At 46.8% G+C, this 143,328-nt stretch overlaps 1 protein-coding gene and 1 pseudogene across 7 annotated transcripts; one reads left to right on the top strand and one right to left on the bottom strand.

Moving 5' to 3' along the window:
• Nucleotides 1–3,051: 3,051 nt before the first annotated feature.
• Nucleotides 3,052–72,148, bottom strand: LOC148055912 (uncharacterized; annotated as a pseudogene). Its single transcript, XR_015705021.1, has 5 exons — nucleotides 71,982–72,148; nucleotides 68,248–68,329; nucleotides 41,517–41,584; nucleotides 13,832–14,003; nucleotides 3,052–3,667 (listed from the first exon to the last, which is right to left on the bottom strand). The product of XR_015705021.1 is annotated as an uncharacterized LOC148055912 (transcript).
• Nucleotides 71,902–116,072, top strand: KATNAL1 (katanin catalytic subunit A1 like 1). Of its 6 annotated transcripts, none has more exons than XM_087759550.1 (12): nucleotides 71,902–72,001; nucleotides 80,149–80,232; nucleotides 81,161–81,336; nucleotides 89,522–89,682; nucleotides 91,641–91,809; nucleotides 99,059–99,183; nucleotides 99,689–99,794; nucleotides 105,317–105,475; nucleotides 106,325–106,451; nucleotides 107,407–107,541; nucleotides 110,754–110,880; nucleotides 112,401–116,072. In XM_087759550.1, the coding sequence occupies exons 3-12, from the start codon at nucleotides 81,175–81,177 to the stop codon at nucleotides 112,597–112,599; spliced, it is 1,470 nt and encodes a 489-aa protein (XP_087615676.1). In that variant the 5' UTR covers nucleotides 71,902–72,001; nucleotides 80,149–80,232; nucleotides 81,161–81,174; the 3' UTR covers nucleotides 112,600–116,072. The 6 variants fall into 6 exon arrangements, with proteins under 6 accessions (XP_087615676.1, XP_087615672.1, XP_087615677.1 ...); XM_087759547.1 differs by lacking the exons at nucleotides 110,754–110,880; nucleotides 112,401–116,072 and adding exons at nucleotides 76,635–76,788; nucleotides 108,821–110,017 and having other exon boundaries at nucleotides 71,920–72,001; XM_087759546.1 differs by lacking the exons at nucleotides 110,754–110,880; nucleotides 112,401–116,072 and adding an exon at nucleotides 108,821–110,017.
• Nucleotides 116,073–143,328: the final 27,256 nt, after the last annotated feature.

A 143,328-nucleotide genomic window follows, 5' to 3' on the forward strand; every position in this document is an offset into this window, starting at 1 on the left:
GCCTTCGCGCCTCCTGACACTGATGTTCCCAAGCACAACACTGATTTTCTGGCTGCTGACTGGCTGGGAAAGCTGAAAGGGATACTGGCTGCCTTTTAAAGCCAGGGCACAAATGGGTGATGTCGTCCTAGAAGACGAAATACCTCCCCGCTGCGAGGGCTGCACCAAATTACGGGCCCAGACTTCCAAAGAAATTACTGCAAGAAACATCGCGTAATGTAGCATTCACCGCAAGGCAGATTTAGTGCTAATTAGCTGGATAATTGAAAACATTTAATAATTATCCCATTTGACAAACCAAGGCGTGGATTTCAAGCCTCAAAGTTTGCGGTGATAAAGAAATTTTAATGGCGTGGCGCATCCTGATGTCCAGGGAAAGAGGATGTTTAATAGTATCTCCTTAGGGTTCAGTTGTTTATTTAAATTACTTGGAAGCTAAACCAGCAGCAAACATAACCAGTACTGCTGGGGGGGGGGAGGCAGGATAATAATAAGCAGATTTTATTTAGCATTGCAGCAAAGGATTAAACGGGGTAAAATAAAGGAGGAGGGAGTTTCCTGAGTGTTCAGCGAGGCAGATCCCATTGCCAAGACGCAGAGGAGATTCAGCAAAAATCCCCCGGGGCCCGTCCAGTCACTTGGTCGCGCTAAGGGAGCCGCATTAGCAGCGCAGGTGTGAGCAAAAGGGAACCGCTGCTTTTGGCCAAGGATGCTGCAGGTCTGTAGGGATGGAGGAACCCTCCCAGCTGGTGCGGAGGATGCCGGTGACACCCTGGGGTTTGTCGTCACCTCCCGGGAGGGGTTTTCTGACCGGTCCTTGTGGTTTTGCCAGGGTGGCTCAAGAGCCTTGCACTGCTTGGCCGTTGGTCCCCAACAGCGCTTGTCCCCCGCGATAGGGAGGGAACCGGGGTTTGCTGGAGGGGGACCCCTGCCACCTTGTGCTGCAGCAGCCCCTGGGCATCCCCCCTCCAGTTGGGTACCAAATTTCACTTTACAAGGAGCGCCGGTGTTCATCCGATGTCATCTTACTGGTCTGAACTTTGCTGACGCCTTTCAGCTGAATTTCGGCTGAATATTTAGGAGAAACAAATTGAAGACAGTTAATTGAAAGGGAGAAATTGGTATAGCTGACATGCTGCCCAGCTGTGAGCCGCAGTATACTGATCCTTCCTTTAATGTACTACAACAGGAATGCAATGCAGTTTTAAATTAGACTGAGTATATTGGAAATCTTGCCATTTTGTAAATCATATTTCAGAGGTATTTTATTTATACAAGCATCCACTCATTAGCTGTATCAAAATGCTAATGGTACCTGTGCACGCTCTGCAGGAGTTCCTGACATAACCAAATTTCCTATCTCCCTAGCATGGGTTCAGACAACCCCAGCTGGGGGGTACACATGGATCTTCCTGGCATCCCTTTTTTTTGGCCAGTGCCATGGCCAGTGGGGTCAAATGGAAAAACCACTTTTGAGCGAAGAGGCTTAGAGGGGAGCGGGATGCGGGCGAGCACAGGCACCGCTGCCCAGGCAGCTGGTGGATCCGCTGTCTTTGGAGGGTTCCCAAAGTTTGCTGGATGAGGCCCTGGAAAACCCCATCCCTCTCCAAAGCCCTTTCCACCTCAATTACTCTACCTGGAGTTGCAGGCAGTGACAATCTGGCTCCGAGCACCTTGGCGAGAGATGCCGAAAGCCGCCTCCCAGCAAAGCCCAGAGGGGAGGGCTCGCCCCGGCTTAGCTGACGCTGTGGTAGGAAGGAGGGCTTGGAAAGGTCACACCAAGGCTGCAATTTCCAAAGCAGCATGAAGGAACTGGATGCCTTAACACTCTCCAGCTTAAACACTCGGCCGTGGCTGTTAACAGAGTACGCTGTAAATTTAGCATTGCCTTTACCTAATCAAGGAAAATTAGAGGGAGTGACCTGTTAATACCCGGGGAAAAACGTTTTGTCTGCAGCGGCCGTTCTTCCCCACGGGTTGCTGGTGGAAAATAGCAGCTTGTGGGCAACCTAAGGAAATGTGGCCGTAACAGCAGCACAAGTGGAGGAAGGGAGACGCGGCCTCAGATGAAGCTGAGACAGTAAACAGAGAAATAACAGCTCTGAAACATCCGTAGGTGTCCTGGATTCATTTCCCTCCTTTCCCAGCATTTTGCTGAGTACTACAGGATTCAAGCCATTATTATTTTAAGAAGTTTTTTGGCTTTTCTGCCTGCAAAAATAGTCATCACTTGTAAATTGAAGGCATCGCTGTCTTATCTGGTCTGCAGCCAGAGGGGCTGGAAGCAATAGAAGAAGTGTGAACTTTCTCCTTCATCTCAGAGAACATTAACTTCAAAGCCCAGCCGTAAACTTTCAGATGTAATGACTATTTGTCCAAAGGACACACATCAGCTTGATCAATGACTGAAAGGTATAAACCACAGAGGTTACATTTGCTAAACACTTGTGAAAAATACCTGGTTATAGTTGGGTGCGTGGGGGGGTAAGTTATTCCTGAATTATTTGGGCAGGCAGGCCCTAGGGGCAGAGTCAAGGTTGTCGTGGGTTGTTGCAGGTCCAGTGCTGAGTGGTTTCTGTCTCCAAGGAGGCTGGGCTGCCATGTCAGAGCGTGCCCCGGCGTCCCATCGCGTGCAGACCTTCGTCACCGAGCGAGGACCCTGTGGCTGTGCTGGCAGCTGTACTGCTCCCCTGCTTTTCCAAATAAACTGTGGGAGAAAACAACTCTCCTCTCAGCTGCTCAGGCAAAGCGTGTAGGACCACCAGCACTTTCTCTTGTGTCCTTGCTTGAGCCGTGCAAGCACCGACCGGAGGAAAAGCCCCCCTGGGCGCAGCTGCCTCGGGCCCTGAGCATGGCTGAGCTCCAGGGCGCGGGGTCCCTGGGGGCTGAGCCCAGGCAGCCCAGCAGTGCTAACGCAGCCGGGCAGGCATGCTGGGAGATTTCACACCATTTCAGTAAGATTCCCCACATCCTTCTTTTTTTCTTTTTTAACATGCTTTCCATTTTTCTGTCAAAAATTCCCTGGAAAAAGAGAGTAAGGATGTATTTTTGTTTCCGTGGCTTGCAAATGAGGAATCTGGAGGGAAGAAAATTTGTATTATGTGACTTTTTTCCCCAGGGTAACCATTGCACGTGCCCTTCCTGAGAACACCCCTTCTCTCCTCAGCCGTGAGGGCTTGCGTGAGGAGCCCAGACCCCTTCCTCTTCCTGGGCGGTGGATGCACCGTCCTTGTGCACGGCACGCAGCGCTCGGGGAGAGCACTTTGTAGGATTAATCACATGTTTGGTGAAATTGTTTTTAAAAGAAGTAATCGGGAGGACTGGCTGCTAGGCACTGGCTCCTGCTTGCTGGGGCTCCGGGGCCGGGGGATGCGGTCCAGACCTGTGCGATTCCTGCCCGAGGACGGAGAGAAGGAAGTGCTGGGGTATGAAGAGAGATTTTTGAAAGGTCCGTAACATCTTCTGCCAACATCTTTTTCGAATCAGCCCTGTCTGAACAAGCGAGAGCCCGGGAGAACTGCATTGTCCTTGCAGGAGAGCTGCGGGGGGCAGCTCTGCATGGGGATGGGGGATGGAGGGCTGCCACTGCCAAGGGAGCGTCGCCGTGCTTTCCCTCTGCCCTGCGTTGGCCTGTCCCCTCATCCCTCTGCGAGGCATCAAAATACCTCTATAGGGAACCAAGGAGCAAAACTGAGCTGTCCTCGCTCACCATACATGCTTAGGTCCCCAAATCCCTAACCCTAGAGAAAACCTTGGGCAAAAAGGCAAGAAGCAAAGGCAGAAATTCCTCTCCTACACCAGTTTGCATCTCCCAAAAAATGTGGCGTGACAGGCAGCAGAACCTCGAGCCGGCTGGGCAGCAGGAGGCACTGGCAGGGGAGGCACTGCCCCGCTGCAGCACCCTGAAGAGTGACGGCAGCGGCATGCCCCAGGATGCAGGCAGAAAGCAAGAGAAACAGGTAATCATGTGGAAAAAAATAGCCAATTTAACATGTCTTGCTGCTCAGTCTTTGGTACACCCTCTTTGCTCCATTCAGCGTCACGGCCATGGGTGTCCTCTGCAGGGGGGATTTTTGGAGTGGATGGAGCTGGTGGGGTGCACCCAAGTCCCTCACCACACAGGTGGTGCTGGGAGGAGACAGAGGCTCAGCTGGAGCAGATTATACCTGCCCCTGGATGTGCTCTGACCTCCAGGAGATGAGTTACCAAGTGGCCTTCTCCAGGCCCTCCCCTCTCCCCCTCTGGCATCCCAAACTGAGCTCCTCCCAGCACTCCACAATCTGTGGGAACAGCCACAAAGGGCTGGAGCTGAGGGTGGCAGGGGGGTTGAGATTGCATACTGGAAATGTAAAGCACAACCACGTCCTGAATCCATCTGGTCACTTTCCTCCTCATGGCACATCACCTTCTGCCCCCCCTCCCCGGTCCCGGTGGAGACCCCAGGGACAAGGACAGCTAATGGAGGGTAGTGGTGGGGCAAGAGGAGCAATAGCAGGGGCAGATAGGTCATTTCTTTTAAAGGGCAGCTGGCTTTACCCAGGTAAAACCCGTGCGATGCCAGCAGGTCCCACATTCAGAAGATCCCCAAGGGCGTTGCTGGAGCACAGTGCTCAGCTTCCCCTGCAACGCCACTGCTCGAGGGAGGGCAGCCAGCTGCTTGGCTCCTTTCCCCCCTTTTATAGCTGGGAACCTGTACCTGTGCTTTGTAGGTGTGTTGTGTATTTAAGTCCGGTCTTTGCAAAGGGATCCACTATAGCAATCAGCGATCCCTTTCCTGTGTCTGGAGTCCCATTTCGTACCTCCACGGGATCACGTCCTGCGCTTCAAAGCACGCAGGGAGTAGTGACCCATTTTATTACACGGTCATAAAGCAATGGCCTTTCTCTGGTTCTGTATAAATAATAAATAGTAGTTATATTTGTAAACGTAGGCCTGCCAGAGACTTTCAGTATGCGACGTGAGGTTTTCTCTGAAAAAGGAAGTGGAAAACAAGAACCTTGACAGCTTTCTACCTGGCTGTGCAGCTGCGCTGAAAAAGGTGCCCTGCGGATCAAAGGGAACCCGCTCCTGTTCTCCCCAGGTGCCGCAATGCTTCGCCTGTTAGACCAGGTAGTAGTTACCAGGCAGCAACGCTACGAACAGCACAAATGTGCACTTTGCTCTTCAGATGCTATGAAAGCCAGAAGGATGCCAGATTAGATTTAGGGAAGCACATACGGATGCGTTGCCTTCTCTGGCCTTGCACCATTCCTTAAAATCCTCTGTTGCTCTGGATGAAGACAGAAAGCACAGCTGTGGACAATCATAGCTGTAGAAGCATAATTGCAATTGCTTTCTGAGAGCTGCTTAGTGCTTCTGACAATCCTTGAGACCTGCAGCGTGTGACTACAGTACAAACGGAGAGTATCTTGGGGCAGGGATACAGTATGTGAACAACTCTGCAGAAGCACTGAAAAAAACCCACCTCTAACCTTTCAGTGGTTACATTTCACTGAAGGAAAAGATGCTCTGAGGCACACGCACAAATTCAGACTGAAGCCCAGATTTACCCATTCTGGGATTTCAGGCACTTGGAAAAGCATCTCTGAGGCAAAGTCCTACACCATGGCTTACCCTAAAGGCTGAGATGCCACCACAGCTCAGCTCTCAACCCAGTCACTGGCCAGAATTACACCGCCAGTCCACAGACAGCAAATCCCAGCAGTTCACTTCGTACATTCAAACGGGTGTTCAGCTTCTGGGGGGTAACAGGAAGGTGACAGCAGTGAAGTCTCATGTCAGTGTCGGAACAACTGTGTTTCAGCAAAACCTCCCTCTAAACCCCATACACTGCATAAGAGATGGTGCATCTGTTTCTATTTCCAGTATGATCTCGCTAATTACTTTTCAAGAATCTAGTATTCAGGGTTAATCAACATGAGCTGAGTTACAGTAAAGGTTCCTACAGCAATGGAGAAACCCTGTGCAACTCCCTTTCCCCAAGTTATCCCCTTGGATAGCGGGGTTTGTCCTCTGCCTGAATTCTGCTCAAAGCCCCATCATCCCTGCAAAGCCAGGTCCTCTCTCCAAAGAGCTTCTGCTTCTTCTCAGTCTTGGTCTATTTGACAAGGCACATCTGCCAATAGTTGATTTTTCTGTTCAGTAGTCAAACCAAAAGCTAAACATACACATTATAGATCAACCCCAAAACCCTCACAGGAATGGAAAGGTGGATTCCCAAGGAGACCTTGCCTTCAGCTGTGAGGCTTATGATGAAAAGCTATCATCCACTATACTCCGCTGCCTACGACATCGGCTCAAAACACATAAGATGCAAATTCAAAACCCCTTCTGTTTCTCATACAGAAAAAAGGTTTAAGAAAAGGTTTCCTAGAAGCAGTATCGCACCTAGTGTGCCGGGCAGTGCCAGCGGCACACTGGGGCTGGAGCACAGCAAGGCAGAAGGCTGGCTTAGCCTGGCCATCCCTATGCTGCTCAATAAAAGCAAGCCAGGGCAGAGTGGCACTGCTGGGCTCACAGGCACCGTGCCCATGAACTTGCTCCCTGAGGAGAAAATCTGTCTTGGAAACAGCTACCTGGAGCAATCCAAACCTGAGCTTCAAAGTTAGCGGAGAGTCCAGCCAAGAATGAGCAGAAGCCCAGGCCTGGAGTCCATCCCCACTTTGCTGGCGATGTAGACATGCCCGTCAGATGTGCCTACACCATCAGAAACAACTCCCCAGATGACTTGTGGGTCCTCATCCTTGATTGTCCCCATCATGTTGGTTAGCACATGCCTATGCTCTCCTCCAACCGCCAAGCAGCACTGCTCTGGGCATAGCTACTCCTTTCCCTCATGATGCTCCTCCAGCATGGTCCCAGCAGCCTTCCCATCCTCCAGTTCTCCTGAATGCTCTTATGCCTCAGCCCAGGGCGTGCAACACACTATGGAAACCCAACGCTGGTGAGCTACAGCATTGTCTTCATTATCCTGGGCATTTTGAGCTGGGATTAAAAAAAACTACAAAAATACTAGTTCTCTCTTAGGTCCATAAGCACAACACACAGGGCCAAGCTGAGCTGGAGTCAAGTGGCAAGGCCAACTTACTTTATGTGGGCTGGCCCTGAGCAGTGTGGACACAACTGCTCTCAGCCACTACCTCCTGGCTCCCAGGTGAGCTCTCTGGGGCAGGCAATTTAGCCTTGTAGATATTCCTGCTCTATCTGGTCCAATAAACAGTGTAAATAATTTATACAACATTATATCCCGAGCAGGCGGATTAGGAGAGCCCTGTTGCAGGCTGTCCCACAGCCTGTGGTTTGGCCACAGTCTTAAGATATAGCATACGTCAGTTAAATCCTTGCTCCAGGTGAGGCAGAGAGGGCATTCAAACCTCTCTTCCCAACGTGACTTGTCTGGGCTTTCTTGTGAGGTCAGCTTCAAAAACAGTCAAAATGCTTCTCTTCAGAAATATCAAAGCAAACCATTTTGATGTTTCTAATTTTATGGGTTAAATCTGATGAATGGATTGCACACCAATTGGCAGATAGTTTTGGTCAACCAGAAATTGTGCTTTTCGGTGACTAAACTGTTCTTCAGAAATCATCGGCTCTGCTTGGACCTCCCTTCCCGCTGCCACAGGAGAGAGCAGGGACGTTGTGGGTCATGCTCAGTGTACGGATCAGCTCTGCTCTGGCTCTAATGCACCCAGCAGCTGGTCTCACCCTCTGCCAGCTCTTCTGCTTGGAGACACCAAGGATCTTCAGTAGTCTCCATCTCTTGCTGTGGCCAGCTTCTTCCTCAGCTATACCTCTCCTGCTGCCATAAGAATGGCCACATAAAGACTGGGCTACTGAACTTAATTTCCGTATTGAGGATTTTTAGCTGCTATCATTGGTGTTTCTATGTCCTTGCTTTCAGGATACAAATCTTTATGATCCCATCCGGTTATACCATCTCTTGTCTGTTATATTTTAAACACCTTCTTAGGGACAGGTACAAACACAGCAGTGCTAATTTTTATTATCAGAACACGACAATGGGTCTCCACGGGTGGCTTAGCAGAGAATGGCCACATGTCCTTGAAGGACACACTACTTGGCCCTGATTTTTTGCCACCTCCATCACCATACGCACCAGCATCAGTCAGCAAGGTCCCGCAAAGCCCAGCAGAGCCATTACAGGCCATTAAAATGGCAGCCTTGGCACTTGCAGGGTAAGCACTGCCTGCAGGGGATGAAAGCCATGTGTTTGCGGTTGTTCTCCTTTTAAAGCAGATTTATTTTAACAGGAATGTCACAGTGTGCAGCTCGCAGTGGTGGCCAGCAGACATGGCAGTGTCCAGGCCCTGCTTCAGGATCACGAAGCCTCTGGGGCTGGCAGAGGACTCCTGGAGCCTTTTGGAGACCACCTGGGTGCTGCTGTGGTTGAGGATGCTGCAGCCTCCAACGGGGCCTGGCCAGCTCCTGCGGTGCCAGCGGCCCCGGCCCAGGTTGAGCTCCCGAAGGAGGGTGCAGCTCCACAAGCTTGGGGCTGAGGGACATTGGGGACCTCTTGCCAGGGTCAGGGAGATGCTCGGCTGCCCCAGCCCTCCCGAAGCACCAGGAGGAGGTGGCGAGTGGCAGACTCCCTGCTGTGGGGGACACAGACCCCCATCTGCTGACCCAACCTGGCATCTAAGGAGGTTTGCTGCTTGCTGGGGCTCTCATTTCACTTTTCCATGAGGCCACCAATGAAGCAGCCAGGGGAGACCTGGAGCGCATCAAACATGGCTACACGTCTCTGGGGGCGAGGGCCAAGGACATGGGGTCCCAGCTTTTTTTCTCCTCAGTCCTGCTGTTGACGGGGAAAGGCTTCAGGAGGAATGGATGGATCCTGCAGTGCAACTACTGGTTGCGCAGCTGCTGTTGACAAAAAGGATTTGGTTGTTATGACTGTGGGGACCCCCTCTGAGGACTGATGGGAAGGGATGGGATCCACCTCACCAAATGGGACAAAAGTGGTCCAGCATGCTGGGCAACCTGCTGGGGAATAACTTCAACATAGGAACAATAGGGGAGGGAGTTGGCAACTCACCATCAAGTGAAGATGTGCTGGACCAGGTTGGCAAGGAAAGGGTTCAGTGTGATGTGGACAGGAGAGACATCATAATCAACAAAACAGGGCTGAAGGGGGTGAACCTCAAGAGTATGCACATAGATGAGGAAATGGGTATGGGACAACTTTATGGTGGAAGCTCTCATACCTCTTCTAGGAAATCAGCACGACCAGGTGCCTCTCTGAAGTGCCTGTACGCTAATGCACACGGCGTGGGGAACAAACAGGAGAAATTAGAGGTCTGTATGCCATTGTAGGGCTACAGTCTCACTGGGATCATGAGTCGTGGTGGAATAGCTCACTGCTATGGGTGCTGCCAAGGATGGATACAGGCTCTACAGGAAGAGTAGGCTGGGAAGGCAAAGGGGGAATTCCCTTGGTTCGAGGAAACTGTGGGAATGCATGGAGCTCTGCCCTGGATGGATGAGGAGCCAGCTGAGAGCTTATGGGTCAGAATAAGTGGGCAGACAAACATGGGTGACGTTGTGGATGTCTGCTGTAGACCACCTGATCAGGAAGAAGAAGTAGTTGAGGCCTTCTTGAGGCAACTGGAAGAAGTCTCATGTTTGCAGGCCAATGAGGACATGGGAGACTTCAACCACCCCAATATCTGCTGGACAGGCAACACACCGAGGCACAAGCAATCCAGGAGGCCTCAGGAGTACACTGACGATAACTTTCTGACACATGTGATTGAAGAAACAACAAGGGGAGACGATCTGCTGGACCTCAGAATCACAAACAAGGAAGAAATTGTCAGGGATGTGAAGGCTGGGGTGGCCTTGGCTGCAGCAATGGAACCTGCAGTTCAGGATCCCAAGAGGAGCAAGCATGGCAAAGAGCAGGACCACAACCCTGGGTTTCAGGAGACCAGACTTTAACATCTTCCAATTGCTGCTTGGGAGAATCCCATGGGATACAGTCCTGGAAAGAAGAAAGGTCCAGGGGAGCTGGTTGATTTTCAAGGATCACCTCCTGCAAGCTCAAGAATGGTCTATGCCCAGACGCAGGATGTCAAACAAAGGTGGCAGGAGGCCTGCATGGATGAACAAGGAGGTCCTGATGAAACTCAAACACAAAAAAGCACACAAGAGTGGAAGCAGAGTCAAGTAACCCTACGAATAATAAAAAGACACTGTTGGAGTGTGCAGGGGCAGGGTTAGAAAAGCCAAAGCCCACCTGGAGTTGAATCTGGTGAGGGACATGAAGAGCAACATGAAGGACTTCTATGGCTAGAAAATGTGGGCCTGCTGATGAATGGGGAAGAGGGGACCTGGTCATACAGGAGATGGAGAAGGCTTAGGTAGTGAGGACAAGAAGGCAATTGGGAGAAGTCATGTTTTTATGAAGGGGAATCTATGCTTAACCAACTCAATAGCCTTCTATGACGAGATGACGGGCTTGGTGGATGAGGGAATAGCAGTAGGTGGTGTTTATCTCAACTTGAGCAAGGCTTTTGATACTATCTCCCATGACATCTGGATGAGCAAAATGATGAAGTATGGGCTAGATATGGGGACAGTGAGATGGATGGAAAACTAGCTGAACTGCCAGGGTGCTGATCAGTGGCACAAAATGCAGCTGGAGGCCAGGCACTTGTGGAGTACCCTGGGATCAATAATGGGTCCAATACTGTTTAACATCTTCATTAATGACCTGGATGATGGGAGAGACAGCACCCTCAGCAAATTTGCAAAGGAGGAGGGAAGGAGGGGTTGATGCACCAGTTGCCTGTGGCACCATTCAGGGGGACCTCAGCTGGCTGGACAAATGGCATAACAGTGATCTCATCAAGCTCAATGAAGGGAAAAGTCCTGCCCCTTGGAAGGAATAACCCCATTCACCAGTACACACTGGGAGCTGACTGGGCTGACAAGCAGCTTTGCAGAGAGGACCTGGGGCTCCTGGTGGAGAAGCTGACCATAAGCCAGCAATATGCCCTTGTGGTAAAGCAGGCCAACAGCCTCCTCAGCTGCGTTAGGAAGAGTGTCACTAGCAGGTCAGAGGAGGTGATCCTTCCCATCTGCTCAGCACTGGTGAGATGTGCTGTGTCCAGTTCTGAGCTCCCCAGTACAAGAGAGTCATGGACGTACTGGAGTGACTCCCTTGAAGACGATTAAGTGATTGGGGCAACTGACATATGAGGAAAGCCTCGGAGGGCTGAGGTTGTTGACCCTTGAGAAAAGAAGGCTCAGGGAGGATCTTACCAGTGTATTTAAATACCTGATGTTGAGAGAGAGTAAAGAAGATGGAGCCAGGCTTTTCTCAGTGGAGCCCAGTGACATGACAAGAGGCAATGAGCACAAACTGAAACACTTTTTTACTGTGAGGGTGGTCGAACAACAGGCTGCTCAGAGAGGTTGTGAAGTTTCTGTCCTTGGAGATACTCAAAACCTGACGAGACACAGCCCTGGCCAACCTGCTTTGGCTGACGCTGCTCGAGCAGGGGGCTTGGCCTAGGCGATCTCCAGAGGTCTCTTCCAACCTCAACCATGCTCTGATTCCGTGAGATTTGTTTAAATCTCCATCACAAAGTATTCCATCAGTTCTCACCTCAGTACAGGAAATCTGGCTTTCAAGCCCAACAGCACATTGAACCTTTACCAAACCTGTGAGGCCAGAGTTTCAGGAGAGCTTTAACAACCTAACAAACCAAGGAAGTACAAAAGGTGCCACGCAAGTCAGATGTTTCTACTGCAACAACCATCTGATCGGAAGTTTCTCAAACAAAACCATTTGCTGTCAGGACAGAGTGGAGCCAAGTCAGTGTGATTCAAGTTTTTAGAGTCAATTTTGCAAAATATCTGAAGGAGTTACTTAGTGCCACCCAGTGTTGGCAGCTAGAAAAAGGAAGGTTAAATATGGTTACAACTGGGTGTAGCTTAGTGAAACAGGAAAAAAATCCCTGCTTTTGCTTTCTGTATCAGGGGTGAGTTAATTCCACAGAAGCTGTGCAGCACGGAGGTCCAGGAGACAGTTGTCCCGCAGCTGAAATGTGGCTTAGCCGTCTCGTTAAAAAAAAAATCTTCCACCTTTCATATTCACTTTTCAAAGCAGGTAATCAGTTTGAGATGTAGATGGCCTCTTGTCACAAGACTCACTCCTCTAGTCTGACATCACTCTAGAGAGAAAGTTGTGCTGACTTTTCCCGTTAGATGTTCAGGAATTTAGATGAGAAACAACTATATCAGAGGTGTCTCTTTTCTAGCGTAAGTAAAGTTAAAACATTACTTTTTTCCCCCTTTATCTCAGATGCTGCATATGACCTGCCCTTTCCTTGAAGCTTTTTAAATTATACAGGATCTCACATATATCAGACATGGAAATAAATACTCTCCCAGTTACGATCTTTGGATGACTGAATAATTGCACTTATGCTTTTGTCCTTCAAAGGACTACATAAAGCTGGTTAAGTGTCATAGGCCCATTTAGCAGACATGGAAAGCGAGGTGCTGAGCAGGCACTGTCCTCCCCATCGCAGCAGAAAGCTGGGTCCTGGCCAGGAGGGGATGGAGGGGACCCGGAGCCCAGAACCCAAGTGGGAAGGAGGGGAAGGGGAAAGCAAGGCACTGAGATGTCTCCAACCCACCAGACGTTGCGGGGGTGAGGGGATCCCAGGGTTGTGGTTTCACCTGTAGTGGCCATGGCAGAGAAATCCTCCTTCTAGCATTTTGGGCTCCTTTACTCTGCCCTGAAGTAGTCTCGTTGCCCAGAGGAAAAAAGACAGCAACGGTTTGAGCGGTTCTCTGCTGGTTCTTTATTTCAGCCCCTAGAAGATGGAGGGCCAAGGAGAGACTGATGCAGGAGTTTATCTCAGATTGATACAACAAAAGACCAACAGCAAAGTGAAGCACGTTTGCCCTCTGAAGCAACCTCACCTCCATGAGGTGCCACGCTGGTTCTCCGTGTTTCTGGGTGGGAGGGGTCCCTACTGGCATTTTTACTCTTTTTTCTCCCACCCATGCTCCATCTCCCCATTGCACAGCCGATCCCTTGGATTTGTGCCTGCTGACAACAAGCTTCCTTCCTCACTTACCTTTCACTGAGTGCTGGGAAACAGGCCAGGTGGTGCGGCCACGGGTCACGTGCCGAAAACTCCTCTTCTGTGGCCAACACACTTGGGGTGTTTTTTTCTTTTCTTGCCAGTCTCGTCAGGTTCCTGGAGGACCTGGGAGCTGGGCTGGCTCCTGTAGGAAGACGTCCGCGGTCATTAATTACATCTGCATGTCTCACTAGGGCCCCACATGTCCTAGGTGCTCTCCACAGCTATGAGATTCCCAGTCCTCCTCCCACAGAGCTCACGGTTTAAAATCCAAGGCGGAAAATCACTAATTCCTGTGACGACTGCTCAGCCTGTGCCTCAGGAATTTGTCAAAAAGAGAATTTTCCCAAAGAGGGGCCACAGGACACAGTCAGCACAGAAAGAGGTGGGTGGAGGAAGGAGACCATATAAATACACCATTCATGGAAAAAAAAAATCCACGTGTGTCCCCCTAGTTAGGCAGGTTTACAAAGTAGGTTTACAATGAGAGATGGGCCCTGCTCCAGAGGTTTTACAGTCCCAGTGACCAGGATGAAATAGCAGGAAGCGGAAAGGCAGAAGCAGGAGACCTGGGAGTCCCTGCGCTACACAGAGCAACTCAGCTCAGTTTGCAGGTTTGAGGCATTTTTAAGCCTATAAATAAACTGGGGACGTTAATGATGCCATTAATCTCTGTTGGCTGCCGTCCCAGCTATTTTCAGTGGCGAGGTTACCTTGCCTTTCCCAGCAAAAGTAGGTCTCGAGGGGAGGGCTGGGCGAGCGGTGGGGATGGATGCCGTGTGCCCAGGGACGGGGGACACTGCCCTCGGTGGGAGGACACAGCCGCCGTCCTTGGCAGCGCCCCAGGAGAAGGTGTCCTGAGTGCAAGCCCTCCTGGCTCCTGGCCTGGAGGAAAACACACGAAAACAGTTGTCAGGTAATAAATGACGGGAAAAAGCAGAGTGCTGCCGGCTGCAGAGGGAAGCGTGTGACTGCTCCTGCCTGCGGCCCCTGCGGCGGAGACGCCTTCTTCATCCTCTGCAAGGAGATGCCCCTGATAGAGACCCTCTGCTCCTCTGGACTCCCTGGGAGCCTGCTCCCCCACCTCCGCCTTTCCAAGGACAGAAAGTGGCAGGGCTCAGAGCTACTGGAGAGGGGGGAGCCCGGGAGGGGACAGGCCAGGGGCTCCCAGCACACTAGCCCAGGGCAGGGAGTGGCTGGGGTGCAGGTCTCGGGGGAGAACAAGGTCTGCCCTGAGAGAGCTTCTTGCCCATCACTCACACCAATAGTCAGTGCTTCCCTCACAGGCAGAGAGAGAGAAGAGGTCCCTTTGCTTTCCACCCAGGGGGAGCAGGAATGTCATAAACTCAGACAGTAAAAGGTGCTTTTCCTCCTTCCCACAAACACCAGGGAAAAAAAAAAAGGAGGTGGATGCATGTTGCTCTTCCATTCTTGCATGAAGCTGATCTGAGGTAGGTCAATATATAGGTGCACCAACGCATCCTTGCTTTGTCATGTATGGTATAACACAAAAAAAGCTCTGTCTCTGCTCTTCACTAAGGTCTCACTATGGGATCCTGTGAGGAGAGGAACCCCAGGACCACATCTGCCAGGGAGAAGAGCAGCCCAACATCTGCCCTCAGTGCTCACACTGCACCCAGAGCTGGTTTGGCTATAGGCGGTATGGCCCTGAGGTTCATCTTACAAGTGTACCATGATTTTGTTTATTTTATTATTTCTGTTACAATATGTCAAGAAAAATGAATTCCTAAAAGAAAATGAAGTTCACAATTACTGGAAATAGGTGCCTTTGAAAACCAAGTCTACACACTTCTTTCCTTTGACCTGCCTGCTCAGATACCCAAGACCGTCAGATACCACCACACGTGGTTAGAGAAATGAATGTTGCTGTACCACCAGAAAACAATGCTGGCCAACCTCTTCTTTTATCTTCTGCAACGAGCTCAAGAAATTGATACGTTTGCTAAGTAATATCACAAAAGAGTTGTTCGCACTCTGGTCCCGGGTGACATTTGGCTAATGTAGCTATTAGGACTTATTCTCATGAAGCATTCAGTGGCATAGGCCTCAGTTTCCCTATCTTCTCAGAAAGCACCCACTGTTTTTTGTTCTTTGTGTAGTTTAGTGTTTTTTCCCAATTTCTTAATAGCTATAGCGGTCTGGATGACACTTCCTTATAGCAACTAGGAAAAATTAAGAGACTTTTTTTTTTTTTTTTTACCTTAACGATGACATTTTGGGACCAATGTCAGCAGTTTCTCTGTGGAAGATCCAGCCCTTTTAACCTCCCTTGCATCTCACAAACAATGCGTCCTGTTCTCCCTCAGGAACTGCTATGAAATGCATGTAATTTACTTGGGTTTTGCTGGTTTGCTTCAATTATATCCACTGGACAATCTGAAAGCACTGTTAATGCTACAGCTTCGATGCTGCAACTGCTGTCTACCCTCTTTTAGGGGTCGTGCAGAATACGACCATTTGAAGGTCTCTGGAGGCCTGGGCAGCACGTGCATGGCGTAAGGAGGCAAGGTTTGGTGCTGTGTGTAGCCACTTTGGCAAGCAGAGACACAACTGGATGCCGCGCCGTGCACTGGATCTGTGAAGCTATGGACTCGCATATTGATGGCAAGATCTGAGACACCAACCCCAGCAATATCCTACTGTGCAATGGAGAGAGAGTTTCTTTCCCACCTTAATGAGCCTACAGAGTGTTGAGCCATTTTTGCAATGCTTTTGCAAAGCCTCCTTTCTGGTCCCTGCTGCCCATGACTGGCACTCTGGGGAGCCTGTCAGCTTGACCGCTCACCCAGGACGCTGCCCTTTTGGACATGCTGATGCAGGGCAGCAGGGAGCAGGCACTGCAACAATTCCTTGGCTGCGCGGAGGTGTCTGTTAGTCACATCTCCAGCAGCTTCGGCAGACTTCGTGCAGTTATTATTAACTCCTAATCACTGCTTGCGGACTTTGCTGAGTGATTGCCAGGATGGGAATTTTTTTTATCAATGGAATTTCATCAGTTGGATTTGCTTGCTGTGCTTTAGTTTGTCATATTAGAGATATAGCCATCTAAATCCTATTGGTATAAACTGGAGCAACATCAATCTCAGCAGGGAAGTGGGTAAAAAAGCCTCTCAAAATCCCAGTTTTACTCCTTGTATTCTGTGTCTGGAGAAACAGCATGTCCGATAAGAAACCAGCTTGCAACTGCAATCTGGCACAAGGCGCACAGAGATACTCCAGGCAGGCTTAACATTCACCTTGACAAAGCAATCAACTTGTCAAGCAAAGGAAGTCATCGTGGCCAGAGTGGTGATGGAAGGTAACTAATACTCCCCATCTGCAGCATCAGGCAATTAAGGATTTAAGATATTACAAGACAGGAGAACTGAAATGTTAGAGAAGAAAACATATTTACAGAAGTGGAGACATTAGCAACATGTAAGGGCCAAAAAAATGGAAAAGAAATGCCAGAAATGTTTCATATTGGCCCCAAATGAATAACAGCCTCAAATGAAGTGGTTAAGTCTTGTTGCATATGGCAGGAATGCAGGCTAAGCCAAGCAAACAGTCTCAGGCTAGTAGCACAGAAGAAATTATCTCCCTAGAGCAAAAAAAGCATCTGTTTATTCATCTCGGTTATGAAAATGTCCTTGTCAGATCTTAGCAGCCCTGAGCTCTCTCTTGGCAGGTTACTTACCTCCTCTCCGCTCCAGGAGACCTGTAAACCATTTCCCCCCAATACATGATGCATTTACCCATCCCATCCCAATCAGTCGTCCTCGCTTTTCCCAGGAGCACTGAGCTCCCTATGCCTGGAAAGTCCTGCTACACGGCTGCTAGTAGCAGCGACACAGGAAGAAATCCCTGCGCTCCTCTGAAGCCTCACCTGCACAGAATCACTCTGTGGGGACAGGGATACATAAAAAGTGCCTTTAATGGCAATACCAGCTAAAATAATTCCTTCCTACTGACCCTGCTGCTCACTCACACCAGAGCACGGCTCCTGCTGACACAGCCCTTCCTGGCACTGGGAGGGGAGTGCTGAGGACCAGGGCCCAGAACCCACCAGTCTTAAACAAAATCCAGCAAAAACTTGTTGTGGCCTAGAAAAATCACCAAACAAAGAAAAAAACCTCACTGGGCGAGTTCCCTGCTCTGTGCACTGATGGAGAGGTGATGCGCTGCAGCTCAGAGGTAGGAGTGAGCAGCTAGAGCAGGGACGGGCATTGCTGCCAAAGGTTAGCCTCAAGCTACGGCCAGTGTTTCCACATTTCCAAAAGGAGGGAGAGAAGGGTGACAGTGTCTCAGACGGTCAATAGCTGGAGTGAGGTGGGAGAGCTGAGCCGTGCACCAAGGCTTAAGCGAACCAACGCACGCAACCGCTGACTGACAGTGCTGGCATCTCCAGGAAGGCCTGAGGACCCACACCTGATGTGCACGTTTCGGAGACCAACAAAAGCAGTGATTCATCAGATCAGTCATAGAAATGTGAAATTCTCTCTTGTTAATGTCGACAATTAATTCTTATATTTGCCTGGGAAAACAGGTCCTGGTGCCTTTCCTCCAGGAGGCCTGGGTACACAGCAGTGGGAGCCTGTTGTTGCCTTCTCTAGGACCAGGATGATGCTGTGCTGGCCGGGCAAGAAAATGAAGTTGCTCCCCTGGTCTGAAGTGAGCGCTGAACAGACTATGGACTCAAGAACATGGGAAGTGACCACAGCTATATAAACCTGGCATTTCAGTGTGCCCCTGAAGCAGCACTGGTCTGAATGGACTGCTTTAGCGAGTTTGGGTTTCTCAGTGTCCTGGAGGAGATATTAGAAAGTTTTGAGATTCAGTCTCTAATTAGGTCCCTGTAGTGATAAGATTGTTTCCCTTATAATCACTCAGTGGGAACTGGCACTTTATCCTCTGTACTCAAATTTTTATTTCTTTCACCCTCATCTTCTCTCCAAAGCCCAGAGTCTCCCAGTCCACTGGATGACAGCTACAAAAGCCTTTGACATTCACTTTAAGGACGTTTCTTTTCAGCTGCTTCACATTTCCCTTTGACAAGCTCTTCTAGTGATATTTACTGCAACTAATGAATTAACTTGCGGCTGGACCACTTGCTACACTTTTCAATCCAGCGCTGTTTTAAACCTTGATTAGCTGGTTTGATTTTTAAATCTCGTGGAACTGCTAAGTCCAAGCTGTCCTGTTGCACATGGTGGCTGGGAGATGGTTCCTGGTTATGCTGAGCAGCAGCCATGGGCCGTACACAGGCATCAGGCGTCCGGGGGGACTCCAGCTCTCCAGCAGCTAGCGAAACAGCCTATTATCCAGAGGAAATAGTTCAGTTCACAGGGAAAGTTATTTGGATAGCTGGAAAAGAAAGAGTCTTACTAATTTAAGCATATGTGAAAAATGATGCAATGCAACATGCACCACGTTTCACAAGCATCTTGCAGAAGTGATATTACACAAATGCACCTTTCTCCACATTTTTCCAGATCTTCTTTTCTGTTTCTAGCTATGGAGCTCATCCTTAGCAATGAACAGGAGTCCAGAATTTCAAATCAGGATCCTTATGAGTTCCTACATAAAATTAGTCTGATTTGTATAGATTCTGCCCTCTCAAGTCCCATGATACTTACAGGGTCTGCAGGTGTTCAACTGTTGCGACAGTCAGGTCATTTTTATTTTGGCAGCTAACTGTGGTTTTAGGCACCTGATTTTTAGCGAGTTGACTTCCAATTCTAAAATTTTGGCCTGAAGGTAAGCAGAAAACTGGAATTTGTAGCCCAGAGCCCAGGAACACGCGAGTCATGTAGTTGCCCAAGTTCAGGCTGCAATGCCAACGCACATGGAGGCTCTTGGCTTGTCGGAGGACTTACAACAAAACAGGAAGTTATTAATATCAGAGCCTGCACTGACTTGAGAATCAAACAATATCAAACAGAAGGTGTCTCCCCTTTTTCCTGTTTATCTCTTGCTATTTTAGAAGCCAGGGGAGACAAAGAGTCAAAGTGTTTCTCAATTTGGTGCTACGAGGCAGTGAAATCGAACCGGCAGACCGTACATCATCGCAGTAAAGATATGGCATCTCTCTCCTCAAGACTTTAAAGCTTTCGCTGTACTTTTAAACAAAGAAACCTATTTTGAAGTGATGGGGTGGAACATGACAAAATAATGCAGTGCAACGGCATGCAGGAGTTCAGATGTGGTGAACAATAAATGAAACTACAGGGGAGGGTAATAGGCTGGCTTGGTATAATTATCTTAGGAAAACACTGGAACTAAAGAACTTTCTCCTGTGAAAGTGTCATTTGTTTTTTAATTAACACAGGTCATTAGGAATAAGGTTCCATGTTGTGTCTGCGTGATGGTTTATCAAAGCAGGGTCAAATTACTGGCAGGGTCCTGGGAGGAAGCTCTAGGGTAAAGGAAAAATACCGTACATGCCGGCTTACTACTACATGGCAGAGAAATGAGCAAAACTTGCGGGACTCATGGCCCAGCCTCGTCACATCAGTGCAGCACACGCCAGGGAGCCCTTAGACCTCTGTTTTCACTGCTGCCGAACACAGTATTTTCTTTCAAACAAGGACAATTTGAAAAAATGCCTTGTCTAAAAGGGAACTGGACATAGTCCCTCCTTGAAAGGTGAGACTGAGCAGGGAACCCTGCGCTGAGAGCAGTCGGCGTGGGCAAAAAAGGAGAGCCAACCTGTCCAGATGTGGGCTCGTTGGCTGCTGGAGCTCTTCTGTGTTTCATCAGCTGCCAGGGAGCTGCCTTCCCGGCCCCGAAATTCTCAGAGCATTTCACAAAAGACCCATGTTGGGCCCCAGAAAACTGGCACTGGACAGGAAATTAAAGGCAAAACCCAAGACTATTTATTTGTGTCAACTTAAAATTGGGCAGGTGATACTTCCTAGTGTAACTTGGCTTTTCTTTAAAAAACAAAACACAAAACACTTAACAGTGTCAGTAGATATATCAGCTCCCTTGGAAAAGTTTCCATTCTCTTGGGGAAGCAGGAGATGTGAGGACTCATCGCTAGGCTCTTTCACTCTTTCAGAGTTATTTGGAGGTTTGGGCCTGTTTCTTTTTTCCCATCCTATCTCGCTGAGCTGCTCACAAGAAATTCCTAGAAGCAGATCACTCCCACAGAGCCCTACGCCTCTCAATTTACACCAGAAAAACACTGTTTGTACCTGCACAAGATAAAAAAAAAAAAACACAGAGGTGTATCTTCTTTTCTGTCCTTGATAAGGCTTCAGCTGCAAACACAAGGCAAGAGTCAAGCTGTTTTCTTTCCGCTGGGGTTGCAGACGTCAAACAAAAACATCATGGATTTCATCGCTACCTCAAGGAAATCTGCTGTAAATGACTTGCAGGGTCCACCACCTCTGACAAGATTTGTTACCTACAGCACTGATGTAAGCGGCATATTCCTCACAGAAAGGCACAGCAGTCAGCTCTCCCCCAAAATGGCATCTTTTCCCCCACTCGGGCCACTTTGGGGGATGTTGAGTAAAGAGGGGTACAGAGAGCGGCTGCAAGGCTCCTAGCCAAGCCCTTTTGTGATCACGGCTATGGTCCTTACTAGACTCTCTCATCATCCCAAACTTCATCCCTACACGGGAAGAAAATCTTGTTCTCTCTCAAGACGAGGGTACAGGAGCACAAGATGACAAAACCACTGGCCCCACCGCCTGGAAGGTGCAGTTTCACGTTGCAGCTGAGTCAGTCTAACAGCTTCTTGCTGTAGACGTGGACGGGCTTCTCTCCGGCTCTGGTCCCGCACTCCCACTCCTGCCTTTGCACTTTGCTGGCTCCCACCCTGAGGACACCATTTCAGGGATCTAAACAAAAGAAAACTCTGTAAAGCAAGTAAGTCTCCTGAGTACCACGCTAATATCTTAGCTGCTAGACCTCCTTTCTTGCAAGTAGGGAAAAGAAAAAAGGTAAGGAGAAGGCAGAGACAGTACCTTTAAAGGCTTGAATCCACAGCAATCCCATGCTCTTTTTTTTTTTCCCCTTTCTCTCCCCAGCTGTCCTTCCAGCAAGCTCCTGTTCGCACAGTAGCACTTCTCAGAGGCCGAGCCCATCAAGGAGCTGCTCCCCCAGCACACACCAGCCTCTCCTGCCCATGGCGAGCCCGGCACAGAGGGAAAGAGCAACCACTCCCCTCAGCATCACCCGGGCACCGAGCAGGATGCAGGAGCCGGGAAGCAGTCCCCTCTTGCAGTATACCCTGCGACCAGCCCCAGCCAGCCACTCCTCACTGCAAAGGGTCTGTAAATCCTGGGATTTACCTGCCCACATGGTCCTAGCAGGTATCCCAGCGATGGGTGGCTCCTGCCTGAGCTTATGGATGAGGAAGAGGAGGAAGGGAGGGAGAACAGTTTCAGATAAAGTGGAATTATGCAAGACAAAAGAGTGGTTACTAGGAAAAGAAAATGAATGATAGAAAAATGGATGCGAATAGTTTTTGTGTTCAGAAGCAAGAAATGTGAGAGAGGTGAAACGAAGCAGAGTGAAGGGAAAGCATTCTGCAGAGTGAATTAGATTTACAGCAGAACATCAGTTCCCTGTCTAGCTCAGGTCAAACATTGCTTTGCATGTGGAAGTCAGCTACACTGAGTGCTCTGAAGGATTACCTTTGCTGTCCAAGACGTACAGTCTAAAGGTAATGCAGAGTGAATCTCTTCAGGGCCTGATATGGTTCTGTCTCATACCATACCTGAGTGCCTCACAGGCTTTGAAGAATTAATCTCACGTGCCTCGGGGGTGTGGAAGTGCTGTTCTTCCCTGGAGAATGAGGGGCAAAAGGCAGAGGGGATGGGAGCAGCTTACCCCGGGGAGTCAGTGGCAAGACAGAAACCTGGACGTAGATCATCTAAGTCCCAAGCTAGCACCTGAACTTCCAGACACACCCTCTTCTCCCCCAAAACGTGAGAAAAGAAGAAACTAAACCACAGCCATACCACAGTGGTTTAAGTCGTTTGAGAGTCCTGGATGCAACCTCCCATGCAGCAATCACCGCACAATCCTGGCTGGCTTCAGCACTACCATCTTACCTTTCCCCTCTCAGGTTTTCTGTTGCATCTTGACATAAATTGGGAGCTGCCTCAGGCAGAGGCTGTTTAACCTTCCCCATTACTTTGCATGTGGCACACAGTATCATGGGGTATCTTGCAGTTTTTGACTCGGAATTGAGTTTTTGACTCTGAGAGTCAAATTATTTAATGCCACTTATGTCTGCTTTGTGAAGCCTTTCCATCCCTGTGAGCAGCTGACAGAAGCAATAAGTGTGAGCAAGAGCCATCTGTGCACACCACTCAGGTTTTATCATCTCTGCTTATTCTGAGATTTTTGATATTAGGGAGATTATTTAGGTTGCAGGCAATAGCTCTTGAGGGTGACAAGAACCTGGCTAGTGAGTCAAAAGAAGCCTAAAAGACCTGCACGCAGCAGAGACTGCTTTATAGGAATGAGGCGCTGCAAATGAATTGTTTATGAAAACTCTGATGATACCCAAACTGCTCTTGTGAAGGATTTATGCAATAGAGATGTATGTGTTCCTGCTGCACTACTGACTGTTCCTGTGTATCTATCTCCTCTTTCCCTGCCCTTCAAGGCTTTGCTGTGAACATAGTGATGGGTACTGTTCCTGAGGAGGGTTGGGGGAGAATCTAGAGACTAAAGATTTGCTTCAAAGCAGATCTTCAAACATCTGTTTGTACTTATGGCACAAATATTTAGCACACTACAGCACATAGCTGCCTGTAGCTTCAAGGCAAATGCAAATGCTAAGAGGTATTAAACACGCATAAACATAAACAAGATAGCCTGGAGTAGCTTATCAGTTAGGTGATAATGGGTGGGGAAAGGCTCATTGTATATTTAAGGCCCAGTCTTTTTCCCACTGATTTTTTTCTGTGTTAGTAATGGGCCAGGGAGAGGAAAACGCTCGTGCATTTTAGCCTGGCAATATTGCTCAGATCAGAGCCAGTCCTGACTCGCTCCTGCAGTGGATCCTGCTTGCTGTGGCATCAGGGTGCAAGGGCAGTCTCTGGCTAGCCGCTCTCTGAGCTGGGAGAGGCAGAAGACAACAGCTAATGTCAGCTCCATTTCTGACAGCAGTGCCACCTACTACAGCAGGTTATTCCTACAGCAAGACGGGGATTACAGCTGAAGGGTAAGGGATAACTTCCCTGGCAGCAGAGGCCTTGCTAGCTGGCCATACAGGAGCATCAGGGGAGCCTCTGGCCTCAGATTACCACTTGGTTTGAAAACAGATGAGCAGATGAAGACATTATCACCTGCTGTTGCTTGATACCACTCTACCACCAAAGGCTAGAGTGGAGCTGAGATACCAGAAGGACACTTGTACCATTGCCCAAGAGAGAGGTATGATTAAGCTGATAGAAGTTGGTGGTGTTTTAGTCCCCCACACTCCTTCTAGGTGAACGAGGAGATCATTTGGCTGGTTGACGTCCCAGTCAGACGACCGCCAGTTCTGGTGCAAAGAGCGGACAGAAACGTGGGGCAGAAGCCGTAAGGACATGAGGCATGGCAGCAGTGCTGGTCTTGATGGGCATAAACCATTACGGACAACATCTCAGTATCATCATCAGTTCACAGTCTTCTGTCTAGTCTAATCCCACCTCCTTGGAGATGTCAACTAAAATGCCATTTGCAGCAGCTCTGCCCTGGACATATGTTGTCTTCAGCCAGCTCCGCTGCAGCGGCAGTAATCTTTGCCATCGGAGCAGCAATAACAGCTGGGTGGGTCACCTCTTCAGTCACCTCACCATCATTTGCTAGAGCTCATTTGTCAGAGCCCTAAATCACAACACAAACACTAAAAATCAGCCCAAAATGGATATGCCTAGACCACAAAACCTGCAAATTCTCTGAAAACATGCAGTCTAGCCCAATAAATAGTGTCTTCCCCAGGAGAGCTAATTTTGGTTCTCCAAGCAAAACAGTGTCAAAAAGAAAAGCACTTTTACACCGATAGTTTTGGCAGTATGGAAACATCCCAGTGTATTACAAGGTACTTACTACATGGGCAGAAGTTTCTAATGTAAATCCACATCCAGTTCTGCATTTCTGGAGGTGAAGAGGGCTTTTCAGTCATGTTGAGATAATGTGACTGAGCCAACAGGAATTAAAGCTATGCCCTTTTCTGCCTGTTGAGACATGGTGAAAGAAAGCAGCCACCTTAAATCAAAGGGTCCAGATTCAGGGAGGTGCTCCAGCTAGAAATCAGAAGACAGTTTACAGATACTTTGATAACTTGAGCTTTTATCATTCCACAGGCCCCCACAATCAGTTGGTGAGGGCTAAGTGAGTTTCCTCATATGGTATTTGAAGGCAAAGTCAATCTACATTTGCTTCCCAACAGGCAAGCCCAGGCAGCTACAGCGTGTTATAAAAAGAGGAGATTAAACACAAGTTTTGCAGTGCTACTGTCTGAAAAGATACAATCAGTTCTATCATTAGGAGCTTAGGAGCTAGGATTTTAAATCTGATGTAGGCAGCTTTGAAGCACCAGTTTTGTCAAGAATATCCTGTGCTTTGTCCTATCTTGAAAACTGAATTGTTTAGCTATTAAAAGAGATTAATGTAATCTCTGTGTCTATGAAATTGGATTTTGAAACTGCTTGCTCACTGTACTATCTCCAGTGCAGTGAATGAAACCTCTGGTCCTACTCACGTTGCTACAAATTAGGGGTCACACCTTGTTTGAGCCTAGGGTGTGCTGGCATTGCCAACGGGACAAAGTGCCTGGTGGGCTGCAGGAGGAGGCGCATAGCCGGCGGAGCAAGGGAGGCTGTTCTTCCCCAGAGGCGGCCGGTGACATACCCTGTTGCTTTGCACCCCTCGGTGAGAGCGGGCCCAGTAAGAGGGATACCGAGATGGTTGGGGCAGAGCACACAAGCTATGAGCAGATGTTGAGGGAGCTGGGTGGGTTTAGTCCAGAGATGGGGAGGTGGAGGGGTGATCTAACAGGACCCTATTGCAAATCACGCCTCCCTCAACGGGAGTTACATGACTGACAGAGCCCAACGCCTCCTGCGAGCCACAGATGGGAAAATGAGGGGCAACAAGCCCAGGCTGGAGCTTGGGAGATGAGAATGGACATTAGGGAAAACATCTCCCAGAGAGTGGGACTCTCCATCCTTGGAGGCTTTCAAGACTTGGGCAGACAACACCAAGGCTGACCTGACCTAGCGCAATAGTCCTGTGTTAAGTGGGAGCCTGGATGATCTTGGGCCTTCAGAGGACCCTCCCAACCAACATTTCTGTGTTTCTGTGCTTTTCCTAGTGAAGGAGATGAATGCTGTTCAGCTCCGTGGATCCGTGTCCTTTTATGCTAGCTAAGGATCTGGTCCTGCAGTCTGAAAGTCCTGAAACAATGTTTAGAAAACATTTCAGAAAATTGGTTTGGAAACCTTCTTTCTTCTGCTCACACATTCAGCTGTGGTCTGCTACAGAAAGCTCTGGAAACAAATTCTCTCAAACATCTGGCTTCACAAAAAATTAAAACCAAGCGCAGGATTTTTCTCAGCTATGAACCACCATCTGCTTGGCAGATGCAAGCTCTCAGTCACCCAGGGTCAGAAAGCAAGACTGGACAGTCCCTCACATTTGGGGTAGTATCAGTTCTCAGGGCAATCCCACATCTTGCATTGGGCCACGGTGGCCACAATTTTGAACCCCACCAGGAGAGTTTGGGCTCCGGGAAGACAAACATAGTTACACAGGAGATGTGCACATGCACAAGCTGAAGTCCCACGCTTCTACCTAGAGCAAGAGGATCTCTTTTAACTCCAAGGGGAGAATTGACTGTGAGGACCAGACTGTAACAAAAGTTAAAGCGGACAAGCTAGGCAAAAAGCAGCAGAGTCAAGCAAAGGACCTCTGACAGTTGTATCACTACATTGGCCCGTGGCACAAATATTCTCCAACATCTGTTCCTCCTGTAGGACAGAATGTGCTATCAGAGGTGAGGACAACCACCCCAACCCATCCTAATTATGGACTCCTTGCAAGGTATGTCATGGAATCCTCCAAACAGTGTCTCTGAGCTGCATGCTGAGGAGGACGCTGGGACACAAGTGAGAAGTACAAAGACGACTCTGCTGGCCCTATACCTGCCTTGGGAAGCCAGGGAGCTCAAAAAAGCTGCCTTTGCAACCTGAGAAACCAAAACTGAGGCTGGTTGTAGTGAATCAGGGGCAGCAAGGAAAGGCAAAGCAGCTCTGCTGTATGCTGCATGCTTCACCTCCCACTCTTCCACTACGTTTTTCTTTTCTTGGCATACTCCCCTACCTTTCTAAGGAGGTTAATTTAAAATGGGCGTCATTATCCATGCACAGAGGGGAAAAAAAAGCAAGCAAGGTTTCCTCTGCTGGTTTAATAAGCTGGCAGCTTCCAAGAAACTAACAATAAAGGTTAAGAAATCCGAGCCCCTCCTCCATGTTGCCTCCCACTCCCACAGCCAGCAGCAGCATGTTGTGCTCTCCTCCAACCCTCCCTTCACCTCGGAAACGTGGCTTGTGGTCCAGCGAACATGGTCTAGCCATGAGTGTTGACAGTCCAGTTGCTTCACTCAGAGGTAACTGGTAGAAGAAGAGATATCCCAGGGCAGGAGGCAATCGCTGCAGGGATTTCTGCTTGTCGTCAACTAACCCAGACCATTTCTCCTTGCAGCAGCTTCTGTTCACTTGAGGTTCCTGGTTATAGTGACTTTATTACTGCTTCCACCCATACACACCACTCCACAGGCATTTCAGCAGGCTCCTTTTCTGCTGACAGAAGGACCATGAAGCATCCTCTGGCTGTCTGAAGCAACTGCTCTCTTTAGCAAGAGGTTAGTAACTCCACACCCCAAACTTTGTTATGTTTGCTAGCCCCTTGCGTCCTCTGCCAAGTTCCCTTCTTTGGGAAAAGGGGACCTACTTGCAGAGTAAACTCCTCATGACAGCAGTGGCTAGAGCTTCTGACAAGCCATGCCTCTGCAGTTCTGCGGCCCTGCAGTGCTGCCCTATGTAGGTAGTGGGTAAAAATAAAAACATAGGGTTTTCAAATTGTTATTCATCCTTTTTTGCAGCGGCTAAAAATCAAATTTGTTTTCTGTCTTTCCCAGCAGTATCCTTGACTGCAATGGCTTGAGAAGCACCTGGCAGTAGCAAGGTGGTTGTTAATGACTGATTGCTCCAGGGCAGTGGAGGATTTGGTGCTCCTGATACAGGGAAATGAGCCGAAGAGAAAGAAGTCAAATGAGTCGGTGCCTATGTTTGGTTATGCTTCTCCTGATGCATCTGGCAGAGACCGCAGCAATGGCTAGATGACTAATGGAAGTGTTTGTAGAATATGGGGAGCCCTGCACCCCAAAGCACCACTGGCACAGACCATGTCACCACCAGCCGCAAACTGCCCAACGCTGGTGGAGGGGACAAAGAACTAGCATCTGTGTCCTCTCCTTTCAGGCAGAAAAAAAAAATCTGTATTTTCTCTTTCTTTTGGACTTTGTAAACAGTTTTATGGACTGTTTATACACAACTTGTTTTGTCCAGTTGGATGCATCTGGGTTACTTGTTCTATCTGTCTGTTCTCTCCAGTTTTAAGCACTTCCTCACTAGTTGCTGTTTCCTTGACCAAAAGCTTTCCTTTTGCCTTCTGAATTCCATATTGAACTGACAGCACACGCATACGCAGGCCCAATACCTCCCTCAATGCCTCCCAGGGGTCTGAGATGCTCTCAAGGCCAGATGCAAACCTCAAAGTGAAGACATGGCACAGAAGTGCTGCCTCAGGGTTTCTCTCCACCCAAGAGCATGCCGGCAGCCCAGGTGCCTGTGCTAGCCTTCTCACCCCAAACTATATTCAGCCCATGATGACTTTCTCCTGGCAGCTCCATTTTTTCTCCTCACCCGGCTGACAGCAGCCCCACAACCTCTGCTCACTGTCCCAGGTACACTGACAGGGCCAGCCGTTTTGAGGAGCTCTTTGCAGCAGCGGTACTGTGGTAGCTATGATGGTCCTAATTAAAACAAACTGAAGGGAGACAAAAGAGATGGCATCATGGAAGGGTGACACAGAGCAGCAACGGTTCCCTCAGGGCTGCACTAGCACCAAATACTGCACCTGGCTGGAATGTGCTCCAATTAGAAAGCCCACCTCCATGTACCACATTTGCAGCTGGCAGGAAGACTGGCATGAGGGCTGGGGGGGGAGCTGCTACATGTGATGGGTTGTATGCATGCTTTGGAGCTGGAGAAGTACTCAGTCAATGCTGGGAACTGACAACATTTTATATGTACACACAGCTTTACATGGTCTTACCGGTATCTGAACATCTGCTACTGCTTAAGAGACAACTCAGTCCTGACCTACGTACGGAGAAGATCTTGGGTATTGTTTTTTAAAGCAGTGGATAGGTCAGAATGCAATGCTACTAGGAAAAAGCCCAAGTGAGCATTATATGTTACATTTGGCTCTACCTGTTCCTGGTGCCACTATCCTGCCCATATCCATCCATTATTTCTTACAGTCAACTCCTTTGGAGCATGTGTGTTTTGTTCCTTGTTCAGAGTCCAATGCAGCATGATCCTGATTATGACTACTGGCTCCTGGGGACCGTAGCAGTGACATTAGCAAAGTTAGTAGAATCCCTCTGACAAAACACCTGGTTATATTATTAACAAAAGCCATCCACATATCTATAGAGTTATTAGTTAATGCTGCTCTTTCTTTTGCTAGTGTAGCGTAACTGGGATATAATGTTAGGTTTATATTGGTAAGGCTTCTAGAGTGAAGAGTTAAGTTATATTTGCCGTCAACAATGTAATGGTAAATGTATGAACTGAAAACTCACTAGCCACCAATCAACAACATTGTCTAAGCACCAGAAAACATAGAAAAGAAAAGTTCTTGACTCTGGCCCAGTACGGCTGCCACTTAGATATTTTTGAAATTTAATTAAGCAAATGTCATCATTCCTAACACAAACCATCTTGCGGTGAGCATGCTTTTGAATGCTCAGAGCAAAGCAGAAAGGAGCACTGGAACCCTGAGGAGTTAGGAATTATTCCCATATTAGGTACTATTTCCACAATGAGCTGTGTTCCCAGTTTATCCATTTTCATTATGCCAATTTATTGCATATTATGTACTAGGGATGTGCATTTAGATTAAAACCTCATTTTTGTAGGTGCTACATGAACAAGCCATGAGACAGTCCCTGCTCCTGCAGACTCCAACGTAGTGTCACAGCGACCTGGAAGCAGAGAATAAAGAATATGTACAATGGGGAGAAGGTGCAAATTGATGTGTCCAGCAAAAAAGCACATTCTTCACAGTAGACAAAACCTTGCTTTTCAGGAGAAAAATTGTGTGGCATGAAAGCGCACATGGGCTATGCAGACATCTCATTTATATTTAAAGGTGGATGTAGTGCTTGTGAAATGAGACAGCTAAATAGCCCAAGAAATTTCAGTCCTCTCCATCTAGAGAACAAAAGTATCAGGTGGCTATGTTCCTCCACGGTGAGCTACCAAGCCTAAATTTAAAAGGATCTAGGAAGGAGAGGACAGTTGAGGCTCTGCAGCCACTGCAGCTTGAGCTCTCTGTTCCCACTGCCATCTACAGCAGCGTCTTCACCACTGCGATCTCCCCATCCTCTGAAAAAGGGTCTAAAAGAACTAACCCTTGCAGACCTCAGATGTGACAATGACCCGTCTACTGCCTCTGGCAATTTGTAACAGTAACTTGCATTTTCCAAAGAGATTTTGGCATGGAGGAGCCTGAATGTCACTGTAAGTGCGTGGAAGTCTCACAGAAACGAGTCTGTTTTGAAAACAGGGCCCAACCATGTAGCTAGAAAGCCACGAAGGACTTCAGGACCTACCTACACTGCACCAAATGAAAGTGGCCTGTGGGGCCCCAGCTGCGGCCGGGGCTAGGATCAGCATAGCCAGGTCAGTCAAAGCCTGGCTGAACAAGCTTCGCTCTTTTGCTGCCACGTAAGCCAGTGTTAATGCAAATATACTCCCCTTCCTACCCTCATGAGCACCTCTGCATTGGCACTGCATTGCAGCCTGTGGTGGTACCAGCTGGAAACAGCGTGTGGACACATCTGCAAGCGCTCATACCACCCCATCTATGTTGGGGCCTTGGTCGCTCCTTACTTCACAGAGATGGACGGAGGAGCTGGTAGGGCCCAGCAGGGCAGGTGGGAAAACTAAAATAGCTCTACATCCAGTGAGGAGAGGAAGGCAGCTGAGATACAGCCAGCGGAGGTGAGACCAGACACTGCAATCTGAAGGTACAAGGCAACAGATTATTAAGGAAGGGACTTGTTTAAGCGTCTTGGTAATGTGGCAATGAGAAACTTCATATTATTGCTTCAGCAAACAGTGCATATATAACATGGCATTGTGAAATCTTGAAATCTTTCTTTGTACACAAATACAGTTAGGAGAAGAAAGTGATAGAAAGCCAGAACAGGCCTGCTATATCCAACTCTCATGCACACGTCCTCATTCCTATGGCTTAATAATCATAACGAACTATGAGGGGAAGGTAGCCTTCATTCCACATCTCTGAGCATAATAAGAAGAAGGAAGAGATTTCAAACATTGGTAATGACTTGTAGAGCTGCACATTGCTTAAAACATCGACCACGAGCCAAGAAATACCCTTCAAGGCTGCAATCAAAAACTGTTTTTGGCTCTGCACTGTGAACAGAAATTCTATTTGATCAACAGAGTTGTTGCAACAGACTTCTTGTTTAGAGTCTGGAAGCTTGTCTCTAAAGCAGCACCTCTCACTGCAGCTAAAGCCTCTTGCACGGCAAAGCTTTGGGCTCATGAAATGCAGCTCTGGCTAACAGCTTCAGGTTAATCGTGACGATGACCGAGGAGCATCTTCGATGCTTCTCCCTTCGCTAGCTTAAAAGTCTGTGCAATCCCTGGCCCATAGGCCTTGCAGGCTAGAAAGAAAACAGGTGACTCTTGTGTCCCCCTGCCAGAAAAAAAACCCCGCCTGCCAGAGAATACTGGCATGGAGAAAAGGGAGGAACTGAAAATTATTTTTTAACAGAGTTTCTCAAGAAAATGACAGACCTTCTCACAACATTTTAGATATCTTTTTGTTGAAATGTATAAAGCAGACAACATTTGAGTTGAAATTTGGAAAGCTGAAGGTCTATTATTCATATTCATATCTGCCATCATACATGTGTTTCCTGCTGGTAAGGAAACTAAGGAAAAAGAAGAGTTTTGAGAAGAGAGATGGTTGTTAAGAGCAGAAAAAAATTTTCAACAAGCAACAACAAGCTACACCAATCCGCCAAAACCAAGGAATGATACTGACTACTCTTGAATACCACATACTGAACCCTATCCAGCTAATTACTTAGGGACATATGGATAATTGGCATTTCCATGCTGATGGTTTGGTGATCTGGCAAAACAGAACCTTCTCCAACCATGGGAATAAGGTTTTTAAAAAATTGCAGGCTCCTGCTCAGCAAAAAGAAACCAAAGGGGCATGGAGACCCTTACCTGTGTCGGAGACACAAGAGCTCAGATGCAAACCAGACATGAGCTGCCTGAGATTCTCAGGAGAGAAGAAAGAATTTCAGACAAACATGCCATAGGAGAGAGCTCTAGACACCAGAGAAGCAACTGGGTCCTCACACAGGCCATGACCAAAAGGGCCAGAATACAGCAAAACTAACCAAGCCAGAAATAGATATGTTTTGGGTGTGTGATGTACGCTGACTGGCACCCCAACACTGGAACAGGTTGCCCAGAGAAGTTGTGGATGCCACATCATTGGAAATGTTCAAAGTCAGTTTGGATGATCCAGCGAAAGATGTCCCTGCCCACAGCAGGGGGAGTGGACTAGATGATCTTTGAAGGTCTCTTCCAGCCCAAGGAATTATATGATTCTCTGATTTGCTACTTAAGCACTGAGATAAGAAGCCTGAAATTTGCTGTTTCTGATAGTTTGAATTACTATTGAAAGCAATGTGGCTTTTACAAATATAATTTCTGATTTTTTAAATTTTTTTTAAACAGAAAAGCACTAACACCACATTTTTTTTTACAAAGAATAGGGCAACTCAAGGAGTTTGCAATGAGTTTTAGAGTCTGTGACTTTCTTATTCAAATCCAGGCAGTATGAAAAGAGGCGATGATAAATTGCTATGATCAAAGCTGTATGTTTCTAAGAAGAGAGAAGACAGAGTGGCAAAGTACGGAAGAGGGGAAACACAGGGGGAGAGGAAAAGCAAGCACTTTGTCCGCTGTTGCCTCCAGGCTTTGTGTCTCACAGAAACAAAACCAACCACCTTTAGGAAAACAGTATGTTTATTTCCAGTGAGAAATACACAGCTTAACATCCTAGCTAAAGCCACACAGCAGTGGGAGAGTGCAACAAGTCTGTATCCTTGTCATATGGCCAAGGCGAGCATTTGCTTCCTGCAGAGTGGCCTTGGATGGGCACAGACACATTTTCTGTACAGGGGAGATGATAGAGATCACAATCATTGTACCTGATTCCTCCTTCAAAAACAATGTAGTGTCTCCATAGTGTGGTGGTGTCTGCAGGTACAAGCACCCGCAGCAAGGTAACAGCAGTGAACCCTGGAGAAAGAGTGGAGGAGCCACCCCAGGCTGCTAGGAACAACTGCAGGAGCAGTTAAAGCCCCTAAGAAAGGTTGGCACCTACTACCCTGAGCAAAAAGTTCGTTTCTAATTAAAGTCAAATCCCAGGAAGGGTGTGTGTTGCATCACTTGGAAGTGCATATAGTTTTGGGGCAAACTGGGGTGATCAGTAGTGTTGACATTGTATCTTTCATCTTCTGCCTCAATAAGCCACAGAGGTGGGAATCAATAATTACCAGGGAGGTAAACACGGGCATGTCACACCTCCTGTGCTTCCCTGCTGGGGTGCTGAGGTCAAACAGCACAGCACTGGTTCTCATTCATGCCTCTAGTGTAACCATCAACCTGTGGCTGGGCTCCAGGATCGTAAATACTTCATCCGAGATCAGGTGCTGGCCTGGTCCCAGGCCAACTCTAGCAGCAGAGGGTATCTCAAAGGCTTGCCCCTTCTACTCTAGCCAAGGCAGTCACTGAAGCAGGGGCTCCCTCCGTTATTCACAGGAACTACTGAGACCTGAGAAGCAGACTGGGACTTGGCCCTGGGCCCACTGGTCACACAAAGCCACCACAAGTAAGGCCACGGTTATTTCTACTCCTTCAGTAAAAGGGTGTCCTTTTGCTAAGACCTGCTTTCCTGCAAAGGCTCTCCGTGGCCCCCTTCATCCTCTGGAGCTCTTGCCTGCCAAGGAGGGAAGGGGCCCGATTACAACATGGTGGCTCCCCAGCACGACTAACATTTGATCGTTCAGGAGAGCTGGGAACAAACACCAGCCCTGAAGCAAACAGCCCCATCCAGTCCAGCCGTGCAACATGATTAAACAGATCTGCACAGGCAGAGCTGTGCAGGCGGCGAGCGGAAATCAAACACAGCACGCTCAGGTTGGCAAGCCCAGTCTTTTTTTTCCTTTTTTTTTTTTTTTTTTTTTTGAGTGAAGGCTCATCCTTCCCTTTTATTTAAGCAACACTTCCAATGGGAAGAAAGGCTGGAAGAAACTACTGCCTCATCACGGGGGCCTCTCACCAAGCTCCACGGTGCAGCCAAAAGGAATTCTGCTTGGTTTCCTAAAAATGAGTACAGCCGATGCCTTTGCAAAAGGACAGAGGAGGAGTCGTGTGAAGGGAGAAGGCAGAGACAGGTAGGATACCCTGCGGCAGGGAGAAGCTCCCCAGCTTGTGTAACTTGCCAGGGTAGAGAATTGCTCTGACAAGTTACGCAGGCTTCTACAGCAGCTATGAATTTGATCCTATAAAAAAACAAGTATCAACAACTTAATCACATGCCTGGCTCACATGGCAGCAAGGGCAACACACAGTAGCAAATGTTGATTTTTTTTTTGGTTTTGTTTGTTTTTTAATATAAAGTGGGAGTGAGCAGTGAAACTTGGGTGGGGCTTTCCATTACTTACTGGGAGGAAAACTAACGTCTTTGCAACAGCTCCTGCCTTGTTTTTGCTCTCCCTCAATAGCACGGGGCTCTCTGGGCTCCGTCAGGACTGGTAATGCCGCAGTTTTTCCAGGACTCACAGATCCCAGGTTGTTCTGCAGCCCAGACTAGCTTTGATACTGTCTCACTGGGTCTCATGGACTGAGCTGAGCTGGAGTGGGATGAGGGCAGGAGGTTTGGCTCAGTGCCTGGCACAACCGTGAGCAGCAAGCAGGCAGCAGTGCTTGGCTGGGCTGTCTTTGGGAAAAAGATGAAGGTATCAGGAGTGGGAGGTGTCAAGATAGCAGCCCGGGGAGGGATGCTGGGAGGAAGGCTGTGCAGGGCGGCTGCGCGACGGGGAACCTGAGTCATGCCGACGCACTGCGCCTGTGCAATGGTGCAGCCCCTTTAATCTCACTGTAGCCAGGAGCACCGACTTGCTGAGGTGGCACGCAGCTGACAGGGCTCCCATCAACACCTGCCTCTTCCCAGCGGTGGCAAAGAAAGAAATCCTGGCTGGTGCGTGCATCCTGCGGCCAGCGGTGAGGCAGGCCTCCCTGGAGAGGGAGGTCTCACCTGCATCAAAACCAGATCATTCGCCGCCTGGTCAGGTTTTACTGGCCACAGTTATTTTTTTCCAAAGACACATGTCAAAATCATCTTGTCTGAAAGTGTCTCAAAGTGAAACAGTTTGGTTTAGCTCACAGAAACCTCTGGGTTTTGTACTGTTCTGTCTCCACCTCTCTTCATTTTCTGTGGTGGCAGACACCCCAAAGACTCAAATCAACAAACAAGCCACTTTGTTGTTTTGACGGTTTTCAAATGAAGACCCTATCTTTTCTTTACCCACTTCTCTCATGCAATATCTAATTATAGATCTGCCGGTCTTACTCTTGGGGTCCATTTTCAATAATCCTGTTCACATTAGATTATCGCAGAGGGCAAAAATAACAGTAGGTCAGCCAACAGTCTACCTGCCTCCTTCATCTCAGGGAAACCAGCCTTCCCGGACAGAAAGCAATCAACGCTTTGCTGTCTGACACCATGAGGTCCTCACGGAGATGCAGCTTTTCCTTGCAAAGCTAAGCTTTACTGATGAATCTTGTGTGCACACATGTAAAACAGCACAAGTGCGTGCACCCGAAGCTGGAATTGCTGCACGGGGCCGGGCTCCTGCCTCCTCACACCCCGACCCACACAGCTTGGCCAGCAGCTGGCTGCCGGACACGCTTGGCTCAGCTCTTTCCTTTTACTCCTCTGGTACAATTAAAGCAACACAGCCTCAAATGTGGCTGCAGTGATGCTGCTATAAAAATACAGGAAGGGAAACTAGTTTTAACAGAGTATGGCACCTTCATACTAGCATAACTGTTCACACTGGTAGTCGTACCAGCATCAATCTCCTTGTGAAAATACAAATTATCTCCCCAGCTGAAAGTCTTGTACAGGCATGGGCACTGTGGGGAGATAAGACCCCTGCACTACCCGGCAGAAACAGTTTGTGTCTTGCAAAGTATCCTTCTGGTTTAGAGGAACCAGAAATGTAAAGGAGCATATTTGTTTTCCTTTTAAAAAGAGTTCATTCTAAGGAATGCCTTTTTCAACCGCAAGAGGATACAAGATGGAAGGGATACAGGACCTAATAACCCACCTGGAAATACTTTGTATGGAAAAGCAGTTCAGCAAGTTTGGGGATTGTGCCAAAGAATTATCAGACAGGCCTTGCTTGATATGATTTGGGTTTGTGGGCAGCTTTTACAGCCCAGCAGGATTTCCCAAAGCTGAGGTGCTTTTAAGCTGCCCGAGTATGTGCCTGGCCCTTATTGCAGTCCTGGCTGTTGGCCAAAGCGATTCTGTTTGTGAGAGTGAACAAGTGAGGATCATTACGACTTGGAAGAAGCTCAGTTCTTGCTCACTGAGGACCCTGAAGACACAGAATGGGACAAAAAAAGTAGAGAAATGTATCAGAATGTGGCAGCTGGTAAGAAGATGGCAAGTTCCTGCAAATTTCAGCTATTTAGGACATGGTCTGCAGGCTGTGGGACAACTCATATGCCAAAGCGGGTGAACCTGGATGCAGGAGAATAAGAGGCTTCCTACAAGATCTGCATGTATCTCCTGCTCTGAGGCGATCGCACATCAGCAGATCTTTATTCTGACCATGGAGTGGTGGATTCCAGTGGCTTCTCCATAGCTGTGACTCTGCTCCTCATCCTTCACGGTCACGAGTGACCATACAGCCTCGGGAGCAGCAGCATAGTGTTAAAAAATGTGAGAGTTTTCAGAAATCTACAGCAGAGCCTCTTCTGCACTCTCTTCAAGACGAGGGAAAAACAGTTCAATGAAAAGGTAAAGATGGGGACACCCGCCCCCCCCCCCCCCCCCCCTGTATTTTTTCAACATAAAAAAGGACTACTAAAGAAACCATCCAACCTCCTGCAGAACAGGACAATTGAACTCTGACATCCATGGGGCCCCTGGGTAGTGTTTCCAACTGAAAATTTATGGATTTTTTAGCAATCTTATTTGGGGGGGTTGGGGAAGAAAGGAGGAAAGAAGGAAAGAAAAGTAAGTTCCATGGAAAGCTGCCATTCTTCATTGAATCAAAAATAGAACTTCTTGGAAGTTTACCAACCAGGCATTTTTGTGTGGAAAACACTAACTGCAGATTGGGCACTGTCCAAGGAAAAATACACACCAGTTTTGGACAGGAATAGAGTTAGGGGTCTAGATGTGTTCACTCTAAAATACCTGCCAAACAGTCCCTCCTATGGCAGGACGTGAGACACTTGCAACGCCTGTTATTTTTCTGTAGCACGTTATAGGTCTGGCTTTTGGTCTCTGACTCTGCATCCACAGGGTTTTTGGGAGGTGTCGGTGAGCCCTGGAGTGCAGCTTGCCCATTACAGTCCGTGGAGATCCAGTCAGTACACTTACTGGAGTCCTGGGAGCTTTTTATCCGAGTTTGACACCTGCACTTGGACAGATGACTTATGCCCCGCACCGCACTGCAGTGAGGGAACTGAAGGGAAGGGATGTTGGAGTGTAGTTTTTCAGGAGTGGTAACAGGGCTGTTTTGTTTAGTCCAAGAGTCTTTTTCTGAAGAATAAATCCATGTTTAGCATGAGGCAAGGCACAGAAGGAGCAGGAAACAGGCTGGGAAACTGGCCATCCCCTGAGCTTTGATGGGATTTGGCATGTGCTTGAATTTGGGGATTGCTAAATTGATATCCACTAAGGTTGGTGTTTCACACTTGATATTGCTGCTTGCCATGAGTCGCTGGGCAGTGGATGAGGACGGGAAACGGGAGCACAGATTTTAGCTTGAGGGGCTTCCTCCTCCCACTGAAAAGTCCCAGACCTACCCTTGCTCTATATTTAATCTCATGCATGGTAAGGAGAATTTTGAGGTTTTTTCTAGCCCTCTTCAAACTCTCCCTGTATCTTCAATGCTTGCCATAACAGTACTGGAGCACCCACCTTTTCCATCTGCTTGTCTGCATACACCTGCCCATGCAGTTCCTCTCTCCTGTGTTTCACCTTGTGCTGAATGCAATGCTGTTCTTTGTGAGTCAAATCCAACGAGGCATCGAGATGACCTAACTTTCACCTAGGGAAGGCATGGTGCTGGAACTCCTCTTTGGTTCTGCACCATGAGCATACTCTTCATCCAGATGGCTTTACATATGACGATGCCCACATCGCTGCCCTTGGAGCCACATGCTGTATGTACCCCCAGCGAGCAGGGCCTTCCACCTGGAGCTGCACTGAGATTACCTGATTGTTTCACTTTTATTTGGAGGGAGAAGCCTGTGTTCGTATTCTTGCCTGGGGCGCAGCAGAGCTCTTGAGCAGGACTAGTATTTCTGGTTTCTTCACAATACCGACTTTATCAGGCAGAAGAAAGCTGAACTCTTGAGTTTTTCTAAAGAGGGTCACAACAAGCTTGGCTAGAGCCTTGCACCAGTTGGCTGTGTCCTCTGAGTGCCTGGGGCTGGGACTGCACCAAAGAACACAGCCACTGGTGCAAGCAGTATCTCTCACTCATGAACACATAGAGCAGCTCAGTATCCTCTTCCTTCTGTACTTTCATGCTCCAGTTGCTCAGAAGGATGGCAGAAATTGGGCAGGATTCAGGACAGCCAATATATATATGCCTATATATGTATAAAGATAGATACATGTCTGTGTATGAAAGGTGGACTAAACACAGTTCTTGCTTTTGGATAGCATGAAGCTAGCGTTTTTGCTGGTGGTAACTTCCACAGGGTAAAGAGAAGGCACGGTAGAGCTGACCTCACATGGTGTCATCACTGATGGGGCAGGAGAACTGGCCTCAGACATACCCTTATCAGCTCAAAGCTGCATTCCCTGGTGGAAGTCGAGTGAAAGGTTGTGTGCCTGTTTGGCAGCCTGTCACTTAGAGAGAAGCTTAAGGAAGACTAAGCCTGAAGGAGCTAATGAGAACAAGGAGACTGGGAGTGTACTGAAAGATGCCCTGAGAAGGGAGGACAAGGACCCAGAGGAGCCAAGCCTGTCCCTCTGTCCAGGTGTTGAAGTATTCAAGCTTGCAGGGACAGGGAGTCAAGTGATCTGTGCAGGAGCGCAGGCACCTCTCCTGCAGAGAGGGCAGATGCTGCCTGAGGTTGGGACGTTGCATGGCGAGAGGCTGAGAGCAGGGACAAGGGCGGGAGGTTCCCAGGTACAACCCATAGCTCTGAGAGGCTGGGTCTGGCATCAACGTGTGAGCAGACTGGGATTTTAGTTGCTCTGGAAGAGGTAGAACATAATGACTGAGCAGAAAAGTTAAACTAGGTGTTTTTTAACAACGGAAAAAGCACTGGAAGGTGGTGGCTGACCCTTAGGAACAGGGTAAGTGAGCCAGAAAGCAACTGCAATAAGGGGGTGGAGGTGCGATGACTGTGTCTGTCAAGGCCTGGCACGTGCTCCCTCGTGTCTGGGTGTATCAGACATGAATCTTAGGGAGCTGATTAGGGAGCTGATTCTCTCTTCTTTTTTTAAGCTGGCAACTTACGCTGGTGTAGGCAGGCCTGTCTCAATGTTGTGGTAATGGCAGAGCAGCTTTGGGAGAAATGGGGGATCGGAAGAAGGTTTGTGAAGCGGCCCATGCATTTCTGAGGTGTGAGGATAAGCGAAAGTCAGCTGGGAATAGGTGATATGGTTTTGGGGACCCTGGGTGGGTAAAGGGTCTGGAGGACATCAGTGGGATTTTGAATGATTTTAGGCAGGTAAAGGCATAGCCAGGTGTATGGGGACTTCGATAGCCTCGGCATTTGGCTGGAAACAGGGATTCTCTGTCCCTCTGTTTCTCTCCTTTCCCGCCTCTCCCAACCCTTGCTTGATGCCAACACAAGATTTCCATTCCAACCTACACATCCCTCCCATCCCTCTTCCCCAGCAAGATCCTTCCTTTTCCCCTTCCTCCTCCCCACACAGAGGCTCCTTCTACCCTCCGTGGGCTGCTGGGCAAGAGACCAGGTGTCTTCCCTTCAGCCGAGGGCAGTAGGCACAGATGAGCTGTTTACATCAGAAACATCTGGTTTTGTCTCTCCGGGCATAAGCAAAATAGGGAGTCTGCCATCTCAGGAGGTGACTTCGTCTATGCCTTGAGCCAGCTCTGGGTGAAGGAAAGGGAGACCTACTTTTGGGAGTTCCTGCTGGGGCTCCTCCTGTGGCCGCAAAGGCGCAGTCATGCTTCTGGAAGCCACTGTAGCTACTGAATGCTCATGACAGCCATGTGCAGAGGACCGTGAGGGTCAGGAGGCCATGACAGGAGCTGTACAAAAGCTCTACATGAGACCAGCTTTCCTCCAAAATGCCTGACATCCAGGAACACAGTAACCAAGAGTTTGTTCATTTGAAGTGCAACAGTATGGGACAGTACAGGACTGCCCCAAAAAGAGATGTCAGGTCCGGGACCTCGGCTGCGATCCACCGTGCACAATGGGGACGTGTCGGCAGTAAGGCTAGTAGTGCCGGTGCTGTTATCTGCTGGTGGAAAGGGGTGTTGCTGCCAGCCTGCCAGCCTCTCACCAGCCTGGGGATGTCCATGCAAGGTGATCTGGCAACACTGCAGGGGCAGAGATGACCAAGCAACCTGAGTTAGGTGTGAAGTAAGGTGTCACAGGATAGCGGTGAGATGGTCTGGCACATGTCTGTACAACCCCCAAAACCAGCAAACTCTATAGCCAATGGATTTACTGTAGCTCAAAGGAGGATTATTTACTAAGATCACCTTTTTTTTCCTATTTAAAGGAAAAAGTGGTGCCTCATCAGAAGATAGCATAAGGCAAACAAACCCAATACAGTAAAGCCACTGTGTCAGGAAGTACAGAACAAACCCACATCCCATCAGAACTAACCCGCCTTTAGCTTTGCATCCAAAAATATTAGTCCATTTATTGCCCATTAAAAATTCCCTTTGTCTCTTCTCAGTTGTGGTGCATGCTTGAGATGTTAAAGCTGGCATTGTCAGTTTTTAAAGTAATGTTTGAGATCTATTTACTCATTAACTTTCAAATGCAGGACACTTTCAAAACCTTTTCCTAAGGGCATCCCTGAGTTCTGTTTGAGAGAGTTACTGTTGTTTTCCCACCTCCCCTGAAGGGCTGTTTACGATACCATCTCTCCCTTTTAATCCTCTTTTCCTTTCATGTCTAACAGTGTTAAACAGAACACAAGGGGAAAAGGCAGATCTCACACATTATAATCACCTATAGTTAACTGAAGAAAGGAAATGCTTTGCAATTAGAGGTCTCATTTTGTAAATTAACACTCAAGAAGCTTTTTCCTATGTATTTTCCAGATAAAACCTCTGTCCTTCCAAGCCCCAGGTTTGTATGGATAGTAACTCAGATAAAGGGTTTCTAGAATTGATCCTGTGAGTCAATGTGCACTCTGTACAGTGACTGGGCTGCCACAAAATGATTTTTCTTAGGAGACCCTACACAGAGGGATGTCTTGAGATGTACGCACAGGAATGTGGGCAGTACTGATATGTTGAACCATGACAGAAAACGTTACATTTCAAAACTGGCCACTGTTTCTGGTGGTTTTTCTACAGGATGCCTTGATTTCTCTAGCTCTTTTTGCCCTATATCTGAGCACTTTAAGACTGTGAATGTATTTATCCTCACAACTTTTCTGTGGGACAGTGTGGTACTCCACATTATACAGATCTGAGGGGCAGAGACTAAGGTTATTTGATGAGCACTTATTTAGCAGCAGCGCCAACATAAGCATCCCCTGATCTCCCCTTCCCCTCTCTCACCACTCACTCACCCCTCAGCTGTGCCAGTTTCAATGCTGTGTGGGAAACAAATCGCAGAACACATCCAGGTTAAAAATAGCTGAAAAAGAGAGAGAGAGAGAGAGAAATTAATTCCAGAACCTGGACTGACGTCCTACATGTACATCCAAAGCCAATACAACAGGACTTTTTTAGCTCAGATTCAATCTGTCTGTCCGGCTCCATCAATAATTCTTACCTGATTTCATATAGGACAGAAAGGTAGACGTTTCAAAAGCTATCGATTTCCTTTCTAAATTTTGTGCAAATTGATGGCTGGGTGAGGGATAGAGACCTTAGTTAGAGAAATGCGGCCAGCAGCCAACTGGCTAGTGAGTGTGTGCACGCTGGCTGACTGTGTATGCGTTAGCTGGTCAGCCAATATATACGTACCTGACTGCTGCCCAATGAGGAGTCTTAGAGCATATAGGGAGGGGAGAGTTGGGCTCGTTGCAGCTATTTTATTTTAGGAGGAGGGGGGAGAAGGCAGGCAACTATGCAGCAAGGGTCACGGACCCACAGGAAACCAAGTGCCATTAGTTCCACTGCTCACAAAGCAATTTGTTTCAAAAAAAAGCAAAATTCTATAAAATAAGACCTCTTCTGCCAGTGAGCCTGTAAATCAAGTGAATAGTTTCTCATCCAGTTTGGGAGGAAGCTGAGAGCTCAGCCTCAGATTCCTGTTCAGACTCCAGCAACCACTTCTGCTTTTAGCACTCCGAACACCAATGGAAACCACGGATACTGATTTCTTTCCCATACTCAAATGTCACTTAAAGCCCTTGTTTCTCCTGAGTAACTCTTTTAAGCACTTGCTTCATCTCTGTTCTACCTGCTTCCGTTCCAATCTAGAACAGCTTGCCAAGAGCTCTGCTCCATTCTCGTGTACCTTTCGTGCCTTCCCTCTGGCCGATCAATGGCCCCAACCTTTGGTACAGGGCGGTACACAAAATATTCAGCGCATTGTATCTGAAAATGATGAGTATTTTGGTGCAAACAGCAGTCAGCTCTTCCTGCCCGCCTCTTCTCAGGGGAAAGAGACCTTGGGTCTCCTTGCCACTTTTGCTGACCTGCAGAGGGGAACAGGTGGGATGGGAGCCGCAGGGTGGAACAGGAGCCATGAGACACCCTATGAGCCATGGCTGTAGTCCATGGAGAGAAGTGGAAGGGTCTTAATGTTCCTGTGCTCGTGTCTTCTTTTCAGCAGACCTCCCAAATGAGGCTCTTGCCATCAGCTCTCCGGCACTTCAGGGTGTGCCCTCTGCCGTGCCCAGGAGACCAAGCGCCAAGCACGCAGAATCTCGTTGCACGTGGGGGATGCAAGCTGAGCTGTGTGGCTGCTTGCCTCTCTTCTTGGGAAGGGAGTAGTGGAGTGTCTCCGAGTCAGAAGCAGACATTGTCTTTGGTAGGGAAAGCTTTAATGAGAACAAGTCTCTGAGAGAAACGAGGCCTATTCCTACCATTTCTGGGTTTCTGTAGCCTTTGCTTTCCCCAGTAGCAGAAATTATCATCACCACAGGCAGGTCTTGGGCTTCTCCAGGTGGGAAACCAGAGGTTTTGGGCAGCTGGGGATTTTCATGGTGTGGGAAATCCCCGGGTGGCAATAATCCAGCGTAATGGGCTCTGCGCCATCCCCGCTGCAGACACCCAGGAACATTACCGGGAGTTGCACCCAGTGTGATATGTTTGCAGATACTCCAGTTTCACCACAGGTATGGAGCAAGGTGTGATGGGAAAGCCCTGAGACAGCTCCCAGGGGATCTGCCTGCCTTAATTCCCTTGTCATTCCATACCTCTGGGTCTGCTCCAGTCCACACACTGGGGTAGCTGCTAGAGGTCAGCTCAGCTCCTGCAAGAGAAGCATCTTCATAGACCTTCCTAGCACTGATTTAACTTCCAGAACTAGTTTCTGTAGGGATTTTTTTTCCCCAAATGTAAGAATATAGCCATTATGCAAAGGTGCCACTGGGAACCTGTAAAGGAGATCTAAAGCAGAAGCTAGGGCTGCCTTGCTGGAAAGGAGTGCTAGAAGGTCTCATCCCCTCTCCTCACCAGACGCAGGAGTGTAGGAGGTGCTGGCGAATCCTTACCAAGATGGAGCAGCCTCATGCAGAGCGGAGCAGCCCTTACATTGCTGTAAGTGATGTTAGGATCTGGCTTTACCCTTGGGCAACTACAGAATTTGGGGAAGCGGTGGCAGGGGAGAATGATCAGAAAGCTGGCAGAAACTGTGTAATTGGTGTATCAAAGGCCCTTCTCCTCTCCTCCAGTCACATTTTAACAGTACCCTATTTTATTCTACGTGTCAGTAAACAACAAAATCATTACTGATAAAACTTGCCTTAAGCAACAAGACACATGTGAATAATAAAGCACCAAGAGCCACATTTTCAAAAATGTGTGTGCAGAAATGTCTATTGTACAATGTATAAGCAGCATGTGGTCTGGATGTGGCAAGCAGCAACGGGAGAGGAAAAGGGGAACAGATGGAACCTGTACATGAGTGACAAGAGCGGACGTAGGCTCAGATCGAGTTTTGTAGTGTGCAGAGGCTGAGCTTTTGAAAAGCCTTAAATAATAACCACATTTTAAGGAGCACTGCACTAATGGGGCATGCAGATAAGCGTGCCGAATGGTGAAACTGCAGAGGACACAGCAGTGGAGACAGTGATATATACAGAGCATATGAAAAGTTCGGTCTGACACGCCAGCCATGCGTACAATCAAAGGTGTGCACATTTTAGAAACATCAGCCTCCCTGAAACCTCAATGACTTAGCAATAAAACATCAGGAAACGATAAGTCGGGGTCACAAAGGTCTGAGAATTCCACACAGCTGAAATAAAGATTGAGCAAGAGGAATTAGCATCTAGAAATGAGATTCAGATGTTTAAAGCTGATTGTCTGAACCAAGTTAATATAATGCACCATGTTTCACTTCAAAACGTTTGGATCATGCAGCTGGGAAGCCCTTCCCATGATTGTGAAATGCAGCAGCTCGCTCTGTCTGAGAAGGCTGGGATAGATGTGTCTGCCTGGACACGAGCAGGCTGTAAATGATGAATTGAGATTACAGCCTTTACTGTCCAAGTCCAGTTTTACCAGTTCCCTGGGTCACTAGCACAGAAAACAAGCCCGGCCGCAAGGCTGTATGAAGCTCCTACCTTCACATATTCTGGACTTGCCCTCTCTCTCCATCCATCTTCCTATGGACCAAAAATGCTCGCTCTCTTTTTTCTGACTATGAAGTGCTCCAACGATCAGCATCCCTTGCTCTCTTACTTCCAGCATATTCAGGAGAACACCTATTCAGCTATCCTGCCTTTCCAAGGGAAATTATCCTCTCTCTGTCCCTTCCACCAAGTCTAGTGTTGGAGTTCACGGCTCTAGAAAATTATATTTACAAACCTGCAACAGTATGGGACAATCACGTTTTCACTCCCCTTCGCACATGCACAGAAGGAAGCCTTTGTGCAGTCCAGCACCTCGGCCACCTGCATGGGAAACTGCAAGTCTGCAAAACTGGCACACTTTCAGTGCTAAACTTTTTATTCAGGCAAATCTCAGATGGGTTTATATCAACTTACAGATACACATGTATTGCATAAGCTCCTTCAGCCTAGCAAAGTAATCCGAGAGTCCAAAAGTGCCCACCTGAAAACCACACCTCGCAGGGAATGGGAATCCCGCTGGTAAGAGGGTTCTGCAGGCTGGCAACTCATCTGGTTGGTACCTTTGTTAAATTATACTGCTGGTGGGAGTGGCTCTTTCCTGGGATGAGATAACACACTCAGCAGTCCTTGGGTGAGGAACTAATTAACCGGAGACGAGCGTAGATTCTGTAACAATACTCCTCCGTGCACTATCTGCTCACGGTGACCACTTCTCGACTGGGGTGATGGGTGTACAGAAAAATTAGACAATACAGATATTAAGCTCTCATATCGTAGCTCCTTTTCCCTGCTTTATTCACATGTGTTTTCATGGCAGCCGGACATGTTTAATGCCGTTATGGGCCAAAATTCTCTCTGGTACATCTCTAGTGTAGCTAAAGACAAATTTGACACTGTGATTTATGTTGTGAACAAAACAGATCAGGGCATGTTCTCTCGCCCGTCAGCAAGTGGCACAGCAGAGCTCTTATATATCATAGAATCATAGAATTGTTAAGGCTGGAAAAGACCCTTAAGATCATCGAGTCCAACCGTTAACCGTTAATATATGGCAAGCTCCAAGCTCCCCTCCCACAGCCACCCCCCAGACAAAAAAGGGTGGCCGGCCCGGAGGAACAGTGTCTCAGGGAGAGCTCAGAGCCAAAGGGCACAGCCACGCCAGGGGATGCTTGAACCGGGGCCTGACCCCTCTCCTGGGGCAGATACAGCCAGGACAAAGTCACTTCTTCCACAGCATCTCCAGCACTTGCTGATTTCAGAAGACTCTGTGTAAAGTTCAGCATCTCCTGTCACTTGAAGCTGAAGTGCACGGCCTGGGTTTTCCACCCATGCTACGGGAAGTTGGTTGGTGTTTGCTCTGTTGCTGACGGCTTGAAATTTCCATTTGCAGCTCCTTCCCGTTTCCTTTTCAGACGTGCATCATACAGACCCAGAGAGGCTGCACAAATTTACCAAAATGGTGATAAGAGAGGACATTCCTTACCACAATGAAGCTTTTAATGTGCCTAGTCAACACTGAAGCAGCAGAGGCAGATGGGGGCAAGCACTCCCTGATGTCCTGTCAGGTGCCTGCACCCACAACACGCAGATATGAAACCTGGTGCCGACGGCTACATGAACTTCGTGTCCAGAGCTCCCATCCCTCCTGGGATGACACCTGGCGTACTCAGACATCAGCATTTACGGGCTGAGAAGCATGCTGCCGCTTTTTTTGATTTAAAATTCGCAGCACCCCTGCTGCCTCATAGAGAGCCGGGTCAGTTACTGCTAATGGCAAAAGAGATTGCATGCATGCTGGGGTGGCATATGTCCCTGTGTGTCCCCAGCACGGGATGAGACCTCTAGGAGAGATCATCTGGCTATATACAAAACACATCCCTGATATAAACAGGTCTACTCGTGCTTCATATGTGGACCACATGGGAAGACAGGAGTTGCTGCCTGGAGCCAGAAGCCTCACAGTCCTGAGACCTCCTAGCCATATGGCATCTAACTGTGTCGGGGGACCTCTAGCCATATGACACCCAACTGTACCTGGCAGAGATCTGGTGGAGCCCACGGCACCGTCCTACGTTGCTGCAGCTGTGCACAAGAGCTTTAGTTGTCTCCAGTAGCTCCTGTCACCCCACTCCATCAGCCCAAAGTGGTGCCAGCCACTCCAGAGGAGCAGGAGATGAGGTATATAAAACAAGGGAGGGATTTTACACCCCCCCCCTTTGCTTTCCCCTTGCGCCTCCATATTGCACCTGCCATTAGAATGACCAAAATTATCTAGTAACTTCACTCATCAGCCATAGAAAAGCTCAAACCAGGCAAGTTCCCTATAGAAATCACCTGAGGAAACGGGCTTGTCTCAGTGCTTAGAAGAACACCCCTGACTGGTTACTTCTCTCCCAGGCCCATGATTCACTCCCCACTCAGCACTGGCTGACTGCATTTCGTGTGCCTTGGGATAAGAATCATGTTATTCTTTCCTCGGGTCCAGGAAGCCTCTGATGTGCATTGGAATGTTTCTGGCTTGTTAGAATTAAAATTATTGCTAATTTCATGGGGGAGGGATTTTCATGCATTGCCTTTTTATAGAGGGCTTTAACAGGGTCCACCCAAACCACCAGAGTCACAACACAAAGAAAGAAATCAATAAACACCTTGGCATGGTGCTTTCCTTGCCTAAATTTGCATCAAGCTTGTTTACAGCCAGCGGGCCAGGAGAAAAGGGTCATTTATAATATGTGCTGTGGCATTGCTTGCCCAAATTTTAGGAGTCAGCAACTTCAATAAATTCTTGATGCAGCTTGCAGACACAGTTAAGAATGTCTCTTCCGCCTACTGCAGGAAGCTGGTCACTGTATCAAAGATCAAAGTTGCTCACACCAACGCAGGGAGGTTATATACAAGCAAAAAGGAACTACAAATGCTTGTATTTGGATGCAGGGTTTTGCCACTGTGCACGTATTGGTCTCTAAATTTGACCATAAACCTCTTGAATCAAATCAGAAAAAAACCCCACTTGCTGCAGCACCACCCAGATTACTCACAGGCTAATCCTCTTGTTGCAGAGACAAGACACTCCGTTATCAAGATGTCTGATATGACTTTGAAAAGATGGGTTTATCAAAAATCGTATTAGAGACTTATTTAGAGAGTGTAATGACCTTAAGTGTCTGTGCTTTAAAAAGGCTAACAAAAGAGTACAAAACCTGAAATGGGCAGATATTGCAGGGAAGTAATTTCCCTCTGCTACACATACAGCATCTGCAGAACAGGCAAATGTTTATCAGAAACTGAAGCTCATTGAATCAGTTAAATATTTCACAAAAATAAACTAAGAGAAGGCTTTTTATACATCTACAAAAATCACAAAGGTAGACGGGACCTTTTCAGAAGTTGTTCCTGAAACCAAGCGTCCCTGGGATAAATCATAGCTAGGAATTACTGTTCAGAAACTTTTGGTCGGCTCTGGCAGTTTTGATGCAAACCTAACTGCTGCTGGAGTCACTCGCCCAGCTGCTGCAGGACTGCCATGGGAGAAAAGACCGGCAGGGGAATGCAACCGAGTGTGTCTCCCCTCTCTTCTCCCCTCTCCTCCCCTCCACTACAGGATCGGAAATCTGAGAGAAGACAAATAAACCAGATTTTTAAATCGTTTCGGTGGCTCTAGGGGGCTCTTGCACACAAACAGGATTCACGAGCATTTTGGGTTGATTTCCTTTCATTTCTGGGCTTTCTGCATCCCTGCTCTGTTCTGGTTTACTATTCTCCAGCTCCCTGTACAAACAGGATCTTTCCCCAACAATGTTCTGCCACATCATCTTCCTTCCTTTGTATACAGGCTGATACTGCGTGTTGCACACCACGCGGCTTCCTAAGGCACCTCGTTTCTCAACGCTAGCAAAAACAGGAACCAAAAGCAAAGCAGCAATAAAACACTAAATTCTCGCCATAGTTTAAAATTGAACCCTTGAGAGTTTCCGATTCAGGATGACTTTTCAGTTAACGGATTTTTTCTAGTTTAGTGCTTTGGGGGCCGTGCTGCAGTACACGTGCAAATGAGGCGCTCGTACTTTTTATCAGATTCAAATGCCTCTCTGGCGAGGTCTGCAACACTGACCCACGCTTTTCCTCCTTTTTTTTTTGGTGTTGAAAAGTGAAGCCAGCTGAGCCAAGTGCACATTGCTTCACTGTTCACCTCTTTTCTCCCATCTCGTAAGGCTTTCTGTCTGATTTTTTGCTCCGGGGAGATTAGATAGCACGTCTTCAGGGAGAAGAGAAAAACCACAGGGCGCGCTGCACATTGCACAAATGCTCTTGTTATTCTGAGGCCTGAAGAAACGAGGAAGGAAGCTTGAGGCTGGTGGTTTGGCAGGTGTGGGGGCTTTTTTACACAGACATCTGTTTTAAGTGGTAGCTCTGGGCTCGGGGATGAGCAGGGAATGTCTGTCACCCCCATCCCTTCTCTGTGTCACGACACAAAGGGGTTTGGGGCTCCTGAAGAAGCAATGTCACCCACTTGCTCAAGCTGTGCTTTGGGGCTCTGCTGTCTCGTGTTTGTGGGGCAGGGCTGCAAAGTGAGACGATTCCTCCCTGCAAACGGGCAACTGGGTAACGCGGTTGCTCCTCTGCCGCCTGAGAGAGAGGTGCTGCTGCTGCCGCACCGGCACGCACAAAATGGATGGGGTTAGAGTACAAAATGGGTGAACGGCGCAAAGACCTGATGAAAACAGTTTGGATGCTACCACATACATCACATCAAAAGAAACTTTTCTAATCTCACTAGATTATTTCTAGCGGTTTAGGTAACACTGCTTGTGGACTCATTACAGTTTTGAACGAACTGCTTCCTTTGGCAGGATGTCATGGCACACTCTCCGCTAAGCCTTGCACCACGTTTGAAGGAATTCATTAGTGCTTGGTGGTTAATTATCTATGGAATAACATATCTGGGATCCCCACCTTAGAAACAATCTAGAAAGAAACTGCAATTTTTAGGGCTGGATCCTGCTCTGCTAAAACACTAATGTGGGGAGGAAAAAAGTGTTTGCATAATATCCTCCCTGGTGGGGATTCTCTGGGGCAAGTAAGTGTTAAGCCACATTGTTATTTTAAATGACAATAAGTTCTTTATCCTGTAGTTCTCTGCCAACTTTAATGAACATTTATCAACTTCGTTATCTTTAAAACTGTTACTCCTGTAGATTACAGATTGCCGAAACTGGTCAGTGAATTCAGAAGTTACGAGGGGAAGGGCAGATATGCAGAAAAGCACAGACTGAGACATACGTATACAGCTGCCCATGCGATCACAGACCCTCATTTCCATAAGAAATCAAGCTGAAGCCATTTCAAGGTGAGGGACTGTGGTTAATCCCTCCCGACATACTCATTAATACATCCTAAAACATGTCTCCTTGTCCACCGACAAGGACAGCCAGTCAAGTAGCGCTTCAGTTTGGGTAGCAGAGCAGCTACAGTTTCTGAGATGGGCTTCATGGGGACTGCTGGGCTTTATGGCTTCTTCGGAGGTTTTAGGCTGTGCTGTGCTGACGTGCCTTCATTCAGAGCTGAGCAAGGGGTAGGCGACACGGTGGGAGAACTCAGCTCCTGCCTTTGCTTCATGCTGTGAAGGACAGAATAAAATCTGCTGATGTCCACACCAGAATGGGCAAAATCTTGGCAAAATGAAGGGCTAGGCAGCATTTTGACATTCTTAGAAAGGAAGATAGAATTTCTGACATGAAGCGTCCTGCTGCCATGCTTAACGTGGTCTCTAGAGCCACCACGCCATTTGCGTTGGTCACCTGTGAGGAGCACCATTGCAGTGCTCACAGAAATCTAATAAACTTTGGAGCTGGACTCCAAAATAAAATTGTTTCATTCCGAGGATTAAAATAAAAAAATAAGAAAAGCAAGCCACACAAGGAAGCCTGATGTTCCAGCTTCGGTATCTTAATTTTCTTTTTTTTTCCTTTTTCCTATCTGACAAATATCAGCATGACAGCAAACAGAAACTTCCCAGCTCACATGGCAGCACAGCTTAACTGTGCCGGTAAGTGGTGAATCAACGCTTTGCTCTAGCATGGCCCTAAATTGTACCATTAACATGTGGTTATAGTCAGAGAACACATTTGGTAGGAAATGGCACCTTGTTACTTCCCAGATTATCTGCTCCCTATGGGGTAAATATTTTAAACATCACGCAGGGTTTTAGCAGCAACATTCCTATTAAAGTAAATGGGATTTGAGCGAGAGTAAATCCACGCGCGCAGTGCTGGGACGTTATACCTATAAATCTTCTGTGTCTTACGCTCTCTGCTTTCTTTGCTGACAAAAGACAAGTGTTTGCTGCCTTTGTAAGGTTCATAAAGCACAAAGGGAGGGTGTGTGCTCAGCATTGCTTCCTGTAGCACTGGCTGCAGCCACAGCGCGACAGCCCCGAGCAGGAAGGGCTCGGAGGGATTCCTCAGCTCCTCGGCGCAGGCTGCAGCCTTACCGATGGGAGGAATCTGGCTTTCGGGTCCAGGGAGTCCAGTTCACGTCTGCGCCGCAGTTACACAGCCATAAGGTTACTTTTATAACAGCAACTACCTTTAGCCAGGAAGTATTTTAGGCAACAGCTACCTTACAGGCCCCTTCAAGGATATTGACATGAATATTGACATGTATTAAGCAATTTTTCTGTAAATTTTGTCTTTTGCTTGTGTCTATCCTGTCACAGTAGTGGTCGATAAGTGCCCCAGTTTACATAACAAAAAAGGCTGGGAAAGGCCCTTTCCTTAGGATAGCTACCTTAAAACAAATAACTTGAGTTTGAAAAAATAGCCTGCTCTCCAGTAGGCATCGTTTCATGGCTTAATGCGATAAATGTAACCTATATGTGCACGATACGTCAGGCAGCGTTCTTTGTTACTTCACTAGATGGCGTGTGGCCGTGCCTGGTAGGGGGGAGAGAAGGGAGAAAAATTAATTCAGCGCGTAACTGGCTGTGCTGCGCTCCTGCCCCTGATGTGCCTTTAACAATGTGGATCTACGAGTTAACGTTTCAAGGGTGAGAACTAAATTTCCAGAATCAGGAATAGGATGCCCAGCTGAAAACAGCTTAATTTTTAAAAAGCTGAAACTTTTGCCTGAAGAGTACCCTTAAATCAGCCGTGGGGCAAGCTTGGTAGGAAAGAGGTTTACTAGACCAACCCGTTTCCTAGGCAAAACATGCTTTCAGAGACACAAGTTCTTCAAATTCGAAACAGGCCTGAAGAAGGTCTTATGGGTCTGCAAGGGTGTCTGCTTTCTACAACATGGTCAGCTGGGCTAGTAAAAGACCTTATCTCTTCCTATAAATTCTGCCTTGCTTTATAGCCTGACACCATCACTGCTGCAACGCTACTGAAACAACGTTCAAAACTTTGTGTCGTTCTTCAAAAGGCAACCCACAAGGTTAATTTGTGTTCTCACTTTCCCTGGTGTAAACTGCGGCATAGCTGTCCTCTTTTGTTCTTCTATTAACTATTTATGCCTCCCGCTTTGGAGGAGAACAAGACCCAGCTCTGCCCCGAGGCACTTACTCTCATGGGATAACATTAAATCACCCTCGAGGGGCATTCGCTGTGCACCTGCAGTAAGAATCTGCTCCTTTCTTGCTTGGGAAAATGGGCATTAACTCTTCGAGGTCTCAGACGTGAATTGCAGAAGTACCTGGATCCATTAAAGATGTTATCGGTTCCCTAGCATGCCCACCGACAGCAATGCGAGGTCTGGAGGGGTTGGGCGGCCAGCTGGCGGGGAGCACGCCGGCTCCCTCAGCAGCTCAGGGCCCGAGCGAATGTGCAGTTTCACAACTGGCCTAAGCCGACCTACAGCCGGGCTCCTGCCAAAAGGCAGCTCTCTCCTTTCTGCTGACACTTGTGCTCCTTTGGCCGTAGGGTCAGCGGCGCCGGGGGCTGATTGGTCTCGGTACAATCCTCCCCTCCTTTGGTTTTTCCCCTCTTGGTAAGGTTAATTTTCAGTCTACTCAGTTTGCTGAATTGGCTGGCCGAGTGGCTGGGTGGATGCTGGGGCTGGCACAAGGAGATGGCGGGGGGGTGCTGAGATGGAAAGTGCAAGACCGGCCCTTCTGACGGCAGCGTGGGCTCAGCTGGCAGGAGTCAGTGAGGGCTGTGCACCCGCAGTGGGCTTCTGCGGTACTCTGCAACCTCCCCAAATGCTGCGAGGGGTCTGGGCAGGCAGCTGCCTTGGGATGGGATGCAAACATTCCTCTGCTCCTTTGAACACAGAGAAAAGGGGTTTAACAACCATCTGTTAAAGAACGGTGCCACAAAGAAAATGCATCTGATATACATGTAAGTGAGGGATTTTCCTGTGGTATTTAGGCCTAAGGTGTTTGCTATTTTACCATCCAGCTATGCACCCAACCTTCAAATGTATTCAGTGCAACACATGCACTAGGTTTAACACCTGCTGCACTATGGTTATAGCTACAACAGCAGCTTATACCCTGGCTGTATCAGCCACCAGTGCCGCAACATGGGCAACGCTCTCTCCAAGGAACAAAATGATGCCCAAAATCAAGTGGCTTTCCTTCTCGTTTACAGCTGATGGCTGTTCCTGATGGGAGTGTACTTGTGGTAGCTGCCTGGCTTGGAGGAGGGAGCCTGGTGAAGTGCCAGTGCTGCAGCTGCATGGCGAGCTGTGGAGAAGAGGACTTAGTGCTCACACCAATAAGGGAAAACGGGGGCAAACACTGGCAACTGGCTGAACAAGAGGCCCCCCAGCATTCCCTGAAGCCAGAGCTCATTCCTCCCTTGTGTGTCAGGTTTGTGCGGCCACTGTAAGATGACACGACATGGCAAGACAAGTTCTGCCAGCGTTAACCCACAGCAGCCTCTCCAGTAACCTTCCCCTGAAGCAAAGGAGGATTAGAGACAAGATGTTAATGGGAGAGGAAAATCAGGGTCACAGGATGGCTTATAATCAGTTCTGTAGGAGAGGCAGGTCGCTACCTAACTTTATTATCTATTTCCATGAAATGCACCTCCATGTCTTTGATCAGCTCACTCAGCTACCTCGGCTTCCAGGTGCAGTTGTCTCAGCTAACTCATTTGGTTCCCATTTCCCCATGCCATCACTCAAATTTAGTAAGGTGAAACATCTGGATGAACCCAGAAAAAGCTGCAAGTGATGTCCTTACTCTATCTATTCCAAATAGCCTATGCTTTGAAAATCACTGTACATAAAACACTTCTCTGCACCTAGCCACCAGTATCCCCTTAGCTCAGGCTCCTGGTTTTGGGTCCTGCTCTGCTGTTCTTTTGCTTGGTTGCTAGTGGGCTCCCAGGGTTTAAACCTATCTTACTGTCAGTATATTTTGTTTGAATTCCAAAATTGTTCATATACTTCTCTCCCTCTCGTAAACTTAAATCCCATTAAGAAAGAACTGTTTGGGCTATAGAGAAATGCTGCCAACTACTGTAACAGGAAAACATTACAGCTCCCTTTTGCCCAAAAATAACATTTTCTTGCTGTGGGTAAGTAGCTATTCCAGTTCTTCTGGGAGCAATAATCACGGCCCTCTCTTTCTCCAAAGGGAGCATGCAGTGCTCCGTCCCAGAGAGAAGCTCGTTTCCACAGGGCATGTCCAGACAGCATCAGCCTCTGCCCAGGACCAGGGGGAGCAGAGGACAAGGAGACCGAGGAGACCGTCAGAGAGGAAGCCAAGAGGGACGCTCCGAGGGAGTCGCTCCTGCAACAGGATCATATGACAGAAGCTAAAAAAGCAGTCCCCGACCAGAATGGCACTCAAAGGACTTTGTCTGGGCTCCTCTCCTCCCAGGAAGGCATCTTATTTGGTTTCTTCTCCCTCTCCTCCGTGCCCTGGAACCTGTAATTATGAAAGTGAGTCTGTCCATGTAGATGTCTGCAGAGAGGCGGATGGTGTCCGGGGATCCAAAGACCTGGGCTGTGTTTCATGTGGTGCCATCTCATTTCTGCATCTTGAGACAAGTCCCCTTGCCATCTCCTTGCCTAGGTTTATTGCATCTGCTGCTCAGGAACGTCACGGGGCCTTGCAACGTTCGCTGTGTTTTCAGAGCACCTAGCAAACATCAGGTTCGTTTTAGCTGGGGTTTCCAGATACAAAATAAAATAACTGTAAAACAAGGGAAGTAATGCCATTTATCAAACTCAGTTATACCATGAAGAGCAGATAAATATATACCATAATCAGAAGTTAGTCCTCCAGCTACAGTCTGGTTTTCGTTTGTGTGAGTTTTGCCCATAGGACCTCTTTCCTCCCCAAAATATAAAAGTCTTGATCTTCCTGACTTTATTAAGGTGTCAACCTGTAGTAATTTCAAAGCAGCTACTCGAGTTCCATTAGTATCGATCTGCTTTGAGATGAACGTTGGCCTCATTTGTTCCCTGCCCCACTGTTCATCAGCTAAGGGCTGGCTGAGATAACACCTAAGAAACAACGCTGGTGCTTAGAGTAAAATACCAGGATAAGTGAATCCAATCCCAGCTCTGCCACTGACAAGAGATGAATCCCTGCCCCTTTTGTTTTTAATTTTCCTATCTGTAATGGGAGTAATACTGATATCTCTTATGGCAGAGGCACAACTGCTACTTCAGTTTGCAGAACACTTTGAGAAGGTCAAAGCACATCTCAACAAAAGCACAAAGCGCTACTGGTGTTTCTAAAGTGTGTGATGTGTGCCCTAAACGAACCCTTTCTGAGCTGACACTTTCCACGTCTGGTCCCCTATCACATCTCTACTATAAAGTAAGCTGTGTTTTGGGTGAACTATTTATTAAATATACAACTTTGAAATAAAAAAAAAAGACTTTCAAAAGAGTCTGCTTGTTTTTAAATTGCTGCATATCGCAGATTTGGGCTGACAACACCAAATGTATGGCCACAAGCAGAGTTCATGGAAGACCCTCCAATCTTTCTATAGGTATGCATCATGTTTAGTGCAATACAGCCCAGATCCTTAGTGCTTCCAAAGGCCAAGGAGCTGTGTAAGGTCTGTTGTCATAAAAACTACTTGTAGAGCATGACAAAGCATGAACGAGTGGGTTACACAACTGACGAGCTAGTCACATCTTGGTAGGCATAAAAACATTTATTTTCTTGTCACCTAGCAATGTGACAATGGATTGTACCTGCTTCTTTCGAGCCTTGCTGCAAAACTTGCTTTGTCTGTGGACGCTCTTCCAGCAACAAAGGGTGTACTGGAGAGGGGCACGTGGCACTGGATTCCTACAGTGAGGCCGTGGCTCCGAGGCTGCAGATTGCCGCTGTCAGCAACACAACTCGTTTAAGGTACACCTACCTCCCTTCACAGCCCAGTCTGTGCGTTCCCACCTACCGCTGAACCCGACCTCCACCATGCCTTCTCTTCCGCACCAGTTTAAGCAAAGCAACAGGATCGATCTCCAGCACAAAGCAGGTAAACTGGTCAAGTCCGGGATGGGTGTATTTGAGCAAGTCCTCAGCACTGTCCCCTCTTCAGCACCACGGGGCGCCGCGCAGTGTGCAGTGCTCCTCATCACTGACGTGGCAGTAGCCGGGGAGCGTTTCCACGCCAGTCCTGGGCACAGGGTCTGATTCCCCCTTTCCCACAGACGTGACTGCATTTACAGTAGGGCTTTTGGACGTATAGAAAACATGTATCATATTCCCAGCAGACACTGCTGAAGCAGGAAATGCCTTAAATATATATCTGGCCTTGCACCACGCAATACCAGAGCCACGGTTGTCTGCAGCACGCTGAGATACGCATGTCCTCTGCTCATCCAGAACTGCTCCACGTTGTCTGTGCACAGTACAGCTCAGCCTCTCCGGGGAATGCTGTGTTTGCTGTTACATTTGCACACCAGCCAGCGCTTTGCTTTCTGGTCTATGAATGGTGTATCCAGAAATTGGCTGCTCTGCTGGTACGATTCAGAGAGGATAATGCCGTCCTTTTCCCTGCTGTTTATTGTTTACCAGAGGTGCCTAATTTCTGACAAACAAAAAAGATGGATTCTGAGCAATTTAGCAATAATCAAGAGCAGGATGAGCAAGATGGCTTTTGCAATATGTACAGTGCTGTGTGTGGGGCTCAACAAAGGCCTGCAATACTGGGCAGCTTGCTGATGAAGGGCCCTTACACTGCTGCATTAAAGATAACAGCAACAAACCTTGTCTGCCCTGCAAATCGCAGTCAGAGAGCGTAGAAACCTCCAAACTACCAACAGAACAACCGAATGAGAAGCCTGTGACATTAAATACATGAAAGGGAAGCCTTGGGACTATGAGAAGGAATTGAGTACGTACAGCACAGAATGCGTACTCCTCAGGGGACTATTTAAAAATCATTGACTAGTTTTGCTTACTAGCGTAGCTCTGTCAAAGTCAACAGAGACACTGAAGGTTTGTGCAGATGAAGTTTACTCAGGTACAGAAGAGCAGAGCAAGACTTTCCACTTTGATCAGTGGTCTGGCTCTGCCCCTTGGTGCAGAAATCCTTCAGAGATCTTTTGGGGTTTCTTTTGTCATTTGATGGGCTTGCCTCTGACACATGAAGTCACTGAGTGTACGACTGAGGCAAGGCGGTAATACTAGGTGCAGTTAGGATGTGTGTGGCAGGGTTTATTTCATGCCAGAGCCGTAACACATGCCACGCTCCCTATCTGCAGCGCAGCCCCAGGTGCTCGTGCTCCAGGACACAGGTGGAGAGCCCAAGTGATCTGTCCCTCAGCTGCATTACACACGCAGAGCTCAGGACTGCAAACTGCATTGCCCTGTGGATGCCCGAGATGCAGACTGGGCTGCTATTACTTACCACAGCACGTAAAGCATCCTGGCCCTCCCTGCCTCTGCATGCTTCCTTCCCTCCACCAGCCTCCTCCGCTCCCGTTCTGTGGTGTCCCCCATCCCACCCTCCTTACAGATAGCTGCCCCTCAGCCCCCAAACCTGGCTGGAGCAGCAATGTGGACAGGGCTGCCAGCATAATGCAGAGGAACGGTGGCAAGAAAGGGAAGAGGCTACAATAAGGTAAATACTCTGCACCCTCTAGCACTCTTGTTACTGCTGGGCCATAAGCTAAACTGTTTCAGCTAATTCGTCTTAGTACTAGATACAGAGTGCGTGAAGGCATAGCCTGAACGCAGCAGAGGAACCTCTAATATGTAGTCTGCACTGGCGTAATGCTAGTTGTGTGGGTAGAGCTCATTGAGCAAATGTAGATGTTTAAACTAGATGTCCATTTGTGAGTTACTCACCTTAGGACGCCGTTTTAAGTCAGAGAGAAATAGGCACTTTTGGCATACGATAGAAATTTACACTCAGTTGAGCTAAATTGTGCCTTGTAAACTCCTGCTGCTCCCCACTGATAATACAGGGAGTCAGGCACAGCTAGCTCACAGGTAAATGTCTGTACGACACACATCAAATGACGGGCGAGATAAATCACATTTCGTACGGCTTTGTTTTGACACAGGGATGCTACGTGCTGCGGGGCTGCTAGGAGCGGGGCTTCATAGGGTGCCTGGTGGGGCACGCTCTGGTGTGGAACCGCAGAGGCCAGGGAGCCGGACTCAGAGGAGGAACAGAGAGACGCGGTGACAGACACAGCAAAATCCTTTGGGAACGTGGCCGCTGAAGCAACCATGACTTCATTAGACTTGCTCAAGATGCCCTCTAGCCTAGACCTTTCACCTCATTTAATGGTTTCTTGGCCTCAATCCCTTATAATTCTGCAATGAAAAAAAAAATCTCTTTTGACTCCTGTTTTCAAGCCAGGGCTGTTTGATTTGGAACACTGTATTGAAGTCTGTGCTACTGATTGATTTCAGGTTTATTATATTTTCCCCTTTGAAACATGCTACAGTAAAAAAAAAAATCTGTACACTTTGTCGTTTTTCATGTAACCCCCTCCCCCCCCTTTTTTTTTTCAATCTTAGCAAATGCTCAGTCTTTTCCACTTCAATAGCTTGAAATTCTCCCCTGGGAGCCCTAAGCTCTTTAAATATTTTTAGGTTGCCAGATTTCTTATGTTCTCTCTCCAGGAAGCCAATTTTGTTTCTAAGCTCTTGAGAGTAGTCCAGCTTCGTCTTTTGCGCACTCACTGCATCACAATAAAATGCTGCCTAATTGCTGCCTCAGCTGAGTCCCAAAGGTGCTGGAGTTTGTCTCTAGGCTACAGTTGTGGACAATAAACTCTTCTCAGACTGGAGTTAAGCCTTTTTATTATTTAAATCTGAGTCATGTAAAATTAGTTTACTAGCAAGTAACCCACAAAGATCTAGTATGGAAAGAAACTCCCACATATTGTTTTCCAACATGATGAGAGAATGATCAGATATAAAGATTTGCAAGCAGCTCGTAATACAAGATGTAATAGAAAGACCAACATTTAATTTGGCCAAAAAGACACGAGAATGTTTCTGTGAGCCTAGGAGTTACTCCCAGACCTCAGCTGTTTGGTGTTCTTTAGCTTCAAATTGAAACTGGCGGTATGAAAAACTCTCTTTTTTCCTCTAGCTTATCCATAACCTGAAATACCTATGGAAGAGGGAAGGCAGCTGTAGATAACAAATGCCAGATGAGCAAGAGCCTTCTGTTCTTAGTCTAGCACAACAGCCAGAGGATTCAGTGAGCATTTTGCTAGAAAATCATCAAGAATATACTAAGTCTGGGTGGCCCCACCTCCATCAAGCTTGAGAAGATCCCTGCAGCAAGGGACAAATGGACAATACAAGGAGTGAGAATGAACAAATCCTCTTTTTCTCACCAGGACCATAGTCAGCCATCCTTAATAGCAGAAGATGACATCCATACACTGCATACACAGGCATTCTCTCCCTTCGTGTTCCTTTTTTCAATTTGTATTTTAAAGTGCTTATACTTCTACTGTAAAATATGGCTTCTGATGATATTGCAAACTCCACAGACATTATAGTAGAAAGACTTATTGATCATTTTTTGAGACTCTAATTCCTTAAGACAACACTTGCTTTGGGTGCATTTGGTGCTGTGTGCCCAAATCCACAGTCCTAATTAGGCAAAAATGAAGCTGAAGGAGATCTCCAGATTTTCTCAAAACAGTTAGAGTGTCCTTTAATTAGAAAAGGTCAGACATAATAGCAGAGACCTGACAGAGTCTTTGCGGTGGCGTTGGCAGCACACCTGCAACCCAGGACACTCATGAGGGAGGACAGCACATGTCCGCGTCAGGGCAAGCCGATTCAAACGGCTCTTCGTGCGGCCCCTTCGTCAGCACAGGGTGCGTGCATAGCAGGCAGATGGATCCATCTGCACTAACTGCAAGGAGACTGTTAACCACACACCATACGCTCGCTGTGCAGAGACCCCTCCTGTTGCTGGGGTCTCTCATTCCTCATTTAGATTTGTCTTGATCACTTCTTGAGAACGTAACGGCAGACACGGCGTGGACCGCAGAACCTTCATTACTAACGGTGACGCATAAGACAGGAAGGATGCGCAGGTCTGAAGTCGATTTTGGCAGGCGGCAGTTAGAAAAGCTAGGATGCAATTTCAGCCTTATTCAGATCAATGGGAATTTTGCCACTGATGTCAGTGGGATGAAGACTTTGCTCCACATGTCTGCCTGTAATCTGAGAACATGTATTCTGCAAGCCCTGGAGACTCAGTGAAAACGGGACCCCACAGAGTTCATCTTAGATTCACTGTTTGAAATAAAACTACGTGGATTCTTTGTGCCCTTTTTAGTTATCTGTAAAACAAGTATGATAATGCTTTGAGTGCTAAACAATACAAGGTGTGTAGGAAGACATAATATCTTTTATTAGGCCAACTGAAATAGTTGTGGAAAAACAGACAAGCTTTCAGGCTTGTCTGAAATACTTTGAGATGCTCTGATGAAAGGTGTTCGAGCTGTGCAAGGGATCATTAAATTACATTCTTCCTCTCTCTGGAAATCATTTAGTGATATTTCAAAGGAAAGATGCTGTGCAGAAATAACTGACTTCTATTGCAAGTGCTGTCTGGAGCTAAATATCTTCCTTCCTCTCTCTTTACGAACCAATCTAAAGAAAAATATGTTTTAAATTAACATGTTAAGAATAATTTTGTGGTATAATGTATAGTCCTGTGAAATGTTCTGTGTTAAGGGTAACTCACAAGATCCTTAAGCATATTTCAGTACACACAAACAAAATGGCTGGATTTCTGTTTAATGCTTTGCGGAAATTATGAAGGTATCACTGTAAAGAAATTAGAAAGCATGGAAGCTCTGTGAAAATGGCAAGTGAAAAAAACAAAGGCAGCTATGAGTCAAAAACTACATTACGCTTGTAAACACTGCCTAACAAGCCCCCAGATTTTCACTACCAAGCGTGAGCATCATGCCTTCAACAGCTGTGAACCAGTCAGTGTCCATAAAAGAGTGACAGAAACAACCAAACACTTAACCCCCTCCTCTCCCCAATCTATCGGGAAGGACAGAACGAACTGGGAGTGCTCACTTGAAGTTAGCCAGGGGTGACAGACTAACAGCATTATGGTATTGCACATGCAACTGTGAGTGCAGCAAGATATATCGGTGCCATCATGGCGTCAGTGGACCACTGAGGTTACTGGGGGCCATGAAGCAGTAGGTGAGGGAAGGTTTAACTGTACACAAATCCTACTAGTATCGCTTTACTAGTACTTTAGTTCAGTGTCAAGACACAAATTATGTCAAGAACAGAGAAAACTGGGGGGGGGAAATCTTTAAATATGTAAAAAGTAGTTGCAAAGAAGGGTGAAATAAACTGTTGTTTGTGTCTATTAGAACAACAAGCAATGGGGATAAATTGCAGCAAAGGAGATTTACATTAAACCACTAGACAACTGTCCAGGATTAAGGAAAATTAAGCATTGGTGTAGACTGCCTAGAGAAATGGTGAAACTTTCATCACTGGAACGTGTCAAAAATGGCTTAAATAAACATAATCAAAAGTTTCACTGCTGATGATCATCCACTGAAGCGCAGAACAGACTTGGAGATTCATCTGAGAAAGGTTACAACGTGTGACCAGGTTTTCCTGGATGTATTCTCTTTTTTTTCCCCTGGAAGATGTTGTTGAAGATTTTCTGTTTGTGTGAGATTTTGAGATGCATTCCTCTGAAAATATTTGTCTAAGACTGGAGGGGCCATTTATCTTCTGAAGTGCCTGTTCCTCTCCGCTGATCACAGATGCAGTCACAGATGACGGGCTTGGGGTGGACACCTACTTATTGAACCTGTAAAGTCGAATGAGACAATTCCCATCCTTAATGACAAATTGTGTCCCTTCTAATATATTCCTAGATATAACACTCAAATCTCCATTATTCATTCCAACTATAATTACTTGTGCACATATGAGGTGGCACCCGTAACACATAATCATAATGTTATTTATTGTCCTGTATTAGTAATTTTATCACATTATACTTAGATGCCACATGGTGCAATGAAGAATGTAATGAAGGTTTCCTATGCAATGGATGGAAAGCTTCTACGCAACACTTAATACAATCTATTCCACTTTTGCATGCCATTCCTACTCAGAATATCACTGAAGTGTATGGTATCTCAGGAAGGAGAATTTTATTTTTAGATCCAAGAGCCAGCCAAAGCTCTGCTGAGTTGCAGGTAAAGCTACTAACTAGGAATGTAAGCTGCTTTATTTCAGCAGTATGTATGAAACACTAAGGTGCTTCTGATATATGGTATTAACCACTTCTGTTTTGAAAGTCTGTATACATGTAACGTAAGTACTCAAATAATCTGTATGAACTTGTGTGTTTATATTGTACTCATTCCACCACAAGACTGAAACTGGGCACTTAAGACATGTCTACACTATGTCCTACACTGAGGTCAAGGCAACAAGCCTGAGCACCCAGTTGTCCCCTCTGCTTAATGGTTAGTTCTCTCTTGAGGACCTGTTTAGGTACATCTCACGCATTCAAGATAAGGCACGGATCTTGGGTAGTTCACTCTTGGGACTCCTCCCAAATGGCAATAAGGCCAAGAACATTATATTTGGCTCCCTTGGACCCATGTTAGTCTTTCAACACTACTCCCACAGGCTCTGCACTCTTGCAAGTGCAGAGGAGGTACACCACAAGGTGCACATAGGAGATCCAGAGTACAGGGCTACCTGGCATGGACAGAGCAGTCCCTACTAGCCCTAAGCAGCTTGGGTGTGAGGCACCATGCAGCAATGGGCCTTGGGATGGAAAATGGTTCCCTCTCTTGTGTCGATACACTCTTTGGAGCCACTTGCAAATAATGGCACAGGGAGTCCGCCCATATCAGCCAGCACTGCACTAAACGGTGGTGCTGGAGGCTGCTTTCGCAATGTAGAAAGGTCCCAGGGACTGTCTTAGTAGAAAGGGAATTTTTTTTGGTATCTCAGCAAAACAGAAAACCAGAAAACAAACGGCAAAGGTGAGCAGGAGAAACAGCACAGGATCACCTTCCCCATCTTGAGAAAACTGTAGACTATCATTGTACTTTGCTTTTGAACAATTTTTTTTAATAACCTTTGTTCTTCTTATGTAAACTGTAATTATGGAAACCCCAATCTTATATCTTCTTATGCACAAGTGCCCTCATCATACATGTATTTCTCCACTGTAAAAGGATGTGAAGAGTTAAGGCTCTGTACTGGTTCTGGCTGGGATAGAGTTAGTTTTCTTCACAGGAGCTTGTAGGGGGCTATGTTTTGGATTTGTGCTGAAAACAGTGTGGATAACACAGGGATGTTTTTGTTATTGCTGAGCAGGGCTTACACAGAGTCAAGGCCTTTTCTGCTTCTCACCCCACCTCACCAGTGAGCAGGCTGGGGGAGCACAAGAAGCTGGGAGGGGACACGGCTGGGACAGCTGACCCCAACTGACCAAAGGGATATCCCTTTATGATATGACGTCATGCTCAGCATATAAAGATGGTGGAAGAAGAAGGAAGGAGGGGACATTTAGAGTGATGGCATTTGGCTTCCCAAGTAACCATTACATCTGATGGAGCCCTGCTTGCCTGGAGATGGCTGAACGCCTGCCTGCTGATGGGAAGCAGTGAATGAATTCCTTGCTTTGCTTTGCTTGCGTGTGCAGCTTTTGCTTTACCTATTAAACTGTCTTTATCTCAGCCCATGAGTTTTCTCACTTTTACCCTTCCGATTCTCTTCCCCATCCCACCAGGGGGGAGTGAGCACGTGGCTGTGGGAGGCTGACCTCCCTACTGGGGTTAAACCACGACAGGCTCATTTTGTAACTTCATTACATTTAAAAATGCATCGAGCATGAAAATTAAACACAACACTTCCCTTCTCCCCCTTTTTTTTTCTTTTAAGGTGATATAAAAAATGATTTGAATGAGGAAATGCACACAAGAAGACAACAGCATATATAGGTTTAGCTCCAGCTTAGCATACAGAACTTTAGCTTCAGTTATGCTTCTTTGTGGGTTTTAGCTTCTTCCTTATTTGATTCTTTACGAATGTTTTCATTCTTACTTTCATAGAGAAGGACGAGAAAGAGGTGAGTATTTCATCTAAAAGAAGCAATTAGCCAGGTCAAGCTATGGAAGGTCACAGATAAATACAATTAAACAATCTCTTCACATGTTATTAAGAAGCCTACCTGATGACTATTGAACTTTAAAAAGCAGCACAAGATGCCGTGTAAAAATTAATAACTATTAAAAACTATTAACAGTTCTCTCACCTCATTGGGTTTGTGGCCAGCATTCCTAATACATGCTTATTTTAAAAGAATACTGTTTTGAAACAGGATAGTTAATTCTGTAACAACATGAAATATCATCTTAACTGCCAGAGACTGGAGAAGTGTCCCAGTGGTGGTCACTAGTGGCACCAAATCTCTCTGAACTGGAATGGCTCAGAAAATGAAGTTTTAGTCCATCAGGTGTGAAGCTGAGTGTGAGTGGTTTTAGACGTTAGTACACAAGGCAACTGAACCTAGCTTGTTGTAGTCTGCATTTCTCCATGTACAGGGAGCAGCCGTGTAGCCTGTGGGTGGGATTCAGCTGGCCAAATACAGATATTTCACAGCTAATATGAATATCTCATACAGTTCATATGAAGCACCATCTAAAAGGCCAGATTTCCCAAAGATTTTGGAAAGAATCTACGGCAACTAGCTCACGTGCAGATGTCTGCACTGTAAACCATGCAAGTTGGGTAAACTGCATCCAGTGTGTCTGTTGAAACATTAGCAGCTCTTGGTGGGGAACTTCTTTAGCTACTCAAACTTGATTGCATTTGCTTTATGTTAGTGGCAACACCATGCTTTTAGGCCTATTTATGAAGTTTAGCATACCTTTTCATGCTACATTTGTAAATCCTGTAAGTTGTTTTGTTTAAATTATGACCATTTTTACATGGATAAGAGAGATATAAAGCTAGATTATCTCTTTCTTACAGCGATGCAAACCATAATAAACTTCCATGATATTGGTGAAACAGTAATGGTACAAATATCATGTACTTGAACAGAACGATGCTTAGATACAAGACTCAATCATCTCCTTAACTTACATCCCAAAGTTGAATGTATCTTTTTCTTGGTAGCACGCTTCGTAAACAGGTCCCTGAGTTCAACAACTCACTTCTGTCTCTTACTAAAGCTCATCACTTCCTCAGGTATGCAGGTTTAACCGTTTACAAGGTCATGCGATAAACCAGATGAGAGATGTGATCTAGGTTAAAAGTAACACCTTCTTTCTCAGGGTTCCTTTTAACCCAGATGATTTCACGAACCTAGTTGACAGTGCTGCCACATCACCAGCCGTACTAGCACAAGCGACAGACTGATACTCAAAAGCAGAGGGCAAGAACAAGTTGAGGGGCAGAGACCAGTTAAGTCAGCTTTGTTGCCAAGGAAAAGATGCAAAGAATAGCACAGAACAGCATTCAAAGTTGAAGAGGCTCCTCCAGATGATAATTCAGAGCAGAAGCCTAACTAACAGTCTGAATTGCTCTCTGGAGGAGCCTCTCTCACTCCTTCAACTATGCAAGGCATCTAGGGAGACAAGCCTCCTAATTTAGGCATCTAAGTTAGATGTTCAAACGTAGGCAGTGAATATTCCCCCCGAGAATGTGAATGGGATGTTATAATAATTTAAAATATGTTTAACCAAAGCTGTGATACCAATGTCTGTTCTTTTATGAGATACTGTTCTTTGTGCCACTGACCCTTTACTGACACAATCATGTTTCTCATTTATTAGATAAATGAACAACATTAACAAAATGCACATCGTCCAAATACAGTCCAAATTTTGAAGTTAAAAAAAGATTCCCAATTTTACTCTCAAAATATGAACCAGATTAAGTTGTTCACATGGAAACCACTGCATGTTCCCTATAGTAATCGCATTAGGGGACCAAAAAGGGAAAAGAGATTCTTCACAATGTTCACCACCATATCTTAATTTAACTTTCTTGCTCTCCTTAAACATTTTTTAAAGTTTTCAATTAGGAACTTTGGCTAAACTTTCATCTGTAATTACATCTTGCCATTTACTACATTGCTCCTACCTACTCAGAACTTTTTACACATTCAATGATGGGGGTTAAAGAAGTTATCAATAAATGACAGAAGTTGTTCTTCCAATGCAGATGCATGGCCTCTGGTGTGCTCACCTCCTGCCCTGCAGAATCTTGATACTTAGGCACACACCAGAACACAAATCTTCAGTGCATCCTTCTCCAACATAACCACCTTTATTGCCATCGATCACAGCAGTATTCAAAGGACTGTTCAAGACAGTCCTGGAAAGGATTACAGATATGTTAAAGAATGATCTTTAAACGTAGCATCTCCTGTCCTGGATGAATGTGTTTACAGGAGTGGATTGTTACAGCCAATTCATCTTCTAATATCTCATGCTGCAGAACAGGAATGAACATGCCTAAGAAATCAAAAGCGCTGGGCAAGCCATTAATATGTATTAGACTGTGCTTTGCTTATTCTAGTTTGGGCATCTAAACTGTGTGCAAAAAGCTGCCCAACAGCTCCCATATTTGAAACTGCCACTTTGAAGTCAGAGAAATATCTACAGGGGAAGGAGAATAATATACACCAGCATCACTTAAAATTAGTGGCTGTGCCTGAGTTAACAGGCTCAACGGATGTAATTGTTTGGTTCAAACTATCAAAGCCTAGTATCCTATGGTTTTGTGTCCATTTCCACTCAGCTCTCATCACGTCAACAAAACAGCTGCCTATGGGTCATACATGGTATTGCAACTGTGCACAAAAGTAGGTGCTGCAAGTAGCACTAAGCAGGGAGCTGTCGGTCATTTTATGCATGCAGACTGGGCAGCTTGTTGCCAAATGAAATGTTTAACAGCTAATTTCTGCCCACCTTGTGCTCAGCAGGGGCACCAGCTGAGCCCATCTTTTCTACCATGCTACTTACTACGAAACGAAAAGGAACTCAGTTACCATTAAGACCTCCACCCTTTTGCAAATGTAGTTGAAATTGGCCAATGAGGTTCAAAATTACTGCAGTGGGACAGACAGTGTGTAACTCCAGACATGTCACATCTTTAGGAAACGAGCCTAAAATTCACACCCTACCATGAAAGAGTTATACTGCCGAACGTTTTTTTGCTGAATTGTGCATCACGGGAGATTTCTTCTCAGTTGCCAACCCTTGCAGACACATCAAGGGAACTTGGCCGCTTGATACTGCCTAGTGGTCTGCTACAGGACTGAGATGATGTGAATAAACCCTTCTTTCCCTGTCCCGGTTTTCACTTAATAGTTGCTGACACACAGCTCCCTGAGCCTGACTCTACTTTCTCTGAGGTTTCTGTCCAAGTCTTCCCCTCTCTTTGTTTTGACTACTGTAAGCCACTTTCTTATACCTTCTCCAAAGAGTAATGCTCCAACATATGCAAAATGCTTCTGCATGTTAAGTATACACAGAAAAGAAACACAATATCCTAGTTCCTGTTACTTCTTCTAACTTCTGTCCACAGACTCAAAGCAGAACTCTTTTTTTCAACCTACCGTGGGCTTGCTTCAACCCATCTCAAAGATCTGTCTTCTCTTCTACTTTTATTTTCCATTAATCTGGCATTGGCGTGTTCTTCATCATTGTAATCAACCTAGTCATAACTGCCATGACAGCTTTCTCTATGGCTCTAACAATGCAACAAACACATTCGGCGGGACTCCTCTCACCTACCTTTAGGCATCTACAGTGCAAACACTCGTATTTATGCTGATCAGCTAAGTCTGCTACAAGCACTGGAAAAAATTAAACACATTCTGGGCACAGTCCACTTTGGTCAAAGTGGGAATTGTATCCCTGAAGTACCTATCTCTCTCTCTACCATGAAAAAACTTAGAGGAAAGCTAACTTAGAGGCAAAGGTCTACAAGACAGATGTCTACATTTGACCAGATAAATACAAACACCCGTGTCCACTCCTACTCTCACTTTCTGGCTTAACTGAAATCTCCTTTGCAAATCAACTGCTTTCTCTTGCACTGTTCTCTGTTAACAATTCACAGCATTTTGAGATGTACCTTGGGTGAAAGATGTTGACTAAATCCTTCTGTGTTGCCACTCCATCACAATTTCTCAAGGTTCAGACTCTGAGGTTCTTTCCTAGGAGAGAAACTGGTGAATGTGTCATACTGATAAATATCATACCACAAAAATATCTACGCTGAAGAACAATTACTATGTGTGTACAAAAATTAACAGTGTGTGTCTGCTGATGCTTTTACTGAGTTCTGCATAACTTCCCTTGCAAGGTTAATGTCCATGAATACGTAACATGCACCTTCTTTTCCCTATTGCTTCCCCATTGTTTTTCACCTTCCATTATTACAGCATTTCTGAACGTAGCCTGTAAGATCTTTGGTACAGAGTTATGTTTGCATGTGAGCATGAGTGATTATTACGAAGGCACAATAATTCCTGTGGTCTAGTTAAATATAATTGCAAGGGGAAGGGAAGACAAAAGCAAAGGGCAGTTCATAATTCATAGAGATCGCATATGTTTTCAACCTTCTTCTGCAGAAGTTTGTGTGTGGGAGGAGGTTACAAATGAAGCTCTCCGCTACTTTGTGCTAAAAGCCTGTGCCAGCCATCTGAGTTAGACACAGTCTATGGAATTTATATAATGACAACCAAATCAATTCAGAAACCAGTTTTGTTAATCTGACACAGACCCTAAGAGTGGATAGCTTTAAACTTATCTGACAGTGTCTGCAATTACTCTAGCTGAAGAGACACTTTTGAACCAAATCAAATGTTCATGGCAAAAGAGTTACATTAATTTATATCAGCTTCTGATTGAACTGACTAGAATAAATCAGAGAGAGAGGGCACACAATCAGCTCTGCTGGCAGATTTGCAGATCGCTGAAAAAGGGCATGATAAGTCTCTGGGGTCTGCCTGTGAGTAATGCTCTCCTCCACCAGCACAGCTGGAGCCCGCCTAACCACAGCCGCCGACACCCAGCAACATCATGTCTTATCCAGAACAACTAGGTTTATAGCCTCTATCAAAAAATAAAAAGATTTAAGCCGTGAGAATATACCCATAGTAAAACGTTTCAGTGGCTTAAGGTGTCACGTCCCCTCCCAGCAATTTCTTACTTTCTCTTTGCCTGAGATTCCTGCCTCACAGCGGAGTCGATGGAATGAAACACGTGCACTAGACCCAGCTGCTTCAATACAAGGTCAAACAAATTAGCTTAAACTGCTGATAAAAGATGACTTTAATGTCGTGTTTTGTATTAAAATGGATTAGAAACATTAGCGTTTTCCAATCCAGGGACTGTTGTGAAGGCAGGAACCTTCAGTAAGGAGGCAGAATAGATGGTCAGGGAAGCGGTATTTTTTGCATCACTCCAGCCAGATATGCTGGAGTTTGTCTGACTGCGGCAATAGGAAAGGCTAAGAAATTTCACACTCACGGCTACCATTCCTTTGCTTTATTAACAAGTTGATGAGCTTTTGATTGCCTGGCTGGACTAGATGACCTCCTGAGGTCCCTTCCAACGTGAATCATCCTATGATCCTTACACACACCTAGCGTGCAGGGCTAGGAACCTGGAGATGCGGTTCTCTTCCTGCCGACTCAGTCACTTAGCAGATCTTGACAAACTGTGTAGACCAACGCTTACCAAACTTTCCCCCTGAGGGGTCCAACCAGGGTGACACTGGTATTGCTCTGGTGTTGAGCAACTACTTTTCAAAGGGAGGTCAGTGGTAGCATGGGTACCCTCTGCCACTAGAAAGCAGCCCCGCTCAACTCAAGCATTTCTACAAAAAGGGATAGGGAAAAAAAAAATCCCAAACCAAACAGAGACTATGACTAAATAACCAGCCTTCTCTGTGTCACAATTTCCTAGCTGGGGGATACGATTCTCAGACAAAGCAGTTAACGTGTTGTTGCCTAATGTGATAAGAGGTATATAGTCTTGTGGGAAGGGATATTACGACAGTGCTAGGAGCAAGCTCCTTATGATCTGCTCTCCCCAAGAAGCCCTGAGCTCTGTAAGGTCTGCACAGCATCTATGCTTTTGGGTATGTGAAAAACCAGCAGGAATTGATGTCATGGGCAGGCAAGTTCGAAGAAATCTGGAAAAAGGGGAAGCCAGAGTCGCAGCTGTTATGAATTCATCACGATTTTGGCCCCAGTTCTAAAATACTCACAAAGGCATAAGAATCTCCACATGATTTTGAGGGAAACAAGATCTGTAGATATATGAGTGACACATTCACACATGCTGTGTTGTTTAAGAGGCACACCGAGCTTTTAGTTTCAATCCCTGCTCTTTCACTTGTGTCAGTTCGTATTTCTGGGAACCTTATTGTGAGATACCACCTCACGCTGCTACCTTAAGGTAACTACGATTGACATTTTCCAGAGAAATCACGTGCCATTACTGGTAGCGACCACAAGATCATCATCAGTGGGACACTCTCAGGGCTGTCACAAGGCAGTTACAGCAGCGAGGACTCACTGCAGCGGTGCAGCCGCACGCAGCGACGCAGCTCAGATCCACCGGGATCTCACTGCGCTGCTCCTGCCTCCGTGTCTCCTCTGCCGTCTGGCGCCTGCAGCAGCTCTGCAGGGTCAGCGAGCAGAAGAACTTGATCCAGCTGAACTCTGGTAATTTTTTGGAGGGGCATAACTGGCTTTCCACCAGATCATATCCCAGGCTTGCCTTGCCAGATGGCAACATAAGCGTTATTGCCGTGTAAATAACAAACAGGAAAGCATAGGGATCAGGGAGGAAGGCAGGACTGCCCCTTTTGGTGGCAATACAGACACAGGCTGGCTTGCATTAACTGCGAAACGGCATCCTTAGAGAGGTTTCTAACCCCACCGCTCCCCTCGCAGGAGACCAGGCTGCTCACGTTCACTGCGAGAGGCGCGCTTCGGAAACGCTCGGTAACGCTCACCCCCAGCAGGCGACACGAACCGGGGGGTGCCGCCCTGTGAGGCTGCCCGCGGTCGCTGCGGTCCCAGGAGCGGGCAAATCCCCACCGCGGTCCCTCCGCGGTCCTAGCAGAGCCATCAAACCCGCTGGCAAAGGCGGCGGGTCCCCTCCTGCCTGCCCGGGCGGGACGGCCGCACGCCCTCCCGCCCCTCGCCGCTCCCTTCGCCGGGGCGCGAACGGGCGAGGTTTGCGTTCTCCGCGGGTGCCTGCCCCCCGAAACCCCGACGGCAGACGGACCGCAGCGCACCCAGGAGCGGGGGCGGCGGCGGGGCCCGCCCTCGCCAGCCGAGCCGGGACGCGCTGCTCTCCTCCCCCCTCGCCGGGGACCGCGGCGGGCTGCAGGGGAGAGGCTCTCCGCCTGCCTCCGGCCGCGGTGTCCGATACCGAGACCTTCCCCGAAGGGCGGGCTTGGCGGGGGCAGGCAGCACCCGCAGCCATCCCCGGCGAGGCAGCGGCACTTCCCTTTGTTTTCAGCTCGCCGGGAAAACCCCACCCTTTCCCCCTGCCGGGGCAAGGCCGGGGAGGCTCCGCGGCGGCCGCGGCCTGACCGGAGCGGGCCCGGCAGCGCCCGGGGCCCGGCGCCCTCCCGGCGGGGGCGGGGTAGCGGGATGCCGCGCCGTCCCCTCCCCGCGCCCCGCCGCCGCCGCCATGGCAACCGCCCGTCGCCGCCGCCGCCGCGCGCGCGCACCCCCTCCCCCGCCCGCCCGCCCCCCCCCCTCGGTGCCTCTCCCCCCCCTCGGTCTGACAGAGCAGAAGGACGGCGCCCCCCGCCCCGCGCCGCTCCCGTCCGCGGACACGCACCCGCACCCCGGCTCTCCCAGGTAACGGCAGGGCCCGGCTACAGGGCGGACCCTCACGGCGCTGCCCGGGGCGGGCGGCGGCTGGGACCTCGGCCCAACGGCCGCCGTCCCGCCACGGTGAGGGAGGCGGCGGCGGTGAGGGGTAGCGGCGGGAGAGGCTGGCGGGGGGCAGCCCCCCCCTCCGCGGAGGCTGCTGGGAAGTGTAGTCCCGCGCCCCCCGCCGGGCGCTGGGCGCTGGGGGGCGAGGCGGCGGGTGGGAACTACAAACCCCAGCGCGCCCGCCTGGGGGGGGGGGCCGCAGATGGGTGTTGCGGCTTTGCCCCCGCAGAGGAGAGCGTTGTGGGGAGGGGAGGCTCGCCCTCCGGAGCCTCCACCGAGGGGACGATGGGGCCGGAGCGCTGTGGAGGGGGGTCGAGGGTGCCCCGTTACCGCAGCAGGGGGCTGGCGGGAGGGGCGGTGTGGAGGGGGAGCGCGGGGGCGGGTACGGGGCGCACCGGAGGGCGGGGGGTGCAGGAGGAGGAGTGTGCTGGAGGAAGGGCGGGGTGCGGTGCCAGGGCTGTGCCAGCGAGGGAGGGGGATGCGGGCGCGCAGATGGCTGCGGAAGGGCAGGCGTGTTGCAGGACGAGCGAATGCAGGGGTGGGGGTGCGTGGGAGAAACGCGGGTGGGTGCAGTTAGGGGGTGCGCCGGGGGGAGGGTGGCGTGCGGATGCCAGCGGAGGGCTCCGCCGGAGGCCGAGGGGGGAAGGACTGGGAGGAGGGGGCAGATGGGAACACAGTCGGAGGAGAGGGGAGAGGTCTGCGGGGGGAGGAGTGGCGAGCAGAGGCAGGGGAGGGCTGTGGAGAAGGCAGAGTAGGCTGGGGGCTGGGTAATGGATACGGGGGAGGCCGCGGTCGGAGGGCGCCCAGAGCTGGGGCCCAGGGGCGTCTCTCCCGCCAGTTTACTTCATGGTTTGCAGTTTCACGTGTCCTGCCGCACTTGGGCTCTGTTGAGCTTGCTGCACTAGGTGATCTTTATATGAGCAGACACAGTGTTACTTTTTCAGATATTTTTGCTTCATTTCTGTTGTGACCACGCTTCTGTCATGATGTCGGTATTGGCATTTGTCTCTTTTCCCTCTCCGTTTCCTCTGATGACAGTTCTATAGTGTTACCCTTTACCTTGTATTCTCCAACAGGCATGGGGAGGGAATAAAATTACAGTTCCTGTTCCATATCATATTTAAAATGTACATATTTATGATTGGTATATTAGAGGGAGTTATTTTTTCTTCCTGAAAATCTGCATCTTAAAAGCATCAGTGCATTAGTACTCCCTTATGTATGAATATTGAACGTCTGTTTGTAATACAGTTTCAAATGTTACAGAGATGGGTTTCTTTCCAATGGAAGTTGGATTTTTTTTATTGCAGTTGAAGGTGTTTGGGCGGTTTCTTTTTTTTCTTCCCCCCCACCCCCATGTCAGATACATCCTAGGCAGGCTTTAGGCTTCTCTGCAGCTCCTGGTACTTACTGCACTTACTGCAGAAGCGAACATCGCTGCTGCAGCGTGCTTCCAGGGTGCTTTGCTCTCGGAGACTTGGGCCTTTGAGCAGGTAATGGAGAGGAATGAATCCTGCCCTGAGCTAATCACAATCTCAAGATAGCTAGAAAAGTAAATGGAAGACAAGGAAATAACAATAGGCCTCTATCTGGTTTGCTGTGTAAATAGTTGCAGAAAAAAAAGCTGATTCTTCTGGGCTGAGAAATCTGAAGCCTTGATGTCTGCAGCACTAACAGCAATATGCGTATAAATGTATATTTTAAAGAATATATACTATTCTTTAGAACAATTTAAAAAAGCAAAATTCTAATAAAAGAAATACACATTCATAGTCCTAAAGAGCCAATTCTTTGAAATTCAAAGGGGAATCCAAAAGGTGAAAAAGTATCCAGGCCTGAATTCTGACCTTATGAGTCAGGGTTATAAACACATGTTTGAGTCCATTAAACCTGCAATTATTCATGGAAAGTTTATCTGGGTTGCAGATTGGCTGCGCGAGGAATGTAGCAGCACCAGAACTGAATCTTTGTGGAGCTGACTACGGTCTGGCAGGGCTCGCGAGCCGCAGCGCTGTGGGAACGTGGATCTGCTGTATCCAGGGCCAGGTGCAGAAGCAGTTTAACTGCCTTTCTTGGCACAGAGCCTGACCTAATAAACACTTTGAACCCAAGCAGGCTCTGCACAGACCCATCTTGGGAGTCTTTGGTGGCACGTTTGCTCCACCAGAAGTGCTTACACACATGATGTGCAGAGAAGCAAGTGGCTCCACAAAGGGCCAGAGGGATTATTGATTTGGGCCAAGTTCCACTTTGCTGAGCTCCAGACGGGCCCTGCAGAACCCTTCAGGTATCTGAGCCCTGCATCCTGCCAGAGGAGGGATCGGTCACCTCAGGGCTGGTGCCACCTGGACACTGGCTTAGGTTTGGTGTGGTACTAACGCCAGAAGCCCTGGAGACTGTGCTGGAGAGAAGGGAGATGCGTAGAGCCAGTCTGGGTCCGGCAAGGCTAAGGTGGAGAAGAAGCTAGCAAGCCTCTCGCTGCATAAACTGCACGTGTATGGAGCTACGCTCCTTAGAGTGCCCCATAGTGTTTGTGTTAGCTATTTTCATTTCTTACCCAGCCTAGCTGATGAACACCTTGTTACCCTAAATAACAGAGATGTGATTGTATGGACATGCCTGAAGCTGGTACATGAGGTGCTCTGGAGAAGAATACATTTTTGTAGTCAGTCTTAGGAATAGCATAGCAATCTCTTGTTCTCCTCTTTCTAGTTTTTCAGAAAATTGTCATTCAAAGACTGCAAATGGCCATTTCATTCTCCAGGGTGCTTTCCGTTCAGTGCTATAGTATATTATATCTAATTAAAACACTGACTGACTGTTCAGTGGTTTCTTATGTATTTGTGTTTACTGTTAACTTGTGGTGAATATCTTTACTTCATTTGAAGATTTTTTTTTTTCCACTTGCATTTAAAATAACATTCAACTCTCTGTTTCAAGTTAGCTCTCAGAAGATTCCACACAAAAATAGTTTGAGGCCTGTGTGCATGCTTCTTCTCCTTCCCACTTCCATACACATTTCCCCATTAACTCCACGTCTGCTATTTCAAAACAGAGTTTCAGTGCAAAGAAACCAAAAGCCAGTTAACAGAAAGCAGTTAACTGAATTGAAAGATCCCTCGATGCTGGGTTTCCTGGCCCATGGTGTGTGTGTACATTTTATCTGGTGTGTGTGCTGCTTTGAAGTGACATGTCGAACAGGGAGTGAACGCTCCAATGACATTACCTACTGCAACCCCCTGTGCCGCTGCGGCGGTTGTAGCCATTCTTGTCGCTGCTGATGCACACAGCAAAAGGAAAAAAAGAGCAGAGCACTGGTGTAGCAGGCTTCTCGTCTTTGATGCAAGAAGCCATTTAAATGTAGTTTAAATCCAAATCTGCTGGAACTGAGCCACATTCTTATTTATATATGTATTTTTAACAGGAGTTGTGATCCTATGAGGTAATGATCGTTAGCTTCCACACCAGTCCATGAGACCGCTGCTGCCAGTTTAAACAAAGCCAAGTTAACAGGGAAGGATAGATTTGGCCGTGGAACTTGGCAAGCCTTTTGTTTGTTTGTATTTTATCTGACAATGATCAGTTAAAATGTTGTTTTTGTCATGCGAACGTAATGCCTGATAATTGTCTGCAGCATCAGTGATTGCTTCTGAACAGGGACAGTTAATTATTATAAATGAAGACCAGTTGTTCTGTACCCAAGTCCAAAATAAGAGGGATAATCTTTCTAATAAAGCAGGCAAGACTCATTTTTTTTTTTAATAATTGCATTTTTAATAACTTACTCTTAAAAATCAAATAAAATACATCAAGCACATGAAAAAGCAATACAGTATGTATTTCAGTCAGAGATAGACTTCTGTAAGCTTCTAGTAGGAATCGCATGTCATGCAGGGAAAAAATGCTTTTTTCTTCCTCTGATAACGTTCCAGTTAGTGTCGCAGTTTATGCTTTTCCAGGTCATATTGTTATATGTCTCTATGTTAACAAATTTTAACTTTGAAGAGAAAATGGAAAATAGGATCGTTGTACTATTTTAAGTGAAAACATAATCGAGGGAGAGGAAGGTGTTCGAAACTGGTTGAAGCTGGCTTACGAAAACAATATGGCCTTAAACTGAGGAGGGCAGGTTTAGATTAATTGTAAGGAAAAGCTTCCAAGCAGTAAGAAGAATTTGAGAAAGGAACAACTTCAGTTCATTGCTTAGACTCTGGTAATAGAAATGGGTGCACACGAAAAGTGGATAAATCCAAAAATCAAAACCTCTTAATGCTGGAATTCACTTCCTTGCTTTGCTCTGCGTGGCAATCGACCCGTTCTGGGGTTGTGCAGCGGCAGAGGGCCATCCCGGCTCTATTTGTAGAAGTGGAAAATGTATAGTTGTACCTCAGCACTGGATTTGAGAAGATGGTGCCTAACAGCGTGGCGCTCTGTCTTGTCACGTTAGTCGGGTCTCTTACATTGCGTTTCGGGATGCCCGACATCATGCTGCACGGCTGATTTACAGAAAATGAGAAACAGAATTAGTAACCAGTCTTCATCTGTGTATGTCCAGGCCGTTCCAGATGTTCAGCTGTCCAGTCAGCAATATTGCACAGCTGCTATGACGTGAGACCATATGTCCAGCAATCTCAGGGAGCTGTGGAAAATTTTTGGTCTGCCTGGGTAAAATTTTGGTCAGAGAAAGACACATGTCCAGAAAAAAACAGGTATGTTATAGCCCTATCAGTGAGGAATTAAAACTGATTTGGAGAAAAGTCTGATTAGTAGGCAGTAAATAAGGCTTGATGTGACTATCGAAGCAATCAGAGTAAAGCAAAAATGAGTAACTGCTCATTTAATGAGTGCCATCCATCCTGTGCAAGAGTCGAGTGCCTGTGGAGAAAATGGGACGCAGTTGTGTAACTGATTGCGTCAAAACACACAGGCATACAAGAGATGTAAAGATAGCAGAGATGCCTTTTGTTTGCAGAGTTGAATGTTCAGTATCGAGCAATAGGAAAACCCCTGCTACAGACCCCATCTACAGGGGAGGGCATTTATTGCCTCTGGTAGCACTGGGGTGAGGTTAAGTGGGAGACCGGTTAAAGGGGGGCAGTTGTCCTGCATTCCCACTGGTGTTGCACACAAGTTTGGAATAGTGTACTAAACAGGCTGTCCCCCTTTGCCCGCCACTCACACAGTCACTGTATCTGCCTGTGGATATGTTTGTGTGTGTATAATGCTTTAATGTTAAAATAGAGACTGTCTTTTGGATCTTGCTCAATTGTGCGTTGCTTTAGTTCTGGGAGAAAAATTCTTTTCTGACCCCAGATAGGGATCAGCTCAGCTTATGCTCCAAAGAATAGAGATTAATATCCCCTGTGACCTTTTAGCCTAGCTGCTGCAGGGTTTTTAACAAGTGGGCTTAAGACCCCATGTGTGGCAGCTCTGCCGACATGAATATCTGTAATGTCTCTTCTTGTCAATGATCCGTAGACTAAGGAATCTCCAAGGATATCTTGACGTACCGTGGAGCTGTTATGGTCTAGTGCAGGAAAGAACCACGCAATGACAGAATAAAAAGCTGGTGTCACAAGTAATGTCTAAGTTGTTCTAAATGTACCTGACAACAGTTGTCCCTGATTGTGTATTTATTTAAAAGATGTGGCTGTGATATGGTAGGAAAATCAAATATTTAAACAAAACCCCAAACAACAAAAAAACGAACAACAAAAGCACTATTTATGACTTCTGGATGTCTGGTTCCTTGGACGTTTGCAATGTTGTATGAACTCTATAATATAATGTAGAACAGATAATAAAAAATAAGTACATAACATGAAAAAGCCCCCAACTAGTTCTTGCTATCTCTTCCTCCCCACCTCTGGCACTGAAGAGTGGGGTCGTCCAGAAAACAATCCAGGAAGGAATTCCTTCCTAAAAAAAATTTTTCCTTCATTTTGGACATATTTGTTTTGACTTGCTTTGGTTATTCTGAACTAACGTTACCATTGCTGGTGTGCGTAAAAGGTTTGTAGTTGGTTTAAACTGTTGTTAGCCATTAGTTTAAAATAGCCAGTCTTATCGCAATAGGACCTCAAAGCACTGCCTGGGGGTCAGGGGGAGCACTGATTTAGGACTGAGGTCTACAGTTGCTGTTTCAAACATGTTTCAGGTATATGGGTGATGTTATATTCACCTTCTCAATCTATATTACCTGCTTTGGTGTCTAGAGTAGGTGATAAGTAAAAATTGAAGTGCCTGAATCCAAGAGAAAGATCCAGAGGCTTTTATCAGCCTAGCTCTGGAGGCGTCAACTGCTCAGTAGGTACCTACGTGTACATGCACCAACCTCCCTGTATGCTCCAAGTTTCAGTGCCCATCGATGTTTAGAAGCTCTCCAGCGTGACGCATTGGGTATCAAGCTTTTGGTTAAGCGTCCGTGTCACCAGCATGAGGCCAGAAGTCCCCAAACTCTTGGTTGCTGGAGGAAATGTGAGACTCCCATTTGGTTTCCCCCTGCAGTTTGAAGACCATGTAAATTTTTCTGCCTCCTGCTTCCCAGCTCCCTGCACTAACCACTCTTCTGAAGTGAGCACGTGTCCGCCTGGCTGCTGCGCCTTGCCTCCTGCCCAGGGGCCGGCCCAGCTTCCACCGGAGGCAAGGAGGTTGTCTCCTCTGGTGAGCAGAGCACTCTTCTGGGGTTAAGGGGAGCTGGATGTGAGTGTCAGCCCTCTTAAGGCAAAAGGAAGTTTAACACATGCCTGCAGGGGGGGAACTAGCTGTAATAAACAGATACAAGAGATTGCTAAACTAAGTACGTGTTCCGTTTAATGGATTTCTAGGAATTGAATGCAGCAGTTCCTTAGAAATGTTTTATTTACTCTCTTTTTTGCTACACGTGGGGAAAACCTCCAAAGATTTGAGGACCGTTTTCCTTACGGGGACAAGCCGGTTGTGTATCAGATCCTAACCTGGATGTGTTTGAAGACGGGGCAATGGATTGTGCCCCAGGTAGTGTTTTGTTCATTTATAAGTTGACTCATCAGATCTGAATGGGTCGTAACTTATATTCAGTTCCTATCTTTTTATCCATTTCCAGTACAATGCAAGTGATATTGCTTTTTTCTATCAGTTATCATCTTCTGTATTTTAAAATTAAATGGTCTTAATTGCCACAGAGCTGGAGCTTTCCAGCGATGTATCCTACCCTTCCTCAGCACTGAGAGAAGACAAAATTAGGGCCGTCACACTTTCCACCTTAGTTCTGCTCCCTGCCCAGAAGTTTGTAACAGCCCATGGGAATGATCTGCAAGCTGAAATGTGCGGCACAGCACGAGGACAAGTAAGCCCCAATGCATCTTGCTGTGCTCGGTGGAGTGCCAGCTGTGGGGCAGCAGCACGTTCTTGCCATCAAAGTCTTCAGCCATGTGGAAGCGGTGCGGCCTGTGGGTTTAAGTGAGGGTAGCAGCTTTCCGTGGCTTAGTTGCAGGGAGCAGGAGTGAAGAGGTGGTGGAGCAGACCTGGCGTGCAGCTGCAGGCAGTGGTAAGGACCATCAGTTCAGCACCGTTGAGAGGCAGAGTGTGTGTTTGCTATAGGCAGCGTTCAGGGAGGGCAGAATGAAGGTCATGTGGATATATGTTTAACTTATTGTCAGAGGTTTGAATTTTGCTAAGCATAAGGGAATACAAAGGCATAAGATACATCCTCCTTAATGCCATCTTGATCTTGTCTTGTCTGTTCTATAAAAACTACTAACGTTTTTACAACCCACTAGGATGTAAAAGGTTGTTTCTCCCTGTTCTGGCTTCTCTCTGCTACCACCTGCTCCTACTGCATGCACCCCCATATCGTGGGCTGTCTTCAGCCGTGCAGCCTGAACTGTGTGCTGCGCCAGGCCCCGCGCCCTGGTCTCTCTCCATCTGGCTGTATCCCTCCTTCCCTCTTTCTTCTCCACTGCCTTGGTCTTGCCGAACGCTCGATGCAGCTAGTGGATGACCCTCCTGAGCCAGCCTCCTCCCCCTTGATCAATGCAACTCTCTGCATTGCGTAGTATGAATTGTAATTTTTTATTTTTGATTTCCAGACGTTTATATCTGGGTGAATGTCAGAGACCCCACCCATCCTGAGTCAGAGGACAAGGGAAAGTAACGGATGCTCTTTTTGTGTGGTAAGGACATAGACTTTGGGTCATGTGGGATTCAGATAACGGGGCAGGCACTGCTTCAGTCTTGAACCTTAAATACAAACCCAGCTGTACAACATAACTTACTTTTGAATGTGTGATTTAATATTGCTTTCTTGAATGGTTACTGGGAGAAGTTGGACTATGGGTTTGCCTTAAAGTCATGCTGTGATTTACTACTTGTATAAAAAAGTTAGTAAAATCTGTAAATCTTAAATTGTTTTGGGGACTAGGAGAAGGTTGTACTTTGGGAATCACTGTTTTAAGAAATCTTAAATTTGGATTGCCAACTCTGCCATAAATCCCAAAGTGACATGTTAAATGTAATGAAAAAATCCAAGTCAGCTTGTGGATCTTTGAAAGAATATTTAAACAGAATGAGGCTTTCAACTTTGTCTATAGTAGAGCTGCCATTCAGCTGTATCGTAATCTCATTAGGGTGAGGGCTTTTGAAAGTGCGAAGTGCAGACTTCCTTGATGCTGGTTGGCACATTTAGGCACGTATGTAATATAACAGTATAAAAAGCAATTTAATGCCTTGTGTGATTTGTAATTCATGGGTTGATGGCTGCTAATACATTGTGGTGACCTACAAATTAGTTTGGCTTGTTAGGTTCAGTGTGGGCAGGGCATTTAATTTTCTTGCATTAATTTAACAGAATTGGGGCCAAAGGCAGCAAAGAAGTTGTGTTTTTTATCACTATAAAAGAGTTATGATTCATGATCTCAAATTTTAGGCTAGTAAAGAGATACTCCAGAGCTAAATGGTTGAAAAAGAGGGGGACTGGACGGGAACGGGGGGTGGAAAGGCACAATTCAGCTATGAGAGAAAAAAAAAAAACTAAAGTGTCATGGTCTGAATTATTCTACAGCGTGTAAAATTCATTTTTCTGATTATAATGTTCTCCTTTAGATTTCTGAGTGAAGATGAATTTAGCAGAGATTTGTGATAATGCCAAAAAAGGAAGAGAATATGCGCTCCTTGGGAATTATGACTCTTCTATGGTATATTACCAGGGTGTCATCCAGCAAATCCAGAGACATTGCCAGTCGATCAGAGATCCAGCAATTAAGGGCAAATGGCAACAGGTAGGGTGAAATAAGGTTGCCTTTATTCTATTACTTGGTATTTGAAAAACACACTATACTTCCCAAACCTTATTAAGATGTAGAGGACGTATATTTCAGTTAAGTTTACAACATTTCTTTCACAATATTTTGTTGATATTTATGGGAAAGTAATTTTTGTGGCATGTTGAAAATGAATTCTTTTGTTCTAATTGAATCAATTTTTTTGTTGTTTTCAGTTAGGATGATAATCAGGGGTCTGTTTGTGTGTGATTGCATGTTTTGGAAAAACTGTTTTGCTGAGGACTTCCTTTTGCTGTTTTGTCTTTTGACAATCTAATGTCCAGTAAACTAAGATGTGAGTGGATGGGTTAGCATCACTAGAATGGTTGTCTGAGTAGCAGTTAACTCTAATGCTACAGTGTGCAAATTTGGATCAGGTTTCTAAAACTCCAAGTAATACTCTTAGTATTGCATACATGCATCTCCCTGCTAAGCGGAGTACTGTTGAAGCCAAGGAAGTAATCTGCAGGTGAATGTAAGGACCCTCATGTAGCACTTTCAGTATTTAAGTCTTCCTTACATTTTGTGGCCCCATTTTTCATTGTACAAAATGTGTTCCATCAAAAAAAAAAAAAAGGAGGTTAAACATATAAAGCTGTATTCCAGAATAAAGAATTCATGTTGTATAAATATTATATTTTGAAAGAAGAACATAGCTCCTATAAAAGATATAATTTTGCAGTAAGTAGTTGAAGAGATGATTTCAAGAAGCGTTTTTCTGAATATCATATGTTTAAATGATGTCACTTAAAAACAGAAGCAAATTTTTCCTTTTTGTTGCAGCAGGTGCTTTGGTTATGGTTTTGTGCCTGAAACATCTGACACTGACATAGAGTATTTCGTGTAATGATAGCTACAACACTGCTAGCAATCATTTTGTAATGACAGTGCTATTCATAGGTGTTTATCATAGAACTGTAGAAGTCTGTCTGCTTATTAAAAGCTGGTTTGCAAAGCACGTGCGTGTGATAATGCCTAGCTTTTCCTGATGATGTAATAAGCTGCATGTTGTATAGGAGATATTCACATTCAAGTATTTGCATTCAGGGCGTGCTGCTGCAAGGTGTTCGTGCCCCATGCGTGTCCTTAGCTCCTGCCGAACTCGTGGCTAATGTGAAGGTAGAGCATGAGGCTTTCCTTGTTCTGCAGCTGCATCGCTGCATTGCCTTCACTTCTAGTATTTAGTGTTACCTCCGATGACATTGATTCTTCCATTAAACTTTTAACAGCTCTTATCTTGTGAAGGTTACTTCAAGTCTCATGATGTTGAGTGTTGTTTGAACTGCTTCAGAGAAGCCTGTGCACCATGGAATGTGTGCTGTACATTGGAGACAAGCCTCAAGTAAAAAAGGACCATTAACACAGTTTCCAGGATTATTACCTGGGGAAGGCAGCTGGCTCCTTAGCAGAGGATCTGAAGTTGGTACCTTCTCAGAAATTATCCCTTTTAGGTGAAAACAGAGTGGCCCCTGACAGTGTCCCATAAACGCTTTGGAGAACTGTCCCCAGAAAGATCATCAGCAGGTGGGGTAGCGTGTGTCATGCTGTGCGCTCATGTTAATTCTGAAACTTCCCAGCACAGCGGTGGCAGATGAGCTTTGTTAGAATATCACTTTGCCATTACTGGTGCCAGTCTCAGCTCAGGGACAGACACCAAAAAATAAGAAGCATGATTAAAAAAAAAAGAAGTGCTCCATCCCCGGGTTGTTTCCCTTCTCATTCATTTATGGGACTACCTGTAGCAGTGGGAACAAAATGATACAGTCCTGAGAGCAAACGATGCAGCCCTGAAACCACTAGCTTTTCCATACCTGCACCTGAATGTTTTGGTGAGACCTATAGAGGTAGGCCTGCTTTCTTACCCACTCTTGATAAATAATTGTGCTTTCTCACTCCTTGAGACAGACTACGAGGGAGTCTGATGATTTGGATGTTAGCACTGCTTTCCAGCTCCAACAGCAGCTACATCCAAACTGTCAGTCACATTCAGTAACTGTCTGACAGACAACCTGTTCTGAAAAAAATTAAACCAAAAGTTGGATCACAAGAAACACTCATTCACAATATTAAAATAATATTTAGATATTCTTTTTAGATCATTCTCGTGGAAGAGCTATGCCATACACATTATGTAAGTTTAGCAAAATTCGGGTCTAACCCACTTGGTACCAGTAATGTGCAGAAGCAAAAGATTCCCATACCTGTATGCTTCTTCCAAGGGGCGCGAGAAGCAAAGCAACCTTTAGGTCATGGTTAAGGGGATGAATGCAATTGATTTTTACCTGGAGTTCTGTCTCCTCTGGTGTATGGAACTAGCCTGTTCTTTAGGTTCTTCAGTTTCTCCATCCTCTGAGGAATCTGAAGAGGATAATACCACTGGTCCCTTTTGGAGGTGGAGTTTAGCCATCTCTAGCAGACACTAGTTAGGTAGAGCTTTGACTGTTGGGAGTGGTCCACAGTGTGAATGTCCCTGTAGATAAGTGCTCAAAGGAGAAGATTGTTACTTAAACCAATTCTTCTCCAGATATATTGCATGCACATTCACAATCTTGAACCTCCTGAAGGACTCCTGAGACACCAGCGCTGAGGGGATCTGGCAGTATGAAGCATGCCCTTCCTTTCTGTACGTTTGTGCGCAGCACACGAAGAGGGTGTTTGTCCTACTGGTACTTCTGAGGCAGTGAACTCGGTTTCAGGTGTTTGCGTACATGCTCCCTCATAAAATAGGAATGTTCATATGAGTAACATCTCAAAGAATCGTTACAGCCGTGGCTCTGCCACTGACCAACTCATACCTGTTACATGAACCTTTGTTCTCCCTATCTGGTCACTTCTCTACAGTGGGTGCTCCATCCTGAATAGGTACCTCGTGTTAGGGGGATCTGTTTTGTTGCCTTGTGTACTACACAGGATTTTCCCAGCAGTTTATTTAGCAATGTAGAGCAGAGGTGAACCAGAAGTAGTTGGGATTTTGGGTCAGAATCCCAGACGCTCTTGATCTACCTCTCTTTGCTTTTCAAATTTCTACAGGTTGGTCTGGACAGAATGATATTGTGTGCAAGTATTTGGTGGCTTGTATTTCATGTCGCACAGTCAGACAGCTTCAGCTTTGCAACTGGGCACCCTGATTTCAAGGGTTCCTTGTGCTTGGTGCTGATAGTTACGAGGCGGATGAATGTGAACATGTATCATCTGCTCCCCTGGGAACAACTGACTGGCTCAGTTCCACTTGATGCAATACTGCTTCTGGGACTTAAAAATCAGTGCTGGCTCAGGGAGAGGGATTGTGTTATTAGTCTGGCACAACCTGCAGAACTTCAAAAGGACAAAAGATGCATCCTGGAGGGTCCACCAAAGCAGCGGTGTGACAACACAAGAATTCCTCTGACCCATTGGAAAATTCATTGTCACTGATTGTCTGATAACTAGCTTGGCTTGGGGGTATCAAGGGTGACCTGCTCTTGAGACCCTTATTTGTTTTGCAACCAGGGAGTTCCCAGCTTGCTTTTGGGTGGCCGAGTACAGCTCCATTCTTATCCTGACTCCTAGGCTTCCGAGCTCATTTGAAAAAGAAAAAGTTACTTTGTTGTGCTTTGAGGTTTGGCTGACATGTAGGCATATTCATCCATGTAAATGCAGGCTGGGACTGGAGAGATTCAAAATCAGAAGCAACTCATCTCTTTTTCTACTTAACAACAATAAAAGGTAGGTTTACTCTCATGACCTCTACTGTGAACTTTACTTGTGTTGACATTCCCCCTGTTTATTCTGAGAGAGCTTCTTGGCTGTTGCAGTCTTTTTACTAGACAGCTGGCTTGTAGGAAAGAGCTGCTTCAGTGACAGTTCAGCAGCTGCGGAATGACAGCAGAGCGTACCCTGGGGTGATAGTACTGGCTTATGACAAGGCCAGCGGCTGTCGAGCAAAACCTGCTGCATGTTATAACTGCGTGCTCTGTGTTGCACAATATCTGAGAGCAGAGGAGCCTCAGCCGGAGCTGAGGCAGGAGTTCAACGATTCTCAGAGTGCTTGGAGCAGCCAGCAAGGCACCCTTACTGACCATGGTCACTGGAGCAGGTGATTAGGTGCACTGTATTCTTGCTTAAAGAATAAAGGGTGACTTTTACTTTTTTTTTTTTTTTTTTACATTTTAAACACATTTCAGTCAATCTGTGCTTATGTTGGTTTTGCTTCATGCCTGTTGTATTAGCACTTCTTAGGTTACCTCATGAGTAATTAAGGAATATTCTGCAAGTAGCTCATGAAGAACTGTGATTACAGGAGCTACACTTTCACTCCATGGGATCAGACTGGGTTACAGGGCTTCCGTTTTGGGTATGGTTTGGGGAATTGTTATTTTCACTTTTTTAAAATGGAGCCTGTTGAATAACTAACACTAATTGCAGGCAGTAATTTCAGGTTTGGAAACACTTTTATGGAAACTTGATTTGTTTTGTTCCAGCATGATATAATTAAAAAAAAAAAACCCAACCATACATTATTTGTATTTACCAAGGTACAAATACCCAGGCTTATTGCTATGGGAAGCTGTGTAGAACTACAAGCTCTAGCGTAGCAAATAAAAGCTGGTGATGCCAAAGGTACAACAGTTGCCAGACTGTGAAATACAGAGGAACTCTCTGAAATGGTTTTTGGAACTACCACTCAGAAAGAGTGAACTGAACTCTTGGTCACTGTGTTCTACAACCATACATTAGGATGTGTTTTCTGCTTGGTTACTGTAAATCCTTAGGGCTGGAATGTCAAAATGAAGCCATGGGGCCACCCCCTGGGCTGAAAGGCTTTTTATCAGGCTTTCCAACATCACCCAATGCCCCCGATGCTGCTTCTGTGGAGGAGGTGATGTGGCTGGTAGGGGCGGCTGGTGTACCAGAGTGTGGCTCTGGGCAGCAGGCAGCTTCATGCTGTAGCTGAACCCAGCTAACATCCTGCCGTGCCCAGAGGCCAAGCTCTTCCCCACTTCGTCTTCCCTCCAGCTGCACCAGCTTCTCTCCCTCCTCTGCACCCTGCCATTCTTTGTCCTGGGATTCACCTGATCGCAGGGTAGTGAGCCAGTGCAGGTTGCTAACCCAGCAAAAGTGCCCTTTATTTTCTTTTTACCCTCCCAGGCTAATTTTCTGCAATTTTACCAAGCCGAATTACTGTATTGAGATGCCAGAATTGAATCCAGAAGAGCAGCAGCAGAGTGTGGTTGGGGAGAAAGAGTGAGGAGAAGCAAGATCTTTCTATTTGGCAGTGGTGAGCTGTTAACTCAGCCCATGCTATCTCCTGAACCTGCTTAAACATGAATCACCCAAAAGCTTTCTTCAGGTTCTCTGGAACCTGAGCTGGAGCCCCCTGAGGCCTCTGGCACCCCAGGGAAGGGTGTGATGGGGGGCAAAGAGACTGGGTGAGTCCAGATCAGTGATTTTTTTGTTTGCAGTTTTCCAAGGTTGCTGCAGAGCAGCACTGATCACTCCAAGGCAGTGCTCAGTCACCTCTGTAATTACGGCACAGCCCTTCTTGGCTCGCATCTGGGTTATTTGTTTCTCAGCTGCAAGAAACTCTTTTTGCACCTGTTTCATCTGACTTGATTTCTTTAAGGCCTCTAGGAATTTATCAGCCGGTTTTCCTTTGTGGTCCTGTTGTTTGAGTACGTTGAGGGGGTTTTGTTGGTTGGTTTGCTACTTACTGAGTGAGTGGTAAGGGTGTGTATTTCAGAGTTGGGTCTGCTCAGGTCTGGATAAGAGCTGGCCAGCAGCTGTTAGTCTGTTTTCAGTTTCAAACGCATCAAAGGCTCACTTTCTCTCAATTTTCAGATACCATCCTCCTTGCTGGTCCAAGAGAGCTGAATGACAGCACTCCAGCCCTCAGTGCTGGCAAGTTGTTTTCCACCAACTTTTCCACATGTGAGAGGAGGAATCCTTCTGTATTCCTGGAGCATGGGAGTAGGAAGCGGCTGTCTCTCGTGAGCAGTGCCCTGGTGGATTTATGCTGTATCATTCCTTTGTACTTCACAGCAGTTGTTTGGCTGGATTTATTTTTGGACAGGAGGGATGCGTGTTAGACAGTTTGAAGGAACCAAGTTAGTAATCAATCACATTCGTAACTCAGCTGGAAGTTCTTGCACTGGGGGATATGTCTGCTGATTGTGTGATGAGAAAGCAAAGAGAGCAAAGCAGGGCAGGGGGGGCCATGTCAAGCATTGACTGTCTTTACTAGAGCAATCCTGCCTGAGCTGGATGTCCCGTGTCTTTGGAAAGATAGAGCTACCCCATCTGCGACAAGCAAGAAGGCTGCTTTGCCCTGTGAAATGATCAAGCTCTTCCCATACCTAAGGCTCCTTTTGTATAGATGCATGCAGAGCTCCTGGAGAAGTAAAATCAGTGTTGCAAGAACTGTGCAGGGCCTTAGGGCTTTACCCTTCACTTTGCCTCTGTCCTTACTGGTATCTTGCTGATGACAGTCACATATATATGCTTCTTATTAAACAGGGTTTTAAACCAGAGAAGAATTTCTTTGTGCTGCTGAAATCTCCTAATTTGTCCTTGTAGTGGGAAAATTCCTGGAAAATATTACACAGCAGAATGATACATTGCTGTGGGATGTACCTGGTAGTATTTTAGGAGAACTGTAGCTTCCAGAAAGAGGTGATGTGTGTTTGTTACTGAGTGCTGTCGATTTAATCCTTCGTTCTTTTATACACCTCACCCACCAAACAGTTATGTCAGATAGCGCTTTCTGTCTTGAAGGTGCCCCACCAAAAGTGGGGTCTGCTGCTGCTGTTTTGAATACGTAGAGTGGGGCAGGTGAGGAAAGACTCCGTTCTGAGAGGGGAAATGAGAGTGTGAAAGGGAAATGGGATGAGCAGGTGAAAATCAGGCTGGAAGAGTCATGCTTCTAAAAGTGTGCTGACAAGACACAGCACCCTGCATGTGCCCATCGAGGTTCGTTTCCAAGCACACAGGGAGACGGAGAGATCTCAGGCTAGTGGCCACATCTTTTTACCAGTAAGCACCATTAGGAAGAACAGTCATAAGACGTGATGCTGTTTAGTACTACTTCCCTGATTTGCTGCTGTTATCACCTCAGCAGACACGCTGGCTTTGCAGACCTCCATTCTCCTGATCCTCTCGATTACTCAGACTCTGCACTGGTAAGACTGGTAAGATGCAGTACAAGTGCACTCAGGTGAATCCTAGCACATCCTAAAGCTAATGCACTGAAAGCTTATGCTTTTGAGCAAGAATGTACAATGCAGTTTCTGTCTGCTGGTGTGTACTAAGAACCGGTGACCTTAGCATACAAAACTTGAGCTTGTAACAAGCCGTATCACTTAAAACTTAGCAAATGCCTACACAGATTTTATTTTTCCTAGGCTTCACAGAAGAAAATTGAAATGAACAAGTATCAAGTAAATAATCCTGAAATTATTGCAGTAGTTCTAATTCCCTGACTAGTGGCAATAGCAACTTCAGGTATAAAATTCAGCTGCATAATTCTGCAACCTGATTTCTTTCTGAGACATAATTTCCTCTCATTTTTATTTCACTTACTTTACTTATCATTTGAACTTATGCTATAGGGTGTTAAAGTTCCCATTTTCTGTTCTGATCTTTGCAATCCACCAAAGAATTGGCTTGCATTTTGACCTTATGGTGATGTTGTGCCCCTCACAGAGTTAATTTTGTAATATTGTATTTTAATGATTTAGCCAGTTTTATAACTAGGACCTTGGAGACTGTAATCAGAGAAATTCTTTTATGCCAGAATAGTAGCAAATATGTTAAAGATCTGCCAACAGCACCCTTACTAGTATAAAAAGTGTGTGTGTGTGTGTGCATACATGTCAACATGCACACATAAATCTAAGCATCAGCACATGTTATGGAAGAGTGATCCCTGTGTTAGCAATCGTGTCTGGTCATGACATTGACAAGCAGGAAGATGAACTCAACAGAGATTCAATTGTTTATGCTGTTGTTAAAGATCTATTGTCAGCTTGATAGATCTGGAGTTTGTGAATGGAAAGGCTTGGGAGTCCCTGCTTTTGAGGGTAGCATATGTTTTGAGGTACTTTCTATGGTTTTAAAAAAAAAAAGTTTGAATTGTAATGATTTTTAAATAATGTGTGTATTTCTCAAGGTCCGACAAGAATTAGTTGAAGAATATGAACAAGTTAAGAGCATTGTCAACACTTTAGAAAGTTTTAAAATGGACAGACCTGCAGATATCCCTGTGTCCTGTCAAGATGAGCCTTTTAGAGATCCCGCTGTTTGGCCCCCTCCTGTTCCAGCTGAACACAGGTAATGAGAGGCTCAAGCAGAGTGGGTGGAATAAAGTTGAGTCACCATAATTTTATGTTCTTTTTTGAATGCATTTGTAACGTGAAAATCACATTTCATTTAGCCCTTAGTCAACTGTAATAACAAATAAATATCACTCATTGGGGAAAAAAATAATTAAACTATAGTCAGATTTATTGCTGAAGTTCTAAAGAAAGTCACTCCTTTATTCTGGTAGGAGTGACTAGCTAAGTGCCTGGAACTAGAGTCTGCTGGAGAGGTAAGTGGGCCTTTGGTGACAGTTGCCTTTCTCATGTGCAGGGCAAAAACTTTTCCGTTTCAGTTTATTTAAGTAGTTGAATTCATTGATGGCTGAGGAGTCAGTAAGGAGCTGGAACTGAAGGATCTTGAAGGACACAGTGGTTAGAAATCGCTCCCTAGCTACAGATAATATGACCTGTGTTTAATCCATTAGTTAGTTTTATTGCTAAACATGTTCTGTTATACATGGCGTTTCTCTTCTGTAACCACCTTTAAGGTAACTTAGTTAGCTAATAGTTTTCTGAAAGTAGATGCTTGTGCGTTTTCTGAAATCCCTATTTTCACTCTAATGGAGCTTGACACAGGTTGTTGGAAACAACAAATCCAATTTAAAAACAAGAATAACATTTATCATGCCAACATTTTTCTAACATTATAATAGCAAAGAATTATAATGTGTGTATACTCACATAAGCAAAGGAACAAAGTAAAATGAGAGATCTGGGTTAACAGAAAGAAATGCCAAGTTTATTTGTAAATTTATGTGCTTTATGATTATCAAACAAGCAGATCTTTGCTTTTCAAAAAGCCCTAAGAATATAATAACATAATAATATGTAACATAATATTAACGCTGATTACTTTTGTGAGTGGTAGAAATGATTATCAGACTTCTTGTGGTAACGTTACATGAAGTGGAAGACGTATTTATTCTTCTGTCTTTCTTAGAGGTAAAGGCCCAATAGTTCATCCGCTTTCTTAAACTGAAATTTAAATCTTGGAAAATTAGCCACTCTTCTATGCCGTTAAGTTTGACGAAAATGTATACAAAGCAAAATGTAGCAGTTGTATCCAGCAGTGCATTTAAGTATGTACTCTTTTTAAGTCATATTCCAGGAAATTGGTTTTGAGTTAGCAAATTTTGTGTTACTCAACACAAGAATCAGTAGATTTAATAGGGGGCACTAATTAAAGTTGGGTGACATTGCTGGCCATTTATTTTAGTTCTATATTTCAAGTCCAATCCCTAGAGCAAAATGACTGTCATACCTCGTCTTAAAACCAAATTCTTTCTCCTCATGCCACTGCTGAGTTCTCTTTGACATTGTGGATGATGCACACAAGTATAAGTGGTTGCAGTTCGGCTCTGTTTGCTTTTGCTTTCTAGGCAAGTTTTACGTTTTGACATTTTCACACAGGGGAATGAAGTCAGAGGTAGGAAGATTGTTTTAAAATTCTCCCTCCTTTGTTTTGGGGCCTGTCAAAGCTATTAGCCAGCTTGCCTTTTTTTTTTTTTTTTAACCAGGAATGTCATCTGGTTGTGTAGAATTTGTGCATACGAATGTAGCCTAACAAAATCTCCTGGTTTGGAGTCAGAGGAAACTACAATTTGAAGACTTTTACTAAATTGTTTCCTCTTTTGTTACATGCGTGTTCGTTTGTTGTGAGATTGGTTAGGTGTACTGATCTAATAGTATTATTAATTTTCTTTTTTTCCACTGTTGAAACTTTTTTTTTTTTCTTTTTGCATTTTTTTCTTACTTTGGGTGTCAGACAGAACCAGGAATATGTTGCTGGATTTGCAGATACAGGGAGACAAGACTTAGGGGCTTGTCAGCTTTAATAATAATGCACTAAGGGAATTAATGAAACATTAGAATCCTTCCTCTTTTTTCGCTGTTTTTAGCATGTTTTTTGTTGTGGTTGCTTGTTGTTAGGGCTCCACCTCAGATCAAACGTCCCAACCGAGAAGTAAAACCTTTGAGGAAAGAATCACCAGGACTGCAGCCCCGCGGGCCTGCGGGCAGAGCACACGTGGTATCCAAGGGTGAGAAGTCTGCAGGCAGCCGCGAAAGGGAATCTAGAGCTAGAGGAAGAGATGACAAGGTAAGAAGTGGGAAAGAACATGGGGGGGAAGGACTTATGATGCAGCAGGTGGCAAAGGGAAGCATTCTTATTTAATACAGATAATAATAAAAAGTCACAATAATCCCGTGTAAGGAAACTGGGTGCTTTCCTCTTGCCTCATGGACAAAGCATGTATCATGGGGATATTTAGTAATAATGACACCAAATTAAGGAAAGTTCTGTCATGTTTGCTCTGTCTTGATTTGAGATTTTTTGATAGGGAGGAAGCATGGTGACCTGTTGCTGGGGGTTTCTTATCATCTCAGTTAGTTCATGGGCTTGACTCTAATCTGTCAGTCAGTCCCTTCTCCTCCTTCTCCCCCACACTTTTTTTTTTTTTTTTTTAAAGGAATCCAATTCAGGTCTTTTGTAAAGATTTCCATGTAAGAAGTGCAAAAGTGAGACCAGTGCCCTTCTCTAGACTTTAAGCATTATGAATGGAGTTCCACAGTACCATGGCCTCTGCCATACCACAGTAAAATTTAGGTGTGCCTAGAAGCCCAGGACAGTTCTGTAAATGCATTGATGCTAGGTAAATCTGTGCCAAATTATTTGGAGTTGTATATTTGAAAATGATGTGAGGGAGATGTAGTAAAAGCAAACTCTTAGCAACTTCCATTTTCTTTAGTTGATGAAAAGGGGGTTGTATTTATTATAGTGTTTAGGAAGATGCTTCTTGGAAAGGCTTTATATTAAGAATAAAAACAATGAAATAAATTAGAATAAGTTGGAGATTCTTTCCTTTGAAGACCCATGAAAAAGAAGCACCACTGAAATGAAAGGAAAGGAGAAACAGTGATTCACTATCAAGTAGTGATGTCAAAGGCAGGAGTGTTTTGTGGTTGAAAAAAACGTCTGTGTGCAAATTGCTTTTTCTGAGACACTTGCATTTTTAAATTTAACTGTGGAGTCAGTGCCAGGAACCCAAAGAATCTGTGGAATAATGATACAAGTCGAGAATGTACTGAGGCAGCTTTACTTTACTGACAGAGATACAAGAAGCCCCTTCCTGTGGGGGTACACAGTATTGTACAGATCTTGATAGATGAATAAGAAAACATTTAGGCCAGTTTTCTTCCAAATGAATTTGGTTAGTCCCTTCGTGGCCCTTCTATTACAGGTTGCTTCTTCACGGCGCAGAAAGAACTCAAAGATACTCTTTTTCCATCATGAAGTGCTTTTCTGATACACAGGAAAACTCTTAAGCAATCCCAGCCCCTATTACCATCAGTAGGTAGGGCCAGGCACATTTTCAGCAGTGCCACTGAGTGCACAGATCAAGTTTAATCATTTTAGAAATCTCTCTACCCTGGATCAGTAAGATTTAAAATAACAAGTGTGCATCCTGCAAGCTATAAAAAGCTTGTGAAGATCTGTAAAATTGTTTACAGTTTTGCCAGCTATATGAGGAATTGGAGTCATGGTGTGTGACAGGTTCACCAAATGCGCTTGTGTAAGGCAGCCTTCAAAGTCTCAGCTCTAATGAGGGTGAACTCTGCTCTCAAAGCTTTCCAGTGATGAGCATTATAGGGCTTTACTATAAGGAGCCCACAACAACATGACTTGTACAATACTTGTCTCTGGGAATAATGCGATTAGCAACACTACTGCTGTGAGGCGGAGGAGTTGTCATGAAGGTGTTCCATTTAATATGATACATTTTAAACGCTACTCTTATCTGAATAAATTGGTCACTAGGTGGCAGAAGGAAAATATGTCTACTCTTCAAAAAATACCAACACGTGCTCTTGTTTTTGCCTTTGTCTAGTTACTTGGCAGTTATTTTACTTTCTTTGTCTGGGGTATGTATGCAAAAATCACACCAGGTTACAAATTCTCACGTGTTGGTGATGATTTTTGTATGGGATCCGTGATTTTCTTTTGAAGAAAATTTTGAATGAAAGAGGAAGTAGCCAGGCGTGGGAAGTGAAAGAAGTTAATGCAACTTTCCATAGTTTACATGGAGGCATGCAAATAGGTTTAACATCCCTTTCAGTTTCATCCTTTCTTAGTTTGCAAGTGTTTGTGTTCTTCAGTTTCTGAACTAAAGCTACAAGGAGCTTACCTCTGTAGCCTAGTATGTTGAATCAAACAGGTTCGGTAACTCTTCACGTTCAGTTAAAAATAATACAGCAAAATTGAAGCTTCAAACTAGGTAACTAGATACCTCTTTTCTCATAAAAAATGTTTCAGCTCTGTAGTTCTTGGGTTTGGGTGCTTGGCTAGGACTACTTAGAACATGTAATGAACTTGGATGCGATACCCATTTCCTAAGATGTTGGTTGCAGTATAATAGGTTGTACACTGTCCTGGCTATAATATCACAATGCAAGACGCGTATCTGTTTGTGATATTTTTCAAGATAAATATAGCTATAGTATGTATGTTTTAGAAATGTTTTGTATCACTTTACACGTGATGCCTTCTTTCACCGTTTCTCCTCCCCAGACCATATAATCTTTTCAATCTGACTGTAACCATCTTGGGATAAGGAGTTTTAACCTGACTAAAATGACCTTTTGTAGTGCTATGTAAAATAATTTTGAACTGCAACCCACCAGATGGTGTTTATCCACTAAGCCCTTATATTTACATGTTCCTTTTTCTAAAATACTGCTTTCAAGTGCTTCTTCCTTCTTAGTTCCACTGGAAATGATTAGGCTTGTTCTCAAGGTACCTTCTGCTGGATCATTGCCAAGAATTTTAGCTTCTGTTCAGTAGTTCAATTTAAAGAGGCAGCATGAATGCTACCTGTATGTCTTTTAGAAATTGCATAATACCATATCTAAGCACTAGAACACTTTTTTAGGAGCACTCTTTAGATTATTTTAGATTGCCAGTGGATGAGGACCGTAGATATTGCAAAGGATGTGAAATAGCCAAGGGCTGTGCTGCCATATCAGTGAAGTGAATATTAAAATCAATGAAGATATGACTTAATTTTTTTTTTTGCTTGATTATTCTGATGTGCGTCATCAGAAACAAAGGCCAGGTAGATTACAGGAATGTGGATGTGAGATGAAGTAGTCGTATTTAGGTGGAGGCATAGACCTCCATGCATTGGTACTGGAAGGCTGCATAATCTCCATCTGAGAATGCTGAAAGGACTGGTAGGTGAAATTGCAGGGTTGGGAGCAGAGATTTCCAGTAAAATTTATTGCATCTGCTGTTGTCTCATGTGAATGGTGAGTTGTGTTGATGTGCCTGTATTTAGAAGGGGAAAGGAAGAGTGATCCAGGCAATTGGAGTTGTTGATTTTACCTAAACAGTATGCAAAATTTTACAACAAATTTAGAATGGACGAAAAGCGAAAGACTTGAGACTAACGGGAAAGTGGAATAAAGTGAAATATGATTTCTTAAGCAAAGGTGTTGCCTTTGCCAGTGCTTTCTTTAGAGTTCTAGTTAAACCCTTAAGAGAAAGAAACTCATCTACCTGGTTGCCACATGGGAAGTAATTAATTAATCTAGCGAGTGTGTGGTATAGAAGAACTGTAAGGTGGGGATGAATTAGGCAGCAAGGGGAATGTAAACAAGTGGTACTGAAAGAAAAAGTATCGGTCAACTGCAAATAATTTATGGATTTCCTCAAGAGTAGAGATTGACTTTTGTGTTATATTAAATTAATGATCTTGGCACAAAAAAGAGGCATTTGCTAATTAAATTTGCTGATCACACCAAGTTGGGAAGCACCATCACCAGAAGAGGCGAATGAGGCTGTTGTACAGGAAGAATTGGATGACTCCCTGCTGGAGTCATGGAAACGGGATAACGTTCAGCAGCGCAGAGCAGCAGGCTGTGTACTTGGAGACTACAATAAGAATTTCTGCTAGAAGCTGGGAGCTCAGCAGTGCAGGGGAAGAAAGACTTGGACCTATCAGCAGAAATCGGATCAGGCTGAACTTTCATTTGGCACATTGTCTTTTCCTGGTGCTGATGGGAAGGGCTGGCTGCCCGAGTGAGGCACAGCCAGGTGCCACCTTTGGCTTTGGCAGCGAGGAGCAGAGAGTGTGTCTGGCAGTTGTTCGGTGTTCGTGTGTAGTGGGAAGAGCCTGCAGGACGGCAAGGTGTCGTCAGGACCCAGCTCTGGTCACTGCAGCCACCGGGGTTATCCTACGTGATTGATCTGTTTGAGGTTGAGTGCAAGGTGGCAGTATGATACAGCCATGGAAATGACCGTAAGCAAAATCCTAGGCCCAGTTTGTTGAGGTGTTACCAGCAGAAAGAAGAGACACCCATGCCGTTAGAGGCGGCCCTGGTGAGACAGCAGCTGGAGTATTTTGTATGCATTTCTACAACCGTGCTCAAGAAAGATGTGTTAATATTAGAAGGGGGGGGGGGGGGGGGGAAGGGGTTGCCAAAGTGAACAGGTAATTGTGTTCAGCTTGTGTCCAAGAGGAGACTTGCTTGGTTTGGTAAATGAAGGCAGAGCACACACATGCTGCAAGTGCGTCAGGGTGGTGGACACATCAGCGAGACAACTGCTGAAACTGATGCACAAACTTAGCACAAGAGTAGAAATACTTTCATTTTGGAAATAAGGTTTTTGTTCCAGTGGGTTAGTACAGGTCTGACAGCTCTTCCTGATGGAGAGCCCAGAAAATTTCGAAACTTAGTTTTTAAGTCAGAAGTTGCTTGGCTGAGGAGAAGGTTACATATGGGATGGCCAAGGGGACTTGGTGGGAGCAGTCTCTTGCAGTCCTGTATACCTCTGTCTGTTGGCATATGATCTTAGAGAGAAGCCATTGCAGCACCTTTATTTAAAGCTGTTTTGGGAAAGTAATTCCAGGACAAGAGATGAGGATATGACTAGAAAAATTATGCTTACTCCTACTGCCTGGATTCAGTGACAATTTTTTAAAATTATTTTTTCTGCTCTCTGCTCAGTTACCTGCTGACTGAGGAGTGCATATTGGACCAGTTTGGGACCAACATTAATAATCTTATTACATGTGAAAACTGTAAATACTTTAAACCTTGGTTTAATTCCGGAACGGAAAAAAACCCTGAAACATTCAGTGTCACTAAAACGACAGGCACGGTGATGCTGAGAGCACATCTCCCAGTTGCCTGCCCTCCTCCCTCCGCTGGCGAGCCATGCCGGAGGGAGCAGGACCAATACCGCTCCCGGGACCAGTAAGCACGGCGGGGGTCGGCAGCGGGGGTTTCGGGGGCCGGCAGCGGGGTTTCGGGGCCCGGCCCCGGGCGCGGCCGGCGGGGAGGCGGCCGGGGGCGGGGAGGCGCCGCCACCCGCGGCGGAGGGGCCGGGGCCGGGGCCGTGCTGCCGCCCCGCGGCGGCGCGGAGCTGCCGGCGCCCTCCTTGCCGCGGGGCCTTTCTTTCCCCTTTTTATTTCTTTTTTTTTTTTTTTTTTTTTTTTCCGCTTCTTCGAGCTGCGCCACGCCGGGCCCGGTGTCGCCTGCATTGCCTGATCTGCGTGTGCACCGCCGTCCTGGCCCAGCGAGCAGGCTGCGCGCCCATCTGCCAGCCGGCCTCGGGTACGGGGCTTGAGCTGCTGCTGCTGCTCCAGCCTCCTCCACAGAGCGCTGCAGCCACCCGCCCTGCCCTCGCCTGCGTTTTAAAGCCTGCCTTAGCTCTGTTTCACCCAGAAAAAAACCAAAACATCCGATTTGTTTTGAGATGTGCAGAGAAATTCTTCCACCAGTCCATTGCAGAGGGACAGGAGAGAAGAGTGTAACAAAGCCAGACAGCAAATACCTTTCACTTCATTGTAATTTTTTGTCTTTCTTTTTTTATGGTTACATTTGGATTCCATTTTCTCTCTCCTGAAATCTTCTGAACTCTACAGGGCTTTTTTTCTCCGCTTCTTTTTTATGCCAGACCATTACATTTTTGACACCAGCTTTTTGTCTAAACACAACTTTCAGCTTCATTTCCATTGCAAAAAAACTGATCTGGGAGTACTAAACAACACAGAGGTCACTTGGAAGCAAGAAAGAAAAATAGTGGGAAGATAAACTGCTCCCTCACAGGCCTTGTGAGCGAACGGCAGCGGGGAGGGGTGTAATCGCTACCTTTTTCTTTTTCCACTGCGAGGCTATTTGTGTGTCTCCAGCTGCCTCTCAGCCCGCCTTTGCCTAGGCTGCTTTTGTCCAGCCAGCTGGGATTCTTTAACTCGCTGCTGATAGTGTTTAGAAGCTGAGTTAAGAGCCCTAAAGTAGCTCCCTACACACTCGCCTCGGTTAAAACAGCGCAGCTGCTTTCCAGGCACCGCCAAACGCTGCCGTTGAGCTGGGAGGGGAAGCGGTTTCCTTCTGAAGTGGGAGAGGAGGAGCGTGAGCCCTGATGCTTCAAAGGGAAAATGTTACTTCACCCCGAGAAGCTTAACGGCACTGTGGAAGTATTAACCAGAAACCCTGGGCCGTTTGGGGCAGTGGCAGTGTCGCTGAATAAGCATTGGCATGCTGCAGAAATTATTGTAGTTCAAAGAAGCCTGGGTGACTTGGGAGCTTCTTTAGGGCTTTTGGTGCAGCCCTTAAATAGATATGACCTTTTAAAAGCATTTTAACTGTTTATGGAGCTGGCCTGTGAATGAGAGGAGGGAATAGGTAGTTTGCAGTTGAGGAAAGGAGAAATTGCTGGGCAGGAAGGCTTTAATTAAACAAGGGGAGAGAATCTTCTTGGTCTTCCTCCATCAAAGACAATGGGTGTAACAGTTTTTGTGTTCCTTTTCAGTGGTGATGGGGCACCAGTTATTTAGCTCTGGCAGGTAGTGTGGCAGGTGTAGCATCTTCAAAATATGCTTTGGATGCTCTGGTCTTCAGCCAGGAGTTAATGTAGCATTAAGTCGTGACACAGCCTGCTTTGCGAGGTTGTTTCTGCATTCGTGCCTTCGGCTGGCCAGGAAGCATGTCAGTGGTCTAAAGAGTGGTTTAGCGCTATTAAGAGTCTGGTTTGCTGATTTTAAACCAACCAACCAACCCACCCACCCACCATGATACGTAATGAGCTCTGATGGGGTTTTATCACTGTGAGCTGCATCTGTGAAGGAAGCATGGTGCTGTTGTGGTGTTTGAGGACTCTTTGTGGAGGGTAGGGTGTGAACAGGTTGGTTTTGCTGGTCATCGTAGTGCTGAGACAGCTTTGTTAAAGCTTGATACCTTCTTGTGGCTTCTACAGAGGTGAACAAGACAATATTGCTATATATTGCGAGTAAAGAATACGTTGAAAGCATAATGTCCTTATGAGCCTGTATGATTTTCACTTCTAGGGAAAGAAAATACCCCAGGAAGTTGGTGATGGGGAAATTCCAAAATTTGATGGAGTGGGTTACGACAAAGACTTGGTCGAAGCTCTTGAAAGGGACATTGTATCAAGGAATCCAAGCATTCATTGGTATGAGGATTTTCTCAATTCCAGTGGTTTTGCTAGTGTGGAGAAGGAGAGAAATTATCCTTCTTCTAACTCTTAAAACAGGGAGCCATCATAATCTTCTCCAGATAAGCAAAACAAGGTCTTTTGGTTTTAACAGTTTATTAATTTGATTACAGTTAAGCTTTTGTTGCTAACTGATACTATGTGCAGTACATCCATTACAGGTACTGCTGAAATGAAAGTACACTCCAGAGAACTTTAAAGATACCACTTTGGTGTTCACATTGTCCAAACCAATTTTTAATTAAGCAGCTCTGGGTAACTTGAGTTGAAAATAATTTTTTCCCTACCTTCCAAAGGTGGATTCAATTTTAGGTCACAGGATTATAGGAGTGCTCTCATGGGGCATAGAGTGGCATGCTAAAAGAGATGTTACTAAGTGAAAAGCTTTTCTAGTTTTCTTGTGTAAAAATAGAAGAAATACTCTTGTATAGGAACCTTACACAAGTTTCTTCATCTTGCACAGGGATGACATAGCGGATTTGGAAGAAGCCAAGAAGTTATTAAGAGAAGCTGTCGTTCTTCCAATGTGGATGCCTGATTTTTTCAAAGGGATCAGAAGACCTTGGAAGGTGGGAATTTATTTGGTGTTTTAGTAAATGGCAAGCTGTAGTTACGTATGTCTGCCACTGTAATATGTGTGGATGCCTGTAGCAGAAGGCTAAAAAGGCGAATGGGAAAGATCAGGAATTTGTTCATGAAATCCTCTTATAATGATTCATGTAAAATGCACTGAAAGAAACAGCTGGAAGTGTATGCAGGCTTTACAGTAAATAATAATTCTTTTGTATTTACTCAGTCATAGCTTGTTGACATTATAATACTTTCTATATGTCAGCCTGTACATGTGAGCAAGCATATAGGGTATATTGACAGAAGCAGAAATGCTTAATAAACAGCTCTGCTTAGGATTATGGTGGCCGCTCTTCACCACTTCACAGAGGAAAGCAGTCCTTGGACTGTTTTATTCTGCATGTGCCAGCTGTCTCTCAGTCAGACGGCAAACTGCAGGCGGGATGGTGCAAGCAAGCAAGGAGAGAGGGGGCTAATCTGAGTGATGATTTAGCTTTGCAGTTACACTTGCAGCCTGGCATAGTTACTGCTGGAGTGGGAGAAATTCAAAGCGGGAGAATGAGCTGCAAGTGGGGCAACAGGAAGGATATAGGACTGAGCTGGCCTGGCTGACGAACCAGAGGTGAGCCCTTCCTTAGACCTGAAAAGGAAAAGGAGGGAGAAGGTGCATGAGACTCAACAAGGCTCAGTGCCGGGTCCTGCACTTGGGTCACAACAACCCCATGCAACGCTACAGGCTGGGGGAGGAGTGGCTGGAGAGCTGCCTGGCGGAAAAGGACCTGGGGGTGTTGGTTGATAGCCAGCTGAACGTGAGCCAGCAGTGTGCCCAGGTGGCCAAGAAGGCCAATGGCATCCTGGCTTGTATCAGAAATAGTGCGGCCAGCAGGACCAGGGAGGTGATAGTGCCCCTGTACTCAGCACTGGTGAGGCCGCACCTCGAGCACTGTGTTCAGTTTTGGGCCCCTCACTACAAGAAGGACATTGAGGTGCTGGAGCATGTCCAGAGGAGGGCAAGGAAGTTGGTGAAGGGCCTGGAGCACAAGTCTTATGAGGAGCAGCTGAGGGAGCTGGGGTTGTTTAGTCTGGAGAAGAGGAGGCTGAGGGGAGACCTTATTGCTCTCTACAACTACCTGAAAGGAGGTTGTAGCGAGGTGGGGATCAGTCTCTTCTCCCTAGTAACGAGTGATAGGATGAGAGGAAACGGCCTCAAGCTGAGCCAGGGGAGGTTTAGGTTAAACATTAGGAAAAACTTCTTCACCGAGAGGGTGGTCAAGCATTGGACCAGGCTGCGCAGGGAAGTGGTTGAGTTTCCATCCCTGGAGGTACTTAAAGAATGGATAGATACAGTGCTTGAAGACGTGGTATAGATGGACTTGGCAGTGATAGGTTGACGGTTGGACTCGATGATCTTAAAGGTCTTTTCCAACCTTGACAATTCTATGATTGTAGGATTCTAAGGTTGCTGAGCATTTCTGTAAACAGAAAATTATCTTGCTTTTGTTGTGGGATGGATTGACACTTGTTTTGGGAGTAACTAGTCACAATACAAGGGCTTTCTGGTTACTGAGAAGGATTACTGGGGAAAAGAGACTTGCAAATTGTCTGTTATTCTGAATCTGCAAGGCAATGGCATCTGTAGGGAATGCTGCGTACATGAGTAGTTTCTGTGGTTTAGTATGCTGGTTCAGCAGCATATGTCAGATCTAACACTTGCTCTGTCTTTTCCTGCTTGGTCCTTGTACTTCTCTGGCTTATACTTAGGTCTGACCCTCAAAGCTGTCCTCCTCCAGGCTGAGCCAGTCCTCAATGCCTGTTGTTCTGCTTATTTATGAAACAAAGCCATGTGGGAACTGATGAGTGGAAGACTTGTTATTCTTGGGGCTTGTAAAGAGGGGGAGTCAGAAAGAGTGGGAACTGACGGTGGGAGCTGGAAAATTGCTGCTTGAGGGCTGTTCATGGAGGTTTTAGTGAGTTGCAGAGGGGCAGCCCAAACCTAGAGTCAGCCCAAACCTAGCCCCAGGCTGTATGGCCTTTGGGGTTTAGAGTGCTTGTGGTCAGTACCAGTGAGCTTGAAGTTAACTTTAAGGTTAACCGAGCTGTCAGCTTGGACAGAGCCTAGATAGTGTGGGTTACAAGTGTAGGGTGAGATTTTAACATCTTTTGAACAGCTGAATCTCTCTCTTTTCCTCTTGGCATAGAGGAAGTTGATCCATACCCTTATTATATACTACAGGGGCCCCATTTGTCCAGTCTCAAAAACTTTTAAGGGAGTGAAGAGCTGCTATGCCTTTTTTCACCTGTTAATAGGCCGAGAAGATGTAGTGGCCATCTGTCTTTAAGGCAGGTATCTCAGCAGACTGCAGGGAACGTGAAGAGTGCTACTGGCCCTGTCTCCAAGTATTGTGGCAGTGGGTAAAAACCAACAGCCTGGTCTTTTAAAGAGTTACAGTCTCCATCTCTTTGCATGAGATTATCTTTTCCTACTGAGCAGTGTCGCCTCTGAAAACTAGGCGGTTGTAGACATGGAAAAAAGTTCTAAGATTATTTCCTCTCCTCAGTCTGAAATGCAAATTGATTTCTGACGAGTCCATGAAGAGTCTTCATTGTTAGCCTTTTCCCTGGTGACTTGTGAAGCTGTAACTCTTCTGAATTTATTTTTCACACAGAACAGCATGTATTTTCCCTACTGTTGACCTCTGACTGTGCTACAAGGATGAGAAGTTTTGAAGGGAAGACTGTTTCTTGCAATAATCAGTGTAGCAGCAGGCATTTGTTGAGCCTAGGCATTCAGGACAATAATTCAGGGAAAAGGCAGCCAAATCTGTTTTTGGATGTTCAGACTCTCCTGAGAACAATTCCTAAGACAGCCCTCACAGTTTGTGGCTGTATTCAGAGGACGGTGCCTTGTATGAAGGAGCCAGCTGTCTTCCCTGATTCAACACAGGTGCTGTGTATTTGCAGCCACGGGTTTCTGAGTGTCCACAGGCTTGGTCTTTCTTTTTCTCCGAACTGTTTTGTGCCAAGAAGGCCGGGTTGCTCGCTGTGCTTCCCACTGCTCTGCTAGTGATTGTTACAACAACAAGAAGTAACCCTGCAGTGATTTCATCAGAACACTTACTCCCTGCGGTGCATTTCAGCTTCTTATTGGAATACTTTGGATTAACAGAGACTTAGAGGAAGAATAAAGAAGTCTTTGTGTTTGTCAAGGATTTTAACTAGTGAGTAAGTGGCAGCCTCCTAGTTTGCAGAGAGAAAGAGCAATTTGATCCTATGTGTTTCTGTTTGAAACCACGCACATTTTGTTTTGCTGAGAACTCAAGTTTGTTCTTTTTTTTTATCGTCTTTATCCCCAGAGAGCTTGGCTTTCCCCTGGCTTTACACCTGGTGTGGCTGCTTTGCACCTGTATTATGCACATATATAATGCCACCAGTATCATGTGCTAGGTAATGCTTGCTGTAATAGTTACACAGGAGGTGCAAAGCGATGGGCTTCAATTTTGGCAGTGGGCGGCATGTGTAGCTGAAGCCAAAATTTGGCCTTCCATAATAATGGAGGACCAAAGCAACATCCAAAAAATGACATTAGTCTCTTGTATCACCAGGTCCTGCAGTAAACACAGTTTGTCAAACACAGGAGTCAAGTGTGATTTGAATTGAGGTGAAGCTTGTTTTAAAATATTAAATAAAACACATTTGAAATTCAGAGAGAACAGTCATCTCTGACCTGCGTATCACAGGCCGAGTAATTTTCACCCAGTTACTCCAGGGTTGTACTTGCAATATTCTTATAATATCAGTATGACTATGCAGCAATTCAAATCACAGTATATGTCTGAATGTTCATGGGCAGAAAAAGAGTCCATTTACTTTTTATGCTTGCTGCTCTGGAGCTTAGGAAACCTTGGGCAGCCTGAGGAGTGACATTGGACTGTTAGCTGTATGGATGGAGTGTGAATGTTTCTAACTTAATTTACCAATGAATATATGTTGAGCTTGCATTAGCTAAGTGTTAAATGGCAGTAAAGGTATTAAGAGTTAATGGAAAATGGAGTACACAGAGGCTATTGCTTCTGAATAGTACATTTTTGAATAATTGCATTCCCGGTTGATTTGTTTTTATAGATCTCTTCCATGTCATTCTTTGTGCTTTTTGAAGTAAATTTTTGTGAGGAACAGATGAAATCTAATTTGCCGTGTGGCTTGCATTTAACAGATATTTTATTGCTGTGGCGTTTTATGTAAGTTATTAATTGCAAAGCACATTATGATGTGCAATTCTAATTCTAGCTAATTTGATTACCCTTGCAACACAGTACAACTTTACTTTAGGAAACTCTTGTTAGCATGTAATAAGATCTTGCGGTTGAGAAGGAAAAAAAACCAAGGTCCTTGAGCACTACATTTTCATAGTGCCATGCTCAAAATCACAGTGCCTTATTCTAGTGCTGTACAGGGATGGACAGTGTGTTGTCCCCCTCCAGCACTGCTGCTGAAAGGGTTGGAAAGACTATCTGTAAAGATAACTGTATTTATTATCAAGAGTGATTAACCAGTGTCAGTGCTACAATCTTAACATGGGTCCTGAGAGCACTGTGTGTCTCATTAAAAACCTGCTTACATAATGATGGGTAAATGTGCTGAGCTGCAGAGCTGTGTGCTCCTTACTGTCTCTTTCAGATAGACCACAGATAGAAAGACAGTCTGATGATGTGGATGCCAACCTGGCACTTAACAATTTTAGTTCAGTTTTCCAGTTTAAAGCTTTTTGAATAATCACTGCGGTTCATATTAGGCTCTTTGTGGGACTGAGCAGTAGTCCACATGAGCCGCAGTTGCTTATCTATGAAACAGAAATAACAGTGCCCTTCTGCCATCCAACAGTGTGGTGAGGATGGTGGTTCATCCAGGAATTGCTAAGATGCAGCAGTATGGCCATAGAAGTACTGAGATGCAGAGATTAAACAGTATGACAAACCTTTGTTTTCAGTGAATGCTCTTGTTCATACTTAAATGTAAAAATCAACCAGATTCATACATACACATCATCAGGATTTTTTGGCAAAATGTTTTGCTACAGAAAAATGCTCTACTGAGGGAACACAACTTTCTGCAAAAGTATTTTGGTTTCTATTAAGCTTTCTTTGTGAAGCGGCCTTTCTTCCAAGACGAAGAATTCGTTCTCTTCATCTGGATGTGCAGCCCCTCGTGAGTTGGGAAAGGCCTAAGTTCAAGTCCAGGCTCTGTCTGATTCAGAGCAAGGCTGTAAATCTGTTGTCCGCTTCCCAGGTCATAGGTGCAGCAACAGTGATTCATACTCCAGTGGAGTGGTAAGAAGAATAAATCCCAGAGCACTTCCACACTGTTCTCAAAAGCAGGATTCTTGTCTTTTGTTTTCCACTGATGGCAATTATGTTGTGATCCAAAATCTGTATTTTAATTGTTTAATATTGAGATGTAGTGTAGAGTACCGATTGCAAAATTTCTTTATTTCTTGTTCATTACCTTTGTTTTCACCTTTCAGGGTGTGCTGATGGTTGGTCCTCCTGGCACTGGCAAAACAATGCTAGCCAAAGCTGTTGCTACAGAATGTGGAACAACGTTCTTCAATGTGTCTTCCTCTACCCTGACGTCTAAATACCGGGGCGAGTCTGAGAAGCTGGTCCGCCTCTTGTTTGAAATGGTATGTCCTCAGTGATGTGATCTGGGGATCACTAAGGTGAGAAGGGACATTTCCCTTGGTTTCCTGCCCCTCTAGTAGCATGTTGGAAGCATGGAGTTCATTGAACTGACGCCCCTTCAAACAGATAGAAAAGCGAAGTCTCTGTGTTTCTTTCCTTTTCTGATATGTCGTTGAGGATAAAGAAGGAAATGGTTCATCACCCATGTTTAGGATAGCGTTTTCCAGGCTAGCCATGGAGTTGTGACCTTGACAGAAATTCAGTTCTTACTTGGTTATGGGATAAGCCCATAGGAAGTAGATTTGAAATTCGAAGGGATTGGGAACTGTTATTCTAGAAGCAATATATGTTTTAGTTCTGTTTCTGTTCTGAATGATGGACACAAGCCTCTCAGTGAAGTTTTGGGTGTGGTCCATCATGCGGGCTATGTGAAGGACATGCCCATGTGGACCTATGCTAAAGGGTTGTTCACCTCTTTGGGATCCTCGCTGCACTTCTGCCATACTCTCAGTTAAAACCTGTCTCGGTTGAGACAGGCTGAGCTGCCTTCTGTCCCCTGGGCTTTTCCCTCACCGTAGAAAAACCTGGACATGGAAAAACTGACTGTATTTTAATTGTATTCCTTTTTGCCCTTTGCAAGACTAGTTGCTGGGGAAAGACCCCTGACTTCAGGAGTACAATTTAAACTTAACCATATGCCAAACAGTTTGTAAATCAAGATCTTGAATTATTTTCTTGTGACAGGCAGGGAAGTTATGTATGTAATGTGTCCAGTGGGACTGGGTCGTGGTCTGATGCGGGCCTGTGCTTGCTGCTGCAGCCTTAATAGTGATGTTTTCATTTGAATAAAGGCAAGGTTTTATGCTCCAACAACAATCTTCATTGATGAGATAGATTCGATCTGCAGCCGCAGAGGCACGTCCGATGAACACGAGGCGAGTCGCAGAGTCAAGTCAGAGCTGCTGGTGCAAATGGACGGTAACAAGTGTTTAGATCTGAGTTTGGGGCTTGGGTGCTGTTTCTTTACAGTTGGGAATGGAAGAATTTGAGCAATCTCGAAAACCTGGCTTTATGGGTGGGGGAAAAATAAGGCAGAATTTGAGAGTAGTGTATTTTTTGAGTATTCGAAGGCAGATGACTGAAAAGGGTGTTCTGCTTTATTTTTTTCTAAAATGGCCATTTTGATGGTAAGTTGAAAATTCATATTTAAGAGACACAGACTCGAGGAGAAGCAGATAAGGAGATTTGTGCAGTTTAATACAGGTCTTTAATTTTGATGCAATTGAAACAAATTTCTCCCCTTTGCTAGATTCTCCAGCTCGGGGACCCCATTGTGAGATCTGATTTTGCTGTATTCTGTGGTGGCAGCCAGTAGTACCCTTTTAGTCAGATTTAGTACCTGTTCTGTGCAGGTGCACGTAACGAGGATGACCACCTGAGAAATACTGTATGGTGTAGTGGTTTGATAACCACCTCTGTATTGCAGTTGTTCTTGCTATTTATTATGTCCTCAAATGTGCAGGTTCATTGTGGTAAACTCAGGGTAGGCAACTTTTTGCCCCAAAGTGATAATTTCTTTGCAGTCCTCATTTGGAAGGCCAAGGAGTGATTCCTATTTCTTCTATAGCCAGATTTGACAGAGATAGTACTTTCGGTGGCACTAGCAGGGCTATACACACATATGACTGTTATTAGCACTGTCAAAGAAAGCCCTCCCCTGGCTCAGCAAAAGAATGAACTGTCCCCCTCTCTGTGACAATGATGGTCTTGTCACACCTAAGCTATGGGAAGTTTGGAAAGCAGCACTAGGACTACATAGAACTGTTGCTTAGCATTGTCCAGGCTTCTGCAATATTTGTGCAGTGTTTCTTAGCAAGTATCTCAATCAGTAAGAGCTGTGGAGTGAAATTGCTCTAAACTGTTGTGCTTGCAGGGGTAGGTGGTGCTCTGGAAAATGATGACCCTTCCAAGATGGTTATGGTATTAGCAGCTACAAATTTTCCCTGGGATATCGATGAAGCTCTCCGACGTAGGCTGGAGAAGAGGATTTATATACCTTTGCCCACAGGTGTGTTTGCTACAAGCATTTTCCTTTAAAATGGCCTTTGTAAGATGAGCTTAGAACTACTGCACAGCTGTTGGGTTTGGGAGGAATCTTGATGTTTTTGTGATGAGCAGTGAAATTCAGGGGTTAATAATTTGGCTGGGTCGCTTTATTTTTAAAGAGAGTGAGAGAAAGGAAAAAAAAAATACTACTTGCTTGGGGGCTTAAAAACAAAGAGCTGTGGCATTTCATTGCAAGCCCATTGATGGGTTTTTACATTTTGAAAGAGAGTTAGTTTTAATGAGCCTGGAATTATTTTAAATGTTTAACAGTCAGTCCTTGAGTGATCATCAAAGGCAGCCTTTGGACATGTTCAGAAATACTGCAAATGCACTCCGTGCCCTTGCAGACAAATGCAAAGAAGTGGATCCACGAATTTTCACTGACAGGCTTAGTTCATTGTAAATCACTGCTTGCTCGCCTTTATGACTGTGCTTCGAGTCACTCAGAATGCAGCAGGCTGATTGCTTTCCTGCCCTAAGATATCTCCGCTTGTATTGTCTTTCCTAGCTGTCATTCACCTGTCCTATTAATTTTGAGATTCCTATCACTTGAAGTTTGCATAGCTTTGTTTCTTCTTGGTACAATGGATGCCTCATCTCCCTGCATGAGCACTCAAGATAACAAGATGCGTGTTCATGGTGACAGCAGTTGTGAATGAGTTTAGCAGGTATAAGGACACTTAATAGTTCTACAGCTTGTCTTTGCAGCTTACAGGTGATAACAGCTTCTAACAGGATGCCTGTCTTTATGACCAATTAGTTTAAAATCCTATTGGCTCTTGCTCTTGTTTCTAATTAAACCAGATTGTTTTTTGACACCACGTATTACACCCTGGACAACATGTGAGATGTGCTCCAGTTTTATTTCCAATTGTATTGGGTTTCTGTGGCAAGGTTTTGGTAGCAGGGCACTACAGGGGTGGCTTCTGTGAGAAGCTGCTAGAAGCTTCCCCCACGTCTGATAGAGCCAATGCCATCCAGCTCCAAGATGGACCTGCCACTGGCCAAGGCCGAGCCCATCAGCGATGGTGGTAGCGCCTCTGGGATAACATATTTAAGAAGGGGGGAAAAAAAACCTGTGCAACTGCAGCCAGAGAGATGAGTGAGAATATCAGAGGAACAACCCTGCAGACACCAAGGCCAGTGAAGAAGGAGGGGGAGGAGGTGCTCCAGGCGCTGGAGCAAAGATTCCCGTGCAGCCCCTGGTGAAGACCATGGTGAGACAGGCTGTCCCTCTGCAGCCCATGGAGGTCCACGGTGGAGCAGATATCCACCTGCAGCCTATGGAGGACCCTACGCTGGAGCAGGTGGATGCTTGAAGGAGGCTGTGACCCCATGGAGAGCCCGTGCTGGAGCAGGCTCCTTGCAGGACCTGTGGACCCATGGAGAGAGGAGCCCACACTGGAGCAGGTTTGCTGGCAGGACTTGTGACCCCGTGGGGGACCCATGCTGGAGCAGTCTGTTCCTGAAGGACTGCACCCTGGGGAAGAGACCCTCGCTGGATCAGTTCGTGAAGAACTGCAGCCAGTGGGAAGGATTCACAATGCAGAATTTCATGGAGGACTGTCTCCCGTGGGAGGGACCTCACGCTGGAGTAGGGGAAGAGTGTGGAGTCCTCCCCCTGAGGAGGAAGGAGCGGCAGAGACAATGTGTGATGAACTGACCGCAACCCCCATTCCCCATCCCCCTGCGCCACTGGCAGGGAGGAGATAGAGAAAATCGGGAGTGAGGTTGAACCCAGGAAGAAGGGAGGGATGAGGGGAAGGTGTTTTCAAGATTTGGGTTTTATTTTCTCATTACCCTACTCTGATTTGATTGGCAATAAATTAAATTAATTTCCCCAAGTCAAGTCTATTCTGCCCGTGACGGTAATTGGTGAATGATCTCTCCCTGCCCTTATCTCAACCCACGAGCCTTGTATTACATTTTCTCTCCCCTGTCCAACTGAGCAGGGGAGTCACAGAGTGGCTTTGGTGGGCCAACCAACCACACCAATCTTAGGTTCTGTTGCATCTGTTCTGTAAATAAGAATGCTGAGCTGTTTTGGGCAAGTCTAAATGATGCATTTATAACTGTGCTGTGTGATTTGATGTGGTCAGGCATCTTAATTGAAAAAGTGATGTGATATGATATGTCATATGTACACCTGTATATTGTGGAATTTGATGCAAGTATATATTCTACCGTGTTTCATTTTCAAAATACTGCAAGGACTTGCTTAGCCCCATAGCAAAGAGTAGAGTAATGTTCTCTGATACAGGACGCTCTCTGCAGGTATGCCATATGTACACTGTGCTCTGTAAATAATAAATCCCCATTTTATAGCTAGTGCCAGTTGTATGTGATTGATAACTATATTCTTGACAGTTCTGCAAAGCACACAAAACCAGCAGCTTTAGACAAGCTTTCTGATTTCTTTTATATTTCCCCTCCCCCCTTTTTTTTAATTAGGGACGTCGATAAATAAAACGTAAGTGTGGACATCTCCTTAAGACTTTTAGCTTTTCCTACTCTTTCTTCTGTTGTGCTTGTCCTTTTTTCTAGGTCATAAAAATTGGTCACTGTGGAAATAGAGGTGGTGAGCTGGTATGTTTTTCTCTCCAGTAAAAGCCAGGAAAGCATTCGTCCTCTTCTTTACCACCATTCTGCAGAGTAACACTTAGGCTATCAGGCTTCAGCAGCTTTCTTGGGTCCCAACTGAGTAAAGTGCTTAAACATATGCTTAAAGTTCAGCCTATTGTTAAGGGGTTTGTTCTGTCTGAAGCTCTGTTAATAGAATCCTCATTGTGGTTCTAATGAAACTTTGTGAATAATATGCAATCAAATACTTGAACAGTGAGTGAATCCGAAGGGATGTGAGAAGAAGCAGACATTTGTAGGACTGTGCTTTTGTGCCCTTGGGTAGTATGTGACCAAATGCTTTGTCACCTGAGACATAACAGACATTTTTAATGACGTATGACGTTGGAAAATGTCTCGAGGGTATGCTGTTTCAATATACTACTTTTAACCATATACTTTACTGTATTTGCACACTTTACTATGTTTTGTTCTGTCTCTTTTCTTATATTAAACCTTTTTGTTTGTACTTTTCACTGAAAAATCTAAGTTGGGTTTATTTCTTTTTTTAATGTTACTCTTGCAAGTCTTCAAACAAGTATTTTTATGTTGTAGCAAAAGGCAGAGCAGAACTACTTAAGATTAATCTTCGGGAAGTAGAACTGGATCCTGATATCAGCCTTGAAGAAATTGCTGAGAAGATTGAAGGCTATTCTGGTGCTGACATCACTAATGTTTGCAGGTATCTCATCCCCCTTAATTTGCAAGTAAAACTGCATGGAAAGTCATCCTTTACATTATGTGATAAGAGGCAATACCCACTATAGCTGTAGCCATGCTAACAGTGACTATGTTTGAGGCCCAAATCTATTTACTGGAACCATGCATTGCTGTCATGTGGAGCAGTCTAAAGACCATGGAGTCTTTGTATAAGATGTGGTTAAGTTTTTTCCTGGCTCTGAAGAGAAAAAAATTGTCTAAGCAGATCCCATGTTACCATTGTCTGCATTTACTGAATATTTGTTAATGTAGTGCAAAACAGGTTTGTGTTGTTTTGGTTTTTTTTTTTTTTTTAATCCCGTGAGTTTAAGAGCTAGAATTTTGTGATGCAAAGGAACCTTTCACAGAATACATCTTGGGGGCTTCTGTATGTTTGGACAGCCCCCAGTGCAGCAGTCTTGGTTTCTGCCTGAATCTTCTTAGGTGCAAGGGTGACACAGATAGTTTATAGCATTAGTATTGAATTTATTTCCCTCCTGTTCCCACAATTTGTTTCATTTTCTGACAAATGAGGCTTTTCTGGTGGAGGATAGGTATTTGGAAAAACTTATCGGTAGGAGGTCTACGTCCCTTACAATGTTAGGATCCCTGCCAAGAGAAACTGATCCTTTAAGAACATGGCTTGGGACTTTTTTTCTTCCCCTGCTGCTTTGCTGAAATTGTGAAATGACTCCATGGTTTTGAAAACTTGGTGTGTGTCATACAGTGCAATAGTAAAATTACCTTTTCTCCTTGAGGCCTGTGTTATCCCTTGCTGGGAAGAACCTGGGGAAAGAGAGAATGTAATTTCAGACTGCATGTGGGCTGTGGTGTGAGAAATGAGCGGTGTTCTCCATGCCAGTGGGCCACGCTGACAGCATCCAAGCTGGAGAGGAGTCGTGGAGCAGGTAGAGCATGAGGAGCCATGGGCACCAGTGGCCTCAGCCCTGCAGGGCCACGTGGTGCTAGTGTCTGATGCCTCCTGCTCTGCCCTTTACAGAGTCGGGTGCTATGTGTGAGCAGGCAACAGATCTGGGCTGCACTCCAAATGCTTGCTGACTGTCAGTTTGGGCTACACGCTGGGGAGAAGGTTGAAATCTAAGGGGATGGGGTGCAAAATCCAGACTACTTTAAAAAAAAAAAAAAAAAAAAGTCTTTGAGTGCAGTTCGTCTCCTACCCTGCCTTTTCCTGCACTGAAGTTGTAAAATTTCATCTCTATGAATCATTGTAAAAGGTTTTCAGTTTTATAGTTTTAATTATCTCTGCACATTTACCATATGCTTAAATGGGTTTTGGTGCCAATGCATTCTTTATGTTGAATTAATGTAGTGATCTGGGAACGTGGAAGCTAAGAAAGATGTGAACCGCATCTTCTGTGGTAAATAAATGCTCTCTTAAGTGTTTCTGCCAGTGGTTTCTAGCAAGAGAATACAATCAAAATTCATAGGCTTACAGCGCATGCTGCTAGTGATTAGCTCCCATACATTGTCCTGTATTTCCAGGGATGCCTCTTTAATGGCAATGAGACGACGTATTAACGGCTTAACTCCAGAAGAGATTCGTGCACTTTCTAAAGAGGAGCTTCAGATGCCGGTTACCAAGGGGGACTTTGAGCTGGCTCTGAAGAAAATCTCCAAATCTGTTTCTGCTGCAGACCTGGAGAAGTACGAAAAATGGATGGTGGAGTTTGGATCTGCTTAATCTCAGTGACAGCTCTCCTTTGCTAGAGTGTTATGGCTTTTGGTGTTTTCATTTGCAAAATGAGTTAGAAATCTTTTTAAAGGTTTAATAAAAGGTCTGCCTCTGCCCCCATCCCACCCCCTTCTGGTGACAAGATCTTTTAAACTCCATTTGCCTTTAAAGGGAATGAACACAATAATGAACTGATATTGTAAAAGATATTTTCTCTCTGAAACAGTAAAATAAGACAAACAGGAAGGAGAAAATAATACTTGTGAGGATAATATTTTTACTTTTCCAATGAAGAGCAGTGTTACTTAACCTCCTCATAGTCATCTTTCATGGCTGGAATCAATAATATCAGCTGGGGGATGTGACTCCGGAGGAGCTAACAAGGGCTCGCTGTACCCCCTGCTCTTAAGCACTACATTTCTGTTGAGCTGCTGACTCTGCCTCCCTTGAATGTGGCATCGAAGTTACTGTTCTCTCTCCCTCTTCTCGGATATTCAGAGCAAAGCCTGTGGATTAATTGGCATTACACAGAGGAAATAAGGATCAGTTTTCCATCAAGACATGGGCTCGGCTCTCCTCTCAGTTACACCCATTTGGAATCGATGTCGCCTCAGTCTGGGTTGATGTTACCTGTGCCGACTTCTGATGGAAATGAGAGGAAAAGAAAAGGGCCTTGATTGCTCTTAGTCCGGTTTATGCTTGATCCCTGAACATAGTTTGTACCAGTTTGACCAGTAGACACTTTGACTTAAGTTACATCTTGCACTTTTATGCGTATGTATTATCCTATACTTTGTCTATGCTGTCTAGATATTATTATTATTTAAGTACCAAGAGTTTAATACAGTAAAGACACTAATATCAAGGCTGACTGTAAAACACAAGGCTGTCCTTAAAACACATAGCTGTGGACTTCCACTGATTAGACATGAACTCTTTCCTAGCTTTAACAGACAATGGAATTTGCACCTGTTTATGTTACAGAACTGTTCATACTTTTTTTTTTTAATGAAGATTTCTTAAAAATGTATAAATGTTATTGATTTAGGGGAAAATAATCTGTACGATCTTATTTATGGTCTTATCTGTTTCTTCCCACGTACAAGTGCAGGGATGAGAAGGGTTGGGTTATAAACCCTGGCATGAGAAATCCTCTCTCTAGAATATGGCTGTCATGCTGACTATAGAAGCTTTTCACAGACACAGGCTGCAAGTCTGACATATGAAGGTTTCCCATGGTAGGAATGAGAAGGAGGGGTTAAACTTACAGAGGAATATGCAAGCTCTCAAATTTTTGGTGATTTTGTGAGCTAGGCCCGAAGTGTCTTGGTGGATGTGAGTTGCTGTGCAGTTCAGTAGGTATTCTGCCCTTAAGCTCTCTGCTGAGACTCCTAGTGGCGTAGCCGTATGTGGCAAAGTGTAGTAAGAAACAGATAACACCTCCTCTTGAATGAGAATATATCCTTATTTCCTCCTTCTTGCTCATTCTTGGAAGTTCCCGATAATGTCAGTAATTCAGCACAGTGGTCTTTTGGGCCATGACATGTGAACCACTAAGGTGAATGCTGCTCAAGCGTGTCTACTGTTCAATAGCAAGGACTGTCAGGATACATGCATGACAGCTCTGCAGCATCTATCTGATTATGTGAGTGACTTTTAAAGCAGTTCTACCATTGCTGTTTTGTCTGTCAGTATTCCTTTTTTTTTTTTTTCTTTCTTTGTATGTGAAGATCACATCTCGGATTGATCCTGTCATTTTAAAGAGCTGTCCCAATTTGCATGGAGGAACACCGTGGAGGTTCGATCAATCTCGCATTTGACATGAAACTCAGTTGGGGCTTTAGAAGTGTGTAACCATGTGGCACTCCAGAAAAATACCTTCTAGGGCTCCCAGACTGGTTGAGATAACAGCTGCTGTTGATATCTTTCAAAGGACAGAGCATCTCCACTGGCTAGAGTTAGGCCCTGTTACACTCCTGGACAGGGAGGTTAGTGCAGGAAGAACATCAGCTTTTACCCTCTTTACCTACAGGGAGAATAAAAGCTCCAGTTGCTTCTTTCCTGACCGGTTTGCACTAACTGCACAGTAGAGCCCGTGGGATTCACCATACCTGCGTCTGTCAGACTAAAAGGAACAGTTCTCTCTGCATTGCAAGGTGAACAAGTAGAAGCCGTGTTGACTCTTTATAATTTTTGGATAAATTCCTAGTAGGGCTAGTCTCTTGCTCCCAGGGAATAACTGGACTTTATAGAATAGAGAAAGCTTTGAAAACATTGCTGCAGTCTGTCATTTCTTCCTTACAAAAGCTGTAGGCTGCAGCCCTTACTCTTTTGTTTGTTTGTTTGTTTTACTGCAATAGAAATTAGTAAAGCTACGCGAATCTTTTGTGGCCAATGCCAGATTAGCGCTTCAGGGTCTCTCACTAGAGAGGCCATTGCTGCCCAAGGAGCTTAGTCTACACAAGCAAGATCTAGAAGGGAATAGACATGAATGCCAATAACTTACCCTGTTCAGCTGCCTAAGAGCAGTGCTGGGATTCAGCAGTTGCTGCTTAGAAAGGTCTGAGTACCAGTTTTCTCAGTTTCATATTGCAAGCAGCAGTGCCCTTCCTGCTGATGAAAGCATTTAGCAAAAATGTCATTCCTTAGCTCTTTGATGAATCTTTTACCTTAAGGCATTAAACTTCCCTCTTGGCGTTAAGCAAAATTCACTGTACTGGGCATTCCCTCTAGTAGGAATTATTCAGGTGCTGTGGTCTTTTTCTCTAAAGGTCATGATTTCTACCCCAAATATGGTTTTCCTGTACAGGTCCATTCATCCTTTACTGCTGCAGAACAGAAAAGTGAAAGTTTCCAGGCTGTAGATGTACGATGGTTGTGCCCCAGCATTACGTATTGGGCCCTGCTAGATCAGTCACCGCACATGACAGAGACTCTCCCTTCCCTGCTGAGACTTGTCAGGATGGGGATCTGACCCTCTATGCTGACCCTTACGTCTTTACCAAGTCACTCTGGTGCACTCACCTAGGTGGGCTTGGCGATCGGGTTATTAACTCAGGAGGGGAGCCAGCGGCGGAGTGCAGCAAGGAGCAACCAGGGAAGGAAGGCTGGGCCAACAGCGGCAGCTACTCGAGGCCCTAAGGATGAGCTTACGGCTCCGCGTAAGTCCAATTCGTGTCCCGCTGGGGGAATGTTGGGTTCCTCAGAGCGCGACGTATGAGCATATCACAGCCTGCTGCGCCGATTTGTTCGGTCTGTGTCTGTACGGAGCTACGCACACACACGTGTGTATGTGTATATATACGCACCCAATATATGGTGCTTCAGCAGTTTCTACCTAAATTACATAAAAACCATGTTTTAAAGCTGTGTTTACATGTCTCTTTCTAAAGATCTGTGAAGGCCCTCTTGGGTGGCACTGTTAATTTTTGTACAATAAGCAATCTGGTTGTATGAAGTAATAAATGTACTTGTAGAGTCTGTCTCGCTCGGGTTGGGCTGTGAGTGCTTTGCTGGTAAGCGTTTCCAAAGGCTGCCACACAATGCAGATTTTTTCAGCATGCCACGGTGGTGTTGGATTCACCAAAGCCCTGGACGAAGAGCAGTTAAAGCAGAGTCTGTGTTTTTTGGATAACACTGTCAGCAATGCTTTCCCCCTTAAACTGGCCTTTCATTGCCACAAGCTATAAAATGGGGAACGCTCCCATGCCCCGCGTGTGGAAGGAGGGTGGGGGAGAGGAGAGCAGAGGCCCCAGCAGATGTTCAGTGTTAGCACCTGATTCAGACCTCACAGAGCCGGGCAGGCTTTTTATTACTTGCCCCTGGGCTGGAAGTATAATCAGGCTCCAGAGAAGCTATATCATCAGCTGCCTGCTAACCAGACGACTTTCAAGAGCAAAACTTCTGTTAGCAAAGAGCTTTCAAACTTGGAAAGAGACCCTAAGTCTCTTGGGACTGAGTTGATTATTTGAATTTTCTCACTAACTTCCTTATGAAAGTATGTGTAGTTTCCAGTGTTTCATAATGCCTCAAGCATGAAAGAGCGAGCAAGGGAAATTGCTGATCAAGGGATTTCAGGAGAGGTCAAATCTTTGCATAGAAAGTTCAGCTCACCCCAGTTTAAAAGAGACTGTGAAACAGCAAAGGTGCACTGACTTCTTGTGATCATGCTAAAGATGAAGGAGCCTGTGTGCTGTAAAGAAGTCCTCCATCAAGTGAGCAAAGACTGAGCTGTACGGCCCAGGCACAGGGACGCGGAAGCAGCAGAGGAAATAGTGAAAATTTTTTTGTCTGTTTGTGGAATAAACTACCCTGAATCAGTTCATGGACTGACAATTTTCTCAGATCTATAGTGACAGATAAGAACATGAACTGGTGGAAGTGCTACCGGGGAGCGAGCAGGGAGGCTGGGAGAGCAGAGCAACACGCCGCTGTAAGCGGGTGTCAGCACCATGGCGGCAGCGGGGCCCGCTCCGTGCCAGCCGCCCACCGAGCTACGCTGCCGCTGCAGGCCGCTGCCGTGCCGGGCAGGGGTCCTCTCGGCAGCCCTCTGATGGAATAACGCAGACTGTGTAAAGCCACCCGTGCTGGTGATGGCAAAGGCAGAGAGATGCTTCGATTCAGAGAATGTGGCACCCAGTCTTTTTCCCTGCTCGCATTAAGTGTTTCATGAGAGGGCTGTGCAAAAGCTTGGCCATGGCTGCGGATGCCTCAGCCACCCTTGTTTCAGAGCCCAACTTCCCCACGAACCATAGCTAACAGAGCTGCAGCGGCAAGTGATGTTCCTACCTCCCACAGCACGGGCATTTGACCCTCAAATTACCTCCCTCTCTAAGCCAGCCTGGTTTTGTAGGCTGGCTGTGACCTGTTCTTCTGACCCACTTACTGCCTATACGGTTCGTCAGTAGCTATAATAGAGGAGCTCCTTTTGTGCAATACAGAGCTGTCTTTTGATCAGCTAAAGCGCCATGCTCCCGCACATGTCGGCACCTAGGTGTCTTGGAAAGATCCAGGCCATTTTCCTCTTCTTTAGAAGGCCCCAACGAGCATTAAAAGGGTATGGGATGAGATGTCTTGGCTAGCCTGCTTGCCCAGTGCAAGAACACTTACTTCGATAGCCAAGGAACTGCCACAAGGAAAGTTCTGGCTTTGTTAGGAGGAGGCAAAGTGTGGGGATGTTCCCATTCCTCCTGCGTGGTCATATCATGTCCAAGCTCGATTTTCTGGCTTTTGTGTGTTTGTGACTTCTTTGTTGTAGTAGGAACATTTTTCTCTGAGTTAGGGGGAAGCCACGGGTTTTTTGTTCGGTGTCTGGGTTAGGGTTTCGGAGACCCCATGATCTGGTTGGTACATGAAGCTGCTGAGCCCATTCCCAGCACGCTTGCTTTTGGAGGAAAGCGTCATGCATCCTGCTTGGCTGGCTGGCTGTACAGTAAGTAGTGTAGCTTTGTGCAAAGGCGCTTAAATATAATATTTAGAATATTAGTTTGGCAAAGAGAAGTTGTTACTACCAGATTACAACTGTGTTGCTCCCATTCGTGAGCAGTCCCTTGCATAAGTTGTTCAACTGATGTAAAAGAAACTGTCTTGAAAGTAAGAGTTTTTTGAACTTGACTTTAGAGAGCAAGAAAGGTAGAAAAATATTTGCCTGGAGGAAGATACCGGAGTACCCAAGACGCTGGGAGCTGAAATTTCTTCTTTTTGTGGCTTTCCTTTCTGTCTAGCAGTGGCACTGCTGGGTTGCACTTTCTGGTTCCAATTTGTTTTGAAATAATTACCATTGTTTATCCGTCTCTCAGACAGCCTTTGCAGATGAATTGGTTCCACAGAGCCCTCTTCTGCTTAGCGGTTGGTGTTCTTGCACAGCGTGTTGTGTGACATCTAATTGAACGGGCTGATGGCGTGAGATCTTCCTTGTGAAGTAAAGGTCACCCAAATGGTGAAGGTGAGAGGAACTGCACTGAATACCAATTGGACTGGCGGTAACAGAAACCATAGCAACTCTGCACAGGGTTTATAAATATAATGGAGAAGAAGAAAGGAATAACCTTAAGGAGCTGCTGACAACACTGCAATATACATGTTGATAAAAATGGTGCTCTTTGCATCTTTGCCAGTGAGGAGAACGTATGTAAGGGGGTGGAAGTGGCTCGGTGAACAAAGGAAGCCAACTGCACGCGCTGCCGACAGGTTTCGCCGCCCAGCCTTGCTTCTTAAAAACATGCCAATCTCCAGGGCCGGTTTGTTACAGCCACTACAAAAACTGCCTTTTATGTAATCAAATTTGACTTCCTAATAGCTTGCTTCCCATCTGGAAATGTCTTCAAACTTTGGGATATGCTGAGGCCAGAGTGTTTTTGGAGGGCTAGAAGAATAAGGGGATGTTAATTAATAGTGATGTGTTTCTGTAGGGTCCTGGGGCTCTGCTGTGCTGGGTACCGTTCGGGTGCACGAGAAGAGATGCTGCAAATGCTTACGGGGAGTTGAGGTGGTAGAAGGATGAGGAGAGAGGTGGAGGTGAAGTCACTCACCCAAGGTCCTGGGGTCACTGGAGGAGACAAAACTGCCCCTCCGACTCCCAGTGCCTGATCCTAAAGCATACAATAGCTTTTTTCAGTTACTTTTGATTTGCAGCCCCCTAGCATTTTTTCTACTGAGGCCAAAGATCCCTGTATTGTGAATTAAACACAGCAAGTTTGTTTTTCCTGAATACCTTCTGCAGGCCCTTAACAAACAGCCTGTGGTGCTCTGGGGGGCTGCAGATGATAGTTTGAAAAGCACTGGCCCATGTCATCCTAAGCTTGCCTGAATTTCTTATGGAAGGGAGTCTATAATGGATGCTGTTGATTTTATTTTCTTCTTGTTAGTTTGCTCAGAAAGATGAAGCTCAGTGGATGTGAGGTGCTTCTGGGGAGTTTATTTACAGTGTGCTTTTTTCTGTGCAGATTAGCTTTTCATCAGCATATGGCACAGCCATTTAAAATAAATATTTGGCTTTCCTTAATTTATGCTTAGTAGAAAGATCCCTGAGTATGCATATCTATCCCTCTGTTGTATCTAATTAGACATTTCTACCATGGTGCTGGGGGACTGGGCTCCTTTCCCCTCGCCAAGGAGCTGAGAGCTGTGATTCATGTGCTCCTCCCCTGCCTGATGGATCCCCATGCCTCAGCTCAGGGGAGCAGGGCAGGCGGCCGGCCCCTCGGCTGGTGGGGCTGCCAGCAGCACACCGGCGGCGGCACTGCTGGGTCAGCCTCCCGCTCTAGATCCTGCGAATTTAGATTTATTTAAACTGGGAACCCGCCCAGTTTAAGCAAATGCTTGGCGCCCCGTCGGCGCTCACCTCCTTCACCCGCCAAGGCAGCTGTGCTTTTGCAAGACGCAACCCCAAGCGAAGTGTGTGAGAGCAAACAGCCTCGGCGGGGAGATGCTGGAGGAGGAGGTCAGGCAGTGGTGGGGCAGGACGGCATGCTGGGCTGCGTCCCTGTCTGCCCACCCGCTCCGGGCAAGGGAGATCGTTGGTGAGGAGAGGGAAAAGCACTCCCCCAGGTATGAGATACGGACGTGGATGGGAGAAGAGCAGGAAACCCATTTTAAAACAAAGGAACAAATGAAAAACTAATCAGTTTTAAGATGGAGTGGAGCCTGCCGCAGCCAGTGACCCAGGGAGGCTTTTTCCAGCTCTGTGGCATATCCAGATGTTCTGTGTTCTCACAGATGATTTGGAAACTTTCTACTAGTTTCCACTCTAAATAAGTTCACGCCTGATTTATATCCATCTGATCTTGTGCTAATGTCGTCTTCTAACAAATAGTTCCTACTCACTGGTATTTATCCTACATGCCTGACTGTATTTATAGAATCATCATACAAAGCAACACCTTGTGCTTTGTTAGACTGTACAAGCTCCTTTGGTCTCTTTTCTAAGACGGATCTTCTTCAGCAACCTTTCTTTCCACCTGAGCCTGTTTGGTTTTTTAACACAGATCACCAGAAGTGTATACGATGGGTCTATAAGCCGCACACAGCAAGTCACCCAGTAAGGCAAGGAAAAAAAGAAATTGCCATCATGGCATGTTGCTGTAATCAAGCAAATAAACCGAGTATTTGGTTGTATAACCTACAGGAGGGCAGAAGGCTTAGGTATATTGTGGTTGCACAGCAACTAGGGCTCGTTAGATAACTGAGACGATGGTAGGCAGTGGGATACACAGGGAAGGGGGGGGGAGCTCTCCAGGCGATGGCAAGAGAAAAGATTTGGGTATTTTGTTCACAGAGGATGCAGCTAGGTGCACCCACACGGTTTGAGACCACAGCATTTCTGGGGATGATTGGATGCTGCCCAGACAAAGGGGAAGAAGCGATTTGGGACCAGCTAACAAGCTCCAGCAGTAGCACGGCCACCAGCAACCAGCGATGAGTGTGAGCATGGAGTGACAGGAGGGATCGCATCTACCTTCTCCCAGTCTCCCTGTCTCTGCCTTTCTCCTGTGTATGCACAGAGCCCAGCCAGACATGGGTTATCCTGGCACTTGCGCTCAGGTCCCCAGTGCCAGGAGTACCCCGTTGCTCTGTGCAGGACCCTGCTGGTACGTGGTTCTCCAGGGCATGCTCCTTGCTCTCGAGCTGTCCAGAAACAAAACCAAATTGCAGCCTCCCAAAGGGAGCTGTTGAGCGTTTGGCACCAGAAATCCTATTATGCAAAAAAATGAACCCACTTAGATTGAGTCTGTTCAGCAGATTCCCTTCATATCTGGTGGTGGTAGTTACAGCCAAGGTGGGAATAAAGCTATTGCGCTTCTTCTCCTCAGCGACGGGAATGGTTTCGTGTTTTTTCAGTCATGTTGCTCTGCCGGGACTGTGCGTGGGTGTGCCAGCAGCCCGCAGCGGCTGCATGTAGACATCCACAGTTTCGCTGCAGAGGATTGGGGGACTTTGCCTCTCATTGGAGACCCACCAACTCTACTCCTCAAAGACTTTTTCCAACTAGAGGTATTTTATACCTTGCTTCAGCTCTCAGACCTTCTGCTAGGAGTTGCCTGCAGGCTGCCTGGCCAGAATTTTCCTCTAGTGGTGCAGAGCAGTTTTAAGAGGACAAAGAAATTCCCTCACACTTAAGAAGAAAATGCTTGGCTGGATTTGGTAATGGACAGGAACAAGCTTGTGTCTGGACGCACTTGACAGAGCCCACCACATGGCTTCCCAAAGGGGAGTCATGCTTGCTTGAGATGGTGTTGAACACAATTGGGGAAGGACTGTGGGATGGGATGGGGAAGAGACTGATGGCAGGAGTTCCTGCTGCTGGAGTGAGTGTTGGGATGATGATGCAACGGCCCAGGTTGGGATCCATGGCTGCTCTAGGGGGCCGAGTTTGGAGCTCCTCTTGCCCAATTGCAGATATTTGTGTCTGGTTCACCCAGACTCCCTGTAGAGTTGATGGAGTGAAACAGGTAAGCTTAGGACGAGAGTTATCTGACGCATCTGAGATGCCTTCCCCAGGATCAGATGAGCGGGGCCTCCAGAGTGCCGTTTATTACACAGGGAGTCATGGGGAAGCAGTTTAGATGACAAATTTTGGGTGGAAAGAACCTCTCTGTGTTGGTCTGTATCTCCTCAGTGCCGCTTGCCCTCACTGTCCCACCAGCATTGCAGCCTGGTGGTTACCTACCTTCAGATGTCCCATGGTCCCTCAGTGTCTTGGGTGCAGACACAGAGCAGACGCACCCTTGACCACCCTGGTATCTAAGTTGATCCCAAGCTCTGTCTCAACGCAGTCCTCCTTTGCGGATGGTTAAACCTCCTCCTCGCTCCCTGCAAGGCTCGTGGTTTTAGTTTTTCCTGAACCAAGGTTAGCCCAGCCTGGCCAAGTGAGACCAGCAGTCTCGAAGTAGTGAGACAGAGTTGGTAGCATGGAAATGCTGAGGCTGTGCACTTTCGTCCTGGCCCCTCCTGGCAAACATCATGAGCAGGGGGAGATGGGACAGGACAGAGACATTTTTCCAGGGGAGCTGTAGATACTCGTACTAATTAGGCAGGATCTGCCAGGAGATAGCAGAGGGGATTCTTCCTTTAGAAGGAGAGAGGAAGGCATTGGAAATTTGGGAGTTATCAAGGGCTCAAGGAAGGCTGAACATCCAGAGCTCTGACTGTTGTACAGATGCTTCCTCACATAATTTCTGCAGCATCTTTCCCTTGGCCCACTGCATCCCTTGGATGCCAAAACACAGTCATCTTTCCCTGAGACCAGTCCTGCCCAACAGTTGCCAGTGGATGTGCTGTGCAGATATGCCGGGCAATGGGAAGGGGGGGGGGGGGGACACACAGCCTGGCTTTCACATGTAGCATGGTCTGGCCAGGGTCAGCAAGTGGCTTTCTGACAATAGCCTGCAGGGCAACGACCAGGTTAGGAGAGGTGGTAAAAGATGGACACTGCCCATGTCTGCTCCTTCCTTAACAAAACTTATTAGCAAATCTGAGCCTCGGGAGGGTAGGACAAGGGAGAAGGGGGTGTTGGAAAGAGGTGTGTTTCTTTGCACCGTGCTTTATTTTATAAAGCTGTCCTGCATGGCTTCTTCTGCTTGCCTGTGAGGCTGGGAAGCCTTTTTTCCCTCTTTGATATATAACTTTTGGCTCCCTCCTCTCAAGCTGTGGAGTTTTGGTAGGATATAGGCAGGCTGCACTCGTGCTCCAACCAGCACAAAAATCATTTGGGTTCATGTCTTCTCACTCACTCTGGCAAAGGGGATGAAGATTCAGGAGAGGAGGTGCTGAGTGGTGCAGCTGAGGAGATCCATGAAAACGGCCAGGTCTCCCCATCGTCCAGGGTCTGGTCAAGCTCATTTCCAGCTAGATCTACCCTGCACAGGGCTGAGGCTGCTTCTGGAGAAGGTGATTGGAAATACCATTACTTACACCAAATGTGCTGAAAGGGTGATGATGAGTGTGCTCTGACTGTGGTCTATGCTGTGAGACAACAGTTTATATGGCTTTGGTAGTTAATCCGTGGTTTCTCATAGCTGGTGAGTTTTGCTAACACGTGGTAAAACCAATCCCTAGATTTGGGTTACAGAAGGACTCAGACCGCCTCACCTTCTCCTGTTTGGATAGGTGGTTGTGCTCTGCAGCTGGGGTAGTGTCATTCACCCCAGGAATCCCGCTGCTACTGCCAAGAATTGGTTGCCCCCTTGTCTCTCCTTGCAGCACACTAGATTTTGGTCTCTTACAAGAGATTTGAGGCTGATACAGAAGAGCGCTGGAAACATTTTGTGGCCAGTGATGGTCTGTTCTCCTGGCCTAAATATTTATGGCCAGGCTGCCCGCTCCCACCTGTCTTCTCCTGGCAATGCAAACCCATCTCCGAAGGAGGTGTGGTATTTTCCCTTCCCTTCTGTATGCCAGTGATCCACCGGTCCTGCCCAGCGAATACCTGTTAAGCATGTACAAAGACTTTCAGCCTTTTGGCTCTGTTCAGCAAGTCCAAGATGGAAATTAAAGCTGGCCACCAACAGAGACATCGGAGCTGCTGAGTGAGCTATTGGGAATGAAATAATGCTGCATGGTCTACAGACTGATTCTTTTCTTAAGGCTCATTATTTGTATTTTCCCAGGCCCTCTCTTGTAGCTCACCATGAAACTTCGAACACCAGGGCTGTCGCCCACAAGACCGATCCCTGCGCCAAGCGCACAGGATACAAGGGAAGGCTGAAGCCGAGGGAGGAATTAGCTGCACATGGTGGGGGGGCTGCAGCGGGAGCCCCAGTCGAGCAGTGCCTTTGCTGTGTTGCTCAAGCCCCTGCCATGGATGAGGAGGCCAAGGGTCCGTCAGCTGCTGTGGGGCACGGGGGTTTTGCCTGCTCCTTGTAAGGAGAAAGGGGAACACAACGGAACCGCTGCCGCTGCCAGATAACGGGCAGTTGGAGGCATGAGGCAAGTGAAAAAAGGTCACTTGCTGGGGATCAAAAATCTATCAGACTCTCCTCCTGGACTACATGCTTCTTGCCAGGCTGCCTGCTCCCACCCATCTGCCCCACAGTGGGAGAATGCACAAACCCACCAACCTCGCTCTTCTCAAGGGCGGAGGACAGAGGGTCGCATTACAGGCATGCGCTAAGAAAACTGATGTTCCTGTGGGCACAGCATCTCCTCAGAGACCTGTGGCAGATGAGTGGCCTGGTTGTGCAAGGTGCTGGACAGGCACGCAGGGAATGACCACCCCAGCCTGAACTAAGAAACCCAGGATGCCAGCCAGACAAGCTGAGGTGGGCAAAGGAAGATGCGAGGGTGGCGGTGGGAGGTACAGCATGGATGTGGCCAGGCTGTGCTGATGGCTCGTTGCTGTCCCTGATGCTCGTTAGCAGATCTATGGATGGTGTCCTCCAAGAGGCTGAGATCAAACGTGGCCTTTGCCTGAAGGAAGCTGTCTGGACCGCTGCCATGGGATGGCTCATTGCACAGCCAAGCAGCTCCCGGAGCCGGCTGGGGCACTGCGGGGCGTGTGCAGCTGGGCAGGGCTTTGCCTGCTCGTTGTGAAGACAAGGCTGGCCCCGTTTCCATTTGCTCCCAAAGAGAGATGGCAACGTATCTCCTGGCTCAGCTTCCTGAAGGATTTCTGCTCCCACCAGGCTTTTTCAGCTGCTGTTGCTACATGGCACAAAGCTGGACCGCTTGCGTCTCCGAGAAGCTCTGCTCTTCACGTTCAGTTTTACCTTGAGACAAATTCATTTTTCACTTGAGAATGCATTTAGCATGCTATGAAACAAATGTTTCAATATCTCCTGCAGTCTCTCAGGACTCATTATGAATTTACATTTAAGCCTTGTTTTTTATTTAAGCCTCAGAGTTTTCCATGTAATTTTCCTGTACAGAGAGGAATATGCAGCTATTGAGTGTGCAGAACCTGCTTGCTCAGCCAGCACAAATCCCTCGAATGGGGTTTTCTACACCATGTATGGAGAGCTTATAACCCCTTTGATTTAGGGCTCCTTGGGATATGATGCTTGCACCGGATGATTGGTAAATATTGAAATTTCTTAAGCTGCGCAGAGGCTGCAGAGCACAAGAGCTCAGCTGGAGAGGATTCAAAGTCCTGCTGAGCTCTGAATTCTTGAAGACGACTTGACTCCTAGAGCCAACAGAAACCTCCCGAATGCAGCCATCTGCAGAAATATGTCCCTAAGAGAGCAAGAAATCATTGGGGAAAGAAAGGGTTCAAACTGCTTTCGCGATTCATAAGCACTTGAGGAAGCTTTAAGAGCTAGAAGTAGCTTAACAATTGCTTTACATGCCCAGCAGCTTTCAGTTTGTGTGTATAGCTGGGGGCTGGATGCAGTTCCCGGCCTTGGGGCTGGGTTCAGGGCATGTGGCTCTTGCTCTGAGCAGCTTTAGCTTTAAAGCTACTGCAAAAGTTTGTGTGCAAAGTGCTGACTGCAAATATCTGCCAGGAGAAAAAACAAGAGGAATGTGTATGTGCCAGGTTTGTTTAGAAACCACAGATGATTTACAAAGTGAGCTTAATTGGAAGTTTCTCTTTGCGGCTTTGTGACGTGCTATTTTTCTGATGCAGACGTGTAGGAGCCGTTTAAAAGGTTCATGTTTACTAATGAGGAGTTGCGTAATTGGGGATATATTTATTAAGTGTACATGTGCAGGATGGGGAAGTGACTGCAGCAGCAGCATCAGTGCAGGGAAGGGTCTGGGTGTCTCAGGGCATCACCAGCTGGGCGTGAGGGACCGGTGTCCTGCTCTCCCGGTGGAAGAAAGGGCCTCTTGTCCTTGTCCCCTGGGCATCTGTCCCCAGTCCTGGCACTGCGGTTAAGAGAACACGGGGGATCTGAGGGCCTCCACAGAAAGGCAGTAAGACGCAGAAGAGGTGCAGAGAAACATGGTCTGTGGAAGAGGATGCTCAGAATGAGGGTTGCTACATTTTAAAGAAGAAAACTTTAAGGGGGTTTAGCTTGATAGTTTTTTAAAAAAACTATTTTTAAAAAAAATATTTTAAAAAAATCTTTAAAAATCTAAAAGGGAAAGTGTAGAAAAAATTTGTAAAGAAGGAGAGGGTATACCCTTCTCGGTGTCCGCTGTGGGTAAGGCAGAGGGAAACAGGCTCCAGTTAACATATGGGGTATATGTGTTAAACATCAAGGGAAAGAATACAAACATCCCCACAGGAAAAACTGGAAGTGTTGTGGAGACCCCATCCCAGCGAGGTGTGTCTGGACTACAAACTGTCCCGCATGAATGTCCCTGGAGGAGCCATTCTGCCTGTGAGCAGGGGAGTGCATTAAGTGATCTTCCAGACCTGGTCCTGCTGAGTTCTGCCATGATTTGGGCTTTACAACCTCTAACCCCTTCTCCTGTACACTGAAGACATGAGTTTATGAGCTGCTTTATGGAGCTGCTGCTGGCACCCACCAGCAGAGGCAGTGGGAAAAGTGGGTTTCAGGAGCCTGATGACATTTTTCTCACCAGGTGGGATGAGCATCTCTGGGTATGACCATGCCAGCCAGAGCATTGCTGAGTGGAGATACCGGGTCTGGCTGGGGCACTGGCATTCACCCCCTGGCTCCGTGGTCCTGAAGGTGTTCACATGGGAGCAGCCTCACAGCATCCATCCTCATACCCCTATGTGTCTGAGAGCCCCAGTTCTCCCTCCCCAGCCTTAAAAGTGACCTCTTTGCTTACTAACACTTTATTAATACGTTAGGGGACTGAGTTGCTTCCCCAAGGATTTTTGTCCAAGAACATAGAATCATAGAATCATAGAATTGTTAAGGTTGGAAAAGACCCTTAAGATCATCGAGTCCAACCGTTAACATAGCACTGCCAAGTCCACCACTAAACCATGTCCTCAAGCACCACATCTACCCGTCTTTTAAATACCTCCAGGGATGGGGACTCGACCACTACCCTGCGCAGCCTGGTCCAGTGCCTGACAACCCTTTCGGCGAAGTTTTTCCTAATATCCAGCCTAAACCTCCCCTGGCACAGCTTGAGGCTGTTTCCTCTTGTCCTATCGCTTGTTACTAGGGAGAAGAGACCGACCCCCACCTCGCTACAACCTCCTTTCAGGGAGTTGTAGAGGGCGATAAGGTCTCCCCTCAGCCTCCTCTTCTCCAGGCTAAACAACCCCAGTTCCCTCAGCCGCTCCTCATAAGACTTGTGCTCCAGACCCTTCACCAGCTTCGTTGCCCTTCTCTGGACACGCTCCAGCACCTCGATGTCCTTCTTGTAGTGAGGGGCCCAAAACTGAACACAGTACTCGAGGTGCGGCCTCACCAGTGCCGAGTACAGGGGCACGATCACCTCCCTGGTCCTGCTGGCCACGCTATTCCTGATACAACATGATGGGCAACTGGAAAAAAGGGCATATGAAATTAAATGTGCAGTTTTGTTTCTGTGAAGCTGGATTCTGTCACCTCCCAGGTTGTATTCAGGCAAACTCCCCCTGATTTCCATCCCCCAGGAATCCCTGCCTCTATCCTGCCATGCAGAATTAGCACCCAAACCTGTCTCAAACGCCTCAAGAAATGCAGTACCCATCACTCACTTTTTTCAATTTTCTTCTGAGGGTTAACATCCTTATGGTTAAAAAGTACACCTGATTTCTAATTCAGCTCAGCGTGTTCTCTGGTGCCCATTACTGTCTATCTGTGTGCCTTTCTCAGACTAAAATTTTAGTACCCCCTTAGCATCCCGTATTTTCTCTCCACACATGTACTTATACACATCATCAAATCACTTCTCAGTTTTCCTTCTGACAAGTTGCAGAGGCTGACCTCTAGAAGTCTCTCCCTGTAAGTGGTTTTCTTCAGCTCTCAAACCATTTTTTATGGCTCTTTTCTTCACCCGCTCCAATTTTTTGATGTCCTCTTTAAAATATGGCACCTCAGCAGGATGCAGTATTCTAGTGTCAATCTGACCAAGGACGTACACAGAGATAAAAATCGCCTTCAATTCCACTTCACAGTCCTGTTGCTTATACACAGAAGGACCAAATTAGCTCTTTCTGCTACAGCAGACAGAAAAATAGGTCCCACATTTAAGAACCAGAAGGCTAGATAGTGGTATTAAAAAGAGAAAAATGGAGCCAACGTGAAAGCAGAATTACAAACCAGGGCAGCATTAATAGCACAGTGTGATACTAGCCTGAACACATTAGTTGAAATAAAATGCTGAGAAAACAGTTTCTTCCACTTCAGAGCCTGTTGCAAGCCTACGCTGCTGCAACGGCTCCTCTGCGGTGGGCAGGCTGTGCACCGGGCGCCTGTCGATGTGCCGGGGCGGCCGGGGGGAGCGCGGCAGGGAGGGTGAGTTACTCCTGTATTGCACGGTTGCGCTTGGGAGACCCTTGTTAAATCGTGCCACCAGGCTCTGTGGAAGCATGAGGCAACTTCTGATCTTTCCTGAGGTCATCCCGCAGCTGGGTGCTGTTAGATCAGCCTTGCGAACTGTGTGGTGCCATCAGGGCTCCACGTACGTGAAGGCACCCCCAGCCCTTTATGTCCTGCATGGAAAATCTTTTGCAGGCAGGAGGGTTTTTCTGAAATTCCCTAATTCCCGTGCCTGGTGACACTTGCTGAACGCAGAGGCGCTGTGTCATTTGCAGATATATTTTCAGTACACATCCTCAGCATAAGCCTCATCTTCCTATATTAGAGACAGTGACCTGACCCTGATTGCTCTAAAACCTCTGAGGGATTCCCCAAGGCAGCTCAAGGGTAGCATGCCCTTTGCCCAGCAGTCGTCTCCTGGTCTTTGAAGGCTTTCTGTGAGCTGGCTCCTTAGTCTCCTTCTTCCTCATTTCTATATCTGTAAAATAGGCTTAACAGTTTTGGGGGCCGCTAAGATGCTCAGATCCCGTCCTAAGTTTTCTTGTCTACGTGGCAGTTTGTGCTGTTGCAAACCCTGTTGTGCTGCTTCTGCACTCACAACAAGGGTGACAAGGTGTCTCCTTCCTCCCTGCTAACCTGCTGGTGCAACGCTGGGCTTTAATCCCTGGTGCTTGGGCGCTCTGGGAACCTGGACACCAAGGGCACTCTCAGTCCTGTGCTTGCTGCCTGTGCTTCTCGTTGGACCCATGTGGAAAGGTGTCGTTCCCTCAGGGGAGGAATGAAAGCCAGGGAGAGGAGCACTGGTATAGAGACAAGTGTTAGGGGACTGATGGACTGGAAGGAGCCTGGTGGAGGGTCACCAAGATGGCTGGAGCACATGAAGTACCAGGATATGGTGAGAGAGGTGAGCTTATTCAGTCATAGGAGGAGAATGCAAAGGAGAGACCTAATTTTTGCCTACAACTACCCCATGGGAGGTAATAGGGCATGTGAAGCCAGACCTTTCTGGGAGGTGCATGGTGAAAGGATGAGAGGCAGAGCAGGAAACTCTGTTTAGATATAAGGCACCAGGTTGGCAGCATGAGAGTGGTCAAACACTGGCACAAGTTGCCCAGAGAGGTGGTGTCTCCGTCCGTGGAGGTGTTCAAACTCATCATGGCCCTGATCAGCTTGCTGTAACTGGACCTACTTAGAGCTGGGCTGGGACCTGATGACCTCCAGAGGTCCCTTCCAACCTCAGTTATTCTGTCATTCTCTGACACATTTGAAGTAACCTGTAGGGCAATGGCAGCAAGGTGGCAACAGCCATGATGTCTTGAAATCCAGGCTATGAAGATGGCTTATTGGCATAGGAATAGGATAAAATCCCATTCTCCTGCAGCACCACTTTTATTAAAGAAAGCAGTGTGATCTCAGCCCATCAAGCAGTATTTCACCTTGGACAAGGTCAATGCACAAAGGAGCTGGAGGGGGGGCTGTGCTGTTGATGGCTTTTTCTCCAGAGATGCCCCAGATGCCCTACAAGCACTGCTGGGAGCTCTTGTAGAGGCAGCAGCTGCACCAAGGCCCTCTAGTCAGACATGGACACTGACCCTCCGTCTTTGTGACCTCCTGGCCTGTGATCCTAATTAATGCTCAGGTCACTGGCAGCGAGGAAGAGAAGACTAGTGAGCATCATTGGGCAAGACTGGGGTGACATGAGAGGGTGTACGAGGTGGGAGTCATCTCACTTAACCTCAGCTCTCGGAGGCAGGGCATCCAGCCCAGCTGGCTGACTGGGCTCTCCCTGTCGTCCGTGGAAGGAGGTGTACTCCCCTGGGATGATTCAGCTCATCCTAAGGTCCGTGTCTAAGGTTGGCGAGTTGATAGTGTTGATGATGATATTTGGAGTTTACTGTCTTTCTTTGTTGGCTACAGAGTGGGACTCGAATCAAAAGATTAGAGGGGCAACCGGCTTAGACTTGGCCAGTGGAAACAACCCATTTTGGTGTTTGATTACAGGTCTATCTTAAGAAACCACATGGCTCCACATGACTGGGAAAGGACCAAGTCCCTGTGAATGCCAGGCTCAGCACTGAGCCAATGTCTTGCCTTCATCGGATCAGGAATCAGAGTTTTAGATGGCTAAAGCTGGAGAGGAAAGTCCCATTCCTGATGCAATGTGCCACTGTCTTGAACTTCTGCTCTTTCAGAATCCTTTTCTTCGTACTGGGGAGCTGAAGAGTTGTGCTCCATGCTGAAAAAAGTGGTCGCCTTTGGTGGAAAAGCAACACTTGAGCTTGCACTGGCCAGGCTACCCAAGGCATCTATGTTCCTCATTCTCTCCCCAGTCCTTCTTCCATTCTCCGATTCCAGACACATCCCCAATGGCCTCGCATCTGTCCAAAATGGTATGCATCATTTCATTTGCTGACCCTACCTCCTGTGCTAGCAGAGGCTCCTTCTCCCTCTCCAAGCACAGCTACCACATTACCTACTCCAGAGACAGCTTCACGAGACTTCAGAGAGGCTTTCCCTACCATTCAGAGAGAAGAGCATATCGCTACTTGAGTCTCAAAGGCAACCTCTGTTTTGGTCAAGAAAACAACTAGTCTGGCCTATCAGTGCAATAAGACTGAGAATAAAGCCAAGAATATTGGGCTACATCTAAAAAAGATGTGCTCTGTCAGCACAAACCTGATAGATGCGTTTTGTATCTGGGGAAATCTCAAAACGATGTTTTGGAGGATACCTACAAGTGTACAGACAGACCGCCGTGCAGGAGTAGGCTGTTCCCAGGGAAGGCTCTGTCTCCCTCAGTACTCCTAGCAAAGCAGCGATGCTGGTGACCCTGACACCCAACACGCTTTAATTAGTTGTCAAATGGCATTGATGGAAAAGCAGACTTGAGCTTGTCCACAGGGTACATGAAATGAAATGTTACATACAGAAATTGTTCCACCATTGCAAAGCTCTTCCTGGTTTTCAAATTTGTGATTATGCACTTTCAGCCCTGCCTGATGTCATGAAGAATGACAGCGTTTCATCTCTTGTTCAATTTCTCAAATCTTTGTAAAAAGGCGGCCTTTTATTTTTTAGGTCATATGAATGGAGCCAGTGTCCTCTACACATGAGACTGCTTGAAGGAGGACAGGTGTTAGTTCATTTAGTTCAGCTACCAGGCTGTCTTCACCAAGATTTCCTATTCCCCCCATGCTCCCCCTGAATTGCTACTCAATAGCACTTTGGCCCTCGGGCTTCTGCTCCATACCCATCTCCTAACTGAGATGCAAGACTGGGGAACTGCATATATCACGCTCCAGACAGCACACTCTGTCAGCGGCATGTCCATGTGTCTGGCGGGTCCTGAAGCCACAGGTCACATGGGGACCGTTCATTGCTAGAGCCCGGGAACTGCTCTGGAGGCGGTGTCTCAGAAGTGGAGCCTAATGAAAAACCTCTCTTCTTGCTACCATAGAAACTGCACAGACTTAACAACAACTTGTTACTTCTCTCATCTCCAACAGCTCAGCATCTGAAGTGACTTGACCTGTGAAGATATTTGCATTAAGTATCACCCGATAGCTGGAGAAATGAGATTGAAGGAAAAACAGAAGAGGAAACTCCCGAAGCTCTTATGAAAGCTGCTGGGCAAAGGGGAGGCTGCTGAGAAGCAGAGGCATTTCTCTGGGATGAGAAGCAAGGGAACAGAGAGGCCAAGAAGAGATTATTGGCGAAGAGGAGTTTGCTGTGGATGTAGAAGAAACCCAGCAGGGTGGCTCTGAGCTTTGCTGTGACCCAGCAAGCTGCAGGACCAGCAGAGCTGCAGGCTGCACGGGTACATTGCTCCTGGACAGCATTTTCCATCCAGCACTCCATTGCTTTCTGATAGCCACACCGCTGTGAAGCTGCATTCCCCGGGGAGCAGTGGTTGTTGCTGGAGTCCCATCTCACGAAGAACCTGTGGAACCGAGGGCCTTTGGGCCCCCTCGCTCCAGCCAGCCCCACCATTCCCAGCACCTGCAAGATGGCCACAGTGAGGGAGGGCTTTTGCAGTGAGTCGGCAGCTTTGTGAGCTGAAATGTCCTCTGTCATTCAATTCAACCTCCTGCTGCTTAGGCTTTCAGGAAAAAAGAAATATATATGTATTAATTTTGTTTTTTAATAATTTTTGCCTGTTAGCAAAGCACCCGATACAATGAAACCCTGTCTGCTGTTGCTTTTAAAGCTCCGAGACCTAGAAAGGATCTGCAGAGCTGTCAGACTGGCCAGGGACTAGAGCAAGTTTTATAAATTCACAGAGACACAGGCAGCAGGAACAGGCTCTGGCAGGCTCCTCGCTCCGCGGGCGGGGAGAGCGGCCACGCTGCAATTCGATTCTTGAAGCTACAACCATTGTGCAGAATAACCCAATGTGACATTGAGACACAGCCCTATCGATGCCATTCAGATGTTTTTTACTGCTCCTGGCGTCCCCCTGAGAGCATCCACCACTCTGGGTATCACAGGTAATAGTTTTAGAGCATTTTTACAAATATGTCCCCCATTTTAATGAGCTCTGATCAACCTATGTAAAGAGTTCAGACAAGCAGATTGTGAAAAACTAACAGTATGGAGTAAAAACACCCCTTGAAACCTAGAAAACCATGGCAACGCTGGAGTTTTACCATGCAGCACAAGCCAATCACAAGCAAGTGTCAGATGAGGCTTGTGTCTGAAGCATTTCCTTCTCCCATCAAACAGCTGCGCAGACCACCCCAGCTCATCCCCCAGGGTGACTGTCATTTAGGGATTGCCATCTCAGGGGGTGCTGAACGTGTCCTGAAAACCTGTGGACTCGTGCATCCTTCGTGCCGTGCCCTCACAGCCGTGGTGCAAAGCTGCTGTTGTGGTGGTTTCATGATCCAGCTGCCCAGTGAAAAGCCAGAGGAGTCGGGGAGTCAGGGGAGAGGAGAGGAGGTGAAGTCTCCAAGGCCAGAAGGAACGACAACACTTCGATGCCCTTATTGTCAACCATCCTGACAAATATGACATTTCCTTCACTTTAGAGAAACCAGGTGAAATTTCTAGCATCAAAATTTTTCCAGCCAAACTCTGCTCATGTTGGCCTTGCTGGCTTCAAGGACGTGGAGCACAAGCAAGGAGCATCCCTCCTGGATATCGAACTGCCCACATATGGCAAGTCACAGGCATTTGGGTTTTATCAGCGAGGAGATCCTGTGCGTGGACACAGAACCACCGACAACTTCCCAAGCAAGCCTTACTGGGTATGGTGACGGTTCCTTGCTGTGGGGGTGGTATCTGCAGCTTCCTGGCAGGAGCTCCTGCAATCCAGCAGCTTCGGCTGCTGCAGTTGGCAGCTGCAAAGCAGGGAGCAGAGCCACAGGTGTCTGGCAGCAATGCACACACGCCTGCAACAGAGGAGGGACCTTGCCTACAGACCCTGTCTGACATCTTGCACTCACTGATGACCATACCAGGCTGCAGTCCTCTCCACATCTGCTTCTTTATCCTAAATTCAGGGCCACACAGAGGAAAGTGGCATCAAAAAATAGTGTTTTGGCAGCACGGTGTCTTTTCTCTTGTTATTCAAGCATTGGAACAGGCTGCCCAGGGAAGTGGTTGAGTCTCCATCCCTGGAGGTATTTAAAGAACGGATAGATGTGGTGCTCGAGGACATGGTATAGATGGACTTGGCAGTGTTAGGTTAACGGTTGGACTCGATGATATTAAGGGTCTTTTCCAACCATGACGATTCTATGATTCTATGATCTGCTTGCCTTTTCCTGTCTCAGTGCAGCTACAGGGTGCAAAGGGAGGACATAGATAGCTGTGGCTGCTGCTACCAAAACCAGAGGCAAGGTGCTCACACGGGCAGTGCTTGGTTTGCAGCGTCACGTCACCTCCCTCCAGTGTCTGCACAGTCTCATCACCTCCCTCCGCACTGGTAGGTCGGTAGGGAGCACTGAGAAAGGCCAATGCGCTGCCAGGGGTTGAGCTCTGTGGTGGCCAACAGGAAGCAGGGACACGTCCTGGTTTACCGGTGACATGCCACACACCTGCAAGCCACCGTTCCCTACCAGTGAGGTAGGGGTAATCGCACCCCCTTCTTCCAGCCTTTGCGCTGGATGCTTTGAGGAGCAGGGATCAGCAGGGGTGGCTCAGAGCCACGGGGATCCCCAAGCCTGGTCAGTGCCCAACCATCCCTGTGTTACGGGATGTGCAACGTGGTCATCGTGTCACCACGCTGGGAGTACCACAGCGGCACTGGCAGGGAGCAGCATGCCCACAGCCTGTGCTGTGGGCTGGGAGGGAGGCGGTGGTGGGGCAGGGGCAGGAGAGGATGGAAGAAAGTCTCAGGGCACTTAGGGTCAACAATGCACAGCACCAGCGGTTGCCTTAGCATGCTGCTGGGGGTCCCGGGGCTTGGCGGGGACCGTGCACCGGAGGGAAGCTGCTCGCCGGCATGGTCTGAGCGGGTGCCTGTCACGCCGAGGGTGGCTCGGAGAAAGCCAGAGACGCGGCTGCCATGGTGCTGGCACGAGCCTAATGTTTGTGGATTGTGGGTGCTGCTGTATTTTTGGCTGGAAGAGCTCTCGCAGTGAGATGGCTGGCAGCACTGTACTAACCTCCAGCATTCACTGCAGCTCTTGCAGGATGCTGCAACAGCTTAACTTCCCCTGGGAGAGATTATAAAACAATAAGTTGTTGGTTTACATGTTTAATGTGGTAGTAAATTAGATGAGGAGCTCAGCATTTAATTGTGAAGCTCAAAAAGCCAGATATTATCCATGAGCCCTGACATCTTACCAATGATATTTTGCAACCCCATGGCACAGGCTGGTCAGAGCCGATCTCTTTCCGCCTGACACATCTTTCTCATAACCAAGGATGATGCTCCAGTGCCTGCAGCAAAGCCTCCAGGGACAAACCTTCCCGCCATGCCCCGCTGATGCCAGTGGGATGCACGACCCCTCCGGCGGGCAGCATCCCTGAGCACTGCAGCAGCTCAGCACACTGATGACAGCCTGCAGAGAAGTCCGGAGGCCACGGCTCTGCTTGGCACGGGCAGGGCTCTGGGCATCCCCATTTGCCCCTTTAAGTTTTCCTGTTTGCCCCAGCTGGGCTCACCCACCCATGCCCTGAGTGAGCCTGGCCAGGAGGGAATGGACCAGATCCAGAGGCTATTGCCTGATGAAGCAACACCATTTGTCTGGCTGAAGAAGTTGCCCCACTTGCGCGGCTGGGTGCCTCCTGCCAACGCACCGGCATCACTGCGTGCAAGTCCTGTCTTTTTGCCAAAGGCCAAAGACTGTAAAACAGAGCAGGGCTGTTTTGGGTGGCACAGCCCAGGAAGGTGAGAATTATTACATATACAGGGCTCCTTCGACAGAGTCACTATTTACTGTGTGTGTCACCCTTCCCCCTTGCAGGTCTCGCCTGCTTGCAAGCACGTGGTCAGAAGCAGCAAACCCCACGAGTGCCTCAGCATGTAGCCATTATCCTTGCCCCCTTCCCTCCCTGGGTTGTCACACCAGTTTGGGCAGCACCCCTGCTGCAGCAGGTGCTGGGGGACTCAGCTGGGATACCCGGTTCAGTATCACGGCTCCTGGACCTGCTCCAGGAGTTTTGGGGTTTGGGATTTTTTTGTTTGTTTGTTTTTTGTTATTTTTTATGTTTCTTTAATTTTATTTTTCTTTCCTCCATCTTAATGTGCATTTTAATCTCATGTTGAATTTGTTGGCACATGTCCGCAGAGGGCTGGGCATACCTGTAACAGGAAAACCTGCTCCCGAGCAACTCCCATGTGGACTCTCTATTCTGAAGCAAAAGGATTTAATTCTGAATAAGTAAGTTTGGGACTAAAATCGTTTTTACTTTACCTATTCAGCCAGCCACTCTGGAATGCTTTCTCCAGTGGTGGTTATTTCGGTCTGGTTTTCCGTGAAGATACTGTATGCACATGCAGTTTACTGAACGATGCTGGCACCGTGAAATGGTCTCCTCCGGAAAGTTTGTTTTTGCATGACAAATTATTCATGTACATGGGGTCTCCCAAGAAGTGTCTTCCAAGACAGTGTCTCCCAAGACAGCATCTAATGTCTTCTGTCTGGACTGGGCTAGGAGCATAACTGTAAGTGGTTTTATTGTTGCTGGACAGTGTCTTTGTCTTCGATCAAACATTGTTCAGCCTGGAGAAGAGAAGGGTTCGGGGAGACTTTATTGCAGCCTTTCAGTACTTAAAGGGGGCTTATAAGAAAGATGGGGACAAACTTTTTAGCAGGGCCAGTAGCGATAGGGCAAGGGTTAATGTTTTTAAACTAAAAGAGGGTAGATTTAGACTAGATGTAAGGAAGAAATTTTTTACAATGAGGGTGGTGAAACACTGGCACAGGTTGCCCAGCGAAGTGGTAGATGCCCCGTCCCTGGAAACATTCAAGGTCAGGTTGGATGGGGCTCTGAGCAACCTGATCTGGTTGAAGATGTCCCTGCTCATGGCAGGGGGGTTTGGACTAGATGGCCTTTAAAGGTCCCTTCCAACCCAAACTATTCTATGATTCTATGATTAGGGGTTTGGGACATGATTTTGGCATAGCAATAGCACTTCATAAAGAGGAAACAGATGATAGTTCTTTTCGTGTGTTAGCTTTGGCATGGGTCAGTCTGCCTCACAAAATGACCTCTTAAGCTAATGAGGTTTCAAACTAGACAGGCTATCATGGCATGGAGCGGAGGGGAGGAAGGTGTGACCCATCGGTCATGCTCAGCAGTGGGGAGGGCTGTGTACCAGACAGCTACACAAAGACACCGCAATTACACGCAAAATAACCAAGTCCAAGTTGTCTCTGCCAAGACCCCGCCATAGCGTTCGACCCCAAGCTCCTGCGCTGGCATGACCATGTGAGAAAGGTTGTGGATGCCCCACTGTCTTGGGTCAGAGACCCTACAGGGACCTGAAAGTAAGTGGGGAACTCCCCAGAAGGGGACGGGAGGTGACCTGTGGGGAAATGCTACCCAAACACAAATCTCTGCTTCTCCAGGAAGGGAGCTGACATCAACCAACCGATGGGAAGTGCTGGGGCACAGAGCTGAAACCCACAGCTGGCTGCTCATCACTTGCCTGCTGTTTCATGGCTGCCACCTGAGGAATGGCCCACATGAAGAACCACAGCCTTGACACAGACGAGGGTGCAATATGACATGCTGTACCTCACATATGCTTGTTTTGGGGGTCTTCAGGATATAGGACATGGTGGTTGTATCTGCATCAGTGACTGGGGGGTGCCCTGGGCTATTCTCTGGCTCTGCGGCAGCTAGATTGGGGTGGCCCACACCTGTGTGTTGAGCTCTCTGTCCCCCAAAACAGGGTGGCTGCACTCAAGCTACCTACTGGGAAAGGTCCTTGTCCCACACTAACTCCCAGAGTGTCCCCAGGAAGGGTTTGGAAGAATCGTGGTCAGCATGGATGAGCCATGGTGGGCCACTGAGGTCTAGCCCTGGGGAATGCTGCCTGCCACGCTCGCACTGCTAACAGGGATGTAGCTAACAAGTATCCGGCTGGCAGGATATTTGAAGGAATATTCCAAATTTCTGCCCAGCGTAGGCGCATTTTTACTTGGTTTTGGGAAAACCGTGATGAGTACTAACATGTATTTGCAGAAGAGGTACAAAGGGGAGAGCTGGTTGCTGAATTCACCCCGACACCACAGACGCCAAGAGGGGCTGCTGGAAAGAGCAGAGCTCTGGTCTTACGCTAGATAAGAAGCTCTGCTTTGCCTTAAACTGGGCAGAAATCAGACGCCCGCAGACTGTCATCATTATGTGACAGGGAACCGGCCATCTGAGCAAACCACCCATTGCCCATGAAGCACATCAGCGTGCCAGTAACCTTGAAGGCAGCCAAGTCAGCCCATGCCATCAAGCGAATGGTGCCTGAATCCCAAGATATCGCACATACCAGCCTGGGACCTTCATTCCACACACAATTTTTTTCTTGGAAAGCACTACAGATTGCCACCTCCCCAGTGGCACGCTGGCTGTGAGGGTGGCAGGGGATGCGCACTGGCAGGGGCTGAGGCTTCAAGTGCGTTGATTAATTTGTGGCAAATTAATTAGGGAAAAGAGGGAGACTGCAACGGGCAAGCAACGGTGCCAACAAACTTTACCCATCACTCTGCCCTACCTCTCTAGCAGACCTTCTCTGAGTGCCTGGGAAGGGCTGAGTTCAGGCTGCCCTGTTCGAGGCATCCCACAGCATCGGGCTGTGCCTCATGCTTATTTAAAAGCAAACCAGACAGGCAGCAGAAGTGCTTAAGCAAAAACTCAGGAGCTGCTATGTTCAACACACTGCCAGTTGCGTAGCCAAGTAAACAGCCCTGGGGCGCTGGTGACTCAAATGCTGCTTTTTCGTAGCTGAAAAACGATTCTATTTATTGAACAGTCGTTTTACACTTGAGAGCTAAAAAATTCCTTTTCCCACCTTCTGTTGGAGATGCACGCACCTCCGGCATGTAACTGAGAGCGAGCTGCTTCTCGGGGGAGAGGAGCTTAATGACTCATGGAGGTTTGCTCTTTGCTCAGCCTGTGGGCTGTGACGTCCACGCGGAAGCAGCTTGGTTCTTCAGGAGCAGAGCTCCTCTAAAACTGCAGAGGTCTCTGACTTGGGGCCTTACGGCAATTGCATGAACAGAAAAGCTCAAGGACAGTGAAATAAGAGCGTGTGTCACATGGCAGCAGTGGGCAGACACTCGGGCAAGGCGGTCGGTGGGTGTGCGGTGGCCAGGGGAGCATCAGTGGGGACTTTGGTTTGGGTTTGAGGATGTGTAAGGAGCCTCTGAGAGGTTCCAGAGATCCCTTGACCTTGGGGCTGGGATTTATAACATTTCAGCCAACCTCTGCACCCCTCCCTGGGGGTTGTTCAGTGATGACTTTTGGTTCTTCTCCAAAAATATGCTGATGTTTGGGATATCTGGTTGCACCGTTTGCCCCACATTGGTCACCCCAGCTGGGCAGTGCCCACCTCACAGCACCCATGAGCAGACCCCTGGGCTCGGGTGCACCAACAGGGGGGTGACCTGGGTTGAGTGTGTCCCCTAGGGTAAACCTGAGCTGCACAAAACTCTATTAATGGACTTGAGGCCATGACTGTGGGAAATGGAGACAGGCACAGCAGCCCCTTGGGGATGGTCTTCTCACCAGCTGAGGGGAAAGGGCATCTTCAGTGGGCCCATCTGCAAAGGAGGGCTCCCGCTTTGGTTTCTCTTTTACTTTCTGATTAACTACAATGTGTATGAGACATCCTGACAGCACTGCTCAGCAGAAGCCAGCCCATGTTACCATCCCCAGAGATCCTTGTCACAGAACAGGAGGTGATGGGCACAAACAGAAACAGGAGGCTCCATCTGAACATCAGGAAACACTTTTGCACTGTGAGGGTGACCAAAAACTGGCATAGATTGTCCAGAGAGGCTGTAGAGTCTCCATCCTTGGAGATACTCACAAGCCATCTGGACATGGTCCTGGGCAGCCAGCTGTAGGTGGCCCTGCTTGAGCAAGGGCGTTGGACCAGATGACTTCCAGAGGTCCCTTCCCACCTCAACCTCTCTGTGACTCTGAGATATGCCGCCCTGAGTTTACCAGAGACTGGGATGTCCCAAGGGAACACTGGGCTGGCATTGCCCATCCCAGCTGCACCGGCACCACGGAGGGCTGCCCACAGCCATGCTGCTGCAGCACCCTTGCCCAGCCTTGCTGTGAACGAGGCAGGAGCCCGTCATTACCTTGTGCTAATGCATGCAACCTGATGCTTATGCCCCCTGAAGCATGTTTTTATGTGAGCTGTCAGTGCTGGGCAGACAGCAGCAGGGTGCAGAAGGCCGATGATCCCCACCAGCAGGCTGGGCAGCACTGTGCACCGGAGGTCTGCAGAGATCTCCTGCAACAGCGAAATGAAGGTCCTCAGTTTTCAGCATTTCCCAAATATTGTCAGATGTGTATTGCTGCAGAAATACATGTCCTGGATTTTAAACATCGTGCCGGTCTCTGTTAGGAAAAGCCATGCTGCATCTCCCAAGCACTTGTGTCACCGGAGGAGACCCAACAGTCTTGCAGCTGAGCAAGCTCCTCGTGCTGTGCTGCGCCTGGGCTTGCTCATGGCCACGCTGCTCTGCCACAGCCCAGACCAGGAGCATTTGTGTGACGTGCCTCTGGTCCCACTGGTGTGCACGACACCTCTGGGACGAGCAGCGTCTCCTTTCCCCTATGTTTTCTTATGAACACGGTGGAGAACCAATGCAATGAGCTGCAGGCATTTTTCCATCCTGGAGGTGCAAAATAGCAATGGAGGTTGCCAAATTAATTGTCATAGTTAATTATTTTTCTCAGTTTATTCGTGCTTCAAGGGACCTCTTCCCTGCTGACTTTTCAGACTGGAAACATGGGCTGTGTGCTCCAGACTGCACCAGCGCTGGGGGAGTCAGGCTGTATGTTGCAGATGGAAACATGATGGTTGTGGTCAGTATTTGCCATCTGATTATTTCTAGAGTCAAACCTTCCCGAGAAGTATCGTACATGCAGATAAAGTGTGGTGAAAGCCAGGATTTAAATTCTGAAATGGACCTCAGGAGAGAGGAGAAAGAAAACACCTGCGGCAGAAGATGGACCTTGGCAGTATATGCCTGCCTTTGCCTTTGGGAAGATAACAAAATTACTGCTGAAGCCAGTACGAGCTTCCAGTCTGAGTTTGTTTGCCACACATGGGTGCTGATCACTTAACAAATTGTCCAGGTCCCAGGTATTGGCAAAGAAAGGCTATAAATCATTTCTGGGCTAAAATTTCTGCCACTGACCCTCTTCACTGATGTTTCTGCAAGAGCCAGGGCTCCTCTGATCTGTTTACTGAAGGACGATTTGCAGAAAATAGATCTCTAACAAGGTCGTGCCCTTTCTTGCAGCTCTGTGATGCACAAGGCGATCCTGCCCCAGCTCACTTGTTCACTTTAACGTGACAGTGGGTGTTTGGGCGGGGGGTCGTGGTGGGGATGGGGCAGCCTCCCCTGCCCGGGGGGGTTGGACCCAGCACACGAGGGAAGGTGAAAAGTGTTCACCCGATTTTTAGCATGGGCTGCATGGACTTTCTCCAGGAAGAGTTCAAACCATCCCCACCAGGGCCAGGATGAGGCCGGGATCCCTGCTGCCCTGTCACCCACCCTTGGGTGTGGGACCCCCATGGGCACAGGGGGTGACATCTGCCCACCCCATCCTTCCCTGCAGAAAGGCAATAGCTTCAGCAGGGGCATCCCAAGGGCCAAATCAAGCCCTCACCAGGCAGCTGGACCGTGCTGTCTCCAGCAGCCCCAGAAGACACGATGGACCCCAGCATTTTTGTCACTCAGATCACAAGTTACCCTGCAGAGAGGGCAGGTGGGCTCTGCACTGCGCGGAGTCACTGAGGATGAGGAGCGAGGGCAGAAGACTGTGTCTGACACGATCTTCCCTGGGCTTTTCATGATCCCGGTGTGCAAAAGTATCTGCCTTGCCTTTGCATGCAGTGTGTAAACAGCCGCTACTTGCAAACAATATTTCCTGCGTTAAGCAGGGTGGAGCTGCCCTCTACCGTCTCCCTTCATACAACTTGGGTAGCTGGAAAATCAAGGGCCAGCATGGATATGCTGCTCTGCAGCGAACAGGGCTCTTTGGGAATGAGCCAGGCTTCCTTGCGATGCCACATCTACCCGTGGCAGTGTTCAGACATGGTAGTTCTGCCGGCTGGCAATTTCCCCAGGCTCAGTCATCCATTGTACGACGAATGAGAAAGCAAAATCGGAGCCGTAAGCGCTGGGGCACCTGTGTGGCATGGAGAGGGTGAGGGGACGGAGGCGCTCGGCGCCAATTCTCAGACACTTCAGTGTCCCTGGATGCTACTTATGCTTCTGGGTTTTCTAATGTTCCTATGTCATCCCCAGCTGTTTCTGCTCCCGGCAAAGGAGATCTGACAGAGAGCTGGTTTAGTCAGATATAAATCCAAAGTCCCTTGAATAGAATTTAAAAGGCACATTTAAATACCAGTTTTTAAAGCATATCTCCTCTTTTGTCACAGAGGAGAATAGGTGGTGCCATGCTGGTGCGTTCAGCAGTCAGTGTGGCATTGCAGGTGAACACCAGAGAAAGCAGAAGGGATGGGTTCCCTTAGGCTTACCCTGCATCGCTGTTAGCATTTTGGGGTCTGGAGGCTCAGTGCAGCAGAACAAGATCAACTACAGGCACGAGGTCAGTGGAGCATCCAGCCCCAGTGTCATCGCACAGATGACAAGGCTGCTGACTTCTGTGGTCTCCATTCAAAACAGCTGGCTGAGTTGGCAGAGCTGGTCCTGATAGCTCACACACATTGCTTGGGTGGTGACGGTGTGTTGTGGTTTAACCCCAGTTGGCA

This window comes from Nipponia nippon, unplaced genomic scaffold (genome assembly GCF_047370975.1).
Source record: "Nipponia nippon isolate SJK-2023a ecotype South Korea unplaced genomic scaffold, ASM4737097v1 scaffold_2, whole genome shotgun sequence".
Taxonomy (NCBI): Eukaryota; Metazoa; Chordata; class Aves; order Pelecaniformes; family Threskiornithidae; genus Nipponia; species Nipponia nippon.

Coding starts and splice junctions, on each gene's coding strand:
- KATNAL1 (XM_087759546.1), top strand. CDS start 81,175: ATGAATTTAGCAGAGATTTGTGATAATGCCAAAAAAGGAAGAGAATAT. Junction 89,683..91,640: donor CCTGTTCCAGCTGAACACAG/GTAATGAGAGGC, acceptor GCTTGTTGTTAG/GGCTCCACCTCAGATCAAAC. Junction 99,184..99,688: donor AGGAATCCAAGCATTCATTG/GTATGAGGATTT, acceptor CATCTTGCACAG/GGATGACATAGCGGATTTGG.